Here is a 144,179-nt window from a genome sequence, read left to right as displayed (position 1 = left end):
TCTGTCGGTGTAGATGTATGGTTGTCCTTGTTCGACAGTGCCATTGGACGTCTTTCAGCGATGTTCCTATCGCCAGATTCATTGCTAAATATACAAGCAGACCAGTGGAGGCTGCTGAGGGGAGGACGGCTCATAAGAGTGGCTGAACAGAGTGAATGGAATGGCTTCAAGTGATTCTTCTCATTAACACAAATTCAATGAAGGAGCATCTATTAGCTACAGTACCAGTCAAAAGTTTGGACACACCTACTCATTCAAGGGTTTTTCTTTATTTTTCCTATTTCCAACTTTGTAGAATAATAGTGAAGACATCAAAACTATGAAATAACACATATGGAATCATGTAGTATCCAAAAAAGTGTGTAAATATTTGTAGGAACATAACAAACATAACATGACAACAGATATAAACTTAACAAGTTCCACAGACGTGATTAACAGATACGGGGGGGTCAAAATCAAAAGTAACAGTCAGTATCTGGTGTGGCCACCAGCTGCATTAAGTACTGCAGTGCATCTCCTCCTCATGGACTGCACCAGATTTGCCAGTTCTTGCTGTGAGATGTTACCCCACTCTTCCACCAAGGCACCTGCAAGTTACAGACATTTCTGTGGGGAATGGCCCTAGCCCTCACCCTCCGATCCAACAGGTCCCAGACGTGCTCAATGGGATTAAGATCCGGGCTCTTTGCTGGCCATGGCAGAACACTGACATTCCTGCCTTGCAGGAAATCACACACAGAACGAGCAGTATGGCTGGTGGCATTGTCATGATGGAGGGTCATATCAGGATGAGCCAACAGGAAGAGTACCATATGTCTTCCATGTAACTCACAGCGTTGAGTTTACCTGCAATGACAACAAGTTCAGTCCGATGATGCTGTGACGGTGGGTTTGACTGAACGTTCCTCTCAAAAGCAGCTCCTAATGACCCTTCATTGACCCTAAACAATACGCTAGCCGGTCCTATTTGGTTGATACCTTTACCAACAAAGGCGTTGAAAAATAGAAGTAGAGTTAGGGTTGTAGAGAACAGAAGGACCCTCATGATTTGTAATCATGGGGGTCCCAGAGATAAAATGTAGCATAGTTTTGTTTGACAAAATACATTTTTATGTTCAAATGTAAGAACTGAGGTCTACAGTTTGACCCTACTGCTATCTCTGGCTCTACACCCACCCGGCCCAGCCATCTAGATGTGTGAAAGTTAGTGTATAAGCTAATTATCCATCATGTATGACATTCCCGGCAGTGTGTAAACGTACATGTTTTATTACCATAGCATTTTTGTATGTTCTCTATAGCTTTGTACTTGAAAATGTATAATTTGACCAATTCGGCACATTTAGGCAAACTCCTGGCAGATTTGATACAAAATATTGTGCAGTAATGTAATTCTTCACTGGATCAGTCTGAAATTGTGCACATACACTGCCACCATCTGGTGGCCAAAATCTAAATTACACCTAGACTCCTATCTGAAAGTGTGGCCTTTCTCAGGCAATTAAAATAGAAAACGCATGTTTTTTTTGTTTGTATTATATTTTACCAGATCTAATGTGTTACATTCTCCTCCATTAATTTCACATTTCCACAAACTTCAAAGTGTTTCCTTTCAAATGGTATCAAGAATATGCATAAAAGAAGATGTCCACATTTAAACTAACATCACACATACACACATCTGACCACTCATGGTTCAGATAACTGAGAATCATGTCCAGTGAGAACTGACGTTAACTATGTGCTCCTGAAAGGAAAAAGGAGAAAGACAACTTAGGCTATAGCACTGCTATAATATGAATGACATGGCTGTATAAGCTAGCACAGGTAAGTATATAACAGCAAGGGCAATGCACTACAGCAGGCATAAGGTAAAGTCACATGGCAATAGACTAAACAGCATATTGGACTTGTACACATGAAACTGAGGTAAATGTGCCCAAATAAACATTACAGTAATGTTGACATAATATAATTGCAATGAGCATGAGTTATATACAGTATGTATAATAGAAAATATCCTACCACCATAAATAAGCAATGCTAACAAACTGCTAATCGCTAACAGTCATGCAGAAATGCTCATGCATTCCAATGCAAAATGCTAACAGTAGTGCTAGTGGGAGTGCAAGCTAGCTAACAAGTTCAACACATGGTAACTGTACACAATAAACCACAAAACTTAGCTCCACATAACATGACAGAGATCTCAAGGCACTTACGTTTAGATGCATGCACAATTAAAGGGATTCAGTCCACAGGAGGAAAAGTTCAGCAGGAGGGAAACTGTAGAAGTGCTCATCAGGATGGGGAAAGCACGTTTCTAACCACATAGCGTGCTGGGGACATAGACCAACTGAAACTGAAGTCCCAGGAATCAAGGCTTAGGACACTAAAGAGGCCTTTCTACTGACTCTGAAAAACACCAAAATATGCCCCAGGGTCCCTGCTCATCTGTGCAAACATGCTTTAGGCAAGGAGGCATGTAGACTGCAGATGTGGTCAGGGCAATGTCCGTACTGTGAAACGCCTAAGACAGGGCTACAGGGAGACAGGACGGACAGCTGGTCGTCCTCGCAGTAGCAGACCACATGTACCATGCCTGCACATGATCTGTACATCCGAACATCACACCTGCAGGACAGGTACAGGAGGGCAACAACAATTGCCCGAGTTACACCAGGAATGCATAATCCCTCCATCAGTGCTAAGACTGTCCGCAATAGTCTGAGAGATGCTGGATTGAGGGCTACAGGGAGACAGGACGGACAGCTGGTCGTCCTCACAGTGGCAGACCACATGTACCATGCCTGCACAGGATTGGTACATCCGAACATCACACCTGCAGGACAGGTACAGGATGGCAACAACAATTGCCCGAGTTACACCAGGAATGCATAATCCCTCCATCAGTGCTAAGACTGTCCGCAATAGTCTGAGAGAGGCTGGATTGAGGGCCTCAATCCTTGTGCCGACGCATGGCCCACTGGAGACGAGCTTTCCAGATCTCCTCAGTGCACGAAACCACTCGACCACCACGGGGGCCTCGGTCTGGCTCTCATACCTAGGTGCCAGGGCCGGCTGATACCCAAAATGCACTGGAAAGGAGTGAGGTTAGTGGAGGAATAGCAAAGGGAATTCCATGTGTACTCAGCCCAAGGTATACAATCCGCCCACTCTCTCGGCTGGTCCTGATTGTAACACATCAGGAACCTGCCCACTTCCTAATTGACTCTCTCCACCTGCCCATTTGCATGAGGACGGTACCCGGAGGTGAGACTGACCGTGTCCCCCAGGCATTCCATGAAGCCTTCCATATGTGTGAGGTGAACTGAGGGCCACGATCTGACACAATGTCCTCTGGGATCCGTAGTGCCGGAAGACTTGTGTAAAAAGAGCCTGCACGGTTTGCAAGACCGACGGGAGCCCAGGCAGAGGAAGGAGGTGACAAGCTTTGAAAAACCAGTCCAAAAAGACGAGAACGGTGGTGTTATCCTGGGAGGTGGGAAAGTCAGTGACAAAGTCCACAGAAAGGTGAGACCAGGGTGGTTGTGGAACCAGCAGGGGAAGGCGTTTTCCTTAAGGGAGGTGTCTGGGTGTCTTAGACTGGGCACAGGTGGAGCAGGAAAATAAGTAAACCCAAACGTCCCTAGCCAAGGTGGGCCACTAGTACTTCTCAGTCAGGCAGGCGATGGTACAGCCTATCCCAGGATGACCCGACACAGGCGTCGTGTTCACCCAGGTAAGGAGGCGGTCCCGCACACCCATGGGCGAATAGGTGCCATTCTCCGGGCACTGTGCAGGTGCGGGTTCCATACCCTGGGCCTGCCGTATGTTGGTGTCCACGTCTTTTTTTAAAGAATGATGGAGGCCACTGTGTTATTGGGGACCTTCAATGCTGCAGAGGTTTTTTGGGTACCCTACCCCAAACCTGTGCCTCGACACAGTCCTGTCTCAGAGCCCTACGAACAAATCCTTCAACCTCATGGCTTGGTTTTTTCTCAGACATGCACTGTCAACTGTGGGAACTTACATAGACAGGTGTGTGCCTTTCCAAATCATGTCTAATCAATTGAATTTACCACAGGTGTACTCCAAGTTGTACGAACATCTCAAGGATGATGAATGGAAACAGGATGCACCGTGGCTCAATTTCGAGTCTCATAGCAAAGGGTCTGAATTTCTAAAAACCTGTTTTTGCTTTGTCATTATGGGGTATTGTGTATAGATTACTGAGCATTGTTTATTTATTTCATCCATTTTAGGATAAGGCTGGAACGTCACAAAATGTAGAAAAATTCAAGTATACTGTATATAGTCTATTGAGTGTGTGTAGGGTAAGTGCAGATAGTTGGGTGACCATTAATTAACTTTTTGGCAGTCTGGCTATTTAGCAGGTTTTTTTGCTTGGGGGTAGAAGGCGGTCTCAGAGCATGTTGGTCCGGTACCGTTTGCCGGATGGTATTAGAATGGACAGTCAATGGCTTGGGTGGCTGGAGTCTTTGGAAGTTTTTCCTATAGTCCAAGATCAGTTCTTTGGTCTTATTGACATTGAGGGTGAGATTATTTCCTGGCACCACACTAGTAAGTCTTTGACCTCCTCCCTGTAGGCTGACTCATCGCCGTTGGTGATCTGGCCTACCACCGTTGTGCCGTCAACTTGATGTTGGTGTTGGAGTTGTGCGTGGCCACGCAGTTGTGGGTGAACAGGGAGTACAGGAGGGGAATAAGCACACAGCCCTGAGGGACCCCCGTGTTGAGGGTCAGCATGTCGGAGGTGTTTTTGCCGAACATCACCACTTGGGGCCAGGCCGTCAGGAAGTCCAGGATCTAGTTTCAGAGGTCTGTTTGTCTTTCTGTCTTGTAGTGGTGGTTTACTCACTCACCAACAACTTCTCGCAAGGCACCCAGACCTCCGCCCCCTGTATTTCTGTCTTTTCTTCACGCTAATGACAGGGATTTGGACCCCTGTCTCCGGGAAGCAGTATATCCTTCGAATTGGACTCATTAAAGAAACAATCTTTGTCCAGTCTGAGGTGAGTAATTGCTGTTCTGATGTCCAGAAGCTATTTCCGGTCATAAGAGACAGTAGCAGAAACATGACAAAATACAGTACAAAATGAGTTAAACAATGCGTAAAAACTAACAAAATATCACAGTTGGTTAGGAGCCCTTAAAAAATAACTGTGATAATTTCTTGCCTTTTGTTTTTCCATTTTGAATAACGCATTCACTCTTCATCCAAGTTCAACTTAATTCGCCTTCATTTTTTCCACTTGATTGCCAATTAGGGGAGGAGGCCAAGGCGGACTGTGGGCAGTGCCGCTGAGAAATAGATAATTACATTATCTGTCTGACTCACCTACTACCTATGTAGATTGGCCAACACAAACACTTTGCTTGCTACATGTGGAAATTAAAAAGGATGGTTACTGTCAAAATTATATATACATTTTTTTAATAGAATTTTGACATCGGTGTGAGATGATGGGCACTCGTGGCCCCCAAAATCATCGGTCCACTTTCTTTCTGTAACTTGATTTACCATGAGAATGAGTGATGCATATAAAAGCACATTCCTCTGGTCTGAATTCTCAGAGGGAATGCAAGGCGAACCTTCCCTCTCCCATCTCTCTCTATCCCTGGTTGAAAGCACCCTGGCTGGGCTCAGAGGGTTGAACTTTCCCTTCAGTGTAGAACGCACAAAGCTTCACTCTATTCAGGATCAAAGCATAGACCGTCTGGGCACTTCATGGGCCCAGTTCTGGAAACTAGAAAAATTACCCTATCGTTGTTGTCGGATTCTTTACATGACGAATGACACTGTAGCTTCTCTAACCACCACACCATCTATTTAACAGTCTCTGTTGCATAATTCAAATGAAACCACTCTTTCATAACAGCATAAACATCATTCTTGTTATTACTCATATTTTGACATTTGCCCGCTACAGCAGCTTTTGGCTTGGACATGGATTGTTCTCAGCCGTAGCATGTGTCTCTCGGTCATTAGGCTTTTCCCAAACATAGTATTTGAGTGAGTAAACCCCCATGCCTTTTATCCTGTCTGAGTTTTGCTGGGTTAGATATAGTCAGTCTGGACCAGGGCCCAATGATCTCCACTGCTGACGTGACTGGACAAATTAGTGTTAGTTCAGCTAATATATTAAAACTGCTGCTGGGACACCACAGATGACATTGAGAAGTATTAGAAATGATAGCCCTGACTGTCACAGACGCTAACCACTTCTGACAAGGTGACAGCACATTTGGCTGCTATTTGCCAAAGAGGAAAAAAATGCATCAACATTTCACGATGAGGCATTTTAATCTTTAATTCATACGGGATGTGGGGAATGTGTATTGGCTATTCATATCTCAAAAGACTCTTTCTGACCCCCCCAAAATGCCGTAAAGATAATCCACGCCATCACCTTTCAGATGGGAGTTCTTGCCTTCAACACTTTGATAATTTTTTTTTTAAATTTTTTCAAGGGTCTCAGTCACTCTTATTGACAACCCGTCCTTTCATACAGCTTTAAGGAGGAACAGCTCCTCGCAACTTTTGTACAACCCAAACTCAATCCTGTGTAGTCAACTAGCCGTACACGCTAAATATTCAAAGCGACTCCTGGATGTGTTTTATGTAGACAGAACCTGACAGACTTGAACCGACGCCAAGACAGATATGAAAGTGAGCACTGTCTATCTGTCAAACCCCAATCTGGAAGTAATCAACTCCCCTTCCTCCTTAGGGCCCCAGCTGAAAGTCATTAACTTAAACAATGCCGTTCTTCTACTGATAGCTAGCTAGAAAAAATAATACTTAGGAGCATTATCATAACCATTTGAGGGGATCTCAATTATCTCTTGTTCTCTCTGCTGTGCTCAGCGAGATTGCAGCTTGGTCGGTCGATGGCTTGGCTGGAAGGATGTTGTGTAACTGTACTACTTTGGAGGTAAATGGTCCAGTGTTTACATCCTAGACATGATTCCATTAGCCAACTATGATTACCCATCTCTAATCCTATTAGCTTTTGTTTCAGTAATATAATCAGAAACATACTCTGAGTGAAAGCATTTACAAAAACTAAATTCATACAACGATTTCCCTATAGTTGCTAGCCTACTAAGGTATGCAATTATAGGAAAACTTGCTCTTAGGAACTTCTCAGAGTCCAAACTATGCAATTATACTGTCTTGTTTTGTATGATCTCAAAGAAATACAGCGAGACCAGAGTTTACATTGTACAGTTTCATTTAAAAAGTTTTAATGCAACATACATCAGTGTGCCATATTATATTATTACTTTTTTCTGCCATGAAACTCTTCAGTTTAAAAAGTCAGCACAACATACTGCATTTCAACTAAACTATAGAATGTCAATCAATAAAACATGCTGTAATGCTCCGGGTGTCGTGGGTGTGGAGTCAGACGCAGGAGACAGAGAGCGCAATGCTGTGCTCTTTAATGCACCAATGCACCACAGGGTGCTCACAATAATAACGGCCCCAAACACGGGGAATGAAAAATGTACAACTGAAATTTCACGACCAGGAACAAACACGTTCCTCTACTACAGAGCCGACAGTTGCAATAATTAATCCCGCACAACAAACAGGCGGGCCGGCTGTCTAAAGAAGCCCAACTAATCATCACAAACAGGTGCTACCAATAAACATACAAGGAGGGGGAGGAAAGACAATCAGTGGCAGCTAATAGGCCGGTGACGACGAGCGCCAAGCTCCACCCGACCGGGAAGGGAAGCCACCCTCGGTCGGACTCGTGACAGTACCCCCCCACTGACGCGCGGCTCCCGCAGCGTGCCGACACCGGCCTCGAGTTCGCCCCGGAGGACAAAGTGCAGGGCGATCCGGATGGAGGCAATGGAAATCCCTCAACATGGATGGATCCAAGATGTCCCCCACCGGTACCCAGCACCTCTCCTCCGGACCGTACCCCTCCCAGTCCACGAGGTACTGCAGGCTCCTCACCAGGCGTCTTGAGTCCAGAATGGCCTGGACCGTATACGCCAGGGACCCCTCGATGTCCAGAGGGGGGGGGGGGTCTCCGGCACCTCACTGTCCTGCAGGGGACAAGCTACCACCGGCCTGAGGAGAGACACATGAAACGAGGGGTTAATACGACAATAGGAAGGGAGTTGTAATCGATAACACACCTCGTTTATTCTCCTCAGGACTTTAAAGGGCCCTACACACTGAAAAGGGGACACGTTAGTAGAGGAGTGGCATAGTGAGTTCTGGGCCATTTCAGCCCAGGGGATGTATCGTGCCCACTCCCCTGGCCGATCCTGGCAATAAGACCGCAGAAACCTACCCACCTCCTGGTTCACTCTCTCCACCTGCCCATTACTCTCGGGGTGATAACCGGAGGTCAGGCTGACAGAGACCCCCAAACGTTCCATGAAGGCCCTCCATACCCGGGACGTGAATTGGGGGCCCCGATCAGAAATGATGTCCTCCGGCACCCCGTAGTGCCGAAAGACATTGGTGAATAATGCCGCCGCAGTCTGTAGGGCTGTAGGGATACCGGGCAATGGGAGGAGACGGCAGGACTTAGAGAACCGATCCACAATCACTAGAACCGTGGTGTTCCCCTGAGACGGCAGAAGATAGGTCAGGAAATCTATGGATAGGTGTGACCATGGCCATTGTGGAACGGGGAGGGGTTGTATCTTCCCTCTAGGAAGGTGCCTAGGAGCCTTACTCTGGGCGCACACCGAAGTAGGCCACCAATACCTTAGCCAAAGTAGGCCACCAATACCTCCTACCAGTTTTGAGGTGGGAAGGATGGGAGTAGGTTCGGTGGACCCATCTTCCGTGTCCTAATGGCGGGACAGTGCGTCAGCCTTTACGTTCTGGGAGCCCGGTCTATAAGACAATGTAAACCGGAACCGGGTGAAGAATATGGCCCGAATATACTCCAGATTCTGGTGGTCGGTCCAGATGAGAAAGGGGTGCTTAGCCCCCTTGAGCCAGTGTCTCCACACATTCAGAGCTCTAACCACCGCTAGCAACTCCCGGTCCCCCACATCATAGTTACGCTCCGCTGGGCTGAGCTTCCTTGAGAAAAAAGCGCAGGGGCGGAGTTTTGGTGGCGTACCCGAGCACTGTGATAGCACGGCACCCACCCCAGCCTCTGACGCGTCCACCTCCACTATGAATGCTAGAGAGGGGTCCGGATGCGCCAACACGGGCGCATCAGTGAACAGCGCCTTCAACTTGTTGAAAGCTCCATCCGCCTCTGATGACCACTGCAATCGCACCGGGCCCCCCTTCAGCAGTGAGGTAATGGGAGCCGCTGGCCAAAACCCCGGATAAACCTCCGGTAGTAGTTGGCAAAACCTAAAAACCGCTGCACCTCCTTTACCGTGGTCGGAGTCGGCCAATTACGCACGGCCCTAATGCGGTCGCCCTCCATCACCACCCCCGAGGTGGAAATGCGATAACCCAGAAAGGAGACGACTCGTTTAGAGAACACGCATTTCTCTTGCCTTTACGTATAGGTCATGCTCCAGCAGTCTACCAAGCACCTTACGTACCAGAGACACATGCACGGTGTGAGTGGCCGAGTAGATCCGAATGTCATCGATATAAACCACCACTCCCTGTCCGCACAGGTCCCTGAGAATCTCGTCTACGAAGGATTGGAAGACGGCTGGAGCATTCTTTAACCGATACGGCATGACGAGGTACTCATAGTGGCCTGATGTGATACTAAATGCGGTTTTCCACTCGTCTCGCTTCCAAATACGCACCAGACTATACGTGCTCCTGAGATCCAGTTTTGTGAAGAACTGCGCTCCGTGAAATGATTCCACCGCCGTAGCGATGAGAGGTAGAGGGTAACTATACCCCACTGTGATGGCGTTTAGACCTCTATAATCAATACACGGACGCAAACCTCCCTCCTTTTTCCTCACAAAAAAGAAACTCGAGGAGACGGGTGAGATGGAGGGCCGAATGTATCCCTGTCCCAGCGACTCCATGACATATGTCTCCATCGCCAACGTCTCCTCCTGGGACAACGGTACACGTGACTCTTGGGAAGCGCAGCGTTTACCTGGAGATCTATCGTACAATCCCTTCCCGGTCGATAATTTAGTCGCTTTCACTTTACTGAAAGTGACTGCCAAATCGGCATACTCGGGGAGAATGCACACCGTGGAACCCTGGTCTGGACTCTCCACCGACGTGGCACCGATGAAAACTCCCAAACACCTTCCAGAACACTCCTCTGACCACCCCTGGAGAACCCCCTTGTCTCCACGAAATTTTAGGATTGTGACTAGCCAGCCAGGGAATCCCTAGCACCACTGGAAACGCAGGCGAATCAATAATAAAAAGACTGATGCGCTCCCTATGATTCCCTTGCGTCACCATGTCCAGTGGAACCGTGGTCTCCCTGACCATCCCTGACCCTAATGGCCGGCTATTTAGGGAGTGCACGGGAAAAGGAGAATCTATCGGTACCAGCGGAACCCCTAACTTAAGGGCGAGTCCGCGATCCATAAAGTTTCCAGCTGCGCCTGAATCGACTAGCGCCCTATGCTGGGAAGAGGGAAAAAAGTGAAGGAAAAAAGTTAAGACAAACAAGTGGCCAACAAGGGGGTCTGGGTGAGTTTGATGCTGACTCACCTGTTTGTGATGATTAGTTGGGCTTCATTAGACAGCCGGCCCGCCTGTTTGTTGTGCGGGATAAATTATTGTAACCGTCGGCTCTGTAGTAGAGGAACGTGTTTGTTCCTGGTTTTGAATTTTCAGTTGTACATTTTTCATTCCCCGTGTTTGGGGCCGTTATCATTGTGAGCACCCTGTGGTGCGTTGGTGCATTAAAGAGCACAGCATTGCGCTCTCTGTCTCCTGCGTCTGACTCCACACCCACGACACCCGGAGCATTACAGAAACAGGCGGGCCGGCTGTCTAAAGAAGCCCAACTAATCATCACAAACAGGTGCTACCAATAAACATACAAGGAGGGGGAGGAAAGACAATCAGTGGCAGCTAATAGGCCGGTGACGACGACCGCCGAGCAACTGTCTGTCCTTGTTAGGCATTCCCTGACAGACTATTATTAGCATCTCACAATCCTTTCAAGTTGCACACTCCACTCCCTATCCTGAGTGGAGTGTGCCTGAGAGTCTAGTGTAAAAATGTTTTGCCTTTACTACTATAGCCCATAGAAACGCATTGAATAGTACATTCATAAAGGTGACCGACCACCTCGATTCGGACTTAGGTAGCAAAATTTGAATTTGTGTTTTTTACATTGGAAAAAAGTAGAGACGCAGAGCTAGAAAATTGTATATCACACACTGCAGTTAAAGAGCAATGGGAAAGTAATTCTGCTTTGAAAGTTAAACTTGAAACCCCACTTTTGAGGGAATGGCTCTTGAATGTTTTGGTACACCTACTGGAGAGTTTTTCTTTGTCTACACCCATTCAACATCGTTCACACCCTCTTAAGCCTTAGCTCCACCCGTCTCTTTCAGTATTCACATGTAAGGTAATTTGCTAAACAGAGTGATTCGTTTAGTAAACAACCAAAGATTTCAAGACTAAAAGTGGAAAAAGTAGTAGTTTACAATAAGGAAAAACACCAGGTAAAAATACATTTTATCTCGTCCTTGGCCTATATCCTAATCTGACTTTGGTGCAGGTCATGTTGTTCTTCACATTACTGTCTTTGGTAAACACACACAATATAAAATAAAAAGTTGATTTGTCACATGCACAGGATACAGACAGTGTAAACAGTACAGTGAATGGTTACTTGCATAGTAACAATATAAAAAACAAAGTGTCCAGATAAAAACATCTCATAATTATTATTACCTGACACACTTGTCTACATACATGGGTCATGTAATCATCTGGTAAAGTGTTTTGTTTAGACATTTAGTATTTTGTTTAAACATGTAGCTAGCTAAACAATGAACTGGCATAATCCCAGCTCATACTACTACCAACCAATACAAACATTCTCATAGCTGTAGCATGAATCTGCAGGTAGCTAAAGCTAACCAACCAGGTACAATGTTAGCTAGCTAATATTAGGCTATATCTAAGAATGCAAATAGAGTTCTGATTTGAATAATATTACTAGACAGATCATACGTGTAACGTTAGCTAGTGAGCCAGCAAGTTTGTTACATGTATTTACAGACGGAATACAAGTTTGTTATTTAGGTTTTAGGTTCAAAAGCCTCTCCTGTTTAGGTTCAAACGCCTCTCCTGTGAAGTAGTGACATACGCCTAGTTTCATAACTTTACAACACATAGTCATCATTTCAAAACAGACAGTAAAAAAAAAAAATCATTTTTTTTTGAAGTGTCCTATATTTAGGAGATATAAGAAAGCTCAGGAAATATTTAAGTTTTTCTTGACACATATTTAACACTTTGTTTTAACACCAAACTACTTCTATACTTCTCTTCTTTTTTTAAACTGGTACTGGGTTACATTCAGATGAGTCCTGTGGGGAACTAGAGTAAAACGAAGAACAGCATCGTGTTTGTGAGAGTTTCCTCTTTCCATAGAGTGGTCATATTAGTTTGTAGGCCAAACCGTTTCGTATGTTCAGACGTTTTCGTGAGAAGACTGATTTTTGGGATGTCTACTGGACTGACAAACAGCTCTGTAGCTCTGCCACTTTCCAACGCAGATGCACAAGGCCGACATAGGCGGATACGGTGAATTGAGTTTTATTGCTTCTTTATTAACACTACAGTTTCCGCTGTGCTAACATAATTGCAAAAGGGTTTTCTAATGATCAATTATCCTTTCAAAATTATAAACTTGGACTAGCTAACACAATGTGCCATTGGAACACAGGATTGATGGTTGCTGATAATGGGCCTCTGTACGCCTATATAGATATTCAATAAAAAAAATCTTCTGTTTCCTGCTACAATAGTCATTTACAAAATTAACAATGTCTACAATGTTTTTCTGATTTGATGTTATTTTAATGGTAAGAAATGTGCTTTTCTTTCAAAAACGAGGACAAAGTGACCCCAAAATTTTGAATGGTAGTGTACATATAAATATATGGATGCGCGATGGCCGTTCGGCAAGGACAAGATGCAATAGATGATATAAAGTATATACATATGAGATGAGTAATGTCGGAAATGTAAACATTATTAAAATGGCATTATTTAAAGTGACTAGTGATACCATTGTTAAATCAATTTATTAAAGTGGCCAGTGATTTGAGTCTGTATGTTGGCAGGAGCCTCTCTATGTTAGTGATGGCTTTTTAACAGTCTGATGGCCTTGAGATAGAAGCTGTTCTTCAGTCTCTCGGTCCCAGCTTTGATTCACCTGTACTGACCTCGCCTTATGGGTGGTAGCGGGGTGAACAGGCAGTGGCTTGGGTGGTTGTTGTCCTTGATGATCTTTTTGGCCTACCTGTGACATCAGGTGCTGTAGGTGTCCTGGAGGACAGGTAGTTTGCCCACTACCATCTGAAGAGCCTTGCGGTTGAGGACAGTGCAGCTGCTATACCAGGCGGTGATACAGCCAGACAGAATGCTCTAGTTTGTGCATCTGTAGAAGTTTGTGAGGGTTTTTGCCATGCTGTCTGTGTGGGTGGACCATTTCAGTTTGTCAGTGATGTTTACGGCGAGGAACTTGAAGCTTTCCACCTTCTCCACTACTGTCCCATTGATGTGGATAGGGCGGTAATCCCTCTGCTGTTTCCTGAAGACCACGATCATCTCCTTTGTTTTGTTGATGTTGATTGAGAGGTTATTTTCCTGATACCACACTCCGAGGGCCCTCCTCCCTGAAAATAGGCCGTCTGACAAAATCGTTGTTGGTAATCAAGCCTACCACTGTTGTGTCATCCGCAAACTTGATGATTGAGTTGGAGGCGTGCGTGGCCACGCAACTCAATCATCAAGTCGTGGTAGGCTTGATTACCAACAACGACGAGACGGCCTGAACAGGGAGTACAGAAGGAGATGATTGTGGACTTCAGGAAACACCTGCCCTCCAGGACACCTACACCACCCGATGTCACAGGAAGGCCATAAAGATCATCAAGGACAACAACCACCAACTGCTCCGCCCACAACCATAAGCCACTGCCTGTTCACCCCGCTATCATCCAGAAGGCGACGTCAGTACAGGTGCATCAAAGCAGGGACTGCGAGACTGAAAAAACAACTTCCATCTCAAGGCCATCAGACTGTTAACATTTTGCGACGAGCAAACCTGTATCCGGGAGCGTAATCATAGCCTCAAACACATTAGCATAACGCAACGGACATAAATACCCCTGTAAACTTTTCCTATTCATGAAAATCGCAAATGAAATGAAATAAATATATTCAAACACAAGCTTAGCCTTTTGTTAACAACACTGTCATCTCAGATTTTCTAAATATGTGTTACAGCCAATGCTAGACAAGCATTTGTGTATGTTTATCATGGCATAATGCTATGCTAGGCTCTGCTGGCAGCAGGCAACATTTTCACAAAAATAAGAAAAGCAACCAAATTAAATAATTTACTTTTGAAGAACTTCGGATGCTTTCACTCAGGAGACTCCCAGTTAGATAGCAAATGTTCATTTTTTCCAAAAATATTATTTTTGTCAGCGAAAAAGCTCCCGTTTCTTCACCATGCTTAGCTGAGAAATCGACCGAAAAATGCTACAACTAAAACGCCAAACCTTTTTCAAAATTAACTCCATAATATTGACAGAAACACGGCAAACGTTGTTTAGGATCCATCCTCAAGGTGTTTTTAACAAATATATTCAATAATATATCCGTCGAGGCAGTTGGTTTCTCATAAGAAGCGATTGGAAAAATGGCTACCTCAGTATTTTACGCAAGGTTTTCTGCGGGAGACACCATGTGACCACATGCTATATATGGTCCCTTACAGCCATTCTTCAAGGGAAATGCCTAAAAAGACGTCACAATGCTGTAGACACCTTGGGGAAAATGTGGAAAACATAAGCTCATTCGTAGCTCATTCACAGCCATATAAAGAGTCATTGACATGAGGCGGTTTCAAAAAATGCGGCACTTCCTGGTTGGATTTCTATCTGGGTTTCGCCTCATATCTTTGCAGTTTTGGAAACGTCAGAGTGTCTTCTTTCCAAAGCTGTCAATTATATGCATAGTCGAGCATCTTTTCGTGACAAAATATCTTGTTTAAAACGGGACCGTTTTTCATCCAAAAATTTAAATAGCGCCCCCTAAATCCAACTGGTTAAACAGCCACCACTAACATTGAGTGTCTGCTGCCAACATACTTACTCAACTCCAACCACTTTAATAATGGAAATTGATGTAAAAAAGGTATCACTATACACTTTAAACAATGCCACTTAATATGTTTACATACCCTACATTACTCAGCTCATATGTATATACTGTGCTCTATATCTTCTACTGCATCCTGCCTATGCCGTTCTGTACAATCACTCATTCATATATCTTTACGTACATATTCTTTATCCCTTTACACTTGTGTGTATAAGGTAGTAGTTGTGGAATTGTTAGGTTAGACTACTCGTTGGTTATTACTGCATTGTCGTAACTCCGGCAGCGGCAACTGGTCCTTACGACGACGCAACTCCGACCCGCACTGCGTTCCTGTGACTTTCCTCGAGGCTGATGTCGTCCCGCGTCGTACTGTTACGGATCCCTCTGGTACTGTTGCTCATTCCGTGCACCAGTTTCGGAATTCTACGTCACCGGCCTCTAGGAACTGAACTGTGTCATTACGCACACCTGGTCCCCATATTCTCCCCTGATTAGTAATTGTATAAGGGTGCCCTTTGTTCACCATTGTCTTGTCGATTATTGTTCCAATGTTCGTTGTGCCTGTGGGTACCTGTGCTTTGCTGTTTTTTTAAAGTACCTGTGACTAACATATGCATATCTATATTCCCAGTCATGTGAAATCCATAGATTACAGCCTAATTAATTCATAGATATTGACTGATTTCGTTATATGAACTGTAACTCAGTAAAACATTTTAAATTGCTGCATGTTGCGTTTATATTTTAGTTCAGTATTGTTTTAATCTCATTTCAACCAGGGTTGTAAACATTGAAATTAGGGTAAAACTTCAATTTAACTGCATTGACATAACATGACAAACAGATTGTTACATCAATCTAATTTCAACATAATCATCAGAACTATGAATATGTTGAAATTGTGTTTAAAATTCCAAATAGGAAACGGAAAAAATATTTGTCACCCTATATTCAATGGTTGAAATGATGTTGAATTTCATATTTGATTAGTCATATTTTATTTGACCTTGTTTCAAAGTTGATAGTAAAATGGTATGTTTGAATCAACGTCATTGTTTCAACGTCATGCAATCAACCTAAATAAAAGAGGTATATTGAAATAAAATGTGAAGTCACAGTCCAACGATTCCTGTCTGAACATTGACTCCTACTGGTACATGAGGGGTAATGCACTTCAGTGAGAAGTCTACCATCCAGATGCCTACCTCTATGTACCACGCTCCGCAAACAAGCTGTGTTCGATTCAGCTGAGCTATCATGTCAATACATTTAAACATTGATCATACATACTAATTTGTGTAGACTACCAAAATAACATTGAATAGTTGAAAGTAATTCCTCTAACTTTTCTTACACAAGCTGATGGGAAGTAAATCCAGAGTGAGGTTGGATTTATGGATTTATGTGGACTACAACAAAGGACAGCATAATTTCAACTTGTAGCTAGGTATACTGCCATTCATCCAAGGTTGATTGGATCTTTGGAAGTAGTTACCATATACATAGGATGTCAAATTCATGATATGAATAATACACTTTTACATTTGGATATGGTCTTCTGTATGAAGGATGGTTGGTTGATTTCAATTTTTATCTGTCAATTAAAAATCAAAATCAAATCAAATTTTATTTGTCACATACACATGGTTAGCAGATGTTAATGCGAGTGTAGCGAAATGCTTGTGCTTCTAGTTCCGACAATGCAGTAATAACCAACAAGTAATCTAACTAACAATTCCTAAACTACTGTCTTATACACAGTGTAAGGGGATAAAGAATATGTACGTAAGGATATATGAATGAGTGATGGTACAGAGCAGCATAGGCAAGATACAGTAGATGGTATCGAGTACAGTATATACATATGAGATGAGTATGTAAACAAAGTGGCATAGTTAAAGTGGCTAGTGATACATGTATTACATAAGGATGCAGTCGATGATATAGAGTACAGTATATACGTATGCATATGAGATGAATAATGTAGGGTAAGTAACATTATATTAGCATTGTTTAAAGTGGCTAGTGATATATTTACATCATTTCCCATCAATTCCCATTATTAAAGTGGCTGGAGTTGAGTCAGTGTCAGTGTGTTGGCAGCAGCCACGCTGTTGAACAGTCTGATGGCCTTGAGATAGAAGCTGTTTTTCTGTCTCTCGGTCCCAGCTTTGATGCACCTGTACTGACCTCGCCTTCTGGATGATAGCGGGGTGAACAGGCAGTGGCTCGGGTGGTTGATGTCCTTGATGATCTTTATGGCATTCCTGTAACATCGGGTGGTGTAGGTGTCCTGGAGGGCAGGTAGTTTGCCCCCGGTGATGCGTTGTGCAGACCTCACTACCCTCTGGAGAGCCTTACGGTTGAGGGCGGAGCAGTTGCCGTACCAGGCGGTGATACAGCCCGCCAGGATGCTCTCGATTGTGCATCTGTAGAAGTTTGTGAGTGCTTTTGGTGACAAGCCGAATTTCTTCAGCCTCCTGAGGTTGAAGAGGCGCTGCTGCGCCTTCTTCACGATGCTGTCTGTGTGCGTGGACCAATTCAGTTTGTCTGTGATGTGTATGCCGAGGAACTTAAAACTTAGTACTCTCTCCACTACTGTTCCATCAATGTGGATAGGGGGGTGTTCCCTCTGCTGTTTCCTGAAGTCCACAATCATCTCCTTAGTTTTGTTGACGTTGAGTGTGAGGTTATTTTCCTGACACCACACTCCGAGGGCCCTCACCTCCTCCCAGTAGGCCGTCTCGTTGTTGTTGGTAATCAAGCCTACCACTGTTGTGTCGTCCGCAAACTTGATGATTGAGTTGGAGGCGTGCGTGGCCACACAGTCGTGGGTGAACAGGGAGTACAGGAGAGGGCTCAGAACGCACCCTTGTGGGGCCCCAGTGTTGAGGATCAGCGGGGAGGAGATGTTGTTACCTACCCTCACCACCTGGGGGCGGCCCGTCAGGAAGTCCAGTACCCAGTTGCACAGGGCGGGGTCGAGACCCAGGGTCTCGAGCTTGATGACGAGCTTGGAGGGTACTATGGTGTTGAATGCCGAGCTGTAGTCGATGAACAGCATTCTCACATAGTTATTCCTCTTGCCCAGATGGGTTAGGGCAGTGTGCAGTGTGGTTGAGATTGCATCGTCTGTGGACCTATTTGGGCGGTAAGCAAATTGGAGTGGGTCTAGGGTGTCAGGTAGGGTGGAGGTGATATGGTCCTTGACTAGTCTCTCAAAGCACTTCATGATGACGGAAGTGAGTGCTACGGGGCGGTAGTCGTTTAGCTCAGTTACCTTAGCTTTCTTGGGAACAGGAACAATGGTGGCCCTCTTGAAGAATGTGAGAACAGCAGACTGGTATAGGGATTGATTGAATATGTCCGTAAACACACCAGCCAGCTGGTCTGCGCATGCTCTGAGGGCGCGGCTGGGGATGCCGTCTGGGCCTGCAGCCTTGCGAGGGTTAACACGTTTAAATGTTTTACTCACCTCGGCTGCAGTGAAGGAGAGACCGCATGTTTCCGTTGCAGGCTGTATCAGTGGCACTGTATTGTCCTAAAAGCGGGCAAAAAAGTTATTTAGTTTGCCTGGGAGCAAGACATCCTGGTCCGTGACTGGGCTAGATTTCTTCCTGTAGTCCGTGATTGACTGTAGACACTGCCACATGCCTCTTGTGTCTGAGCCGTTGAATTGAGATTCTACTTTGTCTCTGTACTGATGCTTAGCTTGTTTGATAGCCTTGCGGAGGGAATAGCTGCACTGTTTGTACTCGGTCATGTTACCAGACACCTTTCCCTGATTAAAAGCAGTGGTTCGCACTTTCAGTTTCACGCGAATGCTGCCATCAATCCAAGGTTTCTGGTTAGGGAATGTTTTAATCGTTGCTATGGGAACGACAACTTCAACGCACGTTCTAATGAACTCGCACACCGAAACAGCGTATTTGTCAATGTTGTTATCTGACGCAATACGAAACATGTCCCAGTCCACGTGATGGAAGCAGTCTTGGAATGTGGAGTCAGCTTGGTCGGACCAGCGTTGGACAGACCTTAGCGTGGGAGCTTCTTGTTTTAGTTTTTGTCTGTAGGCAGGTATCAGCAAAATGGAGTCGTGGTCAGCTTTTCCGAAAGGGGGGCGGGGCAGGGCCTTATATGCGTCGCGGAAGTTAGAGTAACAGTGATCCAAGGTTTTTCCACCCCTGGTTGCGCAATCGATATGCTGATAAAATTTAGGGAGTCTTGTTTTCAGATTAGCCTTGTTAAAATCCCCATCAACAATAAAAATACATGTTGGATTCATGTCTCCATCTCAAACAGACAACGAAGTGGAAGAACAGGACTAATTCAAATCAGACTTTATTTGAAGTGCATTTCGTGTTTGATTTGATTAAGCGCTATTCTTTAAATGCAATTTTTGGTTGAGATGGAGACTTGAATCCAACATATCAATCATTAATTTGTAGACAAACTGGATATTGAATTGTAAATGCAACCCAATGTCACGACTTCTACAGAAGTCGTTGCCTCTCCTTGTTCGGGCGGTGCGCGGCGTTCGACGTCACCGGTCTTCTAGCCATCATTGATCCATTTTTCATTTTCCATTGGTTTTGTCTTCGGGTGGATGGTCAAATACTATCCGGAATTGGCAGGTGAACTCCTCAAAATGGTCAACATTTGAAGGAGATGTATCGTCTGCTTGCATAGTATATACACTGTACATTATGAATAACATATATAACAGACAACCTATTCTTCGCAAACGACTATGGAACCTGATCATTATGTCTAAATGTGTTGACATGATATCTCAGCTCAAACGACCACAGCTTGTTTCCAAAGCTCATATACCAGTAGGAGTCACTTTTCAGGCAGCAATCGTTGGACTGTGGCTTCACATTATATTTCAACATACAGTTGAAGTCGGAAGTTTACATACACTTAGGTTGGAGTCACTAAAACTCATTTTTCAACCACTCCACAAATTTCTTCTTAAACTACTTTGTGCATGACAAGTCATTTTTCCAACAATTGTTTACAGACAAGGTTATTTCACTGTATCACAATTCCAGTGGGTCAGAAGTTTACGTACAATAAGTCGACTGTGTCTTTAAACAGCTTGGGAAATTCCAGAAAAATATTTCATGGCTTTAGAAGCTTCTAATTGACATAATTTGTGTCAATTGGAGGAGTGGATGTATTTCAAGGCCTACCTTCAAACTCAGCGCCTCTTTGCTTGACATCATGGAAAAATCCAAAGAAATCAGCCAAGACCTCAGAAAAATAATTGTAGACCTCCACTAGTCTGGTTCATCCTTTGGAGCAATTTCCAAATGCCTGAAGGTACCACGTTCATCTGTACAAACAATAGTATGCAAGTATAAACAGCATGGGACCACGTAGCCATCATACCGCTCAGGAAGGAGACGTGTTCTGTCTCCTAGAGATGAATGTCGTTGGGGTGAAAAGTGCAAATCAATCCCAGAACAACAGCAAAGGACCTTATGAAGATGCTGGAGAAAACAGGTATCTATATCCACAGTAAAACAAGTCCTATATCGACATAACCTGAAAGGCCGCTCATCAAGGAAGAAGCCACTGCTCCAAAACCGCCATACAAAAAGCCAGACTATGGTTTGCATCTGCACATGGGGACAAAGATTGTACTTTTTGGAGAAATGTACTCTGGTTTGATGAAACAAAAATAGAACTGTTTGGCAATAATGACCATCGTTATATTTTGGAGGAAAAATGGGGAGGCTTGCAAGCCAAAGAACACCATCCCAACCGTGAAGCACGGGGGTGGCAGCATTATGTTGTGGGGGTGATTTGCTGCAGGAGGGACTGGTGCACTTCACAAAATAGATGGCATCATGAGGTAGGAGAATTATGTGGATATATTGAAGCAACATCTCAAGACAACAGTCAGGAAGTTAAAGCTTGGTCGCAAATGGGTCTTCCAAACGGACAATGACCCCAAGCATACTTCCAAAGTTGTGGCAAAATAGCTTAAGGACAACAAAGTCAAGGTATTGGAGTGGCCATCACAAAGCCCTGACCTCAATCCCATAGAAAAGGTGTGGGCAGAACTGAAAATGCATGTGCGAGCAAGGATGCCTACAAACCTGACTCAGTTACACCAGCTCTGTCAGGAGGAATGGGCCAAAATTTACCCAACTTATTGTGGGAAGCTTGTAGAATGCTACACAAAATGTTTGACCCAAGTTAAACAATTTAAAGGCAGTGCTACCAATTACTAATTTAGTGTATGTAAACTTCTGACCCACTGGGAATGTGATGAAAGAAATAAAAGCTGAAAGAAATCATTCTCTCTACTATTTTTCTGACATTTCACATTCTTACAATAAAGTGGTGATCCTAACTGGCCTAAAACAGGTAATGTTTACTGGGATTATATGTCAGGAATTGTGGAAAAACTGAGTTTAAATGTATTTGTGTATGTAAACTTCCATTTGTACCCCTTTTTGTTTAGGTTGATATGACGTTGAAATCATGATGTTGATTCAAACATACCTTTTTACTATCAATATTGAACAAGGTCTTATAAAATATATCTAATCAAATCTCAAATTAAACTATTTCAACCACCCAATATACGTATATTGAATATTTGATGAAAAATATGTTTAACATTTCTATGTGGAATTTAACAATTTCAACTTGTACATAGAGTAGTTCTGATGATTATGTTGAAATTAGATAAATGTAACTACCTCTTCGACAGGGTAAGTCAATTTAATTTATGGTTAAGTTTGACCCTTATTTCAATTTTTACAACACTGGTTTAAATTGGATGAAAACAGTACTGATTGATGACTTATTTTCCACATTGATTCCACTTCACAGTACGTTGAAACAACCAATGTGTGCCCAGAGGGATGCCAAGCACATTCAAGACCTCTGGAATCAGGTGTTCACTTGGCAGACCATTTTATCTGAGAAATGTTTCAGGATCACAACTCATCAGGTTTGGCACAGAGACTGTATTCTGATACAATACTGGTGTGCACACTCAGTCATCTCACCTTATAGGGTCACTTTGAGGAAAGAGGGTTAAGTATAGTTACAAGGACAAGACGTCTCAGAGGAGGGGAAGAAAGAGAGAGTGTGAAAGTGATGTGTGTGTTAAAGGTGTTGTTCTGCCAGTCAGCTGCCATTTTACGGCCACCTTCCCCTATCATCACCCATAATTAGTTCATCTCATTAGTGGAAGGATAGTGTTTCTGTTTACTAGCCATTGTGTACCTCCATCTGTTTGGACAAACACATTGTATATGTCTTCTCTTACCAAAGGCCTGAATTTCACCACATACTGTACTGTACAAAAGGTCACCTACTGTTTCTACATGCAGATTTCTCATTTCACTATTGTTCTGAATTTGCCCTCTTCATCTTGTTGAAACAATCACAACGATCAATCTGCTATGAGACTACACAGCTGTACGGAATACATCTTCTTGCTATCTATACTTCTATCTGATAACAAGACGGATATGACAACTATTGGTTACCTGTTCTCCTTCAAGAAGATATGGAATCGTCTCAAACACAGACAGGCAAATTATGATATTTTTTCCACTTATTGGTATTTTGACCAATCACATCAGGTCTTTCCACATAAGCTATTTTTCAGAGGGGATCTGATTGGTCAAAAGACCAATTTGTAAAAAAAAAAGAAGAAAAAAAAAGATCATAATTTGGCTGCCTGTGTAAATGTAACATTTATGAAGACATTAAAACAGGCCTTTATTCAACCCATAAAAATTCCTGGCTGCCATGTGTAAATAATATGACTATGAAACTGACTGTTGTGAATTACACACTTAATGACAGGGCAGAGGTAATGCTTACACACGACACATACCATTGATAGGGCTTGTTTTGGACAGGTTGGTTTTACCAACTGAACACTCATTGGAGAAATCACATTTTCATTAAGCAAGGCCACTGTAAGTACAGTAGTAGTATCCCATTACAGAGTGCTACTATCTTTTTTGCATATTATCAATCATTTAGAGGCATATGTTCCATCTCTTGTTTGATCATAATAATGGTGGGATGGTCAGTATGGTTAGATGGTGGAGACATTTTCAACTGATTATAGGACCTGAATCAGGGTTATAAATTAGAGGGCTATAAATTAGATCAGGTGCACATTATCTCCTCAATAGGAGCTGGACAGTATGGTGCAATATCAGACAGCCAGCAAGCACACACTGTACTTGGATATATTTTTTTAACCTTTATTAATGCAGAGAAGTCCCATTAAGACAGATTGACTCATATATTATATACCCACATATATTATATACCCACATATCATTTACATCCTACAGTACACACTATATCTCTGCCTGTGTGGTAAGACTACTGTTCGTTTACCCTTTCAAGTCCACACATCATGCTCAAACACACCCAATCCCCCCTCACTTTGCCCAGAGCCCTATGAGGGGGGTTGGTGGCGCCTCTGTCCTTAACCAGAGGGATCTACTCCAGCAGGTACAGGAAGCAGGCAAATAGTTCAGTCCTCAGTGTGTGGTGCAGATGGAAGGACAGCCTGTGGCGACACATGGACGCATCTGTGTTCTTACAGCAGTTCCGATGGGCCTGGTGGAGAGTTTGGAACTCCATGTTAGGCCGAGGGCTGGAAGACATCCCTGCTCTTTGTGTGTCTTCCAGGCTCGGAGACATCCCTGCCCTGTGTCTGTGTCCAGCACAGCGAGCAAGCTATGTGTGAACCAACAGTCTGTGTGTGTGTGACCTAGTGTGCCTGTGGCAGTGTCCCTACTCTGTGTGTGTGTCCAGTCTAGCGAACGAGTAGTGTGTATGAACCGAGTGTGAAAGTGTTGTTGCTTCTGTGGTGCTGCTATGTCTGTGGATCCTGGTGTCAGGTGGTAGCCTCAGGCAGCGTGGACAAAAAGGATAGGCTAGGATCATGTTTTGAGATGGTGCTGAAAACTGACCCCGGCTTAACGGGTCACCTGCTTGAGCATTTGGCTTGGGAGGGGTGAGAGAGGAGCCAGGGACGGAAGGAGGGGTGCTAGCTATCTGTTTCAGAAGATGCCTCCTCCCTCAAGAAGAGCAGGCATGCCGAGTGGTATTTGAGCTTTCAACCCACAAATACCAGAAGCGCACAAGACGGACCCTACATTCACCCGGCACTTACAGCCGTATAATGTAGCAGTTATTTTTTTAGCAATGTCTTCTCATGTTTGTATCTATACATAGCATGCACTGCATATGCAGTGTTCTTGTCTCAAGAAGCCTAATTTACACATTGAGTGATAAGTCATTTAAATGTATGTTAGACCATGCATGCATTCACTCAACAACATGTCAATATTTATTTATATTTAAAGCTTTGAATAGAGACATTTGGACTTAACACATGATAAGGCACACCCGGTCCAAAACTCAAAATGTTTGACATTTCTTTTCTGCCTATAGTCAGATGCTGAAGCATTGCCCTTGCCTCGCAGTTTTTGTTGTCTCTGAACTTCTGGTCCAGATATGTGTCAGTTAGTCTGACTTCATGTCTCCAGGGAAATCCCCAATGTGTACGTGTCACCATGCTCAATCAACATTTCAGATCCCAAAAAGAAGCACTATCGTCCCTCGTGAGTGTCAACATACTGTACATAGCCTTTAATACTGACTTGGATGTTGATGCACCATGATCTGCAGAGGATATCAGAAAAATAACAAGTCTGCATGGCCAATCCTATGCAAAATTCCTGCATGGTAAATAGTATCAAACACTCCTCATTAAACACTCCTACATATATTTTACAGCAAGCTCGTCTTGGCCAGCACATAACCGTATGTACATTGGCAAACTGTAAACATCGCCCATCCTTTCACTCACTTCAGTTGACTTTATAGTAAAAGGCAATGTGTTGCCCATAGAATTCACATGTTGTCCAATGCCCAGTAAATTCTGTTTCAACCAGAAAGTAAATACCAGTGTAGCCTTCTCGCCGACGGATACAAATTTCAGAGTGATGACATCACCTGTCACTTCGAAAGGCTAAAATCAGCTAGCACAAGTTGTGCAATCACATGTTCTGTCCCTTTAACACATATGCTGTCAATATTAATGGCTTGTTGACTAGACTGTTCAGACTGTTAAGATGATACAGTGTTTACAGTATAACTCAACTATATCTCGTTTTCTGTACCCTTCATATGTGTAATCATTATTTATGGACTTCATTCATTCAGACTGTTGAATTGTTATACACAATGTATCTTAATCAGAGTCCATTCCAGTGTAATAGTCAGATATGGAAATGGATTTGAATAATTCATTTTCCCTAGCTCTGAGCTGTTACATAACATTTAGCCACTAAGTTCACATATTTACATCCTGAACTGTACAGTCCATTGCCAATGTCACCTAACCCTGTGACCTCAGTGACCAGAACCTTCTGTTGGGACGTCCATCATGTTAGCTACGCTACTTAAAAAAGATGTCCGACCAATCAAACAGAGCCTTGAACTTAATAAAAAAGGATTAAAATAGATCACCAGCTGGTTACAAAGGAAATGGTCTACAAATGGAAGATGTTTCCTTAGATGAAAGGAAAAGCACTAAATTTCACTGACTATAAAAACTGAACAAATCAGATCCAACAAAAGTGTGAAATTGAAGAATCCATTACCTGACTATGTCATACCAGAGACAACATAATGCATGTTGTTCCTGCATGAGGTCCCTGGCTGGAACAACATATGTTGTCATTGAACAATGGATAACATACAGTATCTGATAAACCCAATCAACGGATAAACAAACCTGAAGTCACCCACCTGTAACTGTATCCCTTTCCAGCTGTACATGTTCTCCTCCAGACCTACAGATGGCGATAAGTTGCTCTCTTGTCCGTATTTCAACGTTCTATGCTTTTTCTCTAATTTTCTGCTTTGCATGCTGGGATGACAGTCTCATCCTAGCAACACAAAGCAAAAACATAAACGATGAGAACTCTACATTTAGCTAACAAATCCAGTCGTTCTGTTGAAATTACTGTGAAATAACATTTTATATGAGTTTTTCATTATTTCCGAAATGGAAAAATTGCAAGCAGAAGATGTACAGTATTTGAAAAGGTAACGGTTGCAAGCAACTAACTAGCAGCTAACGTTAGCTAGCCAGGGGCGTATTCATTACGCCTATTCTGTAGCGAAACGTTTCTTAAATGGAACGAAAAATGGGGAGGGGCCTACCGGTCATGGCAAGTAGGGATGCAGCTTTTGTTAAATTAACTCAATTCAATTTTTGGGGGACATTTTAGCTAATTCCAACCCTTTTCTTAACCGGCTACGTTATTATCGTAAACCTGCTGTGTAAGTCAAATCTGACAAGCTGAATCCCTTCTAGCCATTGCTGCACCTACCTACATTTTTCCAATAGAAACTCTTGTTTTTGTTGAAAATGCAACTGTTTGCAATAATGAGTACACCCAAACTATGGCTAGCAATCAGCTGTTATTGAAATTCAAAAACGTGACAATTGTCTTAAAATTATATTAAAAAACATCTATTTAAGTATAGGCTTCAATCTTACTGTCTAGCAAACAATTTAGTGGTTGAAACTAAATGTTGTAAATCAAAACCGGTTTATCATCCGGTTTTCCTTCATGTGACACTTGGCCATTTATCTAATTCCATAGGAAAGTGAAAGGGGGGAGTTTGGATGTCCACCCGACAGAGAAAGCCCTCATCGTTCAGTATGAGTTGGAGGCAACTATCCTCGGTGAGATGGGAGACCCAATGGTTGGGGAACGCAAGGAGTGTCAGAAAATGTAAGCATGGGTCTAGCTACACACATGCCTGATGTTTGCTTAAACATCAGACTGTAACCATGGGTACCCCATGGCTATTCAGTATGAAAGAGTCTGCCCCAAAAATAAATAAGAGTCACTACAAGCCAGAATGTTGAATTTACACTTTACTGGTTTTCCGTGTTGTTGGTCGTTTTGACGGTCGGAGATAGAGATGGAGTATCCACAAGAAATTGTTGTTTACCCATTTTTTTTGTGGTGCTTTTTGCAGTGCTGGTAGGTTCTGTCACTTGTATTTTCAATTACTTAACGGATTGCTCATGATGCAATATATGTAAACAATAGCCGAATGTAACCGAACATAGTCGGCCAAATCACGTTTCTTCACAATCAGCTGGAAGTGTTGGTCAGCTGATTGCCTCGGACAATGTTCGGGATGTGGTTTGGTTAGGCTTGGCCATATTGGGCAAGTGTTTGTCACGTGCGAAAAACCAATATACAGGCCAGTGTACTGAAGGTCGGGTTGATAACGCTTCCCTGTGGATATTTTGTCTCAGATTACCTCTGACATAGGGCCAAAATCGGCAGACAACAGGTAGAGTAAGTTGAAATGAAGTTTGTTCAACATTCTGACTTGTAACAGGACTGTTCAGGAATGCTGAGCCTACATGTTAGAGACGAGAGTAAGTATTTCACTCTTGGATTCTAAAAGAGGCTAACCTAACATAATTTAATGTTACTAAGCTACTAGGAATGAGATTAATGTTGTTTATCAGTCACTCACCTGAAAAGGGGTGCTTTTATACCATTTTACATGTTCACCACTAAGTAGGGTCCCAGGGGAAAAACAGACCAAAACTATCGTTCCTTCCCTGTCACATTGAAGTGTTATTGGAACTAGCAATGTTTCTTAGAAAATGTCTCAAAATTATGTTGCATGTGTATTTTCTATTTACAGCATCCGCCTAAAAAGCTTGAACGCCAACACGGACATTGCCACCCTAGCTCGGAAGGTGGTGGAAGAATGCAGGCTCATTCATCCATCTAAACTACCCGAGGTGGAGCAATTGCTCTTCTACCTGCTGAACCGCAAGAAGTCAGGTAATGGTTCCATTATGGTAATGCCTGGCCCTACAAAATGGTGCCGACAGACATAAGCTGTGTTCGAATACCCATACTAATACTACATACTTAATGAGTACATACTACATACTTTTAGTTAATTTTAGTATACTGTAAACAAACAGTTTCCTTTCAGTTGAGCATATTGGCGCGACGCCTGTCTACCGGAAGTTGATTCTGTAGATTTTGGCCTCTAGATGGCAGCAGTGTATGTGCAAAGTTTTAGACTGATCCAATGAACCATTGCATATCTGTTCAAAATGTTGTATCAAGACTGCCCAAATGTGCCTAATTTAGACATATCTGATGTGGGCAGAAAGCTTATGTCCTGGGATTTTTCTTGTTACTTACAACCTCATGCTAATCACATTAGCCTATGTTAGCTCAACCGTCCCGTGGGGGGGACACCAATCCTGTAGAAGTTTTAAAGCAATTCATTTTGTATCCGGTCTCGTCGGACTTCAATTGGGTATTTTCCGCAATTTTATTTAAATCTGAAAACATTGTGAAGCCACGCCCATTTCCTGAAGAATTTCGTTATGGTCCCTAAAAGTGTCCACAGCATGTATACTTCATATTTAGTTATTTCTTACATTATTTGCTCAGAATATTTCTTGCATTATTACCTACAGCCGAAAATAACTTTGGGATATTAGATCGGCGGTCACTCAATTTGACTTTCCTGAATTGGATCCTTTGTTTGAACTCCCCGGAGCAATATAATTCATACCGGGGACTGCTTGAAGACTCCGTCGCCGGGGAAGAGGAGTAATGAGTGCGCTCCTAGTCAGACTCAGGCGGTGTACAAACCATGCACCACTTCTGAGTATATTACTCGCTAACGCTCAGTCCCTGGACAATAAAGTAGATGTGCTCAGGGTGAGAATTACCTTCCACAGAGACATCAGGCACTGTAACATACTCTGTTTTATAGAATCATGTCTCTTTCCAGATATACTGTCCCTGTACATTCAGATATCATGCAAATATCCTGAGGCTGCTTTTATTGTAGCTGGTGACTTTAATAAAGGAAATCTGAGGAAAACGCTACCAACTTTCTATCAACACATCTCCTGTGCACATAGAGAACTCTGGACCATTGCTTCTCCCCCTTCGGGGACAGTTACAAGACCTTCCCTTGCCCTCTTTGGCAAATTAGGACCAGCTAAACACCTTTTCCCCATCAAAATTGCATTGGCCTGCGTCTCAATCCACTGCATCCACCTATGTTGGCCTTCTGCATCTGCAGTGTAAAGCGGCAGAGCTACAGCGCTGTTTGTCAGACCAGGAGACATCCTGAAAATCAGTCTGACCTCGCTATGGAAAGGGGAGACTCTCACGAACATGATGGTGTTCTTTGTTTTGTTCTACGACCCCCACAAGTGTCATGGGACTCATCTAAAGTTAACCCCGTACCAGTTTTAAAAAATTAATGGAAGGATGGAAGTAGTTTTGTGCCCCCCAAAAAGGGGTGAAATATGTGTTAATATCTCCTAGACATAGGACAGACACTTCACAACCTTAATATGTATTATGCATTTTTGGACTGTCTGTTTTGCCATTTCTGATTGTGTTATTCAATGAGTTTCTATGGGCTATAGCAGACCAAATTCCAAGCTGCGCCCTCAGAGCATGTGCAGACCAGTTGGCTGGAGTGTTTACGGACATATCCGATCTCTCACTATCCCAGTGTGTTGTCCCAACTTGCTTCAAGATATCCACCATTGTTCCTGTATCCAAGAAAGCGAAGGTAACTGAATGAAATGACTATCTCCCTGTAGCACTCACTTCTGTCGTCATGAAGTGCTTTGATAGGCTAGTTAAGGATCATATCATCTCCACCTTACCCGACAACAACATAGACCCACTACAATTTGCATAACTCCCCAACAGACCCACGGAAGACTCAATTGCCATTGCACTGCACACTGCCCTATCCCATCTGGACAAGAGGAATAAGTATGTAAGAATGCTGTTCATCAATGAAAGCTCAACAACATATTGCCCTCCAAGCTCATCACAAAGCTCGGGGCCCTGGGTCTGAACCCCGCCCTGTGCAACTGGGTCCTGGACTTCCTGACGGTCTGACCCCAGGTGGTGAAGGTAGTCAACAACACCTCCACCATGCAGATCCTCAACACAGGGACCACATAAGGGTACGTGCTCAACCCCCTCTTGTAATCCCTGTTCACTCATGACTGCGTGGCCAAACACGTCTCCAACTCAATCATCAAGTTTGCTGACGACACAACAGTGGTAGGCCTGATTACCAACAACGCCAAGACAGCCTACAGGGAGGAGGTGAGGGGCCCTGGCAGAGTGGTGCCAGGAAAACAACCTCTCTCTCAATTGTCAACAAAACAAAGCTTCAAGTTTCTTGACATGTACATCAATGAATACCACTCCAGAGGGTGGCGCTTTCAGCCCAAGGCATCACCAGGGGCACACTGCCTGGCCCCCAGGACATCTACAGCATCTGGTGTCACAGAAAGGCCAAGTAGATCAAGGACCTCAGCCACCCGAGCCACTGCCTGTTCACCCTGCTACCATATAGAAGGCGGAGACCGCACAGATGCATCAAAGCTGGGACCGAGAGACTGAAAAACAGCTTTTATCTCCAAGCCATCAAACTGTAAATAACAATTTGTTCTTTACTGACTTGCCTATTTGAATAAAAGAAATAGGATCTGAAATAGTCTGGCGGACGTCTCTCTCTAATAGTGTCTCAGAGGTAGTGTAGCTGGTGCTACCAGCACTTCATGGTGAAACAAAGTACTTTTGTGGAGACTTCACAGGAGGTGGTTGTCCTGGACTGGTGCTCTCAGGAAGTTGAGCCTCATTGGTCTCAGGTTGTTTGTCCAACTGCAGCTCTGGTGAACGTTCCAATGTCCTGTCCTGCTCGTTTAAGCATTGATCCAAGTCAACGGATGGAACTGGAATTTGAGCTCGGATGAGAATCAATCTGCACGAGGAACATTTTCCCTAGGAAGGGTCCAGTGTAGTCCACATGGAGTCGTGTCCATGGTTTTCCTGTCCATTCCCATGTATGTAATGGCACGGTGAGGGGGTGACTTCCTGTAACTCTGACAATCTGTACACAGGCTAACCTAATTTTCCACATCCTGGTCCATCTTTGGCCACCAGACGTATCTGGATGTGACTGGTGCAACAACTTCAGTAGCATTCCCCGCTACTGAGATTAACTACTCTTGAATCCCACAGAACACACCCAACTCAAACACTCAAAACCAAGCGGCGAGCGTAGTAAGGCATGATCTGAGGCTCTGTCACTGTAGCACATCCTTTCAGGATAAATTCATGCACTTGTGATAGCGTCACATCCTTTGAAGTCCATTGCCTGATTTTTGTGCTGTGTTCACCGGTGCATCATCCGACACATTGATCATCAAGACTTGGTCCTTTTCTCCTTCCTGAGTCGATGATTTCTGGAACGGTAGCATACTCAGAGCATCAGCATTCTCATGGTATCTACCTGGCTTCTGTACTCGATGGCCCTGGGCCACACAGCCCAACGTTGAACTCTTGGAGAGAACATTTGTGGTACTGGCTTTTGTTCATGGAACAGAGAGATCAGAGGCTTATTGTCGGTCACAATAGTGAATGTTACCCCGTATAAGTACTTGTGGAATCTCTGTATTCCGAATATGATAGCCAGCTGAGAGTACTTTTTGTCCGCTGGCAACAACATGGCATATGGAACTGATCTTGGCCAATAGAATCTGGGAGCAGCATCTGGAGCAACATGAATGGTAGCTTGGACACCTTTCAATGTCCCTAGCGCTTTGAAAAAACAGTCATGCTTTGAAAGCACCTGCTGCGGTGTCAATGTCTCTGTGGTGACATGTTTGATTTCATCCCAGTTCAATTTTATTTCCTCCAACCACCATCTCCCTATTAAGCTGGGACCAGTACCTTCTGCTATTAAGAGAGGCAGACTTTTATTTTGTCCTTGATATTCCACCTGAACATTAGCAACTCCAATCCCAGTTTTTTTCCCCCTCCTCTGTGTACGTTTTGAGTTTAATGGGGATGTTCTTTCTGTTTGTCAACTTCACCTTTTTTCCACTTCTCATTGAATTGGGACCCGTTCATCAGTGTGACGCTACATCCTGTGTCTATTTCAAACGGTACCTTAAATCCACAATAAAAGGCTTCACCTTTTTCATATTCACCCCCTGTACACTGTACATTGAGAGCGCTTGCTCTCTGCGTCTGCACAATCACTTTCTATTACTTAATTTGAGCGGTAGTTAGAGCTTCGCTATTCTGTTTTCTTCTGTTCATTTTATTTTCTGTAGCCCGTAGCTTTTTCAAATTGTGGCACGCCCTCGCAATGTGTCATATTAGCCAACATGCATAAAACATTTCATGTTTGAATTTACATTCAAATGCTTTGTGTTTGCCTTTGCAACTATAACATTCTCTATTAACCGGAGGGGCTGCCCCGCGGCTTTCTCTTCTTTGATACTCTGCGAGCTCAGAGCTGCTCTCTTTTACTGTACGGCATGCAGTTGCCTGCAAATCCAGTGCATTTCTATTCACGGACTCCATGGCATGAGCCAGTTTGAGTGTATTCTCAAACATGAGATTAGGCTCTGATAACAAACATATGTGTATCCTGTCGTCAGTAATCCCACACACCAGCTTAATTATAATAAACACACAGAAATATGGGCCTTAGGTCATTAATATGGTCAAATCCGGAAACTATAATTTCGAAAATGAAACGTTTATTCTCTCAGGGATGACACCAGGTTCCCTATTTCACTAACTGGGTGTCATCCCTCAGTCTAAATATTTCTGTTACCTTGCACAACCTTCAATGTTATGTCATAATTATGTAAAATTCTGGCAAATTAATTACGGTTTGCAACGAGCCAGGCGACCCAAACTGCTGCATATACCCTGACTGCTTGCACAGAACGCAAGAGTAGTAACATAATTTCCCTATTTATATCGCCTGATAACATGAATTTCATTTAACAAAATATGGAGGTTTAAAAATATATACTTGTGTATTTATTTTAAGAAAGGCATTGATGTTTATGGTTAGGTACATTGGTGCAACAACAGTGCTTTTTCGTGAATGTGCTTGTTAAATCATCACCCGTTTTGGCGAAGTAGGCTGTTATTCAATGATAAATTAACAGGCACCGCAATGATTATTTGCACCGCAGGACAAGCTAGTTAAACTAATAATATTATCAACCATGTGTAGTTAACTAGTGATTTATGCTAAGAGTTGTTTTTATCAGATAAATTTAATGTTAGCTAGCAACTTAACTTGACTCATTGCTGCACTCGCGTAACAGGTGGTCAGCCTGCCACGCAGTCTCCTCGTGGAGTGCAATGTAATCGGCCATATTCAGCGTAAAAAAAATGCTGTCTGCCGATTGTTATGAAACTTGAAATCGACCCTAATTAATCAGCCATGCTGGTCGACCTCAGGTAGGAATATTGCAAAAATATGATCAATGGCTCATTTGAGAGAAGACAACCTCCCGGCCCGTATTGACATCTGACATACAGTACCAGTCAAAGGTTTGGACACCTACTCATTCCAGAGTTTTTCTTTATTTTTTTTTTACTATTTTCTACATTGTAGAATAATAGTGAAGACATCAAAACCTATGAAATAACACATATGGAATCATAAAGTAACTAAAAAGTGTTAAATAAATCAAAATATGTTTTATATATGAGATTCTTCAAAGTAGCCGCCCTTTGCCTTGAGAGCTTTGCACACTCTTAGCATTATCTCAACCAGGTTCACCTGTAATAGGTTGAAGATATCCCTCTAGTGGTGTGGGGCTGTGCTTTGGCAAAGTGGGTGGGGTTATATCCTTCCTGTTTGGCCCTGTCCGGGGGTGTCCTCGGATGGGGCCACAGTGTCTCCTGACCCCTCCTGTCTCAGCCTCCAGTATTTATGCTGCAGTAGTTTATGTGTCAGGGGGCTGGGGTCAGTTTGTTATATCTGGAGTACTTCTCCTGTCCAATTCGGTGTCCTGTGTGAATCTTAAGTGTGCGTTCTCTAATTCTCTCCTCTCTCTCGGAGGACCTGAGCCCTAGGTCCATGCCCCAGGACTACCTGACATGATGACTCCTTGCTGTCCCCAGTCCACCTGGCCGTGCTGCTGCTCCAGTTTCAACTGTTCTGCCTTATTATTATTCGACCATGCTGGTCATTTATGAACATTTGAACATCTTGGCCATGTTCTGTTATAATCTCCACCCGGCACAGCCGGAAGAGGACTGGCCACCCCACATATGCTCTCTCTAATTTTCTTTCTTTCTCTCTCTCGGAGGACCTGAGCCCTAGGACTATGCCCCAGGACAACCTGACATGATGACTCCTTGCTGTCCCCAGTCCACCTGGCCGTGCTGCTGCTCCAGTTTCAACTGTTCTGCCTTATTATTATTCGACCATGCTGGTCATTTATGAACATTTGAACATCTTGGCCATGTTCTGTTATAATCTCCACCCGGCTCAGCCAGAAGAGGACTGGCCACCCCACATAGCCTGGTTCCTCTCAAGGTTTCTTCCTAGGTTTTGGCCTTTCTAGGGAGTTTTTCCTTTTCCTAACCACCGTGCTTCTACACCTGCATTGCTTGCTGTTTGGGGTTTTAGGCTGGGTTTCTGTACAGCACTTTGAGATATCAGCTGATGTACGAAGGGCTATATAAATAAATTTGATTTTGATTTAATACTTTTCCAACAGTCTTGAAGGAGTTCCTACAGATGCTGAGCACTTGTTGGCTTTTCCTTCACTCTGCGGTCCAACTCATCCCAAACCATCTCAATGGGCTTGAGGCCAGGTGATTGTGGAGGTCAGGTCATCTGATGCAGCACTCCTTCACTCTCCTTCTTGGTCAAATAGCCCTTACACAGCCTGGAGGTGTGTTGTCATTTTCCTGTTGAAAAACAAATGATAGTCCCTCTAAGCGCAAATGAGATGGGATGGCATATCGCTCCAGAATGCTGTGGTAGCCATGCTGGTTAAGTGTGCATTGAAATCTAAACAAGTCACTGACAGTGTCACCAGCAAAGCACCCCCATACTATCACACCTCCTCCTCCATGCTTCACGGTGGGGACCATACATGTGGAGATCATCCGTTCACCTATTCTGCGTCTCACACAGACATGGCGGTTGGGACCAAAAATCTCATTCTTTGCAGCAATTTGACCATTAAGGCCTGATTCACGCCGTGTCATCTGAACAGTTGATGTTTACATGTTACTTGAACTCTGAAGCATTTATTTGGGCTGCAATTTCTGAGGCTGTTAACTCTAATGAACGTATCCTCTGCAGCAGAGGTAACTCTGGGTCTTCCTTTCCTGTGGTGGTCCTCATGAGAGCCAGTTTCATCATTGCGCTTGATGTTGAAGTGCAGTCGCAAAAACCACAGTTGTTGACATTTTCCGGCTTGACTGACCTTAATGTCTTAAAGTAATGGTGGACTCTCGTTTCTCTTTGCTTATTTGAGCTGTTTTTGCCATAATGTGGACTTGGTCTTTTACCAAATAGAGCTATCTTGTATATATCAAATATTTTATTTGTTACATGTGCCGAATACAACAGGTGTAGAATTACAGTGAAATGCTTACTCACAAGCCCTTAACCAACAATTCTGTAAGAAGTTTTAAGAACAAAAAAAAGTTTCGTAAAAAATTTGAAATAAAAGTAACATAATTAAACAGCAGCAGTAAAATAACAATAGCGAGGCTATATACAGTTTAAGTCGGAACCACCAGTTTAAGTCGGAACCACAGTTTAAGCCAACCACCTGATTTCTCCAGCATCTTCACAAGGTCTTTTGCAATTGTTCCGGGATTGATTTGCACTTTTCGTACCAAAGTACATTTAACTTTAGGAGACCAAACGCGGTCTTTTTCCTGAGCGGTATGACAGCTGCATGGTCCCATGGTGTTTATACTTGAATACTATTGTTGGTACAGATGAACGTGGCGTTTGGAAATTGCTCCCTTGGATGAACCAGACATGTGGAGATCTACAATTTGTTTTGAGGTCTTGGCTGATTTCTTTTGATTTTCCCATGATGTCAAGCAAAGAGGCACTGCATTTGAAGGTAGGCCTTGAAATACATCCACAGGTACACCTCCAATTTACTCAAATTATGTCAATTAGGCTATCAGAAGCTTCTAAAGCTATGACATACTTTTCTGGAATTTTCCAAGCTGTTTAAAGGCACAGTCAACTTACTGTATGTAAACTTCTGATCCACTGGAATTGTGATACAGTGAAATAACCTGTCTGTAAACAATTGTTGGAAAAATGACTTGTGTCATGCACAAAGTAGATGTCCCAACCGACTTGCCAAACTATAGTTTGTTAACAAGACCTTTGTGGAGTGCTTGAAAAACAATTTTTAATGACTCCAACCTAAGTGTATGTAAACTTCTGACTTCAACTGTACAGGAGGCACTGGTAGAGTCGGTGTGTGGGGGCACCGGTTAGTCGAGGACTGGTTAGTATACCACCTAGGGCTGTGCGGTATACCGGTATTGATGCAGGGACTGGTTTGGGTTTTATTTCTATACTGGGATTTGAATGTTTGGTTTGTTAAATGTGATACGACATGTGTAAAGTCTGTTTTTATAGTTTACTTCGCTACTTGAGTCATATCTTAACGCTCTTTCTCTGTGCCGCTTTCCACACAGATCTAGCCAAGCCCCTGTCACTCAAGGAGTGCATTTGATGTTCCTCAACCAGGATACACTTGCCTTCAGTCTGCATGGTCAATGCAGCACATGCAACAATGTTGATGACAATAATGCTGTTTTAATATAAATCCACTAGCGTTCTATAATGACACTATTAGTTTTTGTTTCTTACATCAGCAAACAGCTAGCTTGCAAGTTACCCTAAATCTTGAGACGCTAGTTGTTAGCCGCTAATGCTAATAGCATTATGTACTGAGTAAGAGCAAACATAGCCAGCTAATACAGCCTGATAATACCAGTGATGGAGTAGACCTAAATCAGCATGTTGTTTGAGCAACAGTATCTTCTAAATCAAAGAGGAATATGCAACGCAAGAATGTTAGCTACATGAACTGGCTAAGAGAGAACATGCAAAGTAACCAAAGCTTATAGGGTCCCCTAGGAAACACTTATCAACACTTTAGTTCCTACCCTGTCACAATAACTCCTCCCTGGCATTTTAATTTGTTGTCATCTCAAACTACACTGTATTCAAAGTGCCCACTATTATATTCTAACTGTAGAATTAGAATAGTCAATCTATTTCCATGATTCCAACAGTTTTGCTCTTATTCGCAAGTCAAATTGCAATTGCAACATTTGGTTAAAAATAAGTCTGAGATAATTTGCCCATATCGTGCAGCCCTACGTGGCAGTGTGGAAATGATCTCAATTGAACAGTGGTGTAAAGTACTTAAGTAGCACTTGAAAGTATTTTTACTTATGTCAAAAAATGTTGGTATCTGTACTTTACTATTTTTTATTTATTTTTGACTACTTTTACTTCACTACATTCCAAAAGACAATACTGTACTTTTTACAACATACATTTTTTCCTGACACCTAAAAATACTCGTTACATAATTAATTTTTTGCAGGACAGGAAAATGGTCCATTTCACGCACTTGTCAAGAGAACATCACTGGTAATCTACTGCCTCTGATCTGGAGGACTCACTAAACACATGCCTTGTTTGTAAATTATGTCTTAGTTTTGGAGTGTGCCCCTGGCTAGCCGTAAATAAAATAAAAAAAATAAGAAAATGGTGCTGTTTTTTTACCTTTGATACTTAAGTATATTTAAAACCAAATACTTTTAGACTTTTACTCAAGTATTTTACTGGGTGACTTTCATGTTCTATTAACATATATTTACTTATACTCAAGTATGACAATTGGGTACTTTTTCCACCACTGCAGCTGAGTGCAGGAAATGCATAAATTACAAAAGTGCTGAAATTTGTTTTGGTTGAATTGAACAGTATAAAAGACTTAGAAATCACTTAGAATATATGTTGCCACCCTAGGATCACTCACAACTCATAAAGCAAATGTAGAACATGTATTATTAAAAATTAAAATACAGTAAAAAAATAAATAAATACCATGATATAATATTTTTGCCATATCACCCAGTCCTACCGTGTCACAACACAACTGATTAAATGCATTAAGGAAATAAATTCCAGAAATTAATTTTTAACAAGGTACACCTGTTAATTGAAATGCATTCCATGTGACTACCTCATGAAGCTGGTTGAGAGAATGCCAAGAGTGTGCACAGCTGTCATCAATGCAGAGGGTGGCTCCTTTGAAGTATCTCAAATGTAAAATGTATTTATTGAACACTTTTTTTTTTTCCTACATGATTCCATGTGTTATTTCATAGTTTTGATGTCTTCCCTATTATTCTACAATGTGGAAAATAGTAAAAAAATAAAGAAAAACCCTTGAATGAGTAGGTGAGGGAGACTGTTGGAATCCGTGCAGTCAAGAAACATAAGCACTTCGCTGCACCTGCGATATCTGCAAAGTACAGTATGTGTACTTGACCAATAAAAGTTGATTCATTGTGTAAATACACCTTTATCATGCTTACTAGTGCACATGCTGTCCTGTCCTCACAGACAAACGAGAGAAACACTCGCCGAGAGACCTCGCATCATTTGAGGGGATGGAGGTAAGCAGAGCATCTTCAAAATTGTGTACGTGTCTGACTGTGTGTCTGTTCGTGTCCAAGTCTGTTTCTGTGTGTTTTGTAGCATGATTATCACTGTGTTATGTCTGTATGATTTTAACCCTCGCCATTCCTCACCTATAGTATATCTCTGTTCTCAGCTGGATGAGGAGGCCAACATCAATAGGATAGATCACTATGTGGAGCTGCTGTATGAGGACATCCCAGAGAAGGTCAGGGGTGCCACCCTCATCCTCCACCTCGCCCGCAACCCAGACAACCTGGAGGAGCTCCTGCAGAATGGTATGTTCCTTCCCCATCTGTCACAATGCTACGTTCCAGAGAATGCTACGTTCATGCTATGTTCATCTTCTCTGTTCTGCTGGGTGTTTAAAAGCTGTACAGGCCAGGCTAGACAAACTCTATTGTCATTGGTTGATATAATCCACAGACTCTCACCAGCCCATCCCGTTCATAAGAAAACACAGCCTAGCACTAGTCCTTCCTATTCCCCTCCCTGACGACAGAGCTGTTTTCTCTCACAACAGCACAGGGTCCTCATCCATTACAGCTGTCAAATGATGGCATGGCTTCATTTTGTAACTGTCACTATGCATCACAGGCTCACTTTGTCTGTCGTAAAGGATCACATGGTCAGACGGTGATAACGCTAGAACGTGCATGTGAACCATGAGACCTCGGGTCAGTGAGGAAAGTGGAGATGGCCAGGGGAAATGGAACAATGTGATATGTATCTTTACAATGAAGATCACCCATAGCTCAAGCCATGGGAGCCTGGAACCCTTTACATTCCCCCAGATTCCTTACCTTAAACTCCCACCCCAAGCTGACTGTCATCTCCATGCTAGACTCTTTCCACCACCTGCCCACCTCCACCCCAACTAAATACTTCCCTTTCAAATCCTAACATACTTCAAATAATCCCCCTTCTTTTCCTCAATCACTCCCCTTGCCCCACCCACACACACACATCATAAATATATATATACATCACTTTCCTCTCTCTTTCTCTCTCTCTCTCTCTCTCTCTCTCTCTCTCTCTCTCTCTCTCTCTCTTTCTCTCTCTTGCTTTCTCTCTGACCTGTGTGGTGTCTGCTGCTCATCAGAGACGGCCCTGGGAGCCCTGGCTAGAGTTCTGAGGGAGGACTGGAAACAGAGCGTTGACCTGGCAACCACCATCATCTACGTCTTCTTTTGCTTCTCCAGGTATACAACTCCCTCTCTCACTCGCCAGAACCTCTTTTGTTTTCATGTTCTGCTCTCTCTCATTCTGACAGCAATCACACAACTATGACAACATATGACAAAACCTTACTTTTGAGGAAACACTAATTACCCTTGATAGAATTGGAAATAAAATACTTGTCGAGCGATTTGAGTTGTGAGAGGATCTACGTAGTTCTGAAAACTGATAGTCCTTCTTGGCCCCGCTCCGTGGCAGAGCTGTTTTGGTTTTGAAATGATTTGGTTTGTGTCTGGCTGATTATGAGTAGGAGATGAGAGATACTGTTTTACTCAATCTTTCTTGTCCTTTTTTTTGCAGTTGACTTTAAGACTAAGCTCTCAGCTGATAGGATCATTTCAATCTGTGCACCCGACTGTGCTACAAAAATAGGTGTTGCATAACGATGAACGAAATGCACTTTTGAATAAGTGGAAGCCTTGTAAACCTTTTCTCTACCCTTCCCCAGTTTCTCCCAGTTCCATAGGCCGGTGACTCACTATAAGATCGGAGCCCTCTGTATGAACATAATTGAACACGAGCTGAAGAGGTATGACCTCTGGCAGGACGAACTGCAGAAGAAAGCGGCAGCCTATATCCTTCAGCTGAAGTCAAAGGTCACCTAAATTATGTTACATACCTTGCTGCTTGATTTTATTTTATTTTATTTTATTAGGATCCCCATTAGCCGACGCCAATGGCGACAGCTAGTCTTACTGAGGTCCGACACATAACAGAAATAACATAGACAGAGGGTCAATGCCTCAGGGTTCCTTCTGCCCTCAGTGCCGACTGATTATAAAACACGACTATACAGTGAGTTCATTGGTTCAATACAGCAACACTCCTTCCTTGACTGATCTCACGTGACAATGACCATAAGAACCAGAATGTGAAGAAGGAGCATGAGAAAGCCTTAAAGAAGTATCAAGGTCTACTGATCAAGCAGGAGCAGCTTCTACAAGGTACAGTAACTGTGTAGCACACTACCATGTCTAGCAGAGGGGTAGTGATGTTTGTTACAGACAGCACTATTAGTGCTTGATAATGCAGGGATGTAAATTACATAGTAGTACCAACTACATTGGTTATTACATAGTAATATCAAGTTGGATCACTATTTTATTCTACAGTCCCCCCTCCTCTCCCTATTGCTTCCCAGTGGCTCTGCACCTGTTGTTGAACCTTGCTGAGGACACGCGCACGGAGCTGAAGATGAGGAACAAGAACATCGTCCACACCCTGGTGAAGACCCTGGACCGGGAAGACAAGGAGCTGCTGGTGCTGGTGGTCTCCTTCCTCAAGAAGCTCAGTATCTTCCTGGAGAATAAGAATGACATGGTGAGAGAGGGAAAGATGGAGGGAGAGGGCCAGAGAAGAGGGAGGGATATAGGGAGAGGGGTACAGGAGCTGGTGGTCTCCTTCCTCAAGAAGCTCAGCATCTTCCTGGAGAACAAGAATGACATGGTGAGTGATGGAGTGAGAGGGGAAGAGGGAGGGAGGGAGGGATGGATGGATGGAGAGGAATTGCAACAAGATGAGGAAAATACAGTGAGCTCAAAAGTATTGGGACAGTGACCCCTTTTTTGTTGTTTTGGCTCTACCCTAGCACTTCAGTTAAAGTGCAGACTGGTATCAGCTTTAATTTCAGGGTATTTTCATCCAAATCCCAGAAATGTTCCATAGGCACAAAAAGCTTATTTATCTAATTTGTTGTGTGCAATTTTTTACATCCCTGTTAGTGAGCTTTTCTCCTTTGCCAAGATACTTCATCCTCCTGAAAGGTGTGGCATATCATTAAACTGATTAAACAGCATGATCATTATACAGGTGTGCCTTGTGTTGGGGACAATCAAAGGCCACTCTGAAATGTGCAGTTTTGTCACACAACACAATGCCACAGATGTCTCAAGTTGAGGGAGCGTGAATTGGCATGCTAACTGCAGGAATGTCCACCAGAGAATGTTGCCAGAGAATTTCATGATAATTTCTCTACCATAACCGCCTTTAACGTAATTTTCGAAAATTTGGCAGTACGTACAACCGCAGACCACATGTAATGACGCCAGCCCAGGACCTCCACATCCGGCTTCTTCACCTGCGGGATCGTTTGAGACAAGCCACTCGGACAACTAATGAAACTGTGGGTTAGCACAACTGGAGAATTTCTGCACAAACTGTCAGAAAACGTCTCAGGTAAGCTCATCTGCATTCTCGTCGTCCTCACCAGTGTCTTGACCTGAGTTCTACATTGTAACTGACTTCAGTGGCCAAATGCTCACCTTCGATAGCTACTGGCACGCTAGAGTAGTGTGCTCTTCCCAGATGAATCCCGATTTCAACTGTACCGGGAAGAATGCAGATGTGGGCGAGCGGTTTGCTGATGTCAATGTTTTGAACAGATGGCCCCATGGTGGGGTGAAGGTATTTTCATCCATATGAAAAACCAGCACCCCCCCCCCCATATTTTAGGGGACCAAAACATTTGGGACTAACACACTTACAGTGCATTCAGAAAGTATCAAGATCACTTGACTTTTTCCACATTTTGTTGTGTTTACAGCCTTATTCTAAAATTGTTTTCCCCCTCAATCAATCTACAGACAATACCCCATAATGTCATAGCAAAAACAGGGTATGGGCAGGCATAAGTTATGGACAACAAACAGAATTGCATTTTATCGATTGCAGTTTGAATGCACAGAGATACCGTGACAAGATCCTGAGGCCCATTGTCGTGCCATTCATCCGCCGCCATCACCTCAAGTTTCAGCATGATAATTCACGGCCCAGTGTCACAAAGATCTGTACACAATTCCTGGAAGCTGAAAATGTCCTAGTTCTTCCTTGGCCTGCATACTCACCAAACATGTCACCCATTGATCATGTTTGGAATTTTTTGGATCCACTTATATGACGGTATGTTCCAGTTCCTGCCAATATCTTGCAACTTCCCACTTCCTGCCAATATCTAGCAACTTCCCACAGCCATTGAAGAGGAGTGGGACAACATTCCACATGTCACAACCAACAGCCTTATCAACTCTTTGCGAAGGAGATGTGTCGCACTGCATGAGGCAAATAGTGGTCACACCAGAAACTGACTGGTTTTCTAATCCACACCCATACATTTTTTTTTTTTTATGAATTTATTTGTAAATTATGGTGGATAATAAGTATTTGGTCACCTACAAACAAGCAAGATTTCTGGCTCTCACAGACCTGTAACTTCTTCTTTAACTTTCTTCTCCTCTGTCCTCCGCTCGTTACTTGTATTAATGGCACCTGTTTGAACTTGTTATCAGTATAAAACACACCTGTCCACAACCTCAAACAGTCACACTCCAAACTCCACTATGGCCAAGACCAAAGAGCTGTCAAAGGACACCAGAAACAAAATTGTAGACCTGCACCAGGCTGGGAAGACTGAATCTGCAATAGGTAAGCAGCTTGGTTTGAAGAAATCAACTGTGGGAGCAATTATTAGGAAATGGAAGACATACAAGACCACTGATAATCTCCCTCGATCTGCGGCTCCACACAAGATCTCACCCCGTGGGGTCAAAATGATCACAAGAACGGTGAGCAAAAATCCCAGAACCACACGGGGGGACCTAGTGAAGGACCTGCAGAGAGCTGGGACCAAAGTAGCACAGCCTACCATCAGTAACACACTACGTCGCCAGGGACTCAAATCCTGCAGTGCCCGACGTGTCCCCCTACTTAAGCCAGTACATGTCCAGGCCCACCTGAAGTTTGCTATAGAGCATTTGGATGATCCAGAAGAAGATTGGGAGAATGTCATATGGTCAGATGAAACTAAAATATAACTTTTTGGTAAAAACTCAACTCGTTGTGTTTGGAGGACAAAGAATGCTGAGTTGCATCCAAAGAACACCATACCTACTGTGAAGCATGGGGGTGGAAACATCATGCTTTGGGGCTGTTTTTCTGCAAAGGGACCAGGACGACTGATCCGTGTAAAGGAAATAATGAATGGGGCCATGTATCGTGAGATTTCTGAGTGAAAACCTCTTTCCATCAGCAAGGGCATTGAAGATGAAACATGTCTGGGTCTTTCAGCATGACAATGATCCCAAACACACCACCCGGGCAACGAATGAGTGGCTTCGTAAGAAGCATTTCAAGGTCCTGGAGTGGCCTAGCCAGTCTCCAGATCTCAACCCCATAGAAAATCTTTGGAGGGAGTTGAAAGTCCGTGTTGCCCAGCAACAGCCCCAAAACATCACTGCTCAAGAGGAGATCTGCATGGAGGAATGGGCAAAAATACCAGCAACAGTGTGTGAAAACCTTGTGAAGACTTACAGAAAACGTTTGACCTCTGTCATTGCCAACAGAGTATATAACAAAGTATTGAGAGAAACTTTTGTTATTGACCAAATTCTTATTTTCCACCATAATTTGCAAATAAATTCATTAAAAATCCTACAATGTGATTTTCTGGATTTTTTTCTTCTCATTTTGTCTGTCATAGTTGAAGTGTACCTATGATGAAAATTACATGCCTCTCTCATCTTTTTAATTGGCAGAACTTGCACAATTGGTGGCTGACTCAGTACTTTTTTGCCCCACTGTATATGTTTTTTATTATTCTTATCTGTATTCCGTCATGTGAAATCCATAGATTATTAGGGCCTAATGAATTTATTTCAATTGACTGATTTCTTTGTATGAACTGTAACTAAGTCCAATTTTTTGAAATTGTTGCATGTTGCGTTTTATATTTTTGTTCAGTGTACATAGTCCCCCCATTGTAGGGGACAAACAGTATTGGGACTCGTTTACTTATGTGTTTGTTTTAAAGTAGTCAAATGTTTAGTATTTTATCCAATATTCCTTGCACGCAACAATTACATTGGCGGCAAGGTAGTCTAGTGGTTAGAGCTTTGGACTAGTAACCGAAAGGTTGCAAGTTCGAATCCTTGAACTGACAAGGTACAAATCTGACAGGCAGTTAACCCACTGTTCCAGGCTCTCATTGAAAATAAAAATTTGTTCTTAACTGACTTGACTTTTAGCTTAAATAAAGGTAAAATAAATAAAAAGCTTCCCCCTTGTGACACTACAAACTTGTTGGATGCATTTGTTGCTTGTTTTTGTTGTGTTTCAGATTATTTTGCGCCCAATAGAAATTAATGGTAAAAATGCATTGTGTCATTTTGGAGTCATTTTTATTGTAAATATCATACCCCCTCCCCAAAATGCTAACCTCCCCTGTTGTAATGGTGAGAGGTTAGCATGTCTTGGTGTGATATTTGTGCATCTCACATAATAATAATAATAATAATAATAATAATAATAATAATATTATTAATATATTATTATTAATTCAGGACTATCCATAGTCATGGTAGCATCCACATTAATGTAGAAGTGTTTGGAAACATATTACATTCTTATTTACAATAAAAGTGACTACATTATTTACCATTCATTTCTATTGTGCACCAAATAATCAAACGCAACCAAAACAAACAGGAAATGCTTCCAACAAGTTTGTAGTCACAAACTTGATGTGATCATTGCGTGCTAGGAATATAGGACCAAATAAAGTTTGGACTGCTATAATACACATAGTGCATTCGGAAAGTATTCAGACCCCTTCACTTTTCCCACATTTTGTTACGTTACAGCCTTATTCTAAAATGGATTCAATTACATTTTTCCCTCATCAATCTATCCACAATACCCGATAATGTACATTTTTGCAAATTTATAAAAAACAGAAATAAGAACCCGTGGGCCGTGAATTATCATGCTGAAACATGAGGTGATGGCGGCGGATGAATGGCACGACAATGGGCCTCAGGATCTTGTCACGGTATCTCTGTGCATTCAAACTGCAATCGATAAAATGCAATTCTGTTTGTTGTCCATAACTTATGCCTGCCCATACCCTGTTTTTGCTATATCATTATGGGGTATTGTCTGTAGATTGATTGAGGGGGAAAACAATTTTAGAATAAGGCTGTAACACAACAAAATGTGGAAAAAGTCAAGTGATCTTGATACTTTCTGAATGCACTGTAAGTGTGTTAGTCCCAAATGTTTTGGTCCCCTAAAATATGGGGGGGGGGGGGGGGGTGCTGGTTTTTCATATGGATGAAAATACCTTCAATGTAAAGCTGACAGTCTGCACTTTAACTTCAGTCATTGAATCATTTAAAATCTACAGTGCCGGAGTACAGAGGAAAAAACAACAAATGTATCGCTGTCCCAATACTTTTGAAGCTCACTGTACATACAAAGTCTCAGGTCCTCTGAGTTACTGTAGATTGAGAATGTATAATAATAATATTATTTTGTGGTACTTGTTAAAGATTTCTACTAGTTTACATTTAGTTAGTTACTGTTGATGCCTTCTCTAGTACAGTTGTAGGTCTTCAGTGATCATTGCTTTTACTTCCCTGTCTTACTGCAGTCCCACCTGGATCCAATCTCAGCCAGTTTGTGTGCCTTTTTATTAAAGCCAGACTGAGATAGGAACAGTTTTTTTTTCTTTGTTTCCTTTTAGTGTATCTTTGACTCTGATAAAAGAACCCTTCGGGGTTCTTGCCCATTGTCTACATGAGTCCAGCAGAACAGAAGAGTATTGCTCTCATCATGTTATTCACAGTGTATCACTGTATCTCAGGGGAAGGTTTTAGTTGCAGGCTGATTAGCTACAAAAAGATAATTGGTTAGCGATTTGTCATCCATTCTACTTATTCACACGTTTGTATTCAACACCAGATAACAGTTGTAAGATGGCTTTAGAACTGTAATTGATTACTGTGCAGACACACTTTGTTGGTGTCAGTGGATTTCCTTTTGAACACAGTAGCAGTGTAATTGACACACACACCCACACCTCCAGTCCCAGTGTGCAGGCCATATGGTTTGCTACTCTTCGTGGTGCCTTAGACTGGTCCTTGATGCGTCTGCTCAACACTTGCACCTACCTGTCAACACTGCTTTCTCTTTACATTCAGGACAACATTCTTCCCAAATTATAAAATAAGTTGAATTTGTTTGAAGTAATTCATTGAATGAACGAAGTTAAAATGAAATTGACCCCCAACACAGGTGAAGTCTGTGTTGTTGAAGTTGGCGCCGATAGAGATGACAGCTTCGCTTCTAGTCCTTAGGAAACTGTGCATAAGCATTTTGATACACTCGCAATAACATCTGCTAACCATGTGTATGTGACCAATAAAATGTGATTTGATTTGTCTGACGTCAAAGAAAGTATCATTGTGGTCTCTCTGTTGCAGGAACGGGTATTGTGAGATTGGTTGTTGAAGTAGTGTTTGTATCGGTGCACATTTATATTGGGTTGTGCCAAATGACTTGTTGACAATGTCTCCCTCACTGTCTCCTCTCTGTTCTCTGGTGTTCAGGCAGAGACATATGCTGTGGAGAAACTGGCCAGGCTGCTGCCCTGTAAGCATGAAGACCTACTGAACACTACACTGCGCCTGCTCCTCAACCTCTCCTTTGACACATGCTTCCGCAGCCAGATGGTCCAGGCTGGACTCATCCCCAAACTCTCCTCACTGCTAGGTACACTACTCAATGACACAACTGTGTATGTGTGTAATGGCCACCAGAACCAGAGCCAGCGAGGCCTTCTCCTGAAACTAGATCCTGTGTGTGACTGGTGTGTAAGCACGTCCAGGGGGTCATGTGGCACGCCTGGGAGCATCTGTGATGGGCCTTTTTAAAACCTCTTCAGGGAGGTCGGGTAATGTGCATAATTAATATAATATATTTTTTAGAATAATACGCTGGACCGCAGCATAAATTATGTTTTTGCAGGAGCTGGCCGGAAAGGCTGAGGGGTCTACAGGATTTTTACTTTATGAATGAGACACACACTTGTGCACGCACATGAGCGCACACGCATATGCACACACACATGATATGCAGGTGCATGGCAGTCCACGCTTAAGCTAAAAATAACATTTACTTGAGATCAGATGTTTCCTATGAGGTGACGGTATAGAAAGTTGTCTTATTTGAGGGTATTTCCATACATATCTGATTTACCGTTTAGTAATGAAAGCTCTTTAAAGCTTACATCTCGTCCCGCATTTGAAAATGTCATAAGTATTTGGACAAATTTAACTTAGTAGTGTAGGTCACATATTCTAGCACGCAATGACTAAATCAAGCGTGACTCTACAAACATGTTGGATGCATTTGCAGTTTGTTTTGGTGGTGAATGGTGACTGGAGTAATTTTCTTTCTAAGTGAGTATATAAGATGTCTCTGTACACATCTAAACCAATCCTAGTAATGCAGTGTTTTAAGAAAAATCATGAATGGATCATGACTAATGATGAGAGAGTTTATTTAATTTAACTAGGCAAGTCAGTTAAGAGCACATTCTTATTTACAATGACGGCCTACCAGGGAACAGTGGGTTAACTTCCTTGTTCAGAGGCAGAACGACAGATTTTTACCTTGTCAGCTTGGTGATGCGATCCAGCAGCCTTTCGGTTACTGGCCCAACACTAGGCTACCTACTGGCCCAACACTAGGCTACCTACTGGCCCAACACTAGGCTACCTACTGGCCCAACACTAGGCTACCTACTGGCCCAACACTAAGCTACCTGCCGGTCCAAATGCAGGTGCATTGTTACCAATAATGAGGGAGATTAGCATTTTTGGGGGGTGCATGTTCTTTGTCCCTCTAACTGTCTCATTCACCATTCATTGCTGATTATCCAGAATTAAGGTAGCATCCACATTCACGTAATGAATGTTCAAATATTTTCTATTCTTACTTGCAATAAAAGTGACACAAAAAAATGTCATTTTTGGAGCCACTGTCTAAATTAGGGTTGCAAAGAGAGGGTATGTTACTCCCCAACCCGAGCACTCCGTTCTGCTACCTTTGGTCTCTTGGCCCTCCCACCCATATGGGAGGGCAGCTCCCACTCGGCCCAGTCGATGCTCTTCTCTGTCCTGGCACCACAAATGTTGGAACAAGCTTCCCCCTGAAGCTAGTCCCTGTTGAGTGACAACCTATGTAATTTCCTAGGTCATTGTTGTCTATGCTCTGTTAAAAAATGGTGGTTGTCGAAGACAACTCTCATCTCCATGGATAGTTGAAAAGTTATGAGGGAAATCAGAAGTCTCCAGCTTCAGAAATTATTTCCAGTCATTGGCAACAGAGAACTGGAAGGAAAGGAGGAGGTGTACCTGCTGAATATGGGGCTTACAATATATTTTATTTTGATTGTTAATTTTCACCTACAGCAATAGTTTTGCTTTAAACAGGGTCTGTGGTCATTTTTAGATATATAGGGTAAAGTTGATTTATCATTTTATAACGAGGACAGCAATAACTTTTGCGAAGGCGCACAAAATAAGCTCACTTCGTTAAAAACGTAATAACCATTCGATTTTTAGATGTGGGTGATATCCTTTCTTGTGCTATACACTGAACACCTGCTCTTTCCATGTCCTTAGACTGACCAGGTGAATGCTATGATTCCTTATTGATGTCACTTGTTAAATTTACTTCAATCATTGTAGAAGAAGGGGAGGAGACAGGCTAAAGAAGGATTTTTAAGCTTTAAGACAATTGATACATGGATTGTGTATGTGTGCCATTCAGAGGGTGAATGGGCAAGACAAAATATTGAAGTGTCTTTGAACAGGGTATAGTAGTAGGTGCCATCTGTACCAATTTGTGTTAAGAACTGCAACGCTTCTGAATTTTTCACATTCAACAATTCCCCCTGTGTATCAAGAATGGTCCACCACCCAAAGGACATCCAGGCATCTTGACACAACTGTTGGACGCTTTGGGGTCAACATGGGCCAGTGGTAACCGATGTGAAATGGCTAGCTTGTTAGCGGTGGTGCGCGCTAATAGCGTTTCAATCAGTGACGTCACTCGCTCTGAGACCTTGAAGCAGTTGTTCTCCTTGCTCTGCAAGGGACTCTGCTTTTGTGTCATCCCGTCATCCCGTTAACAGGGTCCAAAGAAGGGCCAGATGTATACAGAATGGTGTTTGCTTAGAGGTGGATCAGGGAATCACCCGCAGCAAGAGCGACAACGTTGACATATACAGAGAAAAGAGTCGGCCCGAGAATTGAACCCTGTGGTACCCCCATAGACTGCCAGAGGTCCGGACAACAGGCCCTCCGATTTGACACACTGAACTCTGTCAGAGAAGTACTTGGTGAACCAGGCGAGGCAGTCATTTGAGAAACCAAAGCTGTTGAGTCTGCCGATAAGGATACGGCAGACTCTATTGACAGAGTCGAAAGCCTTGACCAGGTCGATGAAGACTGCTGCAAAGTACTGTCTTATCGATGGTGTTTATGATATCGTTGAGTACCTTGAGCGTGGCTGAGGCACCCGTGACCAGCTCGTAAACCGGATTACACAGTGGAGAAGGTACGGTGGGATTCCAAATTGTCAGTGATCTGTTTATTAACTTGGCTTTCGAAGACTTTAGAAAGGCAGGGCAGGATGGATATAGGTCTATAACAGTTTGGGTCTGGAGTGGCCCTTTGAAGAGGGGGATGAATGTGGCAGCTTTCCAATCTTTAGGGATCTTGGACGATACGAGAGGTTGAACAGACTTCGTAATAGGGGTTGCAACAATGGCGGCAGAATTTTAGAAAGAGTGGGTCCGGATTGTCTAGCCCAGCTGATTTGTACGGGCCCACGTTTTGCAGCTCTTGCTGAACATCTGCTATCTGGATTTGGGTGAAGGAGAGCTGGGGAGGCTTGGGCAAGTGGTTTCAGGGGGTGCAGAGCTGTTAGCCGGGGTTGGGTTAGAGGTCGTCCGATTAATTGGAATGGCCGATTAATTAGGTCCGATTTCAGGTTTTCATAACAATCGGAAATCAATCTTTTTGGACACCGATTTAAAAAAAAATATATATAATTATTTTTTACACCTTTTATTTAATTTTTTATTTAACTAGGCAAGTCAGTTAAGAACACATTCTTATTTTCAATGACGGCCTAGGAACGGTGGGTTAACTGCCTCGATCTGGGGCAGACGACAGAGCCTGCCTGTTACGTGAATGTAACAGAAGTCAAGGCAAGTTGCTATCTACCATTAAACTTATCTTATAAAAAACAATCAATCAAGCAATCATAATCACTAGTTAACTACACATGGTTGATGATATGACTAGTTTATCTAGCTTGTCCTGAGTTGCATATAATCGATGCGGTGCATATCGTTGCTCCAATGTGTACCTAACCATAAACATCCAATGCCTTTCTTAAAATCAATACACGGAAGTATCTATTTTTATACCTACATATTTAGCTAAAAGAAATCCAGGTTAGCAGGCAATATTAACCAGGTGAAATTGTGTCACTTCTCTTGCGTTCATTGCACGCAGAGTCAGTGTATATGCAACAGTTTGGGCTGCCTAATTTGCCAGAATTTTACGTAATTATGACATAACATTGAAGGTTGTGCAATGTAACAGGAATATTTAGACTTATGGATGCCACCCGTTAGATAAAATACGGAACGGTTCCGTATTTAACTGAAAGAATAAACGTCTTGTTTTCGAGATGATAGTTTCCGGATTCGACCATATTAATGACCTAAGGCTCGTATTTCTGTGGATTATTATCTTATAATTTAGTATATGCTTGGATAAAGCAGTCTGACTGAGCGATGGTAGGCAGCAACAGCCTCGTAAGCATTCATTCAAACAGCACTTTCCTGCATTTTGCCAGAAGCTCTTCGCTGTGCTTCAAGCCTATCAACTCCCGAGATTAGGCTGGTGTAACCGATGTGAAATGGCTAGCTAGTTCGCGGGGTGCGCGCTAATAGCATTTCAAACATCACTCGCTCTGAGACTTGGAGTAGTTATTCCCCTTGCTCTGCATGGGCAACGCTGCTTCGGGGGTGGCTGTTGTCGTTGTGTTCCTGGTTCGAGCCCAGGTAGGAGCGAGGAGAAGGATGGAAGCTATACTGTTACACTGGCAATACTAAAGAGCCTATAAGAACATCCAATAGTCAAAGGTTAATGAAGTACAAATGGTATAGAGAGAAATAGTCCTATAATTCCTATAATAACTACAATCTAAAACTTCTTACCTGGGAATATTGAAGTCTTATGTTAAAAGGAACCACCAGCTTTCATATGTTCTGAGCAAGGAACTTAAACGTTAGCTTTCTTACATGGCACATATTGCACTTTTACTTTCTTCTCCAACACTTTGTTTTTGCATTATTTAAACCAAATTGAACACATTTCATTATTTCTTTGAGGCTAAATTGATTTTATTGATGTATTATATTAAGTTAAAATAAGTGTTCATTCAGTATTGTTGTAATTGGTTTTTGGTCCTCCAATAAATCGGTATCGGTGGTGAAAAATCATAATCGGTCGACCTCTATTTGGGGTAGCCAGGAAGAAAGCTTGGCCAGCTGTAGAGAGATGCTTATTGAAATTCTCGATTATCGTGGATTTATCAGTGGTGACCGTGTTACCTAGCCTCAGTGCAGTGGGCAGCTGGGAGGAGGTGCTCTTGTTCTCCATGGACTTTACTGTCCCAAAACTTTTTGGAGGTAGGAGCTACAGGATGAAAATTTATTTTTGAAAACGCTAGTCTTTGCTTTCCTGACTGACTGCGTGTATTGGTTCCTGATTTCCCTGAAAAGTTGCATATCGCGGGGACTGTTCGATTTTAGTGCAGTCCGCCACAGGATGTTTTTCTGCTGGTCAAGGGCTGTCAGGTCTGGAGTGAACCAAGGGCTATATCTGTTCTTAGTTCTACATTTTTTTGAAAGGCGCAAGCTTATTTAAGATGGTGAGGAAATTACTTTTAAAGAACGACCATGCATTCTCGACTGACGGAATGAGGTCAATATCCTTCCAGGATACCTAGGGCCAGGTCGATTAGAAAGGCCTGCTCGCAGAAGTGTTTTAGGGAGCGTTTGACAGTGATGAGGGGTGGTCATTTGACCGCGGACCAATAGCAGATGCAGGCAGTGATCGCTGAGATCCTGATTGAAAAAAAGCAGAGGTGTATTTGGAGGACAAGTTGGTCAGGGTGATATCTATGAGGGTGCTCATGTTTAATTTGTGTGAGGACACGCAGGGCCTGGGTTAACCTCCACATCACCTGAGGAACAGAGGAGGAGTAGGATGAGGGTACGGCTAAAGGCTATCAAAATTGGTCGCCAAGTGCGTTGGGGACAGAATAAAAGGAGCAGATTTCTGGGCGTGGTAGAATAGATTCGGGGCATAATGTACAGACGGGCATGGTGGGGTGCGGGTACAGTGGAGGTAAACCCAGGCACCAAGTGATGATAAGAGAGGTTGCATCTCTGGACGGGCTAGTTATGCTGGGTGAGTATTATACCCTAATGAAGACAGCTTGGCTGTCAATGTTGGATATTACATTTTTGCATCTGAGCTCCTAGAGTGTGTGGCTCTCCTTTATTTTCATGCTGGGTGAGGTCATCACGTGTGGGAGGTGGGACAAAGGAGGTATCTGAGGCATGTTGAGTATTACTTGGGGCTCCGCAGTAAACTAAGACAAGAATAACTATCCTAAACAACAGTGTGCAAGGCATATTGACATTTGAGAGAGCCATAAAGGAATCACAGGTGTTGATTGGGAGACCTAGCTAAGGCAACAATGGGTAAGACAACAACAGCTAATCAGCTAAGACAACAACAGGTAAAATGGTGATGAATGGGCAGAGAGGGTCAGGATATCTACATACAGGGCCTGAGTTGCGTCTGACAGATATACAAAAAAATAAACAAAATGGAGTACCGTGATTAATGAACAGTCCAGCAGGCATCAGCTATGTAGCCAAGTGATCATAGGGTCCAGTGAACAGGGAAGCCGCGGGTAGTGCTAGCACACTGGAGACACGGCGTTTACAGTTAGCAGGCCGGGGTAAGTAGAAGCGTCTGCTCTGACGTCCAGCGAAGGCCAGTTGAGGGCGTTAAGTTGGTGGACCAGTCGTTGTGGTACGGCGGGGCGCCGTGTCGACGAAGGGTTCAGACCAGATGGACGAAAGAGGTAGTTGTAGTAATTTCCTTTGGAAAAATGAATGTGTTTATGCAACAAATGTTAGTTTATCGCATCAAGCCGAATCGCATCAATTCATTCTCTAATCAAACCGAATCGCACCGAATTGTTTCAAACTAAACCGTATCTTCCTGTATCGTATCGGAGCCTGTGTATCTAGATACATATAGAATCGACTTGAAAGGGAAAGGTGCGCATCCTTACTATACAGTGCATTCGGAAAGTATTCAGAGCCCTTGACTTGTCCAATATTTTGTTACCTTAACCTTATTCTAAAATGGATTAAATAGTTTTTTCCCCTCATCAATCTACACACAATACCCCATAATGACAGAGCAAAAAAGATTTTTAGAAATGTTTGCAAATAAAAAAACTGAATGTAACATTTACATAAGTGAGCCATGAAGTGCTTTGAAAGGCTGGTCATGGCTCACATCAACACCATCATGCCGAAAACCCTAGACCCACTCGAATTCGCATACCGCCCCAACCGAGCCACAGATGACGCAATCTCAATCACACGCCACACTGCTCTTTCTCACTTGGACAAAAGGAACACCTATGTGAGAATTCTGTTCATTGACTACAGCTCAGCGTTCAACCCCATAGTACCCACAAAGGACCCTGGTACTAAACACCTCCCTCTGCAACTGGATCCTGGACATCCTGGCGGTTCGCCCCCGGGTGGTAAGGGTAGGCAACAACACATCTGCCACGCTGATCCTCAACACTGGGGCCCCTCAGGGGTGCATGCTTAGTCCCCTCCTGTACTCCCTGTTCACCCACGACTTTTTGATATTTGAATTTTTTATTTTATTTAGTAAATATTTTTTAAACTCTATTTCTTGAACTGGATTGTTGGTTAAGGACCTGTAAGTATTAATTTCACGATATTTGGCGCATGTGACAAATACAATTTGATTTGATTCAGACCCTTTACTCAGTACTTTGTTGAAGCACCTTTGGCAGCGATTACACCCTCAAGCCTTCTTGGGTATGACGCCACAAGCTTGGCACACCTGTATTTGGGAGTTTCTCCCATTCCTCTCTGCAGATCCTCTCAAGCTCTGTCAAGTTGGGTGGGGAGCGTTGCTGCATAGCTATTTTTAATGTCTCCAGAGACATTCGATCGGGTTTAAGTCCGGGCTCTGGCTGGGCCACTCAAGGATATTCAGGGACTTGTCCCGAAGAAACTCCTGCGTTGTCTTGGCTGCGTGCTTAGGGTCATTGTTCTGTTGGAAAGTGAACTGTCGCCCCAGTCCTGAGCGCTCTGGAGCAGATTTTCATCAATGATATCGCTGTACTTTGCTCCGTTTGTCTTTGCCTCGATCCCGACTAGTCTCCAAGTCCCTGCCGCTGAAAAACATCCCCACAGCGTGATGCTGCTCACACCATGCTTCACCTTAGGGATGGTGCCAGGTTTCTTCCAGATGTGATGCTTGGCATTCAGTCCAAACAGTTCAATCTTGGTTTCATCAGACCAGAGAAATCTTATTTCTCATGATCTGATAGTCTTTAGGTGCCTTTTGGCAAACTCCAAGTGGGATGTCATGTGCCTTTTACTGAGGGGCTTCCGTCTCGCTACCATAAAGGCCTGATTAGTGGAGTGGTGCAGAGATGGTTGTGCTTCTGGAAGGTTGTCCCATCTCTACAGAGGAACTCTAGAGCTCTATCAGAGTGACCATTGGGTTCTTGGTCACCTACCATTGCACAGTTTGGCTGGGCGGCCATCTCTAGGAAGAGTCTTGGTGGTTCCTAACTTCTTCCATTTAAGAATGATGGTGGCCACTGTGTTCTTGGGGACCTTCGATGCAGCAGAAAGTTTTTGGTACCCTTCCCCAGATCTGTGCCTTTACACAATCCTGTCATGGAGCTCTACAGACAATTCCTTCAACCTCATGGCTCGGATTTTGCTCTGACATGCACTGTCAACTGTGGGACCTTATATAGACACGTGTGTGCCTTTCCAAATCATGTCCAATCAATTTACCACAGGTGGACTCCAATCAAGTTGAAGAAACATCAATGGATGATCAATGGAAACAGGATGCGCCTGAGCTCGATTTTGTGTCTCATAGCAAATAGTCTGAATACTTGTAAATAATTTATTACTGTTTTCTATTTTTAACAAAAATAAACTTTCCGCTTTGTCATTAGATTGCTGAGAATATATATATTTTTAAACCAATTGTAGAGTAAGGCTGTAATGTAACGAAATCTGGAAAAAGCCCAGGTGTCTGAATACTTTCCCGACGGTACTGTATATTAATACACTTTTAAGTTAATCAAGTATAAATTACCATATATTACCTGTTGATTACCAAAATTACTGAAAGTTCCTGTAAAGTGTTGGTAGTTTTGCAACCCTTGTCTGTATACGTACTTAGGGGAGTGTACATATCATTGACTACAGCTCAGCGTTCAACACAATAGTGTCCTCAAAGCTCATCAATAAGCTAAGGACCCTGGGACTAAACACCTCCCTCTGCACCTCACTCTGCAACTGGATCCTGGACGGGCCGCTCCCAGGTGTTAACAACACATCCGCCACGCTGATCCTCAACACAGGGGCCCGTCCAGGATCCAGTGCAAACGGCCCAGTACGTTACTGGGGCCAAGCTACCTGCCATCCAGGACCTATATACCAGGCGGTGCCAGAGGAAGGCCCTAAAAATTGTCAATGACTCCAGCCACCCTGGTCATATTCTGTTCTCTCTGCTACCACATGGTCCAAGAGGCTTCTAGCCCCCAGCCATAAGACTCCTGAACATCTAGCCAAATGGCTATCGAGACTATTTGTATTGCTCCCCCCCTCCACACCACTGCCACTCTCTGTTGTCATCTATGCATAGTTACTTTAACAACTCTACCTACATGTACATACTACCTCAACTAACCGGTGCCCCCGAATATTGACTCTGTACCGGCACCTTTTATATATTGTTATTTTTTACTGCTGCTCTTTAATTATTTGTTACTTTTATCTCTTGTTCTTATCTGAAAATGCACTGTTGGTTAGGGGCTCGTAAGTAAGCATTTGGCTGTAAGGTCTACCTGTTGATTTGTAATACCTGTTGTATCCGGCGCATGTGACTAATAAAATTTGATATCATTTAGAGCGTGTTCCGGTGTGTTCGCATGTATGATTCGCTCTCTCCAATTTCTCTTAAACGTTGGGCTACTGTTTCACAGTATGTGTTAGGGGTGTAAAGGACATGCAAACTTTGCGAGGTGGAATTGAGGTACAGTAAAGGTGTGATGCTTAACCATCTGAAAGGGATGCACCATGAGACCCAAACCATTGTGAGTTCACTAGAAGTTAAAAAAAAAATCTTTCTCTCACGGATCACCCCCACCACCCCCAAAAATGGCAGTTTAAACTTAAGAATCTTTTCCCATTTGTCACATCCCTAGTATGTGTGTGGGTGTTCAGTATGTGTGTCAGTGTGGTTTTCAAGCTGCGCAGAATTGAACTCTTAATCATCCTATTGGCTCTGTCCTGTTTTCTGTGTAGAAGTACTGTCCAGAGATTTCCCTCTTATCTCCAGAGAGTACCACGTTTAACTCACAATTTACTCCAGAATCATTCCATTTGGACAATTTCACAATGGACCTTTTCTTAGAAGCCATTTGATGTGCGTTATGGGTTTTCTCTTTGAAGACTGAACCAGTACTCTTATTTACTCAGTAAATTGCACTAACAGAATAGTATACTGTCCACAGAACTGCCCCAGGCGCCACTAATGCATGGTGGTATGATTTTATGAAGGTTGGGTGGTTTTAAATCAGAGCAGGGTGTAATTGGAGTTTAGCTCTTTCACGAACTGCCCCTGAACACTCAAATTAATTGTTAACGGCTCTCTGCTCTTTTTTTTCAGTGGGGTTCTAGTGGTGTTTAGAACATTTAATGGGGTCTCTCTCCTTCCCCATAAAGGATCCTCCATGTTCCTACTGGTGTAGTGAGGGACTTTTCCAGGTCAGGCGGGGGGGAGAGGGAGAGAGCTCATGTGAGGCAACAAGTGTGTGAGCGTATGTGTTAAGGTATAGGTTGAGGGCTCCACTAATGAGAAGCACGTGTGGGCCAATCACAGCACTGCAAGGGCCTGAGCAGTGTACCTTTTAACTTATTAAAGGCAGTAAAATTGATGCTTCCTCCTGTTTTCCCAATTTAAACCTCCAAGACGTTTCTTTTCTCTTGTTTCCAGGGGTTCGGTGAGCACATCTGGTACCAGTAGGCCTGCTACTGTATGTGATAAGGCTGCTTGCCCTGCATGGTCACTGACCACTGGTTAGGTTGGGACTAGTTCGAACTGGACTGGGTCGGTCTGGTCTGTCAGATCTGTGGTCCTTCATCACCCTAGTTCTTACCCAGTGTAGTCGGTCACTGCAGTCACTCTCCCTCTAGAAACTAGTGTTCATGAAACAAGGTCCTAGGCCCTCAAACACCTAACCCCATGATGTTGGTGAGCTGCATCTGGAGCGTCCTGCAGTGGTTTGGGTCAAACTCATAAACACTCAGAGTGCTGCCTGACAGATTAGCACTAAATCATAGTCAGAGCCATGTTCTTTAGACTACTGTAAAATAACCTCTTATAAACCTGCAATAAGAAAATGTGTGCATTGTCTTTAAATGACTAGATTTTCTCCTAAACCATATCCTCCTAGAGAGGTGGTTAACTATGTTATTTAAGCTGTATTGTAATGGACGTACTGTATGTTGTGCACTAGCCTCGTCCAAGACTTTTGGACATTTGAATCTCCATGAAGCAGAAAGTAAGTACAGCTCCTCATTCATTCATCCATTTACCCCTCTCTGTGCTTCTCTTCTCTCTGTTTATGTTTCAGCTGACGAGAGCCAGAGACAGCTGTGTATGTGCATTCTGTACCACATCAGTGTGGACGACAGATTCAAGTCCATGTTTGCCTACACGGACTGCATACCACAGGTAAGACTGGGTAGTGTATACTCTAGGGTCGGGGGCTGGGGCCATAGACCAGACAGCATTAGCATCGAGGCTAACAGCCTTGGAATTATGCATGAGGAAAAAGGGGTGTAGCGAGGGAAGGAAGGATGGGAGGGATGGAGAGGGTGGGAGAAATGGAGAGAGCGGAAGGAATAGAGAGCGGCAGGAATGGGTGGAGTGGTAGGAATGGAGAGAGAGAGAGGAATTGAGCTGGGGGTTTTGCACATGCTACATTTGCACCCAAATCGCCAAAGGACGGCTGCTCAGCCTTCACTCTCATTGATGACAGGTCTATGTTTTTTTTAAATGTCTTTCCACTTATTGGAGTGCTGGAGAAAGCCTTGCATCCTTCATCTAACCAGCCCTCAGTGAAAAAGGACTTTATCCCCATCTTTTCCATAGTATAGGCCTTTTTGATGTACGTAGAATGCACTAATAGGGAATATCTAGATTTTAAGTGTACATGATGTTAGTGATGTCAGGATGAAACTGAGATGTCATATTGATTGAGTTAAGTCTGATTGCATCTGTCTTTCATCATTGGTAGATTAGTTAAATGCTTATTTTGTTTGTCTTGTGAGATTGGGTGTAAATGGGGGCCAGATGCTCATAAACAGGGTTGTTTGTTTAGTGGGTCATGTCGCCAGTAGATCTGCCCTGCGGGGTCAGAGGGGATGTTGGGTAACAGCATGACTGGAAAGTGGCCTTTGACCCCAGGACCTCTCTCTCGTTCTCTTGCTCTTTCTCTGATTCTAGGGATGGTCCTTTTGCTAGCACTGGGCAGTTTACAGTATTTTACTATATATGGGTATTGATGTACGGTTTGGATTTTTACTTGTACCTTCTATAATGGTATATCAGTGTTTGGTTTGTTAAATATGATACCCAACTTTGACACGTGTAATGTAAACACATTTTTTAGTTTACTCCGTTTTCTACTTAAGTTGTTTTTCTCCCTCCTGTTGCATGCCACTTCCCACACCAAGCCCTGCCCCCCAGTCATCCAAGCACGTTCTTGTTGTTCGCTCTGCAGTCTGCATATATGCAACAAGATATTGGTGACATGCTGCTTTCCCCAAGCATTATATAATGACACTATTAGTTTGTGTATCTTACTGTCTGCTAGTTTGTCTTTTCTTAGCAAAGTTGTGACTAAAATAAATATTGTTAGCCGCTAATGCTAATCGCTAGTTAGATGGCTAGCTAGCTTGCTAAATGTACTAATAATCAGAGCAAACGTAACCGTGGTAACAGTGCTGGTGTAGGCCTAGGTAAGCATGTTTATGCAACGGTATATTCTGAATCAGAGGAATAGGCGAAGCATGAATGTGTTAGCACAGAGTTTCTAAACGCAGAGGCGCATCATTGCGAGAACGCGTGCGAAATAGACAAAGTAGATCAGACCGGGGTTTGTGGTTTGGAAAGTCAATGAGAGAAGTGACATTCTTCCTTAGTAGTTCATTAAAAAAAAACATCTGAACCTAGATTCGAGCAAAGTCTTAAGTAGTTGAGCATGTTATTACTCTAGCCTCGTGAATGTGACAAACTGACACGTTTTAATTTTTGTTCAAAACAAATATCTAAGGAAAGCCTTTGATTTGACGGTCTGCACATCCGCAGTTTGCTGCGAGGCGAATGTTAGACCCAATGACGTATTTTTGTGCATGAGCTTAGCTAGCCAACGTCACCATGACATCGCCTACTAGTGTGATTGAGGATTTCTATTGGAGAAGCCGTTTCTGCCTATCTTCATACTGTACCGTCTTTAATGTTTGCTAGCTACATGAGGTAAGAATACATGTCACTTCTACTTAAGGGTCACCTAGAAACACTGACCAGCACTTTTGGTTCGTACCCAATTATTATTTCCTGGCTTATACATTTGCCGTCATGTCAAACATCAATATATTCAAGGTGCTGCCCACTATATTCCATCTATAGCATTTTGCCCATATCATGCAGCCCTGCAGGTCACTGTGTGGAAATGATAACAAAAGTGCAGGAAATGCAGAAATGTATGAAAATACTGAATAATTTTTTATTTGAAGTTGGATTGAACACTACACCAATTAGAATGGAGAAAGCCCCTTCAAAATCACTTATAATGTATGTGTTGCCACCTTAGGGTCATGCACTACTCAAAGCATATTTAGAACTTTTATTATTCAGAAACATAAAATACCTTCAAATACTGTCATACCGTCCAATGTGGAAAATATGATGATTAATTTGGACATATCGCCCATCCTACCTGGAGCCAATCTCCTCTCTATCCTCCCACCCTATTTCCCACTGGACACGCTTCCTCATCAGGCTACCTCTGCTCTGCCCCTGCCCTTTGGCCAGCTCAACCTTTTCCTCTCTGCCCCTGCCCTTTGGCCAGCTTAACCTTTTCCTCTCTGCCCCTGCCCTTTGGCCAGCTCAACCTTTTCCTCTCTGCCTCCCCTACTCCTTTACTTTCTGCCCTTCACCTCTAGACCTCTTCCCCTGGGCCTGGGGCAAGACCTGACCCAATCCTTTCCACTTCTGGTGGGGTCAGTTCCGGGCTGGGAGGGAGAGGCCGGACATGGGGTTATGAGGGAGAGGAAGGGGCGAAGGGCTGTGCAGGGTTAGGGGGGAAGGGAAGGAAGGAGTGGAGGCTGGAGGGGAGTGATGGAGGTTCTGCTGTGTAGTGTGGCGCTAAGCCTCCTCTGGCTATGCTGTGGTAAATAAGCAGAGGCAGGTGCCAGACAGTCTAGACGGGGCTGATTTGGGGTCCAGGGCCCCTGGTATGTGATACCTGATGCGAGGTTGTGTGTGTGTGTGTGTGTTAGTAGGCTTGCACACTACTGACTCCTCACAGGGAGCGGACCTGCAGTGCCCCTGCTTAAAGCCTTTCCTGTTTAATGTTAAATCAGAGCAGGAGTGCTGGGAGACTGGGCAGGGAAAGAGGGGGAGCAGACGACAAGGGCTGGGAGCAACTCCTTTGTGGACCTGCACCTCTCTCTGTAGTTGACTTCCAGGGTGTTAACTGGTGGCCTAGCCCCCTCTTCTGCTCCACTCATCACGTCTCCCCCTCACCGCCCCCTCCACACATGTACAAATACACACACATCCACCATCATCATCACTAAGGACCTGAAGCTTACTGTCTTTTGACGTAATTGAAGGAGACTGTAGGATGCTCTATATGAATCAGAGGCCTTTGGATTGTGGAGGAATGGACAAATTGCAAGCAGGCATGGAATGTCCTCTTTCCATCTCCCTATGTCCACCTCTCTCCTCCCATCTGTTTGCTAGCCCTTTCAGTAGTCCCCTGCAGGGTCTTGGCACAAACCTGATTAGACAGAAATGACTGTACCCTCTACTTATCTGCTCACTTCAGAAAAGGCCTTTCTGTTTCCGTACTCTGCGGTTAACCCAGTGTGTGTCACCATGGCGACCCACTAAATGACTGTATGGACGATATGTAGACCAGTGTCATCAACATGGTGATGTCATTCAGCCAATGATGTCACCAAGCATGCATCCATCCTCAAAATAGAGAGAAAGGTTTGGGAACAGAGACACCCATAACACACTGACTGACTTCTGGCCAGCTATAATGATTGATGATGAATTGGTATTGATGAATTGATTGATTTATGTATTATTTGATTGCTTGACAGTTGATGAAGATAATGTTTGATTGTGGTGAGAGCCCCATGGACCCTGAGCTCATCTCCTTCTGCATCAACCTGGCTGCCAACAAGAGGAATGCACAGGTCATCTGTGAAGGTAAAACACACACACACACACACACACAAACACTTCTAATCCTGTTTTTACGTCCCTAGGTAATGGTCTGAAGATGCTGATGAAGAGGGGTCTGAAGCTAAAGGATGTTCTGACCATGAAGATGATCAGGAACGTGTCTCAACACGACGGACCCACCAAGAACCTCTTCATAGTGCGTACTAAACTAACTCACACTCAGTCTTTAACACTGATGAGCTTAATCATGCTCAGTATAGATACAGGCCAGGGATGGTCAACTGTCGCTCGGGGCCCTCCTTTTGTAGGCCTGCGGATCATAATATATATATTTTTGGAACTCAGTCGTGGTTGTTACTGTTGCGAGTTAGAATAGTAGAATACACAATGTGCCAATTTCAAAATGGGTTATTGCTTCAGCAGTTTCTCTTAAGTCACTGACAGACACTTAATTATCACTAAAATCTGCAAACATTTCTCCCCACCCCATTGCAAGTAGAGTAGAATTGCATGAAAATGAGTTATAACATTGCAACATTTTCTCTACGTCCCATGGCAAAATGTGTAAAATAGCAGGAAATGAACTCAAAAAACCTACATTTGTCCTCTCCGCTGTCAAGAGGAGGGCCACTAAAATTTCTTGCTCGCAAGGTAGGGTGGAAAGGGGCTGTGGGACAAAAGGCTAGGGCCGGCTCTGACTGCATGTGTGTGGGTATGGATATGCAGACCCATGAGCCAATGCTGCCGCCCGTGAGGAGTTCAGTTTTTTTTGTAGCTTCCATCCCTGATATAGGCAGGTAAGGCTAGACAGGCTAACATGATCTGTGTTCTTGTAATAATATCACTGAATCCATAGTCTCTCATGGACAGATGCATGTAATATGGTAATAAAGACTGTGTGATGCAAGACTAACAAATAACTTTGTTCCGGTACGCAGATTTTTTTTGTCACTGATCATTTAGATAAATCACGATTTCGCAAATCACGATCTTTCAAATTTTGGAAGGGGAGGGGACATTTGGCCCTGCTTGAAACTTTCAGAGAGTTTCCCTCAGGGTGAAGACTTTGCGTTAGTCTCCTCCCAGAACTTAATTGAGCATCGGAAGCAATTACGCAAGATTTTAGTTCTGGGTTTTGTAGATTACTGACTCCATATCTATGCTTGTTCTTATACTTGTAGCTGAATCCATAGCTAGGCTCCATCTACCCCATACAGTGTCACCTGATATATATATATATATATATATATATATATATTTTATTATTATTATTATTATTATTTTATTTTTTTTCACCTTTATTTAACCAGGTAGGCTAGTTGAGAACAAGTTCTCATTTGCAACTGCGACCTGGCCAAGATAAAGCATAGCAGTATGAACAGACAACACAGAGTTACACATGGAGTAAACGTGGAGTAAAAATGGGGTCGTGGAAGAATTTCAAAAATCCTGGCAAAAAAAAGAATCTTGGTCTCTCAATCATTGTGCAGTTGACCTTAAAAATCTAAATGAAAATTATTCAAATCTAAAAGTTACGTTTCAACCAGAGAGCGCCCTTAAATCGCGGAAAAAGGCCATACTTGACCGTTGCACTTTAATCATTCCCACATGTGAATGTGTGGTGGTGAGATAAGATAAAGGAAGTCAGACTAATTAGCAATTTACTGTCATAGCCCCAATTATTATTATTTTTAAAGTAAACATTGGCTGTTAATTCCATCATTTTTCATTTTGTTGGGGTTGTGAGAATTTTATATCAAAATGGGGTCGTGGGCCAAAAATGTTTGGGAACCCATGACCTCTGTCTCTATGGTAACTGACCTCCCTCTGATCCCCCCTCAGGACTACATAGGTGACTTGGCTGCTCAGACGGGAGTGCAGGAGAGGGAAGAGTATGTGATTGAGTGTCTGGGGACCTTGGCCAACCTCACCATCCCTGACCTGGACTGGGAACTGGTGCTGAAGGAGTACAACCTGGTGCCCTTCCTCAAAGACCACCTCAAACCAGGTAGGCTCAGAAACCACCTCAAAGGGGGTGTTTGTGGTGCGGCAGGTAGCCTAGTGGTTAGAGCGTTGGACTAGTAACCGAAAGGTTGCAAGATCGAATCCCCGAGCTGGTAAAAATATTTTATTCTGTCCCTGTACAAGGCAGTTAACCCACTGTTCCTAGGCGGTCATTGAAAATAAGAATTTGTTCTTAACAACACTGTCATCTCAGATTTTCAAAATATGCTTTTCAACCATAGCTACACAAGCATTTGTGTAAGAGTATTGATAGCTAGCATAGCATTAAGCCTAGCATTCACCAGGCAACATTTTCACAAAAACAAGAAAAGCATTCAAATAAAATCATTTACCTTTGAAGAACTTCGGATGTTTTCAATGAGGAGACTCTGTTAGATAGCAAATGTTCAGTTTTTCCAAAAATATTATTTGTGTTGGAGAAATCGCTCCGTTTTGTTCATCACGTTTGGCTAAGAAAAAAACCCGAAAATTCAGTCATTACAACGCCAAACCTTTTTCCAAATTAACTCCGTAATATCGACAGAAACATGGCAAACGTTGTTTAGAATCAATCCTCAAGGTGTTTTTCACATATCTATTCGATGGTAAATCATTCGTGGCAGTTGCCTTTCTCTTCTGAACCAAATGGAAACGTGCATGCACCTGGTAAATGTAGTCTCTTATGGTCAATCTTCCAATGATATGCCTACAAATACGTCACAATGCTGCAGACACCTTGGGGAAACGACAGAAAGTGTAGGCTCATTCCTTGCGTATTCACAGCCATATAAGGAGATATTGGAACACAGCGCATTCAAAATCTGGGGCATTTCCTGTTTGGAATTTCATCTTGGTTTCGCCTGTAGCATCAGTTCTGTGGCACTCACAGATAATATCTTTGCAGTTTTGGAAACGTCAGTGTTTTCTTTCCAAAGCTGTCAATTATATGCATAGTCGAGCATCTTTTCGTGACAAAATATCTTGTTTAAAACGGGAACGTGTTTCATCCAAAAATGAAATACTGCCCCCAGAGGTTCAAAAGGTTAACTGACTTGCCTAGTTAAATAAAGGTTAAAAAAAGACCTCCTCAAACCAGGTAGGTCTCAAAGACTGCCTCAAACCAGGTGGTGAGGGAGGGAGAGTGAGGAAGGAGGACTTGTGCTAAAACTTACAGGTGCATTTAGCCTGAAGATCTTGAGACAAGCAAATACTGTACGGCCATTTCACAAGTTTTCAATTTGAAATAATTCTATCCCATGGCTTTCTCCAATCCCTAACCCATAACCTTCATCACTCTATCAGTATCACTGACTGATCCTACATCATTGAATGATGTCAGCGATCTTACACACACACACACACACACACACACACACACACACACACACTGTGATATCACACAGTGACTTTTCCCTTCTCAGCTTTGATCTCTGTGACCCCTGACATTTGCCCCCCCACGCCCACCAGGCTCGGCAGAGGATGACCTGATCCTAGAGGTGGTAATCATGATAGGGACGGTGTCCGTGGACGACTCCTGTGCTGCCATGATGGCCAAGTCTGGCATCATTTCTGCCCTCATCGAGCTGCTCAACTGTAGGTAGTCGATAGGGCCCAGGCCTGCACATGCTAGAAGGAGGGGTTATCCTACTAAAATGCCTGCAAGTTATGATCAAACTGACATGCTATGTGAGCTACAATATGAGCAGTAATGAAGTGAAATGTATGATGCAATATATACAGTACATCGACTTGTATTAGCTTGCTGGTTGAGGGATTGTATACAGTCTTTTTATGGACTTGAGCCCAACAGGAGGACGATAAGTTTGTGTGTCAGTCTGTTTCACCTCTCTCTGCCTGTAGCCCAACAGGAGGACGATGAGTTTGTGTGTCAGATCGTCTATGTGTTCTACCAGATGGTGTTCCACCAAGCCACCAGGGATGTCATCATTAAGGACACACGTATCCTCCCTCTTACAACCGTAAACCTCAATACAGTTCTAGTCAGAAGTTTACATACACTTAGGTTGTAGTCATTAACTCGTTTTTCAACCACTCCACAAGTTTCTTGTTAAACTATAGTTTTGGCATTTCAGTTAGGACATCTACTTTGTGCATGACACTAGTAATTTTTCCAACAATTGTTTACAGACAGATTATTTCACTTATAATTAATTGTATCACAATTTCAGTGGGTCAGAAGTTGACATACACCAAGTTGACTGTGTCTTTAAACAGCTTGGAAAATTCCAGAAAATTATGTCATGGCTTTAGAAACTTCTGATAGGATAATTGACATAATTTGAGTCAATTGGAGGTGTACCTGTGGATGTATTTCAAGGCCTACCTTCAAACTCAGTGCCTCTTTGTTTGACATCATGGGGAAAATCAAAAGAAATCAGCCAATACCTCAGAAAAAAGATTGCAGACCTCCACAAGTCTGGTTCATCATTGGGAGCAATTTTCAAATGCCTGAAATTATCGCGTTCATCTGTACAAACAATAGTACGCAAGTATTAACACCATGGGACCATGCAGCCGTCATACCACTCAGGAAGGAGACGTTCTGTCTCCTAGAGATAAACGTACTTTGGTGCAAAAAGTGCATATCAATCCCAGAACAACAGAAAAGGACCTTGTGAAGATGCTGGAGGAAACGGGTACAAAAGTATCTATATCCACAGTAAAACTAGTCTTATATCGGCATAACCTGAAATGTTGCTCAAAGGAAGAAGCCACTGCTCCAAAACCACCATAAAAAAAGCCAGATTACAGTTTGCAACTGCACATGGGGATAAAGATCGTACTTTTTGGAGAAATTACCTCTGGTCTGTTGAAACAAAAATAGAACTGTTTGGCTATAATGACCATAGTTATGTTTGGAGGAAAAACGGGGAGGCTTGCAAGCCAAAGAACACCATCCCAACCGTGAAGCACGGGGGTGGCAGCATCATGTTGTGGGGGTGGTTTGCTGCAGGAGGGACTGGTGCACTTCACAAAATAGATGGCATGAAGTAGGAAAATTATGTGGATATATTGAAGCAACATCTCAAGACATCAGTCAGGAAGCTTGGTCGCAAATGGGTCTTCCAAATGGACAATGACCCCAAGCATACTTCCAAAGTTGTGGCGAAATGGCTTAAGGACAACAAAGTCAAGGTATTGGAGTGGACATCACAAGGCCCTGACCTCAATCCCATAGAACATTTGTGGGCAGAACTGAAAAAAACGTGTGCGAGCAAGGATGTCTACAAACCTGACTCAGTTACACCAGCTCTGTCAGGAGGAATGGGCCAAGATTCACCAAACTTATTGTGGTAAGCTTGTGGAAGGCTACCCAATGAAATAAATAAAAGCTGAAAGAAATAATTTTCTACCATTATTCTGACATTACACATTCTTAAAATAAAGTGAGGATCTTAACTGACCTAAGAGAGAATTTATACTAGGATTATATGTCAGGAATTTTGAAAAACTGAGTAAATGTATTTGGCTAAGGTGTATGTAAACTTCCGACTTCAACTGTATATACCTCAGGATACATCAATATATCTACTGTAATTTTACATACAGTATAAATAAATGGATAGGATAAATGTATCTCAATTTACCTCAATATGGCCTTGTTTACTGCAGTATACTCCAGTTTACCTCAATATGCCACAATATACCTAGATTTACCTCGATATAGACCTCAGAATTACAGCCCAAATAAACCTCAAATATGTCCCTTAATGGCTTTCAATGTAGTCCTTATTTATTTACCCTGTTGTTAAATTGTGTTAACATGGTAACCAATAGTATCACCCTATATCCCGTCTGCTTCTTTCAATGTGTGTTTCCATGGCAACCTCAGTTACCCCATCCATGACCTCAGTGCTCCACACTGCACAGTCGTGATCTGAGGTGACAGGCATTAAATTACAAATAGCTTGCAGAAATACTGTATTTGATGTTTTCATTTTATGGAGAATATTAGAGGGATCTCTACCAAGTGGTCTGCCTTGGGCGAGTTCTTCTGCTTTACCATATCTCTCTCTCATCACAGGAAATGTAATAGTTGCTCGTTTGGCCACAGGGCAACTGTCTCATGTCTGCTTCCTATAAATTAAAGAGCAAAAGTAGTATTTCCTCTCTTGTTTCTTTCTCCCTCAAATACCATACCGTAACTGTGATCTTGATTAAAGAGACACTATTGAATGATCTGTTTGAGTAGAAGGAACAGCAAAATGATCCCCCAGAAAGTGTAGAATGCATCCCTCCCTTTCTCTGTTGTCCTCTCCTTGACTCACTCTCTCCAGAGGCTCCCGCTTACCTCATTGACCTGATGCACGACAAGAACGCAGATATACGCAAAGTCTGTGACAACACACTGGACATCATCGCTGTAAGTATCTATATCTATTTAGTTAAAACGTATGCAGTAAGCAATTGTGCTTGTTCCCTGCCATTTTGTTAATTTTTGTAGAACACTTCCCCTATTCTGATTATCAGCTGTTGTCAAACACAGACAATTCTCTTCCTCAATAGTGTGCAGTGAATTTTACCAGATGAAAAGCCGAAATTAGTATGTACAGTTGAAGTCGGAAGTTTACATACACCTTAGCCAAATACATTTAAACTCATTTTTTCAATATTCCTGACAATTAATCCTAATACTAATTATATATTTCATAATATTCCCAATGGGTCAGAAGTTTACATACACTGAATTAGTATTTGGTAGCATTGCCTTTAAATTGTTTAACTAGGATCAAACATTTTGGGTTGCCTTTCACAAGCTTCCCACAATAAGTTGGATGAATTTTGGCCCATTCCTCCTGACAGAGCTGGTGTAACTGAGTCAGGTTTGTAGGCCCTCCTTTCTCACACACACATCAGTTCTGCCCACAAATGTTCTATGGGATTGAGGTTAGGGCTTTGTGATGGCCGCTCTAATACCTTGACTTGGTTGTCCTAAAGCCATTTTGCCACAACTTTGGAATTATGCTTGGGGTCATTGTCCATTTGGAAGACCCATTTGCGACCAAGCTTTAACTTCCTGACTGATGTCTTGAGATGTTGCTTCAATATATCCACATAATTTTCCTTTCCTCATGATGCCATCTATTTTGTGAAGTGCACCAGTCCCTCCTGCATGCAGCAAACCACCCCCACAACATGATGCTGCCACCCACGTGATTCACGGTTGGGATGGTATTCTTTGGCTTGCAAGCCTCCCCATTTTTCCTCCAAACATAGCAATGGTCATTATGGCCAAACAGTTCTATTTTTGTTTCATCAGACCAGAGGACATGTCTCTAAAAAGTACGATCTTTGTCCCCATGTGCAATTGCAAACCGTAGCTTTTTTATGGCGGTTTTGGAGCAGGGGCTTCTTCCTTTCTGAGCGACCTTTCAGGTTATGTCGATATGGGACTCGTTTTACTGTGGATATAGATACTTTTGTACCCGTTTCCTCCAGCATCTTCACAGGGTCTTTTGCTGCTGTTCTGGTTCGCTCCAAAGTATGTTCATCTCTAGGAGACCGAACGCGTCTCCTTCCTGAGCGGTATGATGGCTGCGTGGTCTCATGGTGTTTATACTTGTGTTCTATTGTTTGTACAGATGAACGTGGTACCTTCAGGCGTTTGGAAATTGCTCCCAAGGATGAACCAGACTTGTGGAGGTCTGCACTTTTTTTTCAGAGGTCTTGGCTGATTTCTTTTGATTTTCCCATGATGTCAAGCAAAGAGGCACTGAGTTTGACGGTACACCTTGAAATACATCCACAGGTACACCTCCAATTGACTCAAATTATGTCAATTATGCTATCAGAAGCTTCTAAATCCATTACATAATGTTCTGGAATTTCCCAAGCTGTTTAAAGGCCCAGTCAACTTAGTGTATGTAAACCAACTGGAAATGTGTTACAGTGAGTTTGTTATAAGTGAAATAATCTTTCTGTAAACAATTGTTGGAAAAATGACTTGTCATGCACAAAGTAGATGTCCTAACCGACTTGCCAAAACTATAGTTTGTTAACAAGAAATTTGTGGAGTGGTTGAAAAACGTTTTAATGACTCCAACCTAAGTGTATGTAAACCTCCAACTGTAATCCTGGCATTTAAAGCATGCTACATTTGAGATATTTCACATAATATAAAACATATTTTTGCATACTCAAGAAGCCTACTATTTAGAACATAAGTATGGTTATTCTGACATTTTCCTCCCATTCATTTCTAACTGAAACTGGCCAGAATTCTGGTATTCCAGATTTTCTATGTTGTCCTGATCCATCCCTGTCTAATGCAGGCCAGGAAAAACTGTTTTCTAGCCAGGAAAAACTCCAGATAACGGCATAATCAGCAATGTACTTGCGAAGATGCATTACTTATCTCTCTAATTGTAACATTTAGATTGAATGGACTGGTACATTCTATTCCTGTGTGGTTATGTCCCAGTCATGGTGTGATCTGTCACAGGCCTGAGATCAGTGTAATTAGCTATAGATTACAGCTGGGTTGTGGAGCTGGTCGTGGGGGAGAGGAAGTGTTTCATTGAAATTATCAGTGAGAACTATTAAGATGTGAACCACATGAAAGACCAGGACAGGCTCTGGAGAGTGTCGTAACAGGACGCGGTTGGTGAGCGAAAAAGCAGACCCTACGCACACACACACACACACACAAAATCATTAGTTTTCAGAGCTGCAGGCTACCTTACCTTATTGTACGTTCTTGATTGTTTCCTCTCTGATCATTGTGTCCACACACACACCCCACAGAGAGAGAAAAATCTACGCATAGATGGGTCTACTAGGTCAGACAGAAGGGTAATTCATGAGGATAATTCTTAGATTCAGGTTTTCTTTGAGGAGGAACATTGGAAATGCCATGAGTACTGTTTTATATCGGCTGGCCCCTTCCCTCTGAGACGTCATTAGCTCAGCTCTCTCGTTATGATGGATTAAGCTTCATATAAAACCCTTACTACAGACTAATGGTCCAGGGGAAGTCAGCCGTGTAGTCATTAAGCCGCCTTAGACGTGATAAATCTGCAGCTTGACAAAAAGTGTCACTGCCACTTTGGGGACGGAGAGCGGCCCTGCGATGTGACAATGGGCCCGTTTGAGGCCTGGGCCTTGGGTGGCTGTCAGTGCCCAGGGGGCTCTGCTTTGCATCTGGATGATTAATTTGCAGGGCCTGGCCGTGTGGAGCACAGCGGCTCAAAGAGGGTCTTTCTCCCAAATGGCCCACGCAGAGAAAGGAAAACAGAATCTATGTTCCTCCTCAGCCTTCCTCGGCCAAGCTCTACACACACACACAGCCCCATCGCAGTCCCATCCATCTCACCGCGCCAGGTTTTTATTAGTAACAGCATCAGTAGGGTGCAGGCACACAGAGCAGTGCATTGTGGGATGCTGTAGTAGTCTGTGGAGGATCTGGCCCTCCCTGCTGAGATGGACCAATATGGTGGTCAGTGGTCCGGCTGGTCCCCCAGCCCTAGCTGACTCCCCGCCAGCCACTCTTCTACAGCCAATTACACTTCCAGTTCAGTTCGGTGGACTTTCTCCGTTTACACAGAGTGCATCTGTGTGCTCCTAAGGCTGGGGTTCAATCAATTGAAGATGGTGGATTTCCATATAGTGCTTTCACTGTGTGTGCATGCCTGCCTGTGTGCTTGCATTCATGTGTATGACTCTGTCTGTTTTTATCTGTGTGTGTGAACCTCCAGTAACCCATACTTCTCTCTCTCTCTCTCGCCTCTCTCTTGTGCGCTCTGTCGCTCTCTCTTGCGCTCTCTCTTGCGCGCTCTGTCGCTCTCTCTTGCGCGCTCTGTCGCGCGCTCTGTCGCTCACTCTGTCGCTCTCTCGCTCTGTCGCTCGCTCTCTCGCTCGATCTGTCGCTCGCTCTCTCGCTCGATCTGTCGCTCTCTCTGTCGCTCTGTCGCTCTCTCTCTGTCGCTCTGTCGCTCTCTCTGTCGCTCTCTCTGTCGCTCGCTCTGTCGCGCTCTCTGTCGCTCTCTCTGTCGCTCTCTCTGTCGCGCTCTCTGCCGCTCTCTCTGTCGCGCTCTCTGTCGCTCTCTCTGTCGCTCTCTCTGTCGCTCTCTCTGTCGCTCTCTCTGTCGCTCTCTCTGTCGCTCTCTCTGTCGCTCTGTCTCGCGCTCTGTCTCTCGCGCGCTCTGTCTCTCGCGCGCTCTGTCTCTCTGTCTCTCGCGCTCTGTCTCTCTGTCTCTCGCGCGCTCTGTCTCTCTGTCTCTCGCGCGCTCTGTCTCTCTGTCTCTCGCGCGTTCTGTCTCTCTGTCTCTCGCGCGCTCTGTCTCTCTGTCTCTCGCGCGCTCTGTCTCTCGCGCGCTCTGTCTCTCGCGCGCTCTGTCGCTCTCTCTCGCGCGCTCTGTCTCTCGGTCGCTCTGTCTCTCACGTGCTCTGTTGCTCTGTCTCTCGCGCGCTCTGTCGCTCTCTCTTCCTGCTGTAGGAGTATGATGAAGAGTGGGGAAGGAAGATCCAGAGTGAGAAGTTCCGCTGGCACAACTCCCAGTGGTTAGAGATGGTGGACAACAGAGCCATGGGAGACGACGGAGAACCATTCATGTACGGAGACGACGGGGAACCTTTCATGCACAACGGAGACATTCTGGAGAAACCCGACCTCTTCTACAGTGCAGGTACTGAGGGAGGTAGAGAGGGAAGCAGAAACATTCAGCAGAGACTCAACCTCTTCTACAGTGCAGGTACGGCGGGAGGGAGGGAGGGAGGGAGGCAGGTAGGGGAGAGTGGGGTTGAACCATTTTTTTACATTCAACATCACTTTTTATTTTATTTTTTACATTCAGTCAAGGGAGATATAGTATTTGTTCTAACGAAGATCTCTACATACATTTCAGGATGTTGTGTGTCCCTGGAAATAATCAGAAGTCATGTTAACATTAGTTTTTTAAAACCAAGCTTGTCCATAAAAAAGTGGTCTCTTGGCACAACTTCAACAGAAAGTTAAGCCACCTTCAAATTTCTGTACTGAATTAAATATTTACCACTACCTTGTTTTAACCATGTCTATCTTTAGTTCCCAAACAAAATTCAATACATTCACAACTGCTTTTTGTCATTTAATAATTTTAAGCATCTTTTAACACAGGCTTATAACACCTGACAAACACTTTTTTAAACACTTATCATACATAGGCTAGGTCCTGTTACCTCCTATCCCAGCAATAAGGCCTTGCATTACGCCTGGGAAGAAAACACTTGGCTCACAACTTGCTCAACTTGCCATTGGCTCAACTTACCCCATGGCCATTGGCTTAACTTACGCAAGGCAAACATTTTGACTATATTAACCCACACAGGTTTATGACCTTATATTGAAGCTTATAGAGAACCCAACTGATGTATACAACAAAAAAATAATGATCAACTTGGCTTTAGATACATGCATCATGAAACCACTAACACAAATTAATTTGACTTGGTAAAAATATTTTTTCGGGACCTAACTTGCTTACCACTTTTTCCTTCATAGACTCCATGAAATGATGACCTCTTCCTAAATATTTGGTCAAATTATTTATTTTCTGTATGGTTTCCTTGAAACAAGGGTGGCTCTACTTACCCCTTTGGCTCAACTTACCCCACGCTCCCCTACAAAGGGAGGGAGGTAGAGAAGGAGAAAGGGAGGCAAAGACCTGACCTCTTCTACAGTGCAGGTACAGAGAGAAAGAGGAGGAGGGTGGGAGAGGGGTAAAGAGCGAGAGAGGGATACTGGAGAGACTCAACCTCTTCCACAGTGCAGGTACGGAGAGCGAGAGTTGAGACACTCAATAGAAAACTTGTCTCTAACTTAAGAGTTGTATGTCTCTCCCCAGATGGGATCATCCCAGCAGACAGTACCATCAGCCCAGAGTTCTTCATAGGCTACCAGAATGGAGACATGGGCCAGGCTGGAGGCTTCCCAGGCAGGTGAGCTCAGAGTAGGTCAGGGTTTGGACTGCACCTCTATCCCCATCCGCTAGAGGCTCCTCTTGGCGGTGAGCTGCACCTTTCCCCCCTCCACCCCACCATCCACTGGAGAACCACAGCAGGGCTGGTTGTCTTTCTCCTGCATTAACATTTACATTTGAGTAATTTAGCAGACACTCTTATCCAGAGCAACCTACAGCAGTGAGTGCATACATTTTCATATTTTCCGTCCTGGTCCTCCGTGGGAATCGAACCCACAACCCATGCTCTACCTACTGAGCCACATGGGACTGACAGGATGTCCTGAAGCAGGACAATGACCCCATAGCAAACCGTCTCAGCCTCAGTCTCTAGTGCTTGGTGAACGGTGTTATTCTTCTCCAGTATTCGCTGATCTTTGTTATTGAACCAGGGGCAGGGGCTGTGTCAACAGTCCTCCACTATCCCAGAAGGCCATCAACAGCAATACTGGAGCTTTGAGAATAAACACACACTCTGCTCTACACTGTTGAGGCTCAGATACAGTCTGCAATGAAATAAATATTTATATTTATCATAAAACAAATATTATCCTTTGATTTTTGCTGTCTTAAACAGGCCTAATATGTAAAGTTGAAGTCATTTGACATGCTGTTAAAATGATGAATGGGTGAGGAAATGGGGAGTTTTAAAAAAGTAATTTGTCTTTTTTATTATCAAACATCTTGCGTGCGAAAAATGTTTTTTTTTCCTGTCGGAGTATGTTTGTGTTGACTGCTGTTGAGGCTTGCTGTGTAGAGCAGATAGCAGGACAATGCGCTGAATCCATGCAACAGTTATTTCAGCTTTCAAATGGATGAAGGAGAGGGGAGGGAGGTAAGGAGAAACCGATAGCAAAGAGAGAGCGAGGGAAGGGAACGGAGAGAGAGCAAGCGAGTAGGAGGCTTTTCCCCAAAATTTCTTTGTAACTGATACCTTTTAAATATACTGAGCAAGCTGGGGGAATTGGCATCTGTAAGAGTGTTTTAATTTGGCCAGTGTACTCTGGAGTGGTCCAGGTTAACACAATAATCAAAGCCAGCTCCAGCGCTTATTTAAAACTGTGTGAAACATGGTGTGAATGGGGTCTTTTTAAATGGGTTTAATACAATCACTGTTATTTGTATAAATATCATAATGAGCTATTTTATATGAACTATATAAAATGTCTCTAGTCCCGGGTCGGTGGGAAGGAGCGGGTCCTTTATTTTAAAGAAAGTTCAAATAAGTCCCAGAAGCCTCAGTGGGCCAGGCGACAGAGGCTAAGCGAGGGTGCCGTTCGTGTCCCCTTGTGGAAAGAGATGTGTCTGGGTTTTACTAGAGGTGCACAACAGCGTGAGATTGGAGGGTTTCTGATCCCCCCCCCTCCCCCCCACAACACGCGGACAGGCAAATCAATGAGCGCTTTGAAAGGACTGTCAGTGATTGACAGTCAAGAGTGTTAAGGAATGTAAAACTAAAGGAAAACAGAACGGCGTTGCAATCAGGTGAGACGGAAAGAGAGGGGGAGGGGGGAGCTGGTTATTTAGCACTTGTGTAGTGGGTAGCTGTAACCTGAGGAGTGACAGCCAGGGGAGAGATCAAAGCATCTCGGGTGAGAGGGCCGGGCGAGGTGGGAGGGGACAGACGTATGAGGGAGCAGAGGGTCAGGGGAGCAAAAAAAGGAAAAAGGGCCTGCTTCTCTTCCTGTGCACTATGATCTCTGTAGAATGTGTCGCCATACCTCACCCCGGGTTCACTGGGGCCTGTAGTACCAGGGTGGAAAAACGAGGGCCCTTTGTCTGCTAACATAACCCTCCCTCCCTTAAAATGTCACAACACACCCGCATGCCTGGAATGGAGGTGAAAGACGAGCTGATTTACATGTCTCGTATGAGGAAGTGTGTGAGTGAGTTGTTGATCAACTGACCCTCTTAATCGTAACGTGCGCATTTTAAACCAGTGGTATTCAAACTTTTTTGGAAACCCATTTTCCCCCAAAGAAAAACCCCACTACACTCCAAATCTAAATGACACAACCTTAAAATCTGTACAGTTGGATCTTTACATCAACAGAACCTTCAATTCATTGCATTTTCATCTCATCAAAATAAAAATAATTACATTTACTCAATAAACCCTGCTGCAGTTCCATCGCGACCCTTATGTTTGAATACCACTATGTTAATCCTTTCCTCATCACCACCAGAACCAGACTGCAGGCCTTGACCTGAGGTCAGGTTGTGTCTCTCTCTTTTTCCCAGGCCCAGGGTGTAGTCAGACAGATGGTCAGTGAGGCAGGCAGGATTTCCAGGTAGGCTGTGAGGCAGGCAGTCAGACAGGCAAGCTATCCAGGCAGGTTGTGAGGCAGTCAGACAGGCAAGCTATCAAGGCAGCCTGTGAGGCAGCAAGCTATCCAAGCAGGTTGTCTGACTCAGAGCGCTGGTGTTTCTCTTAGCCTCCTTTAGCCTGCCTCTCAAATCCCCCCTGACAGCCGAGCGGAGATGAAAAATACATATTCCTGCCCAGTGAGGTAGAGGTTGGGAAGGGGCACGAGGAAGAGGGGGTGGTACAGCGTGTGTAACTGATCACTGGAAGTGATTTGGGCTAAAAACAACACATGATTATGGGAGCTCACAGGGGCAAAGCAAACAGCTCGTATTTTAATGAGCCTTAGGATGTCGGCCCGGCCAGCCAACAACTGACAGTGTATAGACCAAGAGAGAAGGATTGAGGGTGGAGTGCAAGAGAAGGGGACATGCTGTCGTTTGTCGAGGGGCAGTTTATCCATCACGCTGTTTGGTTAATTCACCCAGTCCGAGGTAACAAGACGGTCGTGTTGACCCCACTGCACAGCTGAACGGTCAGACCAGCTGGTCACAGCAGAGAGACGACCAACCGTGAAATCGTCCAGCCTTGCTTCCTCTGTATGCACATCCCCATAGTAACTGATTTGTATGGTTGTAGCTACAGCCCCTTTATCATCCCCCAAATAGGCTGGGGTTGCTGGAGGGGTGGAGTGAGGGCATTCAGGTTAGACAGGTCTGGCTGTTGGTCTCTAACGGAGCTGTGTTTTGACATTTAGCTGTTTTTATGTAGTTGGCTCACTGGCTGCCTCCACTGTTTACCCCTGCAGCTACAGGTGCCCTGTCACAGAGCTTCATTGTTATGTCAGAACCCTGTATTAGAGCAGATTAATATTGCGTAAAGTTTTTAAAGATCTTTCACTTAACGTTCAATTATACTACGAAGCCTTTTACCATGTTTTGTTTGTGTCCTTGTATGTTTCACTGTCTCAGAATGCCACCTAGTGGTGATATTTAGAACCATCTCACATGATGTCAACTCCTCTGTGTGTGTGTGTGTGTGTGTGTGTGTGTGTGTGTGTGTGTGTGTGTGTGTGTGTGTGTGTGTGTGTGTGTGTGTGTGTGTGTGTGTGTGTGTGTGTGTGTTTCTAACCCTTCAGTATGAATATCGATACGTTTAGACAGTCGGCGGTGACCTCTGGACAGCACCCCGCCACAGCTTCTGGCTTCCGGCCAGAAGAGCAGTTCTTCTACAGCTAGGCTGGAATCGGCCTCCAGGTCAACCAGGTCAAATTGGGTTCAATACACCGCACAGACCGACTATCTCTCGTGTAGCTCGCTACGCTACGCTGTGTAGTGATGAGCTTATCAACACTACTACTGTGTGTTTAACAGCGAGTTGCTTCAAGTGCTCTATTCCAAACTCTAGCAGTGATGATGTTGCTGTTTTGTTGAATGCTAACATTACATCTTAAGCTACCCAAACGCTTTTCTGGAAAACGATCTTTTTCTAGTTAAGGTCATAAAAAAATGTCAATTTGTTTTGAGCTTTAATTGGAATATATTTGCATAATGTGTTCACTATAAGTATGTACCATAATACAAGAACACATACTTAAGACTGAAGTTAACTTATACAGGATGAGCGCTGCTTTGTTTCCATAGGATGTTTTCCACACATTACATTTCCGAAGTAGAGGTGGTTGGTTGGTATTGCACAGTGTGAGTCTTATTCTAATAGTCCTTTTTATAGGTGACCTCATTCATGAGACTGACAGTTTTACTTTGCCTTTGTACAAACATTCAGTAATTATGTTTAACTGTTTTCTTTTATATAAATTAACAATTTGTTGTGTTGTCTCTTCATTGTGCCTGGTGCTCGTCAGAACAAATTTTTCTGTGGTGCAATATTTTAAATAAAGTGTTGAAAATGGACATTGTTTGAGGTGACCATTCCTTGTACAGTCCTTGGCACCCTCAAAGATGAGCAAAGAAAAGGGTATAAAATAAATCATAAAAATACTGAGCTATATTGTATGCTCATTGTTTTGAAAATGATTTTATATTTGTGCAATTGCTCAGAAATAGATTTTGTTTAACAAATAATAATAAAAATTCTCAAAAAGATACGTGTCAAAATTAATGGCACCCTTTAAAATGTAAATATTATATATATTTTTTAAAGGTCCAATACAGCTGTTTTTATCTCCATATCAAATCATATTGAATATGTCGTCACCATGGAATGCCAAAACTACATCCCACCAAAACAGGCAGAAATTTCAGGCGGTCTTTTCAAACAGCTCTGACACCAAAAGGGCATTATCATAATTTTACAGTATTATCCCAACCTCATAGTGTAAGTATATATTAAACAGAACTGCACTGGGCCTTTAAGTTCATCTCATTTCAACCATTTATACTCGACGGAAATGGCCTATATGGATAGGGATACATTTCAATGTTTTTTTTACAGAATAAATATTGAAAGGGAACAGTTTGGAGATACTGGGGGAATTATTAGACCAAAGGTGAGTACACAACAGTTCACCTGACACGACTGAATCCAAACATTACACTGTTGATTTTGTGCATTTTACATTTACTATACTTTTCACTGCATTTGTTGATAATGAAATCTGAAAATACTCTGGATACATTCAGTAACAAGACTTCCTGGAAAATGTGGGGTAGGTGCAACATAAGACGAAAACACAAGGGTTTGAGTGAGAGGACTAACTGGTGTTTCCAAGTGGCCACACACCTCTTAAAAGTATGCGATTTCAATGCACTTTTATGACTCAAAGAAGAGTCTTCAACCATAAGGTACTTATGCCGTAGAGGAAATAGAGCAAGCACACTTAAATATTTACTCTTGCCCTCGGATTGTGTGTGTGCGCCATTCAATGTCTCAATTGTCTAGAGGCTTAAAAATCCTTTTATAACCTGTCTCCTTCATCGACACTGAGGTGGATTTAACAAGTGACAGCAGTAAGGGATCTTAGCTTTCACCTGGATTCTGTCTGTCATGGAAAGAGCTGGTGTTCCTAATGTTTTGTACACTCAGTATTTGTATTTATTTTATAGTCTTTATCAAGGGTGGCAATAATTGTTTATCCATGAACAATTTTAGAGTCTGAGAAACTATAAAATACTGTATGAAGTCTAGAAAAACCAGCCAGCCATCCAGTGCTTGAGTGTTATTTATTTAAATAAAATAACCTTTTTATTTGACTATAAAACAATACAACACATTTAATGCGTTTGCCTTCCTTTAGCACTGAAGGGTTAATAGCCGAGTTTATGGAGCACAAAAGTAGCTGAAAACAATCAATTACATTTAGCTAGCAATTAACTGTTAAATATACAGTGAATATACACAGCCCCTTCCCAAATTGCCAGTGTAAAATGTTATGCACAGGCACTGGATGGTGTTGACATTTCAACACAGCTAAAGGTTATTCAGAAATAAAGGCACTAGACCAGTCTCCATAGCAACCCCGTCCATTGGAAATGGCTCATTCTTCTTCATGGAATCAATGCAGTAGGCCTACGTGTATACAGTATAATAATATACTCCTCAAATCATGATGCCTTTGGATGTATCTCTTATTGGGATAGCTGTACATAGAACAGAAAATCCCTAAACCGTCCCATTGCTACTCAGACCGATTCAATATACGGCAGTGTTCTTGATTTAATATTGAACAACTTAAACTGGCATATATCAAACTGTTCTCAAATCATCTAAAATACATATAAAAATCTATGACACAAATGAAGTTCAATCCACACAATTACAATAGTCAATTTGATGTTTTCCTTGGTTCTGAATTTGATAATCCAGTTATGGCCATATCTAACCACATTGATCTTCTCACAAACAATTGTATACATTCATATTTGACCAGTTTTGTGGAAACTTAGTTTTATGCTTGTATAAAAATTACTTTGCTTTTTTACAGTGAAGGCAATCTCAGTCGGTTTCCACAACAGCAAGGGTATAGTCTCACCTTTCCATACTCCTCATAATTAGTGATAAAAAAAATGGGGCCCTTGTCATCCTTTATTCTCTGTGTGACATCAGGCCCCTCACTCTGTCACCACTCTCTTATAGGTTATGACTACCTGGGTAACGCTGCACCATCTTCTCCACTCCCAACTCCACCACCAGGTCCCGGATCTCCTTCACACAATCCCGGGCCTTGGGGGCAGGCTCCCCAGCCTGGAGGGCCTCTTTGGCTCAGCAGGGAGGGTGGCTGGGGCTGTGGAGGGATGACATGCACATTGGCTGCTGATGCTACGGTTGAATCAGAACATGCAGTGACTTCAACATTAGGCGTTAACGGATAAGCTAAATGTTGCTGGTTAGGGGGAACGGGGTCCACCCTCTAAGGGGGTTGGTGGTGATGCTGACAGGTGATTCACTCACACTGACCTCTAATGCAAGGTCAGAGGTCACAGAAACGCTAATCTCCTCTACTGCTTAGTGACACTTTGACCTCCTTGGCCAGGGCTGCTGCTCCTGACTCCACTGTAACATCTTGATTAGGGGTCTCAATGTGTGACGGGGGCCAACTCGCTATCTGTAACCAAGTCCTCATCCCCATCATCGGGGATGGATGGGGCTGTCACAGGCTCCTCCACATCTTTGGTCTCTACTACTGCAGCAATTCTGGAGTCTGCATGTGGCACCGTTACAGGCTTCTCACCACTAGAGGGCACTGCTGGGTCACTGAGGAGGACTGCTCTCTATCAGCTTTAAGCTCAGTAGTGGTGATCGTGAGAGAAGCCATGCCACTGAATCTTCAACAACTACCGGGTCAATGACAGCTACATGGTTGACAACACAAACAGGGACAGGAGATGTGGGTCAAGGACAGGGTCCGGACTGGGGGAAGGAGCTTTGCTTTGTGCTACTGTGGTTGGGTGTCTACTTCAATGGATGTCTCTGCCTCAGTTGGTGTCCCTACTTTCTCTTTTTCAACAAAGACTGGCTCTTCTACCGTCATTATTTCAGGTGCAATTGGATTGTCTACGTCAACTGGAGGGCCTGTGTCAGCATGAGTGGTCTAAGAGCAGGAATGTCCACTTTAGCTGCCTCAGTTAGGACAGGGATGTCCACTTGAGCTGTTTCCGTGGTAGCAGGACTAGCCACTTTATCTGTCTCAGCTGGGACTGGAGAGTCCCATTGAACTATCTCAGTTGGTTCTCTATACAACAAGAGTACCGTCTACCTGGCTGGCATGAAAATGAGCCACGAGAAAAGCGTCCTCCATTTGCTATTTAATTGCATAGGTGACATATGTATTTTTTCCTGCTGCCCGTTTTATTATCACTTGTGAATGATGCCCAGTTTAAGGCAAAAAAGAAACAGCACATGCTTTTTTTTTGTGCAACTTTTTAAAATCATGGTCACACACTTCGTGTAGCCCAGCCCATAGTCCCATAGGCTTGTATCGCAACTAAAGTGGCCAAATAACTTCTTAAAATGAAGCACATTAATCCACGTTACAACGGGTGGAGAGCCTAACTGGCATACACACACAGCGCCTGTGTCAAGTTTAGGAAATATCATTTTCACCTTAAAATGCACCTTGATAATAAGACCTATAATAAAAATGCATAATCGCATTTGCAGCCTACTGCCGTGTGCACATTGTTGCGCTTATAATGTAAGAAAAAGCCTTAACAGTTTATCAACATCGTAAATTAAACGCTCTCATCTGTTGTGTCAGGCTCATTGCTTAAAACGTTTTTTTATGCTAGTGGTTGTACTCATTTGGGATCTATCGCATCCCACAACCGTCCCAGAATATATTTTGAATATTTATTTCTCGCACAGAATAGGTTAACTTTTGTATTATTGGGATAGTAAATTGACATAGGCTAGTGCTTTTGCTATTCATTAGGCCTACACATCTTGTGGGCTGTAGAAAATTAAATGTGGACAGTTCTTTCAATATCTTCAGTATGTGCCTCGGAGTTGGATAAGTACACGCGCAGTTACGTGCTGGATGTGTCGGTCTTCATTTGTAGCCTGTAATAAAGACCCTATCACGTGACAGAGAGCCGTGTGAATGAGAGGTGCTTCAGCACGCAGCAGGGAATTATAATTATAATATTCATCCCAAGGCCATAACGGCCCCTGGCCGCAAAAGGAATTGACTTTTGCAGGGGGCATTATGGCCACACAAAGGGGATGTAGCTGGGAAATTCGAGGCATTATCAAGTGCTTGTCAAATTGTGAATGAGGGACTGATGTACCTTTCATGCAAATTCTTTCAAATCATCATTAGAGTTGTATCATGCAGCCTTAGAATGTGCTAAAAATCAAATCACAAATTATGCATATAGAAGTACCTGTTTTTTGTTTACTGCTCAACACAGAATAGCCACATGTGCGCACTCCCTCAGGTCTTTTGGAGAAAATATCCTTTCTATTTTCTTCAGCTATGTTCAATTGTATTCTTCATTCTATAAAATAATCTAAAATAATGCCACTAAATTCTAAGCAAATCTTGTCTGCTAAATGAACTAATGTAGCCCACAGCCATATGGCATCGCCAGATCAGAGTATGCTATTCTGCTCTTCTGAAATAGACTACATTTTCTAGATATCATGTTTCTTTAGACTTGTCTAAAATAACTAATGGATTTATTGTGAAGATCTAGGCTATATTACATGGATTTATTAGACTTTTTCAAATGTAGATGTTCCAAAGGTCTGCATCAGTAACTTGTAGGCTATGTGTGGAAGCCGGGAGGTGCTAAATGTGTTTATGTTAACCTCTTACACCTATGGTGGCGCTATTTCATTTTTGGAAGAAAAACGTTCCCGTTTTAAACAAGATATTTTGTCACAAAAAGATGCTCGACTATGCATATAATTGCTACTGTTCGAAAGAAAACACTCTGACGTGTCCAGAAATACAAATATCTTCTCTGTGCGTGCCCTTTAACGTGAGCTTCAGGCAAAACCAAGATGACTTGGCATCCAGGAAATGACAAGGATTTTTGAGGCTCTGTCTTTCATGATCTCCTTATATGGCTGTGAACGCAAGAGGAATGAGTCTGCCCTTTCTGTTGTTTCCCCAAGGTGTCTGCAGCATTGTGACGTATTTGTAGGCAGATCATTGGAAGATTGACCATAAGAGACCACATTTACCACGTGTCCGCCCGGTGTCCTGCGCCGAAATTGGTGCGCAAAAGTCACCTGCCAGTATTTTTCCATGGGGCACAGAGAGAGAAGCAAGCTTCCACGAACTGCATGTCAATGAAGAGATATGTGAAAAAACACCTTGAGGATTGATTCCAAACAACGTTTGCCATGTTTCGGTCGATATTATGTAGTTAATCCGGAAAAAGTTTCACGTTGTAGGTGACTGCATTTTCGGTTCGTTTCGGTAGCCAGGCGCAATGTAGAAAACGGAACGATTTCTCCTACACACAGACGCTTTCAGGAAACACTGCGCATCTGGTATGTGGCTGGGAGTCTCCTCATTGAAAACATCAGAAGCTCTTCAAAGGTAAATGATTTTATTTATTTGGTTATCTGGCTTTTGTGAAAATGTTGCGTGCTACATGCTACACAAAATGCTATGCTAGCTTAGCATACTCTTACACAAATTAGTCAATTTCTATGGTTCAAAAGCATATTTTGAAAATCTGAGATGACAGTGTTGTTAAGAAAAGGCTAAGCTTGAGAGCAAACGCATTATTTTAATTTTATTTGCGATTTTCAGAAATCGTTAACGTTGCGTTATGCTAATGAGCCTGAGGCTTAGTCACAATCCCGGATCCGGGATGGGGAGTTTCAAGAGGTTAAGTAATGGTCAAATACTGAGAACAGCAGTTATTTGCGTGACAATCACCGGCTCACAAAATTTCATGACCGCCACAGCCCTACCCTTGTGCACCCCCACCGACCACCGGGCCATTGCCCTGAAGAGGAGAAGCGGGCTGGGCTGTTACCTCGGCTTCGGGCTGGGTCTGGAGCTGTCCGGGGAAGCCTAGCATCCTGGCTGGGTTGCTGGTGTTGATAGGGGTGGAGATTATGCTGGAGCAGCTGGACTGGCTCAGGAGGTCTCTGGTGTCTGTGAACAGATTGTGTTTCTTCAGCCTGGCTGCCTCCTCCACCACTGTAGAGCAAACAGAGACATGTTTAAAAGCACGCGCACTAATAATATTGGTGTGGGTGAGCAGAGAGAGTAACATTGTAGTAATACCTAAAATATGTATTACAATTGAATAAGATACAAATTAATAACTCCAATATCTAGCAGAAACAATACCTTTGATGACTTCCTTGTCCAGACTCTGCAGCAAAATGCCCTCATAGATATTGTGAACATGGACATAGTTGGAATAGTCTGCATAGATGAACTGTTTAAGACCCTGCAGCTCCTAAAGACACAGAAACAACCATTTCAACCTGCGATTTTCTAAACAATAATGAGATTTCAGGACACAAAAAAAAATATGTAAAGGCCTGTGCTCTCAAAACACTTATTTTGGGGCAGTATAATTTATGCTGGCTTTCCCCCTATTTTCTTGAGGGTTTTGAAGGCTAGCTGAGAGACACTGTTTTGCAGGTGTGTAGCAACTGATAATGTAATAAAATACCAATGATGGAAGAGGAGCTAATAATGTAAGAACTTTTGCATGTGTAATAGTGTAATTACCTTAACCAATAATGTAATATACACTTTCTTTTACCCATACAAGCGAGACCCTCTGTCATCTACTAGTGCGACCATCACTGGTGCAGTGAGACCCTCTACAACGTCTACATCATCCACAAATATGACCACCACCGGTGCAGCCATGGAAGATGATGAAATGGAGGAAGCACCTCTGGATCTAGGACCACCCGAGATTATTATGACCCTCACGGAAGTGACCACTGAGGACCTTGTTGAACAGGATGTGGCCGTGGAGACAAACGAGGAGAGACACGAAGAGGAACAAAGTCACATCAGGCGCCATCGGCGGTTCCAGCCCCCAGATCCACTCATTTCAGCAGATGCTCCTCCAAGCTGTCTACGTCAACTGGAGGGCGGAGGAGGAGGAAGAGACCCTCTTTGCCATCAGCCTGGTGGCAACCCAAAGAAAAGCAGCAGTCAAGGTTCAAATTAATTAGCTGCTTTTTAGATGTCGAGTTCAATGTTACGTTTTTTTCTTCTCTACAACACAGGTAGTGTCTTAAGTATTGCAACAGTGAAGTAAAGTAGGTCATTTTTACAGTATACTCGTGTAGGCTAATTGGTATTTCAGATCAAAGGATTCATATGAGGCAAAAAAAGTATTTAGTCAGGCACCAATTGTGCAAGTTCTCCCACTTAAAAAGATGAGAGAGGCCTGTAATTTGTATCATAGGTACACTTCAACTATGACAGACAAAATTAGAAAAAAAATCCAGAAAATCACATTGTAGGATTTTTAATGAATTTGCAAATTATGGTGGAAAATAAGTATTTGGTCAATAACAAAAGTTTATCTCAATACTTTGTTACATACCCTTTGTTGGCAATGACAAGAGGTCAAACATTTTCTGTAAGTCTTCACAAGGTTCTCACACACTGTTGCTGGTATTTTGGCCTATTCCTCCATGCAGATCTCCTCTAGAGCAGTGATGTTTTGGGGCTGTTGCTGGGCAACACGGACTTTCAACTCCCTCCAAAGATTTTCTATGGGGTTGAGATCTGGAGACTGGCTAGGCCACTCCAGGACCTTGAAATGCTTCTTACGAAGCCACTCCTTCGTTGCCCGGGCGGTGTGTTTGGGATCATTGTCATGCTGAAAGACCCAGCCACGTTTCATCTTTAATGCCCTTGCTGATGGAAGGAGGTTTTCACTCAAAATCTCACGATACATGGCCCCATTCATTATTTCCTTTACACGGATCAGTCATCCTGGTCCCTTTGCAGAAAAACAGCCCCAAAGCATGATGTTTCCACCCCCATGCTTCACAGTAGGTATGGTGTTCTTTGGATGCAACTCAGCATTCTTTGTCCTCCAAACACAACGAGTTGAGTTTTTACCAAAAAGTTCTATTTTGGTTTCATCTGACCATATGACATTCTCCCAATCTTCTTCTGGATCATCCAAATGCTCTCTAGCAAACTTCAGACGGGCCTGGACATGTACTGGCTTAAGCAGGGGGACACATCTGGCACTGCAGGATTTGAGTCCTTTGCGGCATAGTGTGTTACTGATGGTAGGCTTTGTTACTTTGGTCCCAGCTCTCTGCAGGTCATTCACTAGGTCCCCCTGTGTGGTTCTGGGATTTTTGCTCACCGTTCTTGTGATCATTTTGACCCCAAGGGGTGAGATCTTGCGTGGAGCCCCAGATCGAGGGAGATTATCAGTGGTCTTGTATGTCTTCCATTTCCTAATAATTGCTCCTACAGTTGATTTCTTCAAACCAAGCTGCTTACCTATTGCAGATTCAGTCTTCCCAGTCTGGTGCAGGTCTACAATTTTGTTTCTGGTGTCCTTTGACAGCTCTTTGGCCTTGGCCATATCGGAGTTTGGAGTGTGACTGTTTGAGGTTGTGGACAGGTGTCTTTTATACTGATAACAAGTTCAAACAGGTGCCATTAATACAAGTAACGAGTGGAGGACAGACGAGCCTCTTAAAGAAGAAGTTACAGGTCTGTGAGAGCCAGAAATCTTGCTTGTTTGTCGGTGACCAAATACTTATTTTCCACCATAATTTGCAAATAAATTAATAAAAAAATCCTACAATGTGATTTTCTGGATTTTTTTTCTCATTTTGTCTGTCATAGTTGAAGTGTACCTATGATGAAAATTACAGGCCTCATCTTTTTAAGTGGGAGAACTTGCACAATTGGTGGCTGACTAAATACTTTTTTGTCCCACTCTAGCTGTTGTTTCTGGGTTAGAAAATATCCTAAAACAAGTTTGTTGTCTAAACATTTGCCTGTCATATTCATCTTTTGATCTGAAATACAAATTCCATGAGTAAACAGCAAGAATTACCAATGTTATCATACTGTTCCAATATTTATGCCACTAACTACACTATACAAGCAGTATTTAGTTAACATAAATCTCACCTTTTATGGTGTTATTTTATGTAATGCTTGTAAGTGTCGTTTTTCTCTTCCCTTCCAGAGATGGAGTCAATTTAGCCGACCAGCTCACAGGAAGGACAGGAAGAGGTGAGCTGTCTGGTTGTTGTTTTGACCTTCTCCTCCAATGGGTTTTGCGCAGGAGGTGAGGAGAGGACGCGAGGAATCAAGGTAATGCAACTGATATTTTCCAAGGGTCCTCACTTGAGATTTTCTAACTTATTCCGCTTACTATGTCCTTTCTTAGTAGGCTTTTTAGTATAAAATTCATGGAATTTCTCAATACTTACTATAGGACAGCATTCATTATTAGTTGTACATAGTTTGCATGAAAATTGATTGAATTGGAACTGACACACCGAAGAATTGTTCTTTTACACGACTGAAGGTGAAATGTGTGTTTACCTGTATTGTGGCTACACATTCACAGACAGCCCTGCCCTCTCTCTCTTTATGGCCATGTCTGAAGTTCCCCTACTATGTCTAGGCTTTATGAATAGTCCCTGTATCTGTCTGCAGTTGTGCATGCTCTTGCTGTTCTCTTACAGATTACAGGCTACACAAACATTTTTGTATTTTTACACGCACATACATGGACACACACCTCTTTCAATATTTTTGGTAACATTTTTACAACACACACCTGTCATGTTCTTTCCTGCACTTGAATACTCATTAAAGTCTTGTGTTTTCATAGTCAGATGTTTCATTTGTTTATTAATATCTCATTTAGACTTAATCTGCTTGTTTCTTCCCTACACTTTTGCAGATCTAAAACCAGATTAAAGTAAAAACACACTCTCTTTCTAACCTTCATTTTGTCAGACCAGTGAAGATGGTGGTAAACTTTACTATTTGTATTGTCCCTAGGTTACCTAGTGTCCATTGTTATCATACTAACTGTATGTCGTATAACCTTAATTAGAGCTCCTGCTCACCTGATGTACCATGCCAGGTGTGTATAATACTGATGTTAATGGGAGAGGGAAGGGGTTAATGTGTGGTCTTCACTCCCAAATTTTACTTAAATATAACTTCCAAATGAAGAGAGACAATGAGACATAAAATAATCTGGGAATTATTTATTTATTTCATGGACAACGGTGGATGCTTCTTAAAATAACCTTGGTGTTAGGGGGCGGCTCTTAAAAAAAAGCTGTTTCACGCCACGGCATACTGCCATGGGACTTCACCTGCTGGCGATGAGAAGTAGGTGGTCAGCTTCTCCCTCACCTGGAGTGCCTGTCTGGGGGCGTTATTGGTGACATCAGGTAGGTGACCATTTGGCGTGCCCATCTCTAACCGCAGCGGCTCCTGGAATGATCTCCGCAGGTAGTTGTGGAGAACACGTGGCCTTCACGCAGGCATCGACATTTGAGGGGCTGAGACCAAGCACTCTCCAATACATTCTCCACCAGGCCGTCAAGAATCCCAAAGGCGCATTTAACATATAACCTTACCCTGGATAGTTGTTTGTTAAAGATCCTTACAGGCTTTGGCAATGGCAGCTGGCATCCATGAGGTTGGTTCTCAAGAGAAGGCCTCATCGCCGACAAAGAAGTGGGGAACGGGTCCCAGGTCTTCAGCCCTAGAGAGTGATGCAGGTGGTGGAGTCTCCAGGGTTCCATCCTGGCTGAAGGCCCGGAGGGTCCCGCTATCACTTCCCTTGCCGTAAGTACCAACATCAACGCCACGGAAACAGTAGATGGCATCTACAACAGCCAAGAGTACAACTGAATATGTACCTTTGTAGTTGTAGAATTGGGAACCCGAGCACAGTGGATCCTGGATTACTACATGTTTCCCGTCAATGGAGCCAAGACAGTTGGGAAAATTCAACCTCTCCAGGAACTCCAGCGATGGCCCTCCAGTCTTCCTCCTTGGGGACAGGCATGTATTCACCAACCAGACAGTTGGTCTCCATGAATGTGAAATAAAATTCAAAACAATTATCAATATTGTGACGAACTTGAAAGTCCACCCACATATTCTATCTACTCATATACAATACCGGTAAAACGTTTTAGACCCCCTAGTCATTCCTTGTTTAAAAAAATATATTTTCTACATTGTAGAATAATAGTGAATACATTAAAACTGTAAAATAACACATATGGAATCATGTAGTAACCAAAAAAGTGTTAAACAAATTAATATATTTTAGATTCTTCAAATAGCCACCCTTTGCCTTGATGACAGCTTTGCACACTGGTATTTGGTATTCTCTCAATCAGCTTCACCTGGAAGCTTTTCCAACAGTCTTGGAGGAGTTCACACATATGCTGAGCACTTGTTGGCTGCTTTTCCTTCCGTCTGCAGTCCGACTCATCCCAAACCATCTCAATTTGGTTGAGGTCGGGGGATTGTGGAGGCAAGGTCATCTGATGCAGCACTCCATTACTCTAATTCTATGTAAAAGTACACAGCCTGGTCCTGTTGAAAAACAAATGATAGTCCCACTAAGCACAAACCAGATGGGATGGCGTGTATCGTTGCAGAATTCTGTGGTAGCCATGCTGGTTAAGTATGTCTTGAATTCTAAATAAATCACAGACAGTGTCACCAGCAAAGCACCCCCACACCATCACACCTCCTCCTCCATGCTTCACGGTGGGAAAAAACACATGCAGAGATCATCCGTTCACCCATACAGTGTCTCACAAAGACACGGCGGTTGGGACCAAAAATCTACAATTTGGACTACGGACCAAAGGACAAATTTCCACCGGTCTAATGTCCATTGCTCGTGTTTCTTGGCCCAAGCAAGTCTCTTCTTATTATTGGTATCTTTAGTAGTGGTTACTTGCATCATTTTCAACAATGAAGGCATGATTCACACAGTCTCCTCTGAACAGTTGATGTTGAAATATGTCTGTTACTTGAACTCTGTGAAGCATTTATTTTGGCTGCAATCTGAGGGGCAGTTAATTGACCATTTCTGAGGCTGGTAACTCTAATGAACTTATCCTCTGCAGCAGAGGTAACTCTGGGTCTTCCATTCCTTTGGCAGTCCTCATGAGAGCCAATTTCATCACAGCGCTTGATGGTTTTTGTAACTGCACTTGAAGAAACCTTCAAAGTTCTTGAAATGTTCCATATTGACTGACGTTCAAGTCTTAAAGTAATGATGGACTGCTGTTTCTCTTCGCTTATTTGAGCTGTTCTTGCCATAATATGGACTTGGTTTTTTACCAAATAGGGCTATCTTCTGTATACCAACCCTACTTTGTCACAACACAACTGATTGGCCCAAACGCATTAGGGTGGCTACTTTGAAAGAATCTCAAATAAAATATATTTTGATTTAACACTTTTTGGTTACTACATGATTCCATATGTCTTATTTCATACTTCTGATGTCTTCACTATTATTCTACAATGTAGAACATAGTACAAATAAAAAATAAACCTTGAATGAGTAGGTGTGCTCAAACTTTTGATTGGTACTGTATATCTGGACCCCTACAAATCAGCCGGGCTAGACAATCTGGACCCTTTCTTTCTAAAATTATCTGCCGAAATTGTTGCCACCCCTATTACTAGCCTGTTCAACCGCTCTTTCGTGTCGTCTGAGATTCCCAAAGATTGGAAAGCAACTGCGGTCATCCCCCACTTCAAAGGGGGGGGACACTCTTGACCCAAACTGCTACAGACCTATATCTATCCTACCCTGCCTTTCTAAGGTCTTCAAAAGCCAAGTCAACAAACAGATTACCGACCATTTCGAATCTCACCATACCTTCTCTGCTATGCAATCTGGTTTCAGAGCTGGTCATGGGTGCACCTCAGCCACGCTCAAGGTCCTAAACGATATCTTAAACGCCATCGATAAGAAACATTACTGTGCAGCCGTATTCAGTGATCTGGCCAAGGCTTTCGACTCTGTCAATCACCACATCTTCATCGGCAGACTCGACAGCCTTGGTCTCTCAAATGATTGCCTCGACCTGAATCACCAACTATTTCTCTGATAGATTTCAGTGTGTCAAATCGGAGGGTCTGCTGTCCGGACCTCTGGCAGTCTCTATTGGGGTGCCACAGGGTTCAATTCATGGACCGACTCTCTTCTCATCAATGATGTCACTCTTGCTGCTGGTGAGTCTCTGATCCACCTCTACACAGATTACACCATTCTGTATACTTCTGGCCCTTCTTTGGACACTGTGTTAACAATCCTCCAGGCAAGCTTCAATGCAATACAACTCTCCTTCCGTGGCCTCCAATTGCTCTTAAATACAAGTAAAACTAAATGCATGCTCTTCAACCGATCGCTACCCGCTCCTACCCGCTTGTCCAACATCACTACTCTGGACGGCTCTGATTTAGAATACGTGGACAACTACAAATACTTAGGTGTCTGGTTAGACTGTAAACTCTCCTTCCAGACCCATATCAAATATCTCCAGTCCAAAGTTAAATCTAGAATTGGCTTCCTATTTCGCAACAAAGCATCCTTCACTCATGCTGCCAAACATACCGTTGTAAAACTGACCATCCTACCAATCCTCGACTTTGGCGATGTCATTTACAAAATAGCCTCCAATACCCTACTCAACAAATTGGATGCAGTCTATCATAGTGCAATCCGTTTTGTCACCAAAGCCCCATATACTACCCACCATTGCGACCTGTACGCTCTCGTTGGCTGGCCCTCGCTTCATACTTGTCGCCAAACCCACTGGCTCCATGTCATCTACAAGACCCTGCTAGGTAAAGTCCCCCCTTATCTCAGCTCGCTGGTCACCATAGCATCTCCCACCTGTAGCACACGCTCCAGCAGGTATATCTCTCTAGTCACCCCCAAAAACAATTCTTTCTTTGGCTGCCTCTCCTTCCAGTTCTCTGCTGCCAATGACTGGAACGAAATACAAAAATCTCTGAAACTGGAAACACTTATCTCCCTCACTAGCTTTAAGCACCAACTGTCAGAGCAGCTCACAGATTACTGCACCTGTACATAGCCCACATATAATTTAGCCCACTGCAAAATAATATAATTCTTCCACTGCAAATCTACCATTCCAGTGTTTTACTTGCTATATTGTATTTACTTTGCCACCATGGCCTTTTTTTTGCCTTTACCTCCCTTATCTCACCTCATTTGCTCACATCGTATATAGACTTGTTTATACTGTATTATTGACTGTATGTTTCTTTTACTCCATGTGTAACTCTATGTCGTTGTATGTGTCGAACTGCTTTGCTTTATCTTGGCCAGGTCGCAATTGTAAATGAGAACTTGTTCTCAACTTGCCTACCTGGTTAAATAAAGGTAAAATAAAAAATAATAAATAAATATGTATTAATAAGGAGACACAGCACAGGTAGTCAGTTTCGACATTGCTAGTTTGCTTCCTTTACCTAACTGAATCAGGTGTTTTAAACATTTTGACCAGTAGTGTACCTACCTCATTACAGTTTATTATGCTCTACTAATTATATTGTCAATTATATCATCAACCCTCATTAACAATGAATTGTACTGTTTCAAGGCAGTCTATGACTATCAATAAACTGTAGCCCAGGCCAACTCTACTCTTAGAAAAAAAGGTGCTATCTAGAACTTAAAAGGGTTTTCTGGCTGTCCCCATAGGAGAACCCTTTGAGGAACCCTTTTTGGTTCCAGGTACAGTAGTACCCTTTTTGGTTCCAGGTAGAACCCAATTCAGTTCCATGTATAAACTTTTCCCCAGAGGGTTCTACCTGGAACCAGAAAAGGTTATCCTATGGGGAAAGCAGAAGGACACTTTATAGGAACCCCTTTTTCGAAGAGTGTATGTGATTCCAATAAGAATGTCATAAATGACTGTAAATGTCTTGAACAACAAGGGGTCCTAGAGAAGACTAGCCTGCCTTCATCAAGGCAGAAGGCACCCCAACTTTCTTTTCATTTGGTAACATTGCATCATTAAAAAATAATTTTAAACCAAAAGAAGTTAGTCCTAATGAACATTCTGTAAAAGTACATCTGATGTCACATAGGGGCTATTAACTAGACAGCCCTTTAGCTAGCTAGGTTGCACATAAAATATATCTAATATCAATCAATTATGTTATCAAAGACAAAAAAAAAATCACTAGAATTGAGCTTACCGGAGACAAATCGCCAGGCTTTCAACTGGGCCGATGGACTCCCGGTAGTTGGGGTCCATCTGGGCGATCCAGGCTCCAACCATCTGGAGCAGATGATCGAACTGGCTTCGGTCCAGACGAATGTAACTTCAAAATTCATCTCCAAATAGTCGAAGCTCTTGGATGAGATGGTGGAACTTTGCTTTCAGAACTTCAACCATCTCTGGACCCACATAGACCTGCGCTTCCACGGGGCTGGTCCCGGCCCAACAGCGCAATCAAGACCACTTCCTCAACGTTTGTCTCATTGTTGAAAGAGACTACTCTCTGCTGTCTTGGCTATTTGTTATTGCATTTCGCTCCAGAATTAGGCTCTCACAATACATTTTTTGATGTCATCGAATAAATAATATGTATGCTACTTGGCAAATAAATGAATAAAATAGGTAAAGAAATTATGCAATCAAACTGTTTTTATTATGTAACCCCCATTTCTTTTGGACTGTATAGGTGTGCAACAAAAATTCAACATTCACATGTTGCTACTTTCTGTCAAGTCTACGCATACAATTTGATGCATATGTTCGATAAATCGAACGTATGCATGACATCGAACGCACTGCAACTGGCTCTGCAACGAAAGGCTGCATGGCAAACGCAGCGTTTCCATTGGAAATGAATGTACTTCTGGTGTACCAAAACGCAATGACACAGTCGGTGTGTTCGAAGCAGAGGCGGCCCTCTGATGCTTTCCCTCCGCGGAGACTGACCATCAGATGCAGGCACCGTCACTCCAGTAAAATAACGAAAGCAAATGATATACTTCCATTTATGATCACGCAACTGTGTCTCACAACTAATACAACAAACTATGATCTATTACCAGTGTGATCGTATACCTGAAGTTTAAATATATTTTTTGAAATGGTCTGAGAAGAACAACATTGCCAGGGCAATTCAAGCTTAGCCAATATGCAGTCATAATGTATTGGGACTATGGCCTACTGCACAAACCTCATTGCTACAGAACTGTTTTTAATAGTTTTTAACCAATTCTGAGCGGTAGATCCCGGCCCGAGTGATCTTGGCTCAGAAAGGTTTGGTGACCACTGCCTTAAGGGGGTTGACGTGAGTTATTACACTATTGATCACCTTTTTTTTAACCACTTTATAATCAACGCAGAATGTAATCATAATAATGTAATTATTAAATTATGTGAAAAACTATTACATTACGCATTGAGCATATTTATTACATTATTGGCAATCTATTACATTATAAACATTTATTACATTATAAATGCAAACTTTACTACATTAGGCGGCAGGGTAGCCTAGTGGTTAGAGCATTGGACTAGTAACCGAAAGGTTGCAAGTTCAAATCCCCGAGCTGACAAGGTACAAAATCTGTCGTTCTGCCCCTGAACAGGCAGTTAATCCACTGTTCCTAGGCCGTCATTGAAAATAAGAATTTGTTCTTAACTGACTTGCCTAGTAAAATAAAGGTAAAATTTAAAAAATAAATTAAAATTAACTGTTATTACATAATTGGCAGTTTTTATATTGTAAGTTGCTACAAGGTGGGGGCCAGGTTATGTGTATTTGTTCTAGTGTTCGGTTAAAGGGTAAAGTGTGTGTTTATTGACTCACTGTTTTGTAAGTGGGGGCCAGGGTCTTCTTGATGTGAGGGAGAGTGATCCCCACCAAGGCCTCACGAAAGATCCTTTTCCTCACCGTACTGCTGTCATAGTCATATTGCTGCAACACAGAGTTTAATCAGCATATAAACATTCATTTTGATCAGTGCTTCTCTCAGTGAATTCCTCTGTATGCCTGTGAAGTAACTGTACTTTATACACAGATGTGTAATAATGAATAAGCAGCGTACCTTGAGGACCCTGTGCCTGGACTTCTCCATGGCAGAGCACGCGTTGCCTGGGTTGTCCTCTATGTCCTTGTAGAGCAGCAGATGAAATGTGTACGCTGCATTCTCCACCAGCTGAACACAGGACATGGAGGAATTAACCGGGAGCTCGTCAATCAATGACACACTGTGCATACAGTACTAGTCAAAAGTTTGGACCCATCTACTCAGTTTTTCTTTATTTTTACATTGTATAACGTAGTGAAAACATAAAAACTATGAAATTATCCAATTTTATTCGTCACATTTAATAAATTAAAAAAAACATTTAAAATTTAACTAGGCAAGTCAGTTAAGAACAAATTCTTACATACAATGACGGCCTAGGAACAGTGGGTTACCTGCCTTGTTCAGGGGTAGAACGACAGAGTTTTACCTTGTCAGTTCTGGGATTTGATCAAGCAACCTTTCGGTTACTGGCCCAACACTCTAAACACTTGGCTACCTGCCACCCCTCAGTGCTGAATAAATGCGCCAAATACAACAGGTGTCGACCTTACAGTGAAACGCTTACTTACGAGCCCCTAACCAACAATGCAGTGAAAAAAAATATGGACAAGAATAAGAAATAAAAGTAACAGGTAAATAAAGAGCAGCAGTAAAATAACAATAGTGAGACTATATACAGGGGGGGTACTGGTACAGAATCAAAATGTGCGAGGGCACCGGTTAGTTGAGGTAATATGTACGTACAGAACCTACACTGCCAATGCTTACATTGGAGGAACTCAATGCCTTCGATGAGAGACTTGGCCGGGACAGCCACTTAAAAAAAAAATGTTTACATACACTTAGGTTGGAGTCATTAAAACACGTTTTTCAACATCTCCACAAATGTCTTGTTATCTTCTTCATTGTTCGGTGTCGCTTCCACGGGACAGTTGAGCTAATGTAGGCTAATACGATTAGCATGAGGTTGTAAGAAACAAGAACATTTCCCAGGACATAGACATAACTGATGTTGGCAGAAAGCTTACATTCGTGTTAATCTAACTACACTATCCAATTTACAGTAGCTATTACAGTGAAAGAATACCATGCTATTGTTTGAGGAGAGTGCATAATTCTGAACATGAAAAGTTATTAATAAACATATTAGGCACATTTGAGAAGTCTTGATAAAGCATTTTAACAGAAATGCAATGGTTCATTGGACCAGTCTAAAACTTTGCACGTACACTGCTGCCATCTAGTGGACAAAACTAAATTGCACCTGGGCTGGAATAATACATTATGGCATTTCCCTTGCATTTCAAAGATGATACAACATTTTTTAAAGAATAGTTGGTATTTTCTTTGTATTATCTTTTACCAGATCTATTATTTCTATATTCTCCTACATTCCTTTCACATTTCCACAAAGTTCAAAGTGTTTCCTTTCAAATGGTACCAGAAATACGCATATCCTTGCTTCAGGCCCTGAGCTACAGGCAGTTTAAATTGGGTATGTCATTTTAGGTGAAAATTTGAAAAGAAAACTATAGTTTTGGCAAGTTGCAAGTTGGTTTGGACATCTACTTTGTGCATGACACAAATACTTTCTCCAACAATTGTTTACAGACAGATTATTTCACTTATTATTCAATGTATTTCAATTCCAGTGGGTCAAAATTTCACATACACTAAGTTGGCTGTGCCTTTAAACAGCTTGGAAAATTCCCGAAAATGATGTCTTGCTTTAGAAGCTTCTGATTGGCTAATTTACATAATGTGAGTCATTTGGAGGTGTACCTGTGAATGTATTTCAAGGCCTACCTTCAAATTCAGTGCCTCTTTGCTTAACATCATGCGAACATCAAAAGAAATCAGCCAAGACCTCCACAAGTCTGGTTCAACCTTGGGAGCAATTTCCAAACACCTGAAGGTACCACGTTCATCTGTACAAACAATAGTACGCAATCATAAGCAGCTTGGGACCACGCAGCTGTCATACCGCTCAGGAAGGAGATGCATTCTGTCTCGTAGAGATGAACGTACTTTGGTGAGAAAAGTGCAAATCAATCCCAGAACAACAGCAAGAGACCTTGTGAAGATGCTGGAGGAAAAAGGTACTAAAGTATCTATATCCACAGTAAAACAAGTCCTATATAGACATAACCTGAAAGGCTGCTCAGCAAGGAAGAAGCTACTGCTCCAAAACCGCCATAAAAAAGCCAGACTACAGTTTGCAACTGCACATGGGGACAAATATTGTACTTTTTGGAGAAATGTACTCTGGTCTGATGAAACAAAAATAGAACTGTTTGGTCATAACGACCATCGTTGTGTCTGGAAGAAAAAGGGGGAGACTTGCAAGCCGAAGAACACCATCCCAACCATGAAGCACGGGGTGGCAGCATCCTGTTGTGGGGGTGCTTTGCTGCAGGAGGGACTGGTGCACTTCACAAAATAGATGGCTTCATGACGAAGGAAAATTATATAGATATATTGAAGCAACATCTCAAGACATCAAATTAAAGCTTGGTCACAAATGGGTCTTCCAAATGGACAACGACCCCAAGCATACTTCCAAAGTTGTGGCAAAATGGCTTAAGGACAACAAAGTCAAGGTATTGGAGTGGCCATCACAAAGCCCTGACCTCAATTCCATAGATAATTTGTGGGCAGAACTGAAAAAGTGTGTGTGAGCAAGGAGTCCTACAAACCTGACTTGGTTACACCAGCTCTGTCAGGAAGAATGGGCCAAAATTCATCCAATTTATTGTGGGAAGCTTATGGAAGGCAATCCGAAACGTTCCACTGGGAATGTGATGAAAGAAATAAAAGCTGAAATAAATCAGTCTCTCTACAATTACTCTGACGTTTCACATTCTTAAAATAAAGTGGTGATCCTAACTGACCTAAAACAGGGAATATTTACTGGGATTAAATGTCAGGAATTGTGAAAAACTGAGTTTAAATGTATTTGGCTAAGGTGTAGGTAAACTTTCGACTTCAACTGTAGGTAGAATTATTAAAGCGAATAATGCAGAGATGATAACAACAGAGAGTAGCAGTGGTGTAAAAGTGGGTGGGGCAATGCAAATAGACTGGGTAGCCATTTGATTAGATGTTCAGGAGTCTTATGGCTTGAGGCTAGAAGCTGTTTAGTAGCCTCTTGGACCTCGACCGGTACCGCTTGCCATGCGGTAGCAGAGGGAACAGTCTATGACTAGGGTGGCTGGAGTCTTTGCCAATTTTTAGGGCCTTCCTCTGACACCACCTGGTATAGAGGTCCTGGATGGCAGGAAGCTTAGCCCCAGTGATGTACTGGGCCGTTCGCACTACCCTCTGTAGTGCCTTGCGGTCGGAGGCAGAGCAGTTGCCATACCAGGCAGTGATGCAGCCAGTCAGCATGCTCTCGATGGTGCAGCTGTAGAACCTTTTGAGGTTCTGAGGACCCATGCCAAATCTTTTCAGTCTCCTTAGGGGGAATATGTTTTGTCGTGCCCTCTTTACGACTGTCTTGGTGCGCTTGGACCATGTTAGCTTGTTGGTGATGTGGACACCAAGGAACTCGTAGCTCTCAACATGCTCCACTGCAGCCGCGTCGATAAGAATGGGGGCACATTCTGGGGATGGGGGCACAGGTTACCTTAGTGTTCTTGGGCACAGCGCATGCTCGCAGTTGGTCAGTGCATGCTCGCAGTACACGTCCTGGTAATTCGCCTGGTCCTGCGGCCCTGTGAATGTTGACCTGTTTAAAGGTCTTACTCACATCGGCTGCGGAGAGCGTGATCGCAGTCTTCCGGGAACAGCTGGTGCTCTCATGCATGTTTCAGTGTTATTTGCCTTGAAGTGAACATAGAATCAGTTTAGCTCGTCTGGTAGACTCATGTCACTGGGCAGCTCCCGGCTATGCTTCCCTTTGTAGTCTGTAATGGTTTGCAAACCCTGCCACATCCGACGAGCGTCAGAGACGGTCCAGTACCATTCGATCTTAGTCCTATATTGACGTATTGCCTGCTTGATGGTTCGTCGGAGGGCATAGCAGGATTTCTTATAATCTTCCGGGTTAGAGTCCTGCTCCTTGAAAGTGGCAGCTCTAGCCTTTAGCTCAGTGCGGATGTTGCCTGTAATCCATGGCTTCTGGTTGGGGTATGTATGTACCTCATGAAGCTGGTTGAGAGAATGTTAAGAGTGTGCAAATCTGTCATCAAGGCAAAGGGTGGCTACTTTGAAGAATCTCTCAAATATAAAATATATTTTGATTTGTTTAACACTTTTTTTTGGTAACTACATGATTCCATATGTGTTTATTTCATATTTCACAGTTTTGATGTCTTCACTATTATTCTACAATGCAGAAAATAGTAAAAATGTATAACAACCCTTGAATTAGTTGGTGTGTCCAAACCTTTGACTGGTTCTGTAGCTATTATTTTTCATCACCATCAACAGGTCAACACTGTCTGTCGGATTCACAACAACTGAGACTGTCTGATGAGTATTAAAGTGTGGGAAATCTTAGTTAGTCATTTAGTGTGTGTGTAATGTTTACCTGCTGTAGGTCTATCTGGGTGCTGTGGACCAGGCTGCTGATGTTGGAGAACCCAAAGCGTTCCTGCAGGTCGTGCAGCTGGTCGTGGAGAGAGTTGATCCTCTGGTAACAACTCAACAGATTGGGCCTACTCAGTTTAGCTAGGGCCTGGAGAGAGGCAGAGATGAAGAGGGGGGATGAGAGGAAGGAGAGAGAGGGTGATGAAAAAGGAAGCAACAGAAAGGGAGGTCGGGTGATGGAGTTTGATAAAAAGGGAATAGATGAGAAAGAGGAAAAAGGGGTGAGGGAGAGAGGGAAAAGGTGTGAAGAAAGACCAAGCGGGATCAACAAAGTGGGGGTCAATAGTTTGAGTAAATGATAGCTCACACGACTGTTTATGAGAAGACGAGGAGAGGAAGTTTGCACCTGCTTGAGTTCATTGGTAACCCCGCCCTCCTGGAAGTCCTGACACAGTTGGTCCATCTGGCTGTCACTCAGGAGCCGTGCTTCCTGGAACCCTGAGCTGATTGGTCCCATCAGCTCCTCCAGTACGGAGGCCAGGTAGGGCTGCACGCTCTCCGAACAGAACTTCTCTGCTGACTCCAATACACTAGCTACAATAGGACAGATACATTCATTAGCTGCTCTGATAAACTGACTACAGGAGGACAGATACATTCATTAGCTGCTCTGATAAACCTGCTACAGGAGGACAGATACATTCATTAGCTGCTCTGATAAACCTGCTACAGGAGGACAGATACATTCATTAGCTGCTCTGATAAACTGACTACAGGAGGACAGATACATTCATTAGCTGCTCTGATAAACCTGCTACAGGAGGACAGATACATTCATTAGCTGCTCTGATAAACTGACTACAGGAGGACAGATACATTCATTAGCTGCTCTGATAAACCTGCTACAGGAGGACAGATACATTCATTAGCTGCTCTGATAAACTGACTACAGGAGGACAGATACATTCATTAGCTGCTCTGATAAACCTGCTACAGGAGGACAGATACATTCGTAGATTCATGCATCAGACCACAAGCTAGGGCTTGGTCAATAGAACAAGATACAGTACTGTACATTGAATCATAGTTTATGCTCTCTCTTGATTTAATCTATAGTGCTCCTGTTCCATTAATGCAATAAAAACAGCATTTAATCAATATAAAACAAGTTATCTATCTTAAGTGCTGCTGACTAAAATGGATAATTGTAACTCATTGAACGGAGGGTATTGGGCTTGTGTGTAAACTGCCTGGGCACGAATATTGTATAAAGTCTAGTGTACAGTCATCAAATCTGCTGGGTGGTATTTACTGTCCCCCACAGAGACATTCACTCTCCCAGGGAGTTAGCTAGGTATCAGTGTCAACAACACTGAACAGAACAAAAGAACAATGTACACCAACGCCCAATACCACACCCTGACCTAAGCCCTGCTGGATCTCCAACAGGTCTACCCAGCCCCCTAAAATCAGACACACACAATCTCACACGTACGCAAACGCAAGCACACAGTCTTGTATAACTAACCTTTGCACGGACACACAATTCAGTCCCATTCAAAATCCTATTTTCCCTAACCCCTAACCTTAATCCGAAAACCTAACGTTAACCCTAAACCTAACCCTAGCTCCTAATCCTAAAACTAACCCTAGCTCCTATCCCTAACCCTAAACCTAATGCTAACCCTAACACTAATTCTAACCTTGACCTTATACCCTCTAGAAATAGCATTTGACCTTGTGGGGACTAACAAAATGTCCACAGTTAGTCCAATTTTGTGTTTCCCACAAGTATAGTGTCATGACGTTGGCGTGGGGGGGTAGGTTTATGACAGTCATAAATACCTCTTTCCCCTTTTTTCCGCTCTCTACCCTACTGATGTTACATTTGCAAAACCATTGGTGAACATAGAGATTCTGGGAACATCAGAAGGTGGGGGGAAATGAACTATATTCTGGTAATCCGACCAATGGAACATATGCGGTGATACTTAATGAATATGATGTCAGTTCAGTTGTCATCTGAGACATTCTCATCAATGATAAGATGACAAACTCTACAGTGGAAAGTCTACTCAGAGTTATCAGATTCACATGGAATTGTTGTTCAATTTAAGTGTTTGAATATGAAATTATTTGTGATGGGATAAAATGTGATTTTAGCTTCTAAAATGTGAGATTTGGGTTTTCATAAGATAGGGCTCTGCTCAATCAGAGGCCCGCCCCTGTGAAGGGACATGGGTTATAAAACCTTTCAAACACGCCCTCCTCTCCCTTCCTATATAAGCCCTCGACGACAATATAACCTCCTGTTCCGAGGACGTGAGGACGACGGTCCTATGTCAGAATGGTTCTGATAATAACTACAGAACGAAGCCAAAATCAGCGTGAGCTTTGGTTGCGAATGGTATGAACTTTGAACTCTTATTCACTACAGAATTGATACCTCCTAGCCGTTGAGTTAGCACCAGCAGATGCAAACGAGGGTTAGGAAGGAACAGACAGAGTATTCCATCTATCACCCAACGACGTTACTACAACGTATCCAATTGACAACCAGAGACATTCTTCAAAGGACTTGGTTGGGCAACACGGCCTTCCATCTACCACTAACCTACCGAAGCGCAGCTCAGAATAAATATTTATTGCATTTTCCTTTTCCAAATGGGCGGTCATTTAGAATACATAAGATACTATATTTACGATAGCACAGCTTCTTCCCTTTGTTCCTCAGTCTTCCCGCTCTTTCACTCAAACTCAGCCCCTTTTCTTTTGTGTAACAAGCTGTCATATCTGTTCCGCACGCTTGGGACGTTTTCCTTTATGACGTAATTTGTAATCAAGGTATGATGTCATTATGTGTAATTCTGTGTGATTAGTTAGGTATTTAGTAAATAAATAATTAAACCCAATTTTGTATTGCTGATTCAACTTGTGAGCCAGGGTTCGTGCAGTTAACCAAGAATGTACAACTTTCAGATGAGACTGAATTAAGATGACGATTAATATTGACTGCTATTGAGGTGAAATATTACTAGGTCTGTAAGAGTTTATTCAGAAGATAACAGCTTTATAAATATTATTTTGTGGTGCCCGACTCTCTAGTTATTTACATTTACATTTACAGGTAATATTAACTATGGAGAAATTATTTGATAGAATAGCATGTCATATCACTTAATCCGGCATAGCCAAAGACACGACAATAGTTATATACACACACACACACACACACACACACACACACACACACACACACACACAAATACATGCAGTTAACCTGCCATGTTCACGCTCATATGGATCTATTCATGTAAAACAGCATCATGTGACAAATTACAAGTAACGGGTTGCATTTGTACAGCCTGTTTGTCTTGTAGTGACTGAGAGCTGCATAGCCCTAACTCTCTTGCTAATTTCTAAATTAACCACTAACCGTATACAAGTATAGTATGGGGGCAGATTTTGGATTGATTCTCTCTCAAGGGTTAGTCGGTACCTCGTAGTTTTCCCTCCAGGTAGGTTCTGGAGTTGAGGATCTGGTCCATATCAGAGCGTATCAGCACCTCCTGCTGGTGAGCTGCCTTCCTACACTCCTCCTTCAGAGCAGACATACCCTCAAATAGACACTCCTGCACCAGGATATAGGCTGCTTCTACGGTCTGTGGTGCAGAATAGAGAGGGGTTAGGGTTTAAGGAAACAAACACACGCATCATTATCATCATACTTTAGTATTGGTAGCGTGACTCACAGCGAACCACACTCTCTTCCTCTCTGTCTTCCTGGCTTTTAGATGAGGCAGCATGTCCTTCTCCAAAGAGGGCAACAGCTCCTCCATAACCAGGTTGGCCAGTACCTGTACACACACAAACACAAACATACAATGTATTTGTACAAATCTTACAAACCATGCATATCAAACATCCAAATCATATGACAACGTGCAGATTGATTTACCCCAGAAAAACATGCAGGTGAGTAATACTGCAAACACATGGTGAAACTACAGAGCAAAACTCTCTGGGAGCAACATCTCTACACTTGGCGTTGAAAACATTGATGAGAGAGGTGTGAGAACAGACACACACACACAAATAAGTGAATGCGGAGGTGTGCGAGTGCAGTAGGACAGTGGCGGCCTCCTTGCAGTAATAGGGGTTGTTTCCTGCACCTCTAACTTAACTTCCTGGTATCACAAATGCTCCGTGACCACACAATTGCCCAATTATACTGCCATCAACTAACAGGGGATGGGGGGGGGGGTAGAGAGAGAAAGAGTGTCAAGGGAATCAGTATCTGCTGATGTGAGTGTTTTAAGCATAGAAGCAGACCCAGTAACCTACCCTGACGTCACTGCCAATCAGCATTTTCCAGGAGTCATAGCTGCCCTTCTCCTGTCTGTAGAGGTGGACTGCTTTGAGGAAGGCCTGCACTTCAACTGTCTTCTTCTTTAGGAAGTCTGAGAGAAGGAGAGAGAGAGTGAGGTAGAGAGAGAGAAAGTGTGAGGTAGAGAGAGAGAGAGAGAGATAAAGGTAGGTAGAGAGAGAGAGAGAGAGATAAAGGTAGGTAGAGAGAGAGAGAGAGAGAGAGAGAGATATAGGTAGAGAGAGAGAGAGAGAGAGAGAGGAGAGAGAGACAGAGAGAGGTAGAGAGAGAGAGGTAGAGAAAGAGAGAGAGAGGTAGAGAGAGAGAGAGAAAGAGAGAGAGAAAGAGAGGGAGAGAGAGAGAAAGGTAGAGAGAGAGAGAAAGGTAGAGAGAGAGAGAGAGAGAGAGAGAGAAGGGTAGAGAGAGAGAGAGAGAGAGAGAAGGGTAGAGAGAGAGAGAGAGAGAGAAGGGGAGAGAGAGAGAGAGAGAGAAGGGGAGAGAGAGAGAGAGAGAGAGAGAGAAGGGTAGAGAGAGAGAGAAAGGTAGAGAGAGAGAGAAAAGATAGAGAGAAGTCAAGAGTGGGAAGAAATGTGTGATGCTTCTCTGTCTTAACAAGGAAGTCAGAACTGGGCTGTGTTCCAATTGCCTACTTGTCTCCACAAAGTGTGCAATAACAAAACATGTTGAAAACATGGGCTAGAGGGAGTTTCCACTATGTCCCATACACACAAGAGAGGGGGGTAAGTGACTGCACACTTCAGAGTGAATGGTGGAGAATTGGAGCACAGCCCTGGCCTTAGTTCTGACTGGGCCTTGTGTTTGCTCTCCTCCCTCAGGAGACCCTACATGAAAATGTTATTAAAAGTTATGCCTATGCATCTTTGCTTCAGTGCTGGTGTGGCGAAACTGCTACCATGGTAACCGATCGTTCTGGCTGGTTAGTTACCTTGGTTCTGGTGGCGGATGCAGTCGGAGAGGATGGAGAGGAATTCAGCTTGGCGAGCATCCTGTCGGAAGCAGAAGTAGTAATCCCTACGGTACGGAAGCCTGAGGTACACAGGGAACTGTCCAGGCATGCCGATTATAGGAGGTGCAAACTTTTCATTCTCATCTGCAATGGAAACACACACATCATCATGTTGGTCATACCACATTGGCTATTACTATTACACACATGATGCTGGGCCACACATACACCCACCCAGACACACACGCACACCAGCCTGCCTGGTTTTTCTAGAGGAGCACACTGGCTATTGCAAAGGACAAAACATTTGATGATCAAGTATCTATTTGAAGGTAGTATTCATCTCTCATGAGAAAACATATGATCAAGTGTGATAAAACAACAGCCATGATCTGCATTTATGACCGTCTGTAATAGGAAAGGTAATGCTGCTTCTCCCAGAGTAGCAAGGACTAAAAAAAAAACGAACACCCACTCACTGTGCTCTCTACACATCTAAAAGCAGTTGAGGTGGGAGTTGGGAACAACAAAGTATTTGACTGAAATTTGGCAACTTTCAAAATAAGTGTTCAGAATGGCAACAAAAACTAAATGAAAGAATCTGCCAACACAGAGAGACAGCATGTATCAGTGCTCAGTGGATGGAATGGTATTATCAGTCCGGATATAAAAACTGGTTTCCCTACGCTTCTGTGTCCCTGTAGGCAGGATTGAACAGGTTTTAGGCCAGAATGTTTGTTTCCAGGGTATTTGCATTGACATTTCACTAGACAAGTAGGAAACCAAGCAAACCCTACATAGAGACTGTCTGCGAGAAGGGATTATCATTGTGAGTGCGCAATGTTGTGTAGCAACAGATAGGGCGTGTAACTTAAGCCATACACATTCACACTCACACACCTACTCATTCAAGGGTTTTTCTTTATTTTGACTATTTTCTACATTGTAGTGAATAGTGAAGACATCAAAACTATAAAATAACACATATGGAATGTTGTAACCAAAAAAGTGTTAAACAAATCCAAATATATTTTACATTTGAGATTCTTCAAAGTAGCCACCCTTTGCCTTGATGACAGCTTTGCACACTCTTGGCATTCTCTCAACCAACTTCATGAGGTAGTCACCTGGAATGCATTTCAATTAACAGGTGTGCCTTGTTAAAAGTTAATTTGTGGAATTTCTTTCCTTCTTAATGCGTTTGAGCCAATCAGTTGTGTGATGACAAGATAGGGTTGGTATACAGAAAATGTCCCTATTTGGTAAGATACCAAGTCCATATTATGGCAAGAACAGCTCAAATAAGCAAAGAGAAATGACAGTCCATCATTACTTTATAACATGATGGTCAGTCAATATTGAAAATGTCAAGAACTTTGAAAGTTTCTTCAAGTGAAGTCGCAAAAACCATCAAGCACTATGATGAAACTGGCTCTCATGAGGACTGCCACAGGAAAGGAAGAACCAGAGTTACCTCTGCTGCAGAGGATAAATTCATTAGAGTTACCAGCCTCAGAAATCGTCAATAAACTGCACCTCAGATTGCAGCCCAAATAAATGCTTCAGAGTTCAAGTAACAGACGCATCTCAACATCAAGTGTTCAAGGGAGACTTTATGAATCAGGCCTTCATTGTTGAAATTGATGCAAAGAAACCACTACTAAAGGACACCAATAATAAGAAGAGACTTGCTTAGGCCAAGAAACAAGCGCAATGGACATTTGACAAGTGGAAATCGATCCTTTGGTCTGACATTTGAGATTTTTGGTTCCAACCGCTGTGTCTTTGTGAGACACAGAGAAGGTGAACGGATGATCTCTGCATGTGTGGTTCCCACCGTGAAGAATGGAGGAGAAGGTGTTATGGTGCTTTGCTGGTGACACTGTCAGTGATTTATTTTGAAATCAAGGCACACTTAACCAGGATGGCTACCACAGCATTCTGCAGCGATACGCCATCCCATCTAGTTTGTGCGTATTGGGACTATCATTTGTTTCTCAACAGGACAATAACTCAAAACACACCTCCAGGCTGTGTAAGGGCTATTTGACAAAGAAGGAGAGTGATGGAGTGCTGCATCGGAGGATGGTACAGACGGAGATGGCAGCGTCGCGACTAGGAAGCGTGCACACCATGCGTGCACACCACGTACCACTCCCGAGTATTTTACTCGTCCTTACTAGGACATTACTAAGTGATCCAAAGCTTTGAACAGTAGTGTATGTCAGAGCAGCATTGGACTAAGATACAGTGGCATAGTATAGAGTACAGTAAAGTGGCCAGTGATTCCCAATTTATGTCTTTAGGCAGTAGCCTCTGATGTGCTGGAGATGGCTGTTTAATAAGTCAGTGGTGTAGTATTGAATACAGTACAGTATATACAGTTGAAGTCGGAAGTTTACATACACTTCGGTTGCAGTCATTAAAACTCGTTTTTCAACTACTCCACAAATGTCTTGAATTGAAGTGGGTCTAGGGTGGCAGGTAAGGTGGATGTGAAATGATCCTTGACTAGTCTCTCAAAGCACTTCTTGATGACAGAGGTGTATGCCTTTGCTTTCTTAGGTACAGGGACAATGGTGGCCTCTTGAAGCATGTGGGGACAACAGACTGGGATAGGGAGATATTGAATATATCTGTGAACACACCAGCCAGCTGGTCTGCGCATGCTCTGAGGACGCAGCTAGGGATACAATCTGAGCCGGCAGCCCTGCGAGGGTTAACACACGTAAATGTCTTACTCGCGTCAGCCACGGAGAAGGAGAGCCCACAGTCCTTGATAGCGGGCCCTGTCGGTGGCACTGTATTTTACTAAAGCGAGCGAAGAAGGTGTTCACTGAGACTCAACTTTGTCCTTATACCGACGTTTAGCCTGCTTGATTGCTTTGCGGAGGGAATACACTGTTTGAATTCTTCCATATTCCTAGTCTTCTTGTCCTGGTTAAATGTCCTACAACATGTCCTATGCACTTCCTGATAAACTCATTCATCATATCGGTATATGTGTCAATATTCTTTTCTGAAGCTACTCTGAACATATCCCAGTCCGCGTGAACAAAACAATCTTGAAGCTCGGATTCCGATTGGTCAGACCAGGGTTGAATAGTCCATACCACGGGTGCTTTCTGTATGAGTTTCTGCCTATAAGCGGGGGAGAAGCAAGATTGAATCGTGGTCCGATTTGCCGAATGTTGGGTGGGCCTTATATACATTCTGGAAGGTAGTATAGCAATGGTCGAGGGTTTTAGCAGCACGAGTACAACAATCAATATGTTGATAGAATTTAGGTAGCCTTGTTCTCAAATTTGCTTTGTTAAAATCCCCATGTACAATAAATTCAGCCTCAGGATATGTAGTTTCTAGTTTACATAATGTCCAGTGAAGTTCGTTGAGGGCCGTCGTGGTATCCGCTTGGGGGGGGGGGGGGGGTATATAGACCGCTGTGGCTATTATTGACGAAAATTATCTTGTGAGATAGTAAGGTGGGCAGGTAGCCTAGTGGTTAGAGCATTGAACTAGTAACTGAAAGGTACAAATCTGCTGTTCTGCCCCTGAACAAGGCATTTAACCTACTGTTCTTAGGCCGTCATTGAAAATAAGAATTTGTTCTTAACTTGCTTGTCTAGTTAAATAAAAGGTAAAATATATTTTTTAAATGATTGTGAGATATTCTAGGTCGGGTGAACAGAAGGACTTGAGTTCCTGTGTGTTATCACAGTTACACCATAAGTCATTAATCATAAAACATATACCTCCACCCTTCTGCTTCCCGGAGAGATATTTGTTCCTGTCGGCGCGATGTACTGAGAATCCAACTGGGTTTACAGAGTAAGACAGTATATCTCTAGAGAGCCATGTTTTTGTGAAGCACAGTATGTTACAATCCCTGGTGTCTCTATGAAAAGCAACTCTCGCCTTGAGCTCATCAATTTTATTATGCAGAGATTGGACATTAGCAAGTAAAATACTCGAGAGTGGTGGGTGGTGAGCATGCTTCCTAAGTCAGACCAGAAGACCGCCTCAAGTACCTCGTCTCCGCCTGTGTTGTTTTGGGTCAGCCTCTGGAATAAGTTCAATTGCTCTGGGGAGAGCAAACAAAGGATCCGCTCCAGGGAAGTTGTAATCCTGGAAGTTCTGATGAGTGACAGCCGCTCTAATATCCAATAGTTCTTCCCGGCTGTATGGAATAACACAAAACAATTCCTGAGCTAATAACGTTTAAAAAAAGAGTACGTAAACAAACAAAATACTGCAGAGTTGCTTTAAGAGCTAGTCACAATGCTGCCTTCTCCATCTGCGCCATCATTCGATGCAAGTCATCTGATGCAGCACTCCCTCACTCTCCTTTGTCAAATAGCCCTTACACAGCCTGGAGGTGTGTTTTGAGTTATTGTCCTATTGAAAAACAAATAACAGTCCCAATAAGCACAAACTAGATGGGATGGCGTATCGCTGCAGAATGCTGTGGTAGCCGTGCTCGTCAAGTGTGCCTTGAATTCCAAATAAATCACCTACAGTGTCACCAGCAAAGCACCCCAACACCATAACACCTACTCCTCCATGCTTCGTGGTGGGAACCACACATGCGGAGATCATCCGTTCACTTACTCTGCGTCTCTCAAAGACACAGCGATTGGAACCAGAAATCTCTATTTTCTACTCATCTGACCAAAGGACAAGATTTCCACCGGTCAAATGTCCATTGCTCTGGTTTCTTGGCCCAAGCAAGTCTCTTCTTCTTATTGGTGTCCTTTAGTAGTGGGTTCTTTGTATCAATTTCAACAATAAAGGCCTGATTCTCCTCTGAACAGTTGATGTTGAGATGTGTCTGTTACTTGAACTCTGTGAAGCATTTATTTGGGCTGCAATCGGAGGTGCAGTTTATTGACGATTTCTGAGGCTGGTAACTCCAATGAATTTATCCTCTGCAGCAGAGGTAACTCTGGTTCTTCCTTTCCTGTGGCGGTCCTCATGATAGCCAGTTTCATCATAGTTCTTGATGGTTTTTGAAACTGCACTTGAAGAAACTTTCAAAGTTCTTGACATTTTCAATATTGACTGACCTTCATGTCATAAAGTAATGATGGACTGTTTTTTTGCTAACTTGAGCCATTCTTGCCATAATATGGACTTGGTATTTTACACCAAATAGGGACATTTTCTGTATACCAACCCTACCTTGTCACAACACAAATAAATGGCTCAAACGCCTTAAAAAGGAAAGAAATTACACAAATTAACTATTAACAAGGCACACCTGTTAATTGAAATGCATTCCAGGTGACTACCTCATGAAGCTGGTTGAGAAAATGGACATCCTATTACATGATGTACTCACTGTTGGTTTCAGAAACAGGGAAGCATTTGTCCACCATGGCCATGTATTTCTCCTCTGTGGTGAGCACTGTGCCCCCTGTTGGCAGCAGCTTGTGGCGCGGGGGCACACCCTTCACAAAGGTCTGGAAGAAAGGAGTCACTGCACGAGGTCTATTTCCATTTATCTGTTATTTATTTAGCTCAAATACTGTATATATTTTTCTTATGCTGCTTATTCATTCAGCTATTCAGACAAAATGTCTCCCCAATGACTATGTCCTCCTTATGGCTGTTAAAAAGCGTGTCATAAGAGTGTCCTGCTCACCTCAAAGCTGTTGTGGCACTCCAGACAGTAGTTGCCACGCACCACCACGTACCTCTCTTCCCACTTCCTGGTTGCTTCAAAATGAAGGACTTGTTCCTCATACAGCACCTCCCCCGCCTCCGGAGGACCCTGGATCAACACAGAGAGTATGTCATGATACCATGTCCTCAGCAGTAATCAATGGAGAGATCCATTGAACACACACACACACACACACACACACACACACCTTACCCTCTGTTTGAGGAGCTGTTTTATTTTCTCGTTTGGCTGCTCCAGTTCATCCTGGACTTGGGAGAAGAAGACCACAGAGTACTGTTTCCTGTAGTGGGGACCGAACTCTTTCAACTCTGCCTCTGCACAACCTACAAACAAAATCACCCAAACATACAGTAAATAGCATTATACACTAAATATACAAAACATTAAGTACACCTGCTCGTTCTATGACATAGACTGACCAAGCGTATCCACGTGAAAGCTATGGTCCCTTATTGATGTCACTTGTTAAATACACTTCAATCAGTTTAGATGAAGGGGAGGAGACAGATTAATAGAGGATTTTTAAGCCTTGAGAAAATTGAGACATGGATTGTGTATGTGAGCCATTCAGAGGGTATTGAGGGGGACAAATGTAAGAGCCTTTGAACAGGGTAAGGAAGTAGGTGCTAGGTGGACCGGTTTGTGTCAAGAACTGCAACGCTACTGGGGTTTTCATGCTCAACAGTTTCCCACGTGAATCAAGAATGGTCCACCACCCAAAGGACATCCAGCCAACTTGACACAATTGTGGGAAGCATTGGAGAAACATGGGCCAGCATCCCTGTGAAACACTTTCGACACCCTGTAGAGTCCATGCCCCGACGAATTGAGGCTGTTCTGAGGGCAAAAGGGGAATGTAACTCAATATTAGGAAGGTGTTCCTAATGTCTTGTACACTCAGTGTACAGTATGTAGTAGCAGATGTAATAGTAATACAATATAGTGACTAGTAGAAGAATTGGTAATGGCAATGATAATTCATAGTAACCGTGTTAAGAATAGTACTGTAATTGAGCGGAAAAAGGGGAAGGTCTAAAGGGGCCACTTCGTGAGGTTTACTTCAAATGAATCAATATATATATAGAGATTTTTTAAGTTGACATATTAGATTTTATTGTTTAAAAAAACTTCTGAAAGAGATTAGATAGTGAAAAACACCAATCATGACATGGGGTTATTCAATGACAGACACGTAATTTGGTTCAAATCTATCACTTCTTTTTGCACAACACTACAGTATATACCCGCCTCACTTTTACAGAAACAAGTAGTACTGCTCTGTTTATCAACATCAACGTTAGTGCATTCATCTTAAGATAGCTAGGTGAGACAACCACATATCAGTCAAATATGCAGGATATGAACATTCCATTCCAGCTAAAACAAAAAATGGATATATAGCAATTAGCAAAGAAATCTAATATCTATCAGTAAAACATCTGAGAACAGTAACATTTTACACACACATAAGTAAAATAAATAATTTCTGGTATACAAATTCCCCTGGCTACGGAAGTGGATAATCCTACCATTCCTCTTGGGGCGAGAGCCATGACCCAACCTGTAATGCTATTGCTTCCATTTCATTCAAGATTCTTGTTTGTGTCTGCGTGCGTATGGATGCATTAGTGTGTGAATGAAAGGATTGTTTGTATCAAACAAATGATAAGCTTACTACCTAGATTTAATAACCTTACAACCTGATATACCTGGATGTCCCGGACCTACCTTGGCCAACCTGTTTGAGGTGTGCAAGGCTGTTTTTCTCAGGTGTGTGTGTGTGGTGTGTCTCTCTACGTGTGTGTGGGGCACCCTTGTCCAGGTGTGTATAATGTTGGTGTTGGGGCAGCCTGCACTGTAAACATTTTTTTAGTTGTTTCAGCTAATTATTATTACTAAGTAACTGGTTTCACAGCCTTTTCTAGTTTACTCAACTTTTCAGAGGTTGCACCTATTGGCAGTGTCACACCCTGACCTTAGAGAGCCGTTTTATTTCTCTATTTGGTTAGGTCAGGGTGTGATGTGGGGTGGGCATACTATGTTTTGTATTTCGGTGTGTTTGGCCGAGTGTGGAGGCAGCCATCTATCGTTGTCTCTGATTGGGAATCATACTTAGGCAGCCTATTTTGCCACCTTAGTTGTGGGTAGTTGTCTTTGTTCGTGGCCTGTATAGCCCTTGTAAGCTTCACATTAGTTTTTGTTGTTTCTTGTTTTGTTGGCGACATTTATAATAAAGTAAAATGTATGCTCAGCACGCTGCACCTTGGTCCAGTCATTTCCCTGATGAAGTTCGTGACAGAACTACCCACCACAAATGGACCAAGCGGCATGGCCGGGAGGAGCAGCTATATTCCAGCTCCCCGCATTGGCCGGGCTAGAGTGGGCATCCAGCCAAAACGGATGGCGCCGGCTCAGGGCATCTGGCTTCCAGTACGTCTCTACGGCCCAGGATATCCTGCGCCGGCTCTGCGCACTGTGTCTCCGGTGCGCCTGCACAGCCCAGTGCGCCCTGTGCTAGTGCCCCGCATTTGCCGGGTGAAAGTAACCATCCAGTTGTGCCAGCTCTACGCTTGAGATCTCCAGTGCGCCTCCACGGTCCAGTGTATCCGGTTCCTACCAGGCTTCCAGTGCATCTCCAAAGTCTGGTGAGACCTGTTCCGATTCCATGTACCAGGCCTCCAGTAGGTCTCCCCAGCCTGGTGAGCCCTGTGGCAGCTCCACGCACCAGGCATCCTGTAATTCTTCTCAGTCCAGTATGTCCTGTGCCTCCTCTCCACACTGGCCCTGAGGTGCGTGTCATCAGCCCGGTGCCACCGGTACCGGTCCCACGCATCAAGCCTCCAGTGCATCTCCACAGTCCAGAGCTTCCAGATGACAGTTCCCAGTCCGGAACCTCCGGCGACTGGCCACAGTCCGGAACCTCCGGCGACTGGCCACAGTCCGGAACCTCCGGCGACGGGCCACAGTCCGGAACCTCCGGCGACGGGCCACAGTCCGGAACCTCCGGCGACTGGCCACAGTCCGGAACCTCCGGCGACTGGCCACAGTCCGGAACCTCCGGCGACGGGCCACAGTCCGGAACCTCCGGCGACGGGCCACAGTCCGGAACCTCCGGCGACGGGCCACAGTCCGGAACCTCCGGCGACGGGCCACAGTCCGGAACCTCCGGCGACGGGCCACAGTCCGGAACCTCCGGCGACGGGCCACAGTCCGGAGCCTCCGGCGACGGGCCACAGTCCGGGGCCTGCAACGAGGGTCCCCAGTCCGGGGCCTGCAACGAGGGTCCCAACCATCTATGCAGCACTCTACCAATCAAACCTTTATGGTAAAGAGTGGCCAGATGGAAGCCACTCCCCAGTAAAAGGCACATGACAGCCCGCTTGGAGTTGCCAAAAGGCACCTAAAGACTCTCAGACCCTGAGAAACAAGATTCTCTGGTCTGATGAAACCAACATTGAACTCTATGGCCTGAATGCAAAGTGTCACGTCTGGAAGAAACCTTGCACCATCCCTACAGTGAAGCATGGTGGTGGCAGTATCATGCTGTGGGGATGTTTTTCAGCGGCAGGGACTGAGAGAGTAGTCAGGATTGAGGGAAAGATGAATGGAGCAAAGTACAGAGAGATCCTTGATGAAAACCTGCTCCAGATCGCTCAGGACCTGGGGTGAAGGTTCATCTTCCAATAGGACAACGACCCTAAGCACACAGCCAAGACAACAAAGGAGTGGTTTTGGGACAAGTCTCTGACTGTCCTTGAGTGGCCCAGCCAGAGCCCGGACTTCAACCCAATTGAACATCTCTGGAGAGACCTGAAAATAGCTGTACAGCAACGCTCCCCATCCAACCTAACAGAGCTTAAGAGGATCTGCAGAGAAGAATGGGAGAAACTCCCCAAATACAGGTGTGCCAAGCTTGTAGCGTCATACCCAAGAAGACTCGAGGCTGTAGTCACTGCCAAATGTGCTTCAACAAAGTACTGAGTAAAGGGTCTTAAAACTTATGTAAATTTGATATTTCAGTTATTTATTTTGAATACATTTGTAAGAATTGTTTTATATCAATTTTAGAATAAGGCTGTAACAAAACAAAATGTGGAAAAAGTCAAGGGGTCTGAATACTTTCCGCACTGTGAAAACTTTCAAGCCTTGTTCATGCAGTGTTGTTGAATAGGAAATACAAAATATCAAATATTTTCATATTTTTATCATATTTGTACTGTGTACTTGTGCTTGTGTCTTCAAAAGTGACGACATCTCAGCAATTTATAAATATTTTATCAGAAAGGTGAGAATTTAAGCTTTCTTGGAGTATGCAGCATTACTAGCTATTGTTTATAATAATCACTTTTGGGGATTACGTAGATTACATTTTTGATTATGTAGCGTTTTCCTTGATGGCCAAAAAGCTCAATTTTAGTCTCATCTGACCAGAGTACCTTCTCCCATATGTTTGGGGAGTCTCCCACTTGCCTTTTGGCGAACAGCAAACGTGTTTGCTTATTTTTTTCTTTAAGCAATGGCTTTTTTTCTGGACATTCTTCCGTAAAGCCCAGCTCTGTGGAGTGTATGGCTTAAAGTGGTCCTTTGGACAGATACTCCAATCTCTGCTGTGGAGCTTTGCAGCTCTTTCAGGGCTATCTTTGGTCTCTTTGTTGCCTCTCTGATTAATGCCCTCCTTGCCTGGTCCGTGAGTTTTGGTGGGCTGCGTTCTCTTGGCAGGTTTGTCGTGGTGCCATATCATTTCCATTTGTTAATAATAGATTTAATGGTGCTCTGTAGGATGTTCATAGTTTTGGATATTTTTTTTATAACCCAACCCTGATCTGTACTTCTCCACAATTTTGTCCCTGACCTGTTTAGAGAGCTCATTGGTCTTCATGGTGCCGCTTACTTAGTGGTGCTCCTTGCTTAATGTTGTTGCAGACTCTGGGGCCTTTCAGAACAGTTGTATATATACTGAAATCATGAGACAGATCATGTGACACTTAGATTGCACACAGGTGGACTTTATTTAACTAATTATGTTACTTCAGAAGGTAATTGGTTGCACCAGATCTTATTTAGGGGCTTCATAGCAAAGGGGGTGAATACATATGCACTCACCACTTTTCCGTTTTATTATTAGAATTTGTTTCATTTCACTTCACCAATTTGGACTATTTTGTGTATGTCCATTACATGAAATCCAAATAAAAATACATATAAGTTACAGGTTGTAATGCAATAAAATAGGAAAAAATGCCAAGGGGGATGAATACTTTTGCAAGGCACTATAGCAATGATCAACATCCAACTTGAAAGAGCTCGAAGAATTTTCAACAAATATTGGGCAAATACTGTACAATCCAGGTATGTAAAGCTCTTAGACTTACCCAGAAAGACTCACAGCTGTAATTGTGGGTTATTGTGTGTAGATGGGTGAGAGAAAAAAAATGGTTTAATTCATTTGGAATTCAGGCTGTAATACAACAAAATGTGGTAGAAGTCAAGGGGTATGAATACTTTCGGATGGCATTGTAAATAGTGTGTGTCTATGAACTCCCACAAGTGGGAGGTAGGTTACATGACATGTCACATCACTTGATCCATATAACCTCATCTATAAAGCCATTCTCCCTCGACTAGAGAATAAAGATGCTAAAGCATTCTTAACGTTCATGTCACAAGCAGTAAAGGAAAGTGAATGATTATGTCACACAAATGAATGTTTCTGTCAGGTCTCAGAGTCATTGTGTGGGCAACATTCTGAAGACCTTATGCTCAGCCTCTGAAGTAGTGTGTGTGTGATTGCTTGTGTCAACAAGACAGACTGCTAGTCATTAGGGTTGCAAAGGGTCAGAAACTTTCTGGTAAATTTTCAGATTAAAAAAAAAAAAGTTAAGCCCTGGAATTTGGGGGTATTTTGCTTGAATTCATCAAAAAAGTAAGCTTATAACAGCGCATTTTTTTTGTGGGATACACATAAGGCAATTCTAGGTCTTGTGGCATATTTTGGTTAAACTATCCCCAAATCAATGGAATTGCAACCCTCTGCATGCACAGTGCATTCTTCCATCACATGTACAGCTGATTCTCAAGATCTTGCACACTAATGAGATGCTATTGAGCCCACACCACTACACTGTCTGAGCCAAGGACTACATGCTTTCTGGTAAGTTTTGATTATAATACTGGGTGGGGTGAATATATTTATATGACATGCATACTTTTTTGTTAAGTAGTAAATAGTAGCCTACAGCTAAGTGTGTTTAAATCATTTCTAACTTGTTAACAATAATTGCTAATTAGTTTAACTTAACATTTGTCTTACAAATGAGTAGTTTAATCTAACTGCTTAAATACTTATCTGTACATGGAATTGTATTTATTATTTTTGTACTCATTTTCTTCTAATCTTTACAGGAAAATGACGCGAAGAGGGCACGACAAAACTTATTCTCCCCCAGACTGAAAATATTTGGCATGGGTCCTCAGATCCTCAAAAGGTTCTACAGCTGCAACATCAAGAGCATCCTGACTGGTTGCATCACTGCCTGGTACGGAAACTGCTCGGCATCCAATCGCAAGGCACTACAGAGTGTAGCGCGTATAACCCAGTACATCACTGGGGTTAAGCTGCCTGCCATCCAGGACCTCTACACCAGGCAGTGTCAGAGGAAGGCCCTAAAAATTGTCAAAGACCCCAGCCACACCAGTCATAGACTGTTCTCTCTGCTACCGCATGGCAAGCGGTACCAGAGCGCCAAGTCTAGGATCATAAGGCTTCTCAACAGCTTTTACCCCCAAGCCATAAGACTCCTGAACAGCTAATCAAATGGCTACCCGAACTATTTGCATTGTGTCCCGCCACTCCCCCTCCGCCAACCCCTCTTTTACACTGCTGCTACTCTGTTTATCATCTATTCATGGTCACTTTAACTACACATTCATGCAAATATCACCTCAATTAGCCCAACTAATCGGTGCACCCCGCACATTGGCTACCTGGACTATTTGCATTGTGTCCCGCCACCCCTCACCCGCCAACCTCCTCTTTTACGCTGCTGCTACTCTCTGTTTATCATCTATGCATGCTCACTTTAACTATATGTACATATTACCTCAATTAGCCCAACTAACCGGTGCCCCCGCACATTGACTCTGTACCGGTACCAACTATATATTGCCTCTCTACTGTTATTTTCACTGTTTTCTTTTGTATTTCTTTACTTATCTATTGTTTACCTAATACCTATTTTTTTACTTAAAATGTGCACTTGGTTAGGACTTGTAAGTAAGCATTTCACTGTAAGGTCTACACCTGTTGTATTCAGCACGTGACAAATAAACTTTGATTTGAAAATGCCACGCCACTATCTGATGTGTGGAGACATTTCACTGAAGTTAATGTGGAAGGAAAAGCTGTGTACATTTGCAAATACTGTGCCAAATGCAGAATCATCTGGCCAAGTACATAAAGTTTCCTCAGCGCTCACAACAAGCAACCTCTGACAAAAGTCCCTCTACTTCTATGACGAATCGCACACCTTATCAATGGCAACAGCTCATGGTACTCCTGGAATCAGAAGGTTTTTTTGACTCAATGGAAAAATGTAGTCAGAGAATTGCTGATGAATGTCATACTCGAGCTGTGTATGCAACTGGTTCACCTCTGATGCTCACAGGCAATGTGTATTGGAAGAGATTTCTGAATGTTCTTCACCCAGCATAGACGCCTCCAACCAGATATGCTTAATCTACTCATTTGTTGGATGCAGAGTTCAAGTGAAAGTCAAGCAAATCATAGAGAAAGCAGACGGTATTGCAATCATCTCTGATGGGTGGTCGAATGTTCGTGGGCAAGGAATAATTAACTGCATAATCTCCACCCCTCAACTAGTATTCTACAAGAGCACAGACACAAGGGACAACAGACACACCGGTCTCTACATTGTAGATGAGCTGTAGGCAGGCATCAATGACCTTGACCCACAGAAGGTATTTGCACTGGTGACAGACAATGCTGCGAACATGAAGGCTGCTTGGTCTAAAACGGAGGAGTCCTACCCTCACATCACACCCATTGGCTGTGCTGCTCATGCATTGAATCTGCTCCTCAAGGACATCATGGCAATGAAAACAATGGATACGCTCTACAAGAGAACCAAGGAAATGGTTAGGTATGTGAAGGGTCATCAAGTTATAGCAGCAATCTACCTCACCAGGCAAAGTGAGAAGAATAAGAGCACCACATTGAAGCTGCCCAGCAACACCTGTTGGGGTGTTTGACAGTCTCATAATGTTTGACAGTCTCCTGGAGTGGAAGGAATCTCCAAGAAATGGCCATATCACAGTCTGCTGATACGGACAGCCCCATCAAGAGGATCATCCTAGATTATGTATTTTGGGAGAGAGTGGTAAGCAGCCTGAAACTCCTGAAACCTATAGCAGTAACCATTGCACGGATTGAGGGAGACAATACTATCCTGTCTGATGTTCAGACTCTGCTTGCAGATGTAAGAGAAGAAATCTGTACTGCCCTGCCCACTTCACTGTTGCTCCAAGCAGAGGAAACTGCAGTTCTGAAATACATCAAAAAGCATGAAGACTTCTGCCTGAAGCCCATATACGCCACAGTGTACTGTACATGTTGGACCCCAAGTATGCTGGCAAGAGCATCCTGTCTGGTGTAGAGATCAACAAGGCCTATTGTGTCATCACTACTGTGTCTCTTCACCTCGACCTGGATGTGGGCAATGTTCTTGGCAGGATGGCGAAGTACACTTCCAAGCAAGGTGTTACGTTCCCCAGTTTCTGTGTTGTTGTGGGTTTGTATGTACTTATGTGTGTATTTCAGGAAATGGCTTCCTGAAGTCCTAAGCAGCTGATTGGTCGGCCCCATTGATGATTGGAGCTCTGACCCCGCCCTCTCATCAGGAGATACAGCTGTTTTCAATTACCGACTCCCTCTGCAGCTTTAAAAGCCAGTGTTCATTTGTTAGGAAGAGAGAGCTTCTTCGTATGTCCTGTGTTTTGTTGTTGGTCTGTATGAATTTTTTGTAAAGTATGTTGTAGCTGGTCCTGCTGATGTTTGTGTATGCCATAGGACTGTGTTTTTGACTGTGTTTTTTAAGTTTATATTATTCTGTTTCATTTGTTCCCAGGGGGGAAGGCACCTTGGGCGTGCTTAGGCAAGAGGCCTGCGGGCATAGATATACCTCTAGTATGTACTATGTCTATGCACACTAGGTAAGACCTGGGTGGCCCATCTCCTGTATTTTGGTTAGTGTGCAAGTTAGGTAGCCCCTTTTTCCTCAAATTACCATGTGAAAAAATAATTTCCCTGTTAACGGTAATATATTCTGCCTCTGTTATCCTTTCCTTCACCTACAGTCACATACCTCTTTCACTCCACGGGGAGGTGAGTGTAGCAAGATTTTGCGTTCCCTCTCTAAGAGGCGTGCGTAACAAGGGCTTTGGGATGGAGATGCAATATGGCAGTCGTGCCAACATATCTCATCAGCCACCTGGTGTAAGGGACTTTGTGGATCTGAAGCTCTTTCCCCTGTTGCCTCCATCCTCCAAATCCCAACATCAGCAGCCTCCGAGCGCAACTGGTCCTTGTTTGGGAACACACAAACCAGAGCACGCAACAGGCTGACCAATACAAGGGTTTAAAAATGTGGCCATCTGGGAAAATTTGAGGCTTTGAGCCTGACAACAATCTATCCTCAACAAGGTTGGAAAGTGACAGTGAAGATGAGGCCTCAGTCTGATGTTCAAGAGGTGGACATTGAGGTCCAGGGAGAAGACATGGAAGCCTGAGAGGAAGACAACCAGAGCTTTAGTTTCTAGACTATCATTTAAATGATGTATGCTGAAAATGTTTTTGGGAGATGCGATGGATCATTAGGGATCATTCAATCATCCTATGTGAAGAGTCAACTAATTTCATTAAAGTAAAATTCGTAACAATTTATTTCTATTGGAAGGATTTAATCATTTGCAATTGTCTACTTAAGGTAGGTTTACGTCTCCATTTGCTATGGAAATATATCCAATGCAAAAATAATTTAAATGGTATTAATTTGCATATTTCTGTTTATTCCCAGGGAAAGCTTCCACCTGAATGTGCAACCCTACTAGTCACACTCCCCCGCTGGCTGCCAAGCCTGTCCCATAGCGTTTGCATATCTGCCGAGCTTTGAAAGGTAAAATAATGATAAACAGTCGTGGTCTTACATACTAAGCTTCCAGAGATCAGGCTGGCCAATCCAGAGCTGGCTCACAGGGGGGGAAGTTTACAATTGTGTGTAAATAGTGTTCTGCTGAAGGAGGGCAAGCTCAACCGGCTATACCATTACATCATCCATCCGCAACCCCATTTATTGCATTATGGAAAGGATGTTCTGCAGCCTAATTCTGTGGAGAAGGTGTTGTCACAGTAAAAAGGGTTCTGTGCTCAGATGAGATTGTGAGGTGTGTTCTATTAATCGTCATGACCTGCTCCTCAGTATCAGTCACCAATAGTGTTGCTGTACTGGCGACCTCAAGTGACGTATTGACTGTGACATGTTTTCACTGCAGGCTTCAGCAGTAGTAGATATGACATAGCAGGGATGCTGGGATTCATGTGTCTAACAAGAATGTAACATCAACATTGATATTGAATGACAGCCAGAAAGAAGCAAGTCTAATATTTCCCCAATGAAAAATATATCTCTGCACTGTGTAATATAATAAGCATCTTTGTCCTCACAATGAGGAAACACCTGGGATGTTGAGTAAGAGGGCTTTGTGGACATTAAGTGTATTTTCTTTACAACTACTGTATGCAGCACAACTTTAGAATTACAACCTGCAAGACAATGTATAGTAGTTCAGGATAGTGGAGAACAAATAGGTTTAAACAAAACACCACCTGGTCCTAGCCACAGCCATACCTGAGCTGCTAAGCTCACATTTTGGGGGGGGTGTGATACTGCTCCCGGTTTCACGATGAGCTTTGGAAGCTTTACATTTTCTCTTTATTGAGCCCAAGGTCATCCAGTCTCTGTCTCTTTGGCTCTCTCTGGCTCTCGCTCTCTCTGGCTCTCGCTCTCTCTGGCTCTCGCTCTCTCTCGCTCTCTTGCTCAAGGGCTCAAGGGGTCACAACCCACTGGGCACAAACTGGTTGAGTCAGCATTGTTTCAATGTAATTTGTCAACGTATTGTGACATGGAATCTTGTTGGAAAATACATTGGATTTGAAAAAAAGTAATCGCCTGTTTTGAGGGTGAAATTTCAAACACAGGACTATGTCATCATCGTCACCAAATTTCAACAGACAAACTTTGCATAAAATATGTTGAATTTGTACCCTTAAAACTACTGTGCAGAATCTCAAATGGATTTGGTCACTTGCACCTAAATGTACAGTACCAGTCTAAAGTTCGGACACACCTTCTCATTCAAGGGTTTTTCTCTTTCAACATATATTACCCAATTATCCATGTTGAAATGACGTAGTGTGCCTAGGGCTGTTGCAGTGACCTTATAACTGCCACACAGGAGGTCACGAAGGCAGTCAAATTCCACGTGACCATTTAGTTGTGGTAATAAGGCTCCTCCATGCTCTGATGCTGCTGATGGTCATTGGTATCCTACCAATCTTGCTAACTGCCTGGTACTCAGCACTCTATCATCCCTCTAATCACTCTGACATCATTGCAAATGTAATCAAAAATCTAATCAAACACTTAATGAGAGCCCATGAGCTCATGTTGCGCAACATTTCTATAGGCTATGCAATTGCAAGAGAAAACAGTGATTGCTTCTATTAAAATGAGAATGATCCCATCAGCTTTCTATAGGCTAGGCATAATATATTTATGTATTAACTTTCCTAATATTTAGCACATTGCTTGGACCACCACTGAGGACAATGGACCTAATCCCAGAAGCAGACCCAAGACAATGGCGCTGCAGAAGGGGCAGACGGAAAGGCCTCCTAGTCAGGCTCCGTAGACGTACACATTGCCAACTGCTCCCGAATATACTACTTGTCAATGTCCAGTCTCTTGACAACAAGGTAGACAAAATTCGAGCAAGGGTTGCCTTCCAGAGAGACATCAGAGATCGTAACATTCTCTGTTTCACGGAAACATGGCTCTCTCGGGATATGTTGTTGGAATCGGTACAGCCACCAGGCTTCTCCGTGCATCGCGCCGACAGAGATAAACACCTCTCTGGGAAGTGGAAGTACGGGGGTGTATGCTTCATGATTAACGACTCATGGTGTAATCATAACAACATACAGGAACTCGAGTCCTTCTGTTCACCCGACCCAGAATTCCTCACAATCAAATGCCAACCATATAACCTTCCAAGAGAATTCTCGTCAGTTATCATCACCGCTGTGTACATTCCCCCTCAAGCAGACACCAAAATGGCCCTCAAGGAACTCCACTGGACTCTATGTAACCTGGAAACCATATATCCTGAGGCTGCATTTATTGTAGCTGGGGATTTTAACAAAGCAAATTTGAGAAAAATGTATAAGGAATTGCATTGGAGATGTTGTACCCACTGTGACTATTAAAATCTACCCTAACCAGAAACTGTGAATGGATTGCAGCATTCGCGCAAAACTGAAAGCGCGAAACACCGCATTTAATCATGGAAAGAGGTCTGGGAATATGGCTGAATATAAACAGTGTAGTTATTCTCTCAGCAAGGCAATTAAACAAGCGAAATGCCAGTACAGGGACAAAGTGGAGTCGCAATTCAACGGCTCAGACACGAGACGTATGTGGCAGGGTCTACAGGAAATCACGGACTACTAAAACAAAACCAGCCATGTCACGAACACCGACGTCATGCTTCCAGACAAGCTAAACACCTTTTAAAATATTTTAAAATGTTAACCCTTGCAAGGCTGCTGCCCCTGACGGCATCCCTAGCCGTGTACTCAGAGCATGCGCAGACCAGCTGGCTGGTGTGTTTACAGACATGTTCAATCACTCTCTACCCCAGTCTGCTGTTCCCACATGCTTCAAGATGGCCACCATTGTTCCTGTATCCAAGAAGGCAAAGATAACTGAACTAAATGACTACTGCCTTGTAGCACTCACTTCTGTCATCATGAAGTGCTTTGAGAGACTAGTCAAGGGTCATATTACCTCCACCTTACCGGCCACCCTAGACCCACTTCAGTTTGCATATCGCCCTAACAGGTTCACAGACGATGCAATCGCCATCACACTGCCCTATTCCATCTGGACAAGAGGAATACCTATGTAAGAATGCTGTTCATTGACTACAGCTCAGCATTTAACACCATAGCACCCTCCAAGCTCATCACCCCAGGTGGTGAAGGTAGGAAACAACATCTCCACCTCACTGACACTCAACACTGGGGCCCCACGAGGGTGCATGCTCAGCCCCCTCCTGTACTCCCTGTTCACCCACGACTGAGTTTGGGAAACCCTGATCCAAAGATTAGTGACGGACTTAACTCATATGTTCATCAGACCCTTTTTCTTTGTCATATCATATATGTAAAGGAATCTTTAGCATCAATTTGTAGGGATGCACGATATATCGGTTAACATATCGGAATCGGCCTGATGTCTATCTAGTTTAACGCCAATGTGCAAAACCGATGTCAAAGCTGACGTGTATACCTATATAACGTAGGTACATGACGTAATGACGCCACATAAAATTTGGCGCTACACATGCAACACAGCATTCCTAACCTTGCCCACAATGTCTGCTGTGTGGATTGAGCAGTCAACAAGTTGAGCAGTCATTTGAAAGAGTAAGAAAATTTCAGCGAGACGACTCAAAGGCGAAATCCATTAACGCCAAGATAATGGATTTCATTGCCCTTGACAACTGTCGTGGGTGATGTTGGCTTTCGCCGACTGGTCGAGCACCGGTACACACTACCAAGTGCGCTATTTTTCAGATGTTGTCCTACCGGAGTTACACAGTAACTGCTATTAGCTTCACGACTGACAATTTGGACCAGCGATATTAGCCCCATGAGTATGCTGAGTCTGACAGCACAGTGGGTCGTCGAGGATTTCGTACTAAGGAAAGTCGTATTGCATGCTCATGAATGTGCTGCTTGTTATACAGCTGCTGCCATTTCAATGGCATTTGAGAACATGTTTGAAACATGAACACACTAGCTAGCTCCATTCAAACAACTGATTCGAGAAATAAACTCACCAACTGCGCTGAAACTTCACTCGAGGAAGTGAGGCCACGGACAGACAGAGCTGAAACTTCACTGCTTGACATGTATGATGAAATCCTGGTTGAGAATGAAACGACTGAACAAATGCACAATAAAACACAGCAAGTTAGTGAAAGAAAGAGGTGTTGATGATGTTTTACTGGTAATGGGGACATCAACTATTTAACTGTACTAGAATGCTTAAAAGGCAGATAAAATTGTAAATATCGGTTATCGGTATCGTTTTTTTTGGGGGGGGAGGAAAATATTGGATATCAGTATCGACCAAAAATGTCATATCGGCAAATCACTATTAATGTACAATTATGCAAATCTCTATTATTATTCATTTCAGATAGTTGTTCATGGTAGAGAATGACATGGCCAAAGCTTAACATCCGCAAGCGCTATCCATTAGCACCTGCTAACACACACACACACGAGAAAGAGAGAGATAATAATCCTTTGTCCACAGTCCCCACCCATAAGTTTCTCAATAGACACCATGGTAACCTGAAGAGAGAAAGGTAAAACAGGTCCAGGAACTTTTAGACTGCTTCTCACTTTTCAGCTGCCTGCACGGCTAGAAGGGATGACCTGACTTGATAAAGCCCTGCCAGATACAGACCAACAGCAGAACCAGGACTAGGATGAAACTCCAAAAGGTTATTTCAGGAAGGTTCCATGAGGCTACTGTATATTTCCCATGACATCCTCCTATGCTCCGATGTATATTTATTTGCTGTTCTCTCCACATCCCCAGTCTGTCTCAGGCTAGTGATGTAGCATGATGTATCCTACAGCCACATCACATCACACCAGTGACCATCTACGCCTCCTGCAGATTTTGAACTTTTGATCTTTCTCAGATGACATTGACCAAGCAATTGGTGATTTGATCTTTTTACATAGTAGGATCAACAAGTGCTAGTCAAACATAAAGTACCAATCAAAAGTTGACACACTTACTCATTCCATGGTTTTTCTTTATTTTTACTATTTTCTACACTGTAGAATAATAGTGAAGACATCAAAACTATTAAATAACACATATGGAATCATGTAGGATCAAAAAAGTGTTGAACAAATCAAAATTTTACATTTTAGATTCTTAGCCACCCTTTGCCTTAATGACAGCTTTGCACACTCTAGGCATTCTCTCAACCACCTTCATGCATTTCAATTAACAAGTGTGCCTTGTTAAAATAACTTTCCTTCTTAATTTGTTTGTGGGTATGACGCTACAAGCTTGGCACACCTGTATTTGGGGAGTTTCTCCCATTCTTCTCTGCAGACCCTCTCAAGCTCTCTCAGGTTGGATGGGGCGCATTGCTGCACAGTTATTTTTTTTAGGTCTCTCCAGATCGTTCGATCGGGTTCAAGTCCGGGCTCTGGCTTGGTCTCTCCTGTGTTGTCTTGGCTGTGTGCTTAGGGTCGTTGTCCTATTGGAAGGTGAACCTTCGCCCCAGTCTGAGGACCTGAGTGCTCTGAAGTAGAATCTTGTTTCTTTAGATGCCTTTTTTTGCAAACTCCAAGCGGGCTGTCATGTGCCTTTTCCTGAGGAGTCGCTTCTGTCTGGGCCCCTCTACCATAAAGGCCTGATTTGGTGGAGTGCTGCAGAGATGGTTGTCCTTCTGGAAGGTTCTCCTCTCTCCACAGAGAAACTCTAGGGCTCTGTCAGAGTGACCATCAGATCTTGGGCACCTCCCTGACCAAGGCCCTTCTCCCCCGATTGCTAAGTTTGGCCGGGAGGCCAGCTCTAGGAAGAGTCTTTGTTGTTCCAAACTTCTTCCATTTAAGAATGATGGAGTTCCTGGGGACCTTCAATGCAGTAGAAATGTTTTGTACCCTTCCCCATATCTGTGCCTCGACACAATCCTGCCTCGGAGCTCTACGGACAATTCCTTCAACCTCATGGCTTGGTTTATGCTCTGACATGCACTGTCAACCTTATATAGGCAGGTGTGTGCCTTTCCAAATCATGTCCAATCAATTGAATTTACCACAGGTGGACTCCAATCAAGTTGTAGGAACATCTCAAGGATGATCAATGGAAACAGGATGCACCTGAGCTTAATTTCGAAGCTCAAAGCAAAGGGTCTGAATACTTATGTAAATAAGGTATTTATGTTTTATATTTTTAATACATTTGCAAAAAATTCTAAAAACCTGTTTTCGCTTTGTCATTATGGGGTATTGTGTGTAGATGGGTGATGCTTTTTTTGTTTGTTAATCAATTGTCGAATAAGGCTGTAACATAACAAAATCTGGAAAAAGTCAAGGGGTTTGAATACTTTCCGAAGGCACTGTATTTGTATTTTCTTGACCAAGCATATCAGGTGAAAAGATATGATGAATAGAAAAAACAGTTCCACTCACAAAGACCAAATCAAGATAACTACTGGGCAAAAACTGGTTGAATCAACATTGTTTCCAAGTAATTTCAACCACTCCCCCCCCCCCTCCCCTCCAGAAAACGTGTGGAAAACTGATTGGATTTGCAAAAATCATTAACACAAGGGAATATCGGATTCTTTTTTTTTTTTACACCCAGTTTAACCTAAATCCAAAAACAACTCAACCAAATGAACCTAAATCAAAGCTAGACGTTATACGTCTTTGCCCAGTGGGTAGCAGCCGATGCGACAGTGGAACAAAATATTGACGACGGTGTGAAAAAAAAAAAAGTTAAATCAATTAGTTTGTAAAATTTGTCAGCGGAAATCAGAGTTGCATAATCTTGTCACTCTCGCAGGTACAGGCTACCACGCTACCTCGTCTGGAGCGTACAAAGTATGAGCACATATAATCATTTTGGAAAAGTGTTCCTTTACCTCGTATGTAGTTGGATCCATGTTCATCTAGGAGACTAGAAGGTGATAACCCCATGTTGGCGAGCTGGTTTTGGAGAAGAGTCTACTCTCCGCAGGTATCGTTCACTCCTCAGGTGTACTGTGTCGCATCAATCGTGGCGCCGCACGGTGGAGACGCCTCTCTGTCTTCCGCTCAGTGACTGTCATTCAATGGCAGGCGGCGTGGATTGAGTGGACATTTCAGCAGTTATTGTGAACTCCCCATCCCACAAGCGCGACTTCCTCGTTCTCGTTCATCATCTCGTTTATTCATCGGCCCCTAAAGATGTAGATTCGTTTTGCTTCACGCCAGGAGGCAAAATAATAACCTCAGTCTGGTATGGAAAATACAAGACACTAAACAGCCGATTCCCACAAAATGGGAGCAGGCAGCCTCAATCAATCTTTCATTTAGGGGGAGCTTGTCCAACTCAAGCTGTCATAAAACAATATCACCCCCCTCCCCACAATTGAAAAATGTTTTCACATGACCTTCCCCCTGTACTGTAAAAATGAATTGAACAGATTCCACCTCATAACATTTACTCAATATAATGTTTAAAACCAGTTGGGGCTTGTCCAACTCCCATAGAAAAAATATCAAACTTGAAAAATATTTTCACATGACATGATTTTCACATGACATAAAATGAATTGATCACCCTCCCCCTCATATAATGAACTCAATATAATGTTTACGACCACGAATAACAAATGTAGCGACCCTACGTTTTTAAAGTTCATATCAGCTTTGCAACATGCTATTGTGGCACAATTGATGTCAGACAGGGCTACGGCCTGAAGGTTCAGAGTTAGCCGACCACCACAGGTGGGCTCACTCGCCCTGCCTTTTTCATTACTTCACGACCAGAGCTGGTTGCAGACAATGATCAGCAAGGGGGAACAGATTTTCAAAATGTTGATGCCACATTTGTAATTGTATAAAATATATGCAACAAATTTTCCATCAACAGGTTTCTGTGCAATCAGAAACTATGCATTCTATGCATAACACAACCAATAAACAAAACATCTACTTCGGGCACTTCATTATCATGGCCTGGGTTTTCAACACTACGATAAATAAACTATGTCAATCTCGACAATGTAACGGTTCTCCTCGTCATCTGAGGAAGAGTAGTCAAGATCAGACCACTGTGCAGCGTGATATGTGTCCATGTTAATATTTAATAAATCAACTGAACACTGAATAACAAAACAACACAGAGAGTGAACGAAACAGTCCTGTAAGGTGCAAACACACAAAACAGAAAACAACTACCCACAAATCAAGTGGGAAAAACAGGCTACCTAAATATGGTTCTCAATCAGAGACAACGATTGACAGCTGCCTCTGATTGAGAACCATACCAGGCCCAACACAAAGAAAACCAAAACTAGAACACAAAGAATGCCCACCCCAACTCACGCCCTGACCAACCTAAACAAGAAACATAACAAAGGAACTAAGGTACACACCCCCCCCAAAGGTGCGGACTCCGGCCGCAAAACCTAACCCCATAGGGGAGGGTCTGGGTGGGCATCTGTCTGCGGTGGCGGCTCTGGCGCGGGACGTGGACCCCACTCCACCTTAGTCTCGGCCCACTTAAGTGGTGCCTTTGGAGTGGCGACCCTCGCCACCGACCTCGGACTGGGGACTCTTGCAGCGGGCCCCGAATAAATCAAATCAAATCAAATTTTATTTGTCACATACACATGGTTAGCAGATGTTAATGCGAGTGTAGCGAAATGCTTGTGCTTCCAGTTCCGACAATGCAGTAATAACCAACAAGTAATCTAACTAACAATTCCAAAACTAATATCTTATACACAGTGTAAGGGGATAAAGAATATGTACATAAAGATATGAATGAGTGATGGTGTAGAGTAGCATAGGCAAGATACAGTAGATGGTATCGAGTACAGTATATACATATGAGATGAGTATGCAAACAAAGTGGCATAGTTAAAGTGGCTAGTGATACATGTATTACATAAGGATGCAGTAGATGATAGAGTACAGTATATATGTATACATATGAGATGAATAATGTAGGGTATGTAAACATTATTAGGTAGCATTGTTTAAAGTGGCTAGTGATATATTTTACATCCTTTCCCATCAATTCCCATTATTGAAGTGGCTGGAGTTGAGTCAGTGTGTTGGCAGCAGCCACTCAATGTTAGTGGTTGCTGTTTAACAGTCTGATGGCCTTGAGATAGCAGCTGTTTTTCAGTCTCTCGGTCCTAGCTTTGATGCACCTGTACTGACCTCGCCTTCTGGATGATAGCGGGGTGAACAGGCAGTGGCTCGGGTGGGTGTTGTCCTTGATGATCTTTATGGCCTTCCTGTAACATCGGGTGGTGTAGGTGTCCTGGAGGGCAGGTAGTTTGCCCCCGGTGATACGTTGTGCAGACCTCACTACCCTCTGGAGAGCCTTACTGTTGTGGGCGGAGCAGTTGCCGTACCAGGCGGTGATACAGCCCGCCAGGATGCTCTCGATTGTGCATCTGTAGAAGTTTGTGAGTGCTTTTGGTGACAAGCCGAATTTCTTCAGCCTCCTGAGGTTGAAGAGGCGCTGCTGCGCCTTCTTCACGATGCTGTCTGTGTGAGTGGACCAATTTAGTTTGTCTGTGATGTGTATGCCGAAGAACTTAAAACGTACTACCCTCTCCACTACTGTTCCATCGATGTGGATAGGGGGGTGTTCCCTCTGCTGTTTCCTGAAGTCCACAATCATCTCCTTAGTTTTGTTGACGTTGAGTGTGAGGTTATTGTCCTGACACCACACTCCGAGGGCCCTCACCTCCTCCCTGTAGGCCATCTCGTCGTTGTTGGTAATCAAGCCTACCACTGTTGTGTCGTCCGCAAACTTGATGATTGAGTTGGAGGCGTGCGTTCCTCGTGGGTGAACAGGGAGTACAGGAGAGGGCTCAGAACGCACCCTTGTGGGGCCCCAGTGTTGAGGATCAGCGGGGTGGAGATGTTGTTGCCTACCCTCACCACCTGGGGGCGGCCCGTCAGGAAGTCCAGTACCCAGTTGCACAGGGCGGGATTGAGACCCAGGGTCTCGAGCTTGTTGACGAGCTTGGAGGGTACTATGGTGTTAAATGCCGAGCTGTAGTCGATAAACAGCATTCTCACATAGGTATTCCTCTTGTCCAGATGGGTTAGGGCAAGTGTACAGTGCGGTTGAGATTGCGTCGTCTGTGGACCTATTTGGGCGGTAAGCAAATTGGAGTGGGTCTAGGGTGTCAGGTAGGGTGGAGGTGATATGGTCCTTGACTAGTCTCTCAAAGCACTTCATGATGACGGAAGTGAGTGCTACGGGGTGGTAGTCGTTTAGCTCAGTTACCTTAGCTTTCTTGGGAACAGGAACAATGGTGGCCCTCTTGAAGCATGTGGGAACAGCAAACTGGTATAGGGATTGATTGAATATGTCCGTAAACACACCAGCCAGCTGGTCTGCGCATGCTCTGAGGGCGCGGCTGGGGATGCCGTCTGGGCCTGCAGCCTTGCGAGGGTTAACACGTTTAAATGTTTTACTCACCTCGGCTGCAGTGAAGGAGAGACTGCATGTTTCCGTTGCAGGCCGTGTCAGTGGCACTGTATTGTCCTCAAAGCGGGCAAAAAAGTTATTTAGTCTGCCTGGGAGCAAGACATCCTGGTCCGTGACTGAGCTGGATTTCATCTTGTAGTCCGTGATTGACTGTAGACCCTGCCACATACCTCTTGTGTCTGAGCCGTTGAATTGAGATTCTACATTGTCTCTATACTGACGCTTAGCTTGTTTGATAGCCTTACGGAGGGAATAGCTGCACTGTTTGTATTTGGTCATGTTACCAGTCACCTTGCCCTGATTAAAAGCAGTGGTTCGCGCTTTCAGTTTCACGCGAATGCTGCCATCAATCCACGGTTTCTGGTTAGGGAATGTTTTAATCGTTGCTATGGGAACAACATCTTCAACGCACGTTCTAATGAACTCGCACACCGAATCAGCGTATTCGTCAATGTTGTTGCCTGACGCAATACGAAACATGTCCCAGTCCACGTGATGGAAGCAGTCTTGGAGTGTGGAATCAGCTTGGTCGGACCAGCGTTGGACAGACCTCAGCGTGGGAGCTTCTTGTTTTAGTTTCTGTCTGTAGGCAGGGATCAGCAAAATGGAGTTGTGGTCAGCTTTTCCGAAAGGGGGGCGGGACAGGGCCTTATATGCGTCGCGGAAGTTAGAATAACAGTGATCCAAGGTTTTGCCAGCCCTGGTGGCGCAATCGATTTGCTGATACATTTTAGGGAGTCTTGTTTTCAGATTAGCCTTGTTAAAATCCCCAGCAACAATGAATGCAGCCTCAGGATGTATGGATTCCAGTTTGCAAAGAGTCAAATAAAGTTCGTTCAGAGCCATCGATGTGTCTGCTTGGGGGGGAATATATACCGCTGTGATTATAATTGAAGAGAATTCTCTTGGTAGATAATGCGGTCTACATTTGATTGTGAGGAATTCTAAATCAGGTGAACAGAAGGATTTGAGTTCCTGTATGTTTCTGTGATCACACCACGTCTCGTTAGCCATAAGGCATACGCCCCCGCCCCTCTTCTTACCAGAAAGGTGTTTGTTTCTGTCGGCGCGATGTGTGGAGAAACCCGCTGGCTGCACCGCATCCGAGAGCGTCTCTCCAGTGAGCCATGTTTCCGTGAAGCAAAGAACGTTACAGTCTCTGATGTCCCTCTGGAATGCTACCCTTGCTCGGATTTCATCAACCTTGTTGTCAAGAGACTGGACATTGGCGAGAAGAATGCTAGGAAGTGGGGCACGATGTGCCCGTCTCCGTTGTCTGACCAGAAGACCGCCTCGTTTCCCTCTTTTACGAAGTCGTTTTTTTGGGTCGCCGGCTGGGATCCATTCCGTTGTCCTGGTTGAAAGGCAAAACACAGGATCCGCTTCGCGAAAGTCATATTCTTGGTCGTACTGATGGTGAGTTGACGCTGATCTTATATTCAGTAGGTCTTCTCGACTGTATGTAATGAAACCTAAGATGACCTGGGGTACTAATGTAAGAAATAACACGTAAAAAAACAAAAAACTGCATAGTTTCCTAGGAATGCGAAGCGAGGCAGCCATCTCTGTCGGCGCCGGAAATAGACTGACCTGCTCCAATGGTCCAACCCTGGGAAGTCGGCGACTCTGGCAGCGCCGGACAGGCGGGAGGCTCTGGCAGCGCCGGACAGGCGGGAGGCTCTGGCAGCGCCGGACAGGCGGGAGGCTCTGGCAGCGCCGGACAGGCGGGAGGCTCTGGCAGCGCCGGACAGGCGGGAGGCTCTGGAGGGAGGAGACGGAGAGACAGCCTGGTGCGTGGGGCTGCCACAGGATGCCTGGTGCATGGAGGAGGCACAGGATACACAGGGCCGTGGAGGCGCACTGGATGTCTCGAACTAATGGCCTGCACAACCCGTCCTGGCTGGATGCTGACTCTAGCCCGACACGTGCGGGGCGCAGGCGCAGGACGCACTGGGCTGTGCAGACACACAGGAGACACAGTGCGCAGCGCCGGTGCAGGATATCCTGGCCCGAGGAGACGCACTGGCTGTCTGGAGAGCAGGGCTGGCACCATCCGCCCTGGCTGGATCCTCACCCTAGCCCGGCAGATGCGGGGAGCTGGGACGTACTGCACTGGGCTAAGTACGCGTACTGGGGACACCGTGCGCTCCACCGCATAACACGGTGCCTGACCAGTACGACGCCCACCACGGTAAGCATGGGGAGTTGGCTCAGGTATCCTACCTGACTTAGCCACACTCCCGTGTGCCCGCCCCGAATACATTTTTGGGGCTGCCTCTCGTGCCTGTTGTGCTGCCGTGCTAACTCCTCATATCGCCGCCGCTCGGCTTTAGCTGCCTCCAGCTCTTCCCTGGGTCGGCGATATTCCCCAGCCTGTGCCCAGGGTCCCTTACCATCCAGTATCTCCTCCCATGTCCATTTCTCCAGATAGTTCTGCTGCTCCTGGTTACCACGCTGCTTGGTCCTTTTGTGGTGGGTAGTTCTGTATTGGTTCTCCTCATCTGAGGAAGAGTAGTCAAGATCGGACCAATGCACAGCATGGTATGTGTCCATGTTAATATTTAATAAATCAACTGAACACTGAATAACAAAACAACAAAGAGAGTGAACGAAACAGTAAGGTGCAAACACACAAAACAGAAAACAACTACCCACAAATCAAGTGGGAAAAACAGGCTACCTAAATATGGTTCTCAATCAGAGACAACGATTGACAGCTGCCTCTGATTGAGAACCATACCAGGCCAAACACATAGAAAACCAAAACTAGAACACATAGAATGCCCACCCCAACTCACGCCCTGACCAACCTAAACAAGAAACATAACAAAGGAACTAAGGTCAGGAAATGACAGACAACCAGAAAACACATCCCGACCCTATCCTGTAGGCTTACCCAGTATCGAAGGCTTGGCTTGACAATTTCTGAATGTCATTAAAAATAAATCTTTTTCAGGCTAGGGTCCTTTTTTCTCAATTTCCGACTTGGAAATTTGTGTATGCGCAAGCAACGAAGAGTACGCACACCTGCTAATATCGCTTTCCTATTGAACATACTTCTTTCTGTATGAAATATTATAGTTTAATTACATTTTAGGGTATCTGAGGATTAAGTAGAAACGTATTTTTACTTGTTTTAACAAGGTTTAGTGGTAGGTTTTGGATTCCTTTCTCTGCAGATTGAACGAGTGGATTACTCAAATCGATGGTAACAACGAAACAGACTTTTTGGGATATAAACGACACTAGATGTTGTAGCTGGGACCCTTTGGATGACAAATCAGAGGAAGATTTTCAAAAAGTAGGTGAATATTTAATCGCTATTTGTGAATTTATGAAACCTGTGCTGGTGGAAAAATATTTTGATGTGGGGTGCCATCCTCAAACAATCGCATGGCATGCTATCGCTGTAAAGCCTATTGTAAATTGGACAGTGCAGTTAGATTAAGAAGAATTTAAGCTTTCAACCGATACAAGACACTTGTATGTTCCTAAAATGTTAATATCCATAATTTTTATGATTATTTATTTGAATAGCGCACCTTCCAGTTTCACCGGAAGTTGTCCCACTAGCGGGACGCCTAGCCTTGAGAAGTTGTTGTTGTGTTGTAACAGTCTCTTTCCATTCATCAAATTGCCACTGCACAGTTTGGCTTGATTGGATTGATTGAACACTAGACCCTCTTTAGTTTGCTTCCCACTCCAATAGATCCACAGACGATGCAATCGCCACCCCACTGCACACTGCCCTGTCCCATCTGAACAAGAGGCATACCTATTTAAGAATGCTGTTCATTGACTATAGCGAAGCATTCAACACCATATTACCCTCCAGGCTCATCATCAAGCTCGAGGCCCTGGGTCTGGGGCCTCACAAGTCCTCAACTGGCAGCTTCATTAAATAGTACCTGCAAAACACCAGTCTCAAAGTCAACAGTGAAGAGGCGACTCCGGGATGCTGGCCTTCTAGGCAGAGTTGCAAAGAAAAAGCCATATCGCAGACTGGCCAATAAAAATAAAAGATTAAGATGGGGAAAAGAACACAGACACTGGACAGAGGAACTCTGCCTAGATGGCCAGCATCCTGGAGTTGCCTCTCCACTGTTGACGTTGAGACTGGTGTCTGCGGGTACTATTTAATGAAGCCTGCCAGTTGAGGACTTGTGAGGCGTCTGTTTCTCAAACAAGACACTCTAATGTACTTGTCCTCTTGCTCAGTTGTGCACCGGGGCCTCCCGCTCCTCCTTATATTCTGGTTAGAGCCAGTTTGCACCAGTCTGTGAAGGGAGTACTACACAGCATGGTACGGTATCTTCAGTTTCTTGGCAATTTCTCGCATTGAATATCCTTCATTTCTCAGAACAAGATTAGACTGACGAGTTTCAGAAGAAAGTTGTTTGTTTCTGGACATTGAGCCTGTAAACGATCCCACAAATGCTGCTGCTCTAGATACTCAACTAGTCTACAGAAGGCCAGTTTTATTTATTCTTTAATCAGGACAACAGTTTCCAGCTGTGCTAGCATAATTGCAAACAGGTTTTCAAATCAAAGTTATTTATGAAGCCCTTCTTACATCAGCTGATATCTCAAAGTGCTGTACAGAATACCAGCCTAAAACCCCAAACAGCAAGCAATGCAGGTGTAGAAGCACGGTGGCTAGGGAAAACTCCCTAGAACCTAGGAAGAAACCTAGAGAGGAACCAGGCTATGAGGGGTGGCCAGTTCTCTTCTGGAGATTATAATAGAACATGGCCAAGATGTTCAAATGTTCATAGATGACCAGCACGGTCAAATGATAATAATCACAGTGGTTGTCGAGGGTGCAACAGGTCAGCACCTCAGGAGAAAATGTCAGTTGTCTTTTCATAGCCGATCATTCAGAGTATCTCTACCGCTCCTGCTGTCTCTAGAGAGTTGAAAACAGCAGGTCTGGGACAGGTAGCACGTCCGGTGAACAGGTCAGGATTCCATAGCCGCAGGCAGAACATTTGAAACTGGAGCAGCAGCACAGCCAGGTAGACTGGGGACAGCAAGGAGTCATCAGGTCCTCTGAGAGAAAGAAAGAAAGCACCGGATAAGACAGGAGAAATAGTCCAGATATAATAGCTTTTCTAATGATCAAATAGCCTTTTAGAATGATAAACTTGGATTAGCTAACACAACATGCAATTGGAACACAGGAGTGATGTTTGCTGATAATGGGCCTCTGTACGCCTATGGAGATATTCTATTTAAAAAATCAGCCATTTACAATAGTCATTTACAACATTAATAATGTCTACACTGTATTTCTGACCAATTTGATGTAATTTTAATGGACAAAAAAAGTGCTTTTCTTTCAAAACCAAGGGCATTTCTATGTGACCCTAAACTTTTGAATGGTAGTGTATATGTGTATATATATTCTTAAACCATTCCTTGCTTAGATTTTGGGTATATGTTGTGACACTGTTAAATATTACTTGTTAGATATCACTGCACTGTCAGAGCTAGAAGCACAAGTATTTCGCTACCCCTGCATTGGTGGCAGTGTTGGGATCACGTCCAGCTCACATCTAGTTATGTGATCTAGTGGTGGGAAGCATTCTGTTTTTCAACATTGTATTGGGTTTAATTACATTGATATATCTAGTGAACAATGGATAAGCAACAATGGGCGTGATGGATAGAAGTAATCACTACAGGAGATCAAGCCTTACATCAAAGTTGCCTGAAACTGAATGGAAAGTGCTATGCACTGACCAGTTATTCAGAAGAAAATCATCTGTGACTGTCTAATTACATAAGTTAACTAACCAGTGTGGACCCAAAACAAACACATTCTACACATTTACAAACTGTTTAAAGTCTTGTTACGACCATGGTGTTATTTTGTTACTGAAGCTTATATATCAAATAACCTGACAATGATCCACATCATATTGGAAGACAAATAATTTAAGTGTGTTATCGTCTTGAGACTAGGGGGCAGTATTTAGATTTTTGGAAGAAAAATGTACCCAAAATGAAACTGCCTATTTCTCAAGCCTAGAATCTAGAATATGCATATAATGGTCAGATTAGGGTAGAAAACACTCTAAAGTTTCCAAAAAGGTCAAAATATTGTCTGTGAGTATAACAGAACTGATATTGCAGGCGAAAATCAAACCAGGAAGTGGCTTCTATTTTGAAAGCTCCATGTTCCATAGCCTGCCTTCGCTCCATTTAAAGGGATATCAACCCGATTCTTTTTCCTATGGCTTCCTCAAGCGGTGAACAGTCCTTAGACATAGTTTCAGGCTTTTATTTTGAAAAATGAGCGAGAAAGAACCCATCGTGTCAGTGGATGGCTGGGTGCCAGCAGAGTTTTTCATGCGCAACAGCCATTTTCTTTCTCTCGCCTATGGAAGAAGCTACATTCCAGTTGACATATTATCGATTATATATTGTAAAAACAACCTGAGGATTGATTATAACAAAACATTTGACATCTTTCTACGCACTTTACGGATACTATTTGGAATTTTCGTCTGCGATGTCGTGACCACTCGAGCCTGTGGATTTCTGAACATAACGCAAGGTATTTTGGATATGAAAATAATCTTTATGGAACAAAAGCAAAAGGAACATTTATTGTGTAACTGGGAGTCTCGCGAGTGCAAACATCCGAAGATCATCAAAGGTAAACAATTTAATTTATTGCTTTTCTGACTTTCGTGACTAATCTACTTGGCGGCTAGCTGTTTGTAATATTTTGTCTACTGAGAGAGATGTTCTTACATAAACGCTTGTTATGCTTTCGCCGAAAAGCTTTATTGAAATCTGACACGCCAGGTGGATTAACAAACTAAGCTGTGTTTGCTATATTGCACTTGTGATTTCATGAAAATTAAATACTTTTTGTAATTTAATTTAAATTTGGCACTATGCAATTCATCGGAAGTTGATGACAATTATCCCATTAAAGGGATAGGTGCACCAAGAGGATAATTATGCAGCAAAACACAACTATCCTTTTTTATTGGATAAAAAACAGTAATATCAATCACTGTTGATCCATCCTGTTCTAATCTAGTGAGATGGAGTAAGATTTTCTACAGCCTAGAATCGGGGCCTTTCCCAGTCATAAAGGACGAAGCTAGGCCCCTCTTGGTTCTCATTGGCAAAGACTGAACTCAAGTTAGGGGTTATATGTCAGACTCTCCTACACCACTTTGCCCAACATGTTATACCCCAGAGGTTGTAAATAACGCATATTTAACGTGATATAACTTGTATCATTATTATAGGGCCGTGAAGCATTTCTCACCATTTATTAACAGAGATCAATTTCCATTTTATAACAGGTAGTGTCCATTCATTTACAGTAGTGTATTGATTAATTATTGCTTCATTCAGTGGAAATACAGAATATTTATAAAAATTCTAAATATTCCAAAAGCTAAATCAAGCAGAGATTTACAACTATTGAACCATGTTAATCATTACAGAAACATGCAAACTACAAACATTTAACCAGTTAAATATAATGAATACATGACAACTAGATACAAATAATTCATACAAAGGCAAGAGTTGGCTATAACATAAGTACAAACAAAGGGAGTGTGTGTATATGTGTGTAAGTGTTTGTGTGCGGGTGTGTGTATTATAATTTCCCATCATAAAAATGTATCCCATTCCCCAATCAAATACCTTCATTGATACCATCCCCCCCCAAAATGCTATTTTTTTCTCCAATTTGGCAACCCAAACATAGTTTGTATAAAATTATTATGGAACAAATTATGTAATATCCACAGAAAAAGTGGAGCCTTGTATTAAATATGGAGAAAATGTTATGTAGGTACTCAGTGCAAAGCCAAATAGTACACACCTGGGCCCACTAATTGCTTTGTGTCTTCCTCTATATAGGCGTGCCAGGAGAGCAGCTGGGGGAGAATGGGGAATAGAGACAGGGAGCTGGGAGGACGTCGGATTTTCCAATCTCAGAGAAAGCTTTGTTTACTGGGGCACCTTGGTTCTCTATTAACCAAGGCAGGCTTTAGGTTCCTAATGTTACTATTATCTTTAGATGATGGCTACTCCTGTTTTTAGACTGTTTATTTATTTTGCTCTCCCTTTTTGGCCACGGCCTTTTGGTCAAAGGCTTTGTTTATGTTTATTTACCCTATAAATAAGCATATAACTTATCGCCTCTGTCGCTTGTGCAATATGCACCATGCTCTCTGCTGGCCTCTCCTTAAATATTTCCTTTGTTCTTGGAGTCCCAGGAAAAGCTAGACTAGAATACCTTACTGGAATAATTTATTTTTAGCATTTGTTATACTAATAGACTATTGGAAGAGGGATACAAGCTTTTGTTTGCTGAACCCATGGCCACGGACTGGGGAGTCTGGGGAGTTTGAAAAACGAGAGAGAACCTGTAAAACCGGATACATTCTGCCTACTCAAACATTTTGAGGAAACTGATTACCTAAAAAAAAAAAAGTTAAGAAACTTAAATAGCTGAAGTGAGCAGTACTCCCTTCATATGAGTTATACGAATGCAGTTTTTTTGTACGGTATACTTAAATGCAATGCCCACACTAAGCGACGCCTCCAATAATTTACCAGTGTGTCTTGAATTCGTTCATTTTCAGTCCTGTGGCCTTCAACAAGTGAGTTCCTAGGTGAACATCACATTGTAATTTAACCATTACATATATCATAAGGCCTTATACAGTGGACAAGGATTTCTGGGAAATTTACCAGAATTTTGCAACCCTAACTGTAAATTACATTTTGCTGGCTTGCAAAGTGATGTGTAATTCTTATTGGGATTTAGTTGAATTGTGTATTCACCCGCAACCTGCACTCATAATGACTACCAGGGTTAAGCACAATGGGAGGAAACTACCTAAACCATTTAAACTGGAACAACCATTTCAGTAAAGTTGCAAAAATGCAATGATTGGGTTAGTTTAGAAAACATGTCTTTATCTTTGTGTAGCATAACATTTAATCAATCAATCACCTCAATGTACATGCAAAAACACAGATATTAAAAACAACCAAAAAATCAACCTGCGGTAGAGCATGCTGGGGGAAAAAAGTTAATTTGTTAATCATAACATTCAAAAATAGACATCTCATTTAGTTTTGAGTCAGTACCACAAACATTTTAAGTAAAAATGACTTTGAGTACCACTTACTAGAAGTATTTGAGTTAAACATGTCTTGGGGTTTACAGTGGTTATTTGTTCAGACTATTAACCATTAAATCTTAATGAAGAGAAAATAAATCCATCTGCATCTTATTGTAGTCCTATATTATTCAAGTAGGTCATTACAATGATGTTATTCAAGCATGTCCTGATTTTCATAATTGTAATGACAATGAAACATTTCATCTAACTGTTGAAAGCAAGGAAGGAATGAAGCAACAATTGAAAGAGGAGGTAGGTAGGCTAATACGCACTTTGTACAACATTAGGGTAAATATTATAAATATATATAATTATAAAAAATGTAAAATAGGCCCTGTTATATTTCAAAATGTAAATCAAATTCGCTAGCCTATAATTGTAACTTTGTCGGCCGCATGTACTGCACCAACATCACATGTTCTCTCCCAGGTGCTTAATTTCAGTCCATAAACACTGAATATATTATATTTCATCCATAAACACTGAAAACATATATATATATATATATATATATATATATATATAAATGTAAAGTGTTGGTCCCATGTTTTTTTTTTCGTTAAAATAAATCCCAGAAATGTTCCATATGCACAAAAAGCGTATTTCTCCCAAATTTTGTGCACACATTTGTTTGTATCCCTGTTAGTGAGAATATCAAGAAGCTGATAAAACAGCATGATCATTACACAGGTGCACCTTGTGCTGGGAACAATAAAAAGCCACTCTAAAATGTGCAGTTTTGTCACACAACACAATGTCACAGATGTCTCAAGTTTGAGGGAGCGTGCAATTGGCATGCTGAATGCAGGAATGTTCACCAAAGCTGTTGCCAGAGAATTGAATGTTAATTTCTCTACCAATGTCGTTTTAGAGAATTTGGCAGTATGTTCAAGTGGCCTCACAACCACAGACCACGTCTAAACACGCCAGCCCAGGACCTCCACATCCGGCTTCTTCACCTGCGGGATCATCTCTGGAGGGGTGGGGGGGGGCTGCTGAGGAGTATGTGTCTGCCCTTTTGTGAGAAAAAATCATTCTGATTGGCTGGGCCTGGCTGCCAAGTGCCCGTCTGCCAAGTGCCCTCCCAGGCCCACCCATGGCTACAACCTTACCCAGTCATGTGAAATACATAGATCAGGGCCTAATGATTTTTTATAAATTGACTGATTTCCTTATTTGAACTTTAACTCAGTAACATCTTTGAAATTCTTGTATGTTAAACTTCTATTTTTGTTCAGTATAATACGATACAACAATACAGTCCACACTCAAAATGATTAGCTTACTGGAGCTTGTTTCATTTACTTACCCAAGAGAGCTTTCATGTTTTTATTCCATGCATAATGTGCGGTAGGCCTATGATAGGCTATGTATTGGATAATGGCACAATCATTTGAGCTTTTTTGGGCTTGGGATCATAACATGTCTTTTATGTATAGCTCATCAGACTCCGGTAGCATCAGACTTGAATTTTTTTCATCACGATCCAAGCTCTAATCAAAATATTCAACCTCGGGGGATAGGTACTCAGTGCAAAGCCAAATAGTACACACCTGGGCCCACTAATTGCTTTGTGTCTTCCTCTATATAGGCGTGCCAGGAGAGCGGCTGGGGGAGAATGGGGAATAGAGACAGGGAGCTGGGAGGACGTCGGATTTTCCAATCTCAGAGAAAGCTTTGTTTACTGGGGCACCTTGGTTCTCTGTTAACCAAGGCAGGCTTTAGGTTCCTAATGTTACTATTATCTTTAGATGATGGCTACTCCTGTTTTTAGACTGTTTATTTATTTTGCTCTCCCTTTTTGGCCACGGCCTTTTGGTCAAAGGCTTTGTTTATGTTTATTTACCCTGTACTGAAGTTATTTTGTCAGGCGAAAGAACCTGTTTAGTAAACATTCAACCGAATCGCTTCTAGTCATCTCCTTCCAGGATTTTTCTTCTCTTGACTTTATATTGCGATTGGCAACTTTCATAAATTAGGTGCATTAACGCCACTGACCTTGTTCGTCTTTCAGTCACCCACGTGGGTATAAACAATGAGGAGATAGCACGTGGGTACCTGCTTCTAGAAACCAACGAGGAGATGGGAGAGGCAGGACTTGCAACGCGAGTGCGTCACAAATAGAACTGACTTCTATTTTGGCCCATGACAATGCTGACGCTCGTTGACATGCGCAAGCAGTGGGTGCAATATTTGAATAATATAGATATCTAAATTTATTTTGCAAAGCTCGGGCTCGCGACGCAAGCGGTGTAGTCAGCCTGTGATATTAATATACAGTACCAGTCAAAACAATTCAGTACTAGTCAAAATATACAGTACCAGTCAAAAAATGATTTAAAGTAGCCACCTTTTGCCTCGATGACAACTTTGCACACACTTGGCATTCTCTCAACCAGCTTCATGAGGTAATCACCTGGAATGCATTTCAATTAACAGATGTGCCCTGTAAAAAGTTAATTTGTGAAATTTCTTTCCTTAATGCGTTTGAGCCAATCAGTTGTGTTGTGACAAGGTAGGGTCGGGCTCCCGTGTGACGCAGTGGTCTAAGGCACCTCATCTCAGTGCTAGAGGAAAATTTCAAGAACTTTGAAAGTTGCTTCAAGTGCAGTCGCAAAAACTATCAAGTGCTATGATGAAACTGACTCTCTCATGAGGACCGCCAC

General features: G+C 43.1%; 2 protein-coding genes across 5 annotated transcripts; one reads left to right on the top strand and one right to left on the bottom strand.

Annotated features, from left to right (window-relative positions):
* Positions 1–26,248: 26,248 nt before the first annotated feature.
* LOC135556154 (kinesin-associated protein 3-like) lies at positions 26,249–79,079 on the top strand. Of its 4 annotated transcripts, XM_064989116.1 has the most exons (20): positions 26,249–26,422; positions 26,986–27,117; positions 28,055–28,197; positions 38,870–38,922; positions 39,081–39,222; positions 40,047–40,146; positions 40,632–40,756; positions 41,029–41,127; positions 41,325–41,503; positions 47,563–47,725; positions 59,051–59,151; positions 62,817–62,925; positions 62,985–63,097; positions 64,744–64,909; positions 66,373–66,498; positions 66,766–66,864; positions 69,204–69,289; positions 73,361–73,550; positions 74,748–74,841; positions 78,305–79,079. In XM_064989116.1, the coding sequence occupies exons 1-20, from the start codon at positions 26,382–26,384 to the stop codon at positions 78,402–78,404; spliced, it is 2,361 nt and encodes a 786-aa protein (XP_064845188.1). In that variant the 5' UTR covers positions 26,249–26,381; the 3' UTR covers positions 78,405–79,079. The 4 variants fall into 4 exon arrangements, 3 of the variants coding, with proteins under 3 accessions (XP_064845188.1, XP_064845189.1, XP_064845190.1); XR_010457954.1 differs by lacking the exons at positions 73,361–73,550; positions 74,748–74,841; positions 78,305–79,079 and adding exons at positions 70,509–70,675; positions 72,621–72,888; XM_064989117.1 differs by lacking the exon at positions 66,373–66,498.
* A 1,250-nt stretch (positions 79,080–80,329) lies between these two features.
* On the bottom strand, positions 80,330–129,050 carry LOC135556152 (protein Niban 1-like). Its single transcript, XM_064989115.1, has 15 exons — positions 128,769–129,050; positions 111,924–112,054; positions 111,690–111,818; positions 111,387–111,507; positions 106,028–106,192; positions 105,060–105,175; positions 104,468–104,572; positions 104,215–104,377; positions 101,122–101,309; positions 100,717–100,863; positions 96,201–96,311; positions 95,963–96,070; positions 85,439–85,550; positions 85,119–85,285; positions 80,330–81,409 (listed from the first exon to the last, which is right to left on the bottom strand). The coding sequence occupies exons 1-15, from the start codon at positions 128,821–128,823 to the stop codon at positions 81,269–81,271; spliced, it is 1,959 nt and encodes a 652-aa protein (XP_064845187.1). The 5' UTR covers positions 128,824–129,050; the 3' UTR covers positions 80,330–81,268.
* Positions 129,051–144,179: the final 15,129 nt, after the last annotated feature.

Source organism: Oncorhynchus masou, chromosome 15, assembly GCF_036934945.1.
Source record: "Oncorhynchus masou masou isolate Uvic2021 chromosome 15, UVic_Omas_1.1, whole genome shotgun sequence".
NCBI classification, from domain to species: Eukaryota; Metazoa; Chordata; class Actinopteri; order Salmoniformes; family Salmonidae; genus Oncorhynchus; species Oncorhynchus masou.
The sequence above is the reverse complement of the archived record's forward strand: the minus strand, read 5'-3'. Positions and strand labels throughout refer to the sequence as shown.

Excerpts from the sequence above, each read along its gene's own strand:
- LOC135556152 (XM_064989115.1), bottom strand. The coding sequence starts at position 128,823 with ATGGGGTTATCACCTTCTAGTCTCCTAGATGAACATGGATCCAACTAC. Across the intron at positions 101,310-104,214 it reads CCTGGAGGGAAAACTACGAG|CTAGTGTATTGGAGTCAGCA; the intron begins GTACCGACTAAC and ends GTCCTATTGTAG. Across the intron at positions 81,410-85,118 it reads AGACCCAGCCCGAAGCCGAG|CCCCAGCCACCCTCCCTGCT; the intron begins GTAACAGCCCAG and ends ATCCCTCCACAG.
- LOC135556154 (XM_064989116.1), top strand. The coding sequence starts at position 26,382 with ATGGAAAAATTGCAAGCAGAAGATGTACAGTATTTGAAAAG. Across the intron at positions 64,910-66,372 it reads CAAAGACCACCTCAAACCAG|GCTCGGCAGAGGATGACCTG; the intron begins GTAGGCTCAGAA and ends CACGCCCACCAG. Across the intron at positions 74,842-78,304 it reads GCTGGAGGCTTCCCAGGCAG|TATGAATATCGATACGTTTA; the intron begins GTGAGCTCAGAG and ends CTAACCCTTCAG.